General features: G+C 43.0%; 1 protein-coding gene across 1 annotated transcript; it reads right to left on the bottom strand.

Annotated features, from left to right (window-relative positions):
- Positions 1 to 37,085: 37,085 nt before the first annotated feature.
- On the bottom strand, positions 37,086 to 100,274 carry Lmcd1 (LIM and cysteine rich domains 1). The gene is made up of 6 exons (XM_051203587.1): positions 100,171 to 100,274; positions 66,710 to 66,798; positions 61,329 to 61,584; positions 53,174 to 53,509; positions 38,549 to 38,764; positions 37,086 to 37,686 (listed from the first exon to the last, which is right to left on the bottom strand). Exons 1-6 carry the CDS (start codon positions 100,210 to 100,212, stop codon positions 37,528 to 37,530), a joined length of 1,098 nt encoding a protein of 365 aa, XP_051059544.1. The 5' UTR covers positions 100,213 to 100,274; the 3' UTR covers positions 37,086 to 37,527.
- Between the last annotated feature and the right edge of the window lie 43,905 nt (positions 100,275 to 144,179).

Here is a 144,179-nt window from a genome sequence, read left to right as displayed (position 1 = left end):
GTTTTAAGTATCAGGTATGGGTATCTTCACGTGGAATGGGCTTCAAATCCAATTAGAAAGTAGTTGGTTGCTCCCATCTTAGCCATGCCACCATTCACCAGTGGGTACATCTTGCCGGGTGGGTCAGTGTTGTTTCCTGAAGGGTTGGGTAGGGCTGTTGCTGGCTTTCTTCCTTCAGCAGCGTGCATAGCACCTTCTGACACTATGAACGTTAGTCAGTGGGGAGCAAGCTCTCGGTGCTAGCTTAATGTCTCTGTGTTCAAAGTGTGTGGCTAGTGTCTTCAGATAAAGAATCTTATCATCAAGTTCTGGTGGGCTACTGGGATCAATTTCAACAGTATGCATTGCTTTAGGGGACACTGGGGCCTCCCCAACCAACAGAACTTAGGGCAGTATTTTCATTTAATTACCCATGGCTTCTTAGAGAAGTATTATCTACCCATAAGGGCACCTCTATTCAAATGATTGTCTTTACTTTTAAAATTACACTTTAAATAAATGTATAAAATAGTGTGTTTGCAATGTTTCAGGCATCCTTAGTTGTGGTTCCTTCCCCTCTCCTCCCCTCCCACACACTTGAGCCTTTCCCCCCTGAATCTTCTTTCATATTATATACGTTTGTTCTCTTATCAATCCTCAGTTTCTTTGCCTGTAGAATATGAAATGATTTTATTCTGGACTGCAGGAAACATTGCAAACCCAAGCAGTGAGGTCACAGTTTGCCCACCAGGGGGCATCAGATACACACACATCAACCCTGCCCAGCGCTTGTCTTGTTTTCTGATCCCAGTGGTTAAACAAGGCAAGTTTACTGTACCCACAGCCTCCCCAGTTGTCTATTGATACGGGAACTGTGACACCTCATGCTTTATCATGCCACCTGGCTTCAGGGACCGTGTTATCCTCATTTCACAGAACGGAAAGAGGAAAATACAAAACTTCCTTTCATTATGACCAGTCTACCTCCCGCCAGTAGCTGCCAGCCAAGGTCTCCTAGCAATCTCTACTGCTCCTGATGACCCCAGGGGAGACGCACTGCTATCCTGCTCAAGCTTTACCTACCAAGCACTGGGTTGAAGCTGGGACCTGGGGCAAGTTTTTCAAACTCTGTAGGCTTCACCCTCGTTCTGAAAGGTTATAGGAACTTTGAAAAGTATGACCTTGTTATCAGAAGTTGGTCGTCAGATGCTGCTCTGGGCCCATTTCCCAACACACTGTCTCCTGGTGTACAGTGATGGGAACGGCCTCTGCAACATGCTCCCATCACCATGAACTGAATGTTCTGTCACACTTTCTTCAGCACGATGGACCAAAACCCTCTGCAGCACTGAGCCTGAGTTTCTTTTTCCAGGTATCCTATGTCACAACAGTGTATGGTTAGTTTTCCTGGGAAAATGTAGATGTTACATCATACAAGGGAGAAGGGACACAGACAGCAAAACACCCAAATGTACCATCCATCATTTGTATACATGTTAGACTCTGGTTCAAGGTCACATATGAAATTGGTAAGACACCACCAGGCAGGGGTAGTTTTTGGATACATAGTATGGGCCAAAGACTTTCTGTCTACTCTAGCTGGAATCCTGCCTAAAGCTTGTCAGGAATATCAAGGTCTTGGCTTCTCTTTCTTACCAAGATCTAAACCATCTGTCAATGATCACCCTGTCCCTAGAAAGAGGATGCTGAGAAAGATATACACTGAGGTTTCTATGGCACAGTATTGCCTTCTTTAGTATAGAGCATTGTGTGTGTGTGTGTGTGTGTGTGTGTGTGTGTGTATGCATATGTGTGTGTGTGTATGCATATGTGATTTGTGTGCTTGTGCACATGGACTCCAAAGGTTAATATTGTGTGTCTTCTTTGATCTTATTTTTTGGGATAGAGTCACTCACTGTGCTCAACTCACTGGTTGGCTAGACAGGTGGCCTCGTGAGCTTTAGTGAGTGTTAGGTTTATAGGTTCTCAGCCATGCTGGACTTCTTACATGGATGTTGAAGATAGGACTCTCATGCTTGTGTGCCGAATTCTTCACCAACCAAATCACTTCTCCAGCCTCAGAATGCATTCAAGACCAGCCAGGCTGTAGAAGCCAGCACGATCTTCCCCCAGGCGTTGGTGTATAGATGTGGGCAGGTGGCTTTGGGTCTGTGGCTGCTTGTGGGCACGAGGGAATCCAAACTCTCACTGGGAACCAGATCCGATCTGATTATAGAAACATGAAAATCCTCTTGGCTCCAAGCATCTGCTTATTTTTCTCATTCCTTCAGCTTGGATCAGAGAGCATTCTGTCAAAGAAAGATCTGCTCAGTGGCTGCCCCTCACAGTGACAGCAAAGCCACCTTGGCTCTGCCCTGGAGCTCATCTATGTAAACGGAGCAAATGATTCATGAGGGGATGGGATTTGTGATGACAGACACGTGTTTATTCAGATCAATTAGGGAAAATTATCATTGCAACTCTCTCCAAGTAGGGGTTTGCAGATAATAAGGGTTTTGAGCAGTGCAATGGGAATGACAAACATGTAAAACGAGATGAGAAAGCCGCTTACCAGATGGCCTCCTGGGAGGGCACTGCACAGCCAGGAGACATGTTGAGGTGACTGCCTTGGGACAGAGGGCAGGATGCTTTCTAAATGGCTCTGTATAATTAGGGAAGGATAAGTTCAAAGTGAGAAGGGAGCAGATTAAGAAAAGGGGAATGCTGTGAGGAAAGAGGCTAAGCAGTCAGGTGACCTTGAGGGGAACTCAGGGTGCTCTAAGTCTATACACTGTCAGCAGAACCTATAGAGGAATTCCCACATGTGTGTGTGTGTGGGGGGGAGGTGGATCTATTCTATTTGGACCCCCATTAGAGCTTCAGGTATTTTTCCCCGATTTTTCTGTGTGTTCTGGGTTTCCATTTCTTCTGACTTCCTTTAGGTTTGGCCACTGAGCAGTATCTTTTGGGTGTAGGCAATAAGAAGCTTCCTTTGGGTTTGATCAATGAGAACCTTCCTTTGCATTTGACCAATGAGACACTTTTTTTGCCTTTGATACAAATGTTTCTTCTGAATTTGGTTGGCAAGCTACTTTGGTATGCAGGGTGGTTGTACATTGAAATTTTGTATCTCTTCTCCCAAATTCATAGCTGATACCCTAACCCTGAATATGGTGAATGAAGGTATTAGTAGGTGACGCCTTTGGGAAGTAACAAAGGTGGATGAGGAGAGGTGTCCTGTGTGGGACTTGTCAGTGGCTCACTTCAAGGTCTTGGCTCTACTCCAGATCCTGGCTCTGCCTCTAACTTCTATCCCCACCCAAATTCCATTCTTCCATTGATCTCCAAGTTGAGTCCAATGTTTGTTAGTACAATGTGGGAGATTTTCTCTGGCTCCAAGTGTAGTATATGTTGCTTTCTGCTTTCCAGATGTTTTCCCCCTCTGGGGCCCATTTCACTACTCTTGGGAAAATGATATGATGACCTTGGACTTGAGGTCTAATGAGTGCAGGAGAGTTTTGGCAGCCTGATGGTGTGTTGGTGCCAAGCACTTAGCAAAGCCACTATGCCTTGAGCTCACCCATCTGCCCCACAGCTTCCTCTGAGTGGTGTCTGAGCAGACAGCTCACTTTGGAGGAGAATGTACAGAAGAGTTAGGGAGGGTTTTGTGAGGAATAGATGAAAGGAAAAGTGGGTACATACTAGATGTGAAGACCAGAAGCCCCGAGTCTGTACAGGTCATTCATATACAACTACAGGTAGTCTAAAAACCAGACCCTCAGCCTTTCTGAGCCTCAGTGTTCTCCTGCATGCTGGTTAATTTTGGGAAAGTTTCTAGGGTCTTCCCCATGGAGTATAGATTGAGTGAATACTCATGTGTTCTAGTCTACACCAATATATCCCAATTTACGTCCACTGCACTCTCTGTTTGCTGGGTAGTTAATTCCAGTTCTTACCTGTTTAATTTTCAACTTCCTTCTAATTATATGTGTTTGGAACATACTTAATAAGTTATGAGTGGTAGCTGTTGAAACCCAGGGCTTCTTACTGGGGGCATGGCTCAGTGGCAGATTCCTTGCCTAGCATGCTCACATACAGGGTTCTGGGTTCTGTCAAACAGTCAGTGCCCTGGTGTCTCATCATGTATTACAGTTAGGTGTGGCTCATTTTGATATTAAGTCAAGCATGTGATTATGATCTGCAGTAATTTAATTTGGAATTATACAGTGTTTATGGAATATGGCTCTTTTTTTTCTTTTTGAACATAGGGCAGTTCAAGTTGCGGGATGGGACCATGCTATGGGAACAGCCTGAGGGAGGAAGGCTACTGTGCCTTGTACTTGGTAATTGTGCAACTAGAAGTAGAAGTGACTTGGACCCCGGGTGGTGCATTCCTTACTTTATCTATGGTTTGAAAGCAATGAAAGCCTTTGAAAAATGAGCATTCTGGGAGTTTATTGAGGAAGTAGAGGGGTGGAGAGTATGTGTGATTTAGAGCCTCATGCACTTGGGGCATCTGAAGCAACTGCTGGGATGTTGACAGTGCTGTTTACAACCACCGATGCCTTCCAGGTGTGGATATTCATTCCCCCACTCTCACATTTCTTTATCATTCTTCTGCCCATCAAATTAATCAGGAGTACTAGCTGTATCATTGTGTCCCCGCACTTCAGCTCAGGGATGCTCCACAGGGTCCTTCTGTTGAACTGTCTGTTCCTGGAGTTTTCCTTTATTGGTTCACTCAGGTTGTCTATGGAAGAATCCTAACAGGTGCAAGGAGTTTATATTAATCTTTTGAATGGTGGGGTCCCTTTAAAAGACTTTGGTTGGTAAGTAAAGTGCCAGGGCATATTTAAGCACTGCAGACTATGCTGGTGGTTTAGAGATAATGGCTTAGTTTTCATGGGATTCAGGGAAAGCAGGGGGCAGGCAGATTGGCTAGGCAGTGTTGAAACCCAGAGAAGAAACAGGAGAGGCTAAGCTGGATCATTGGCTGAATCAATGATAGCAGAGTTCACTTGAGCTCCAGCCACAGACACCACTGGTTACTTCACATGGACAAGTAGCTGGACCCTTCCAAGGTGCTTCATCACCTGTGGCTGGATGCCAGAATCTCTGCCTCTGTGGTGTTCACTGAAACAACTGGAGAGATACCAAGCACAGCATCTGACTCATGGTGTTGGGTAAATATGGTCAAATATTGGTGGTACCAGTAATGAAAATAATGGTTGTCAGTGGTGATGATGCTGATAGTTACAACCATGATGATAGTGAGTATGATGATGATGATGATGATGCTAGTGGTGATGGTGATAATCACAGCAGTGGGTTATGATGAGGATAAAAAGTGGATGGTAAATGTGGGAATGCAGTGATAGCTGATAGTATTGATGGCATAGTGACAGTGATAATGATGAGGTGACAGTGAGGGTGGTAATAATGGCTATGTAGGATGGTGATGATACTGATGATGATGAGGATGGTGCCACTGATATGTCTGATGGTGGTGATGGCTACGATGGTAGAAGTGTATTAGTGATGGTGGTCATAGTAAGTATGGAGATGATGCTGGAGATGATGATGGTAGCTGCAGTGGTTTAATAGAAATGGCTCCCATAGACTCATATATTTGAAGGCTTAGTAACCAGAGAGTGGCACTACTAGGAGGCATGGCCTTGCTGCAGTAGTATGACCTTGTTGGATGAAGTGTGTCACTGGGTGTGGACTTTGAGGTTTTCAGAAGCTCAAGCCATGTCCAGTGGCTTTCTCTCTTCCTACTGCCTGTGTATTAGGATGTGGAACTCTCAAGATCCCTCTCCAACACCATGTCTGCCTGCATGCCACCATGTTGATAATGAACTAAACCTTTGAACTGTAACTAAGTACCAATTAGATATTTTCCCTCATAAAAGTTGCTTTGATCATGGAGTCTCTGCACAGTAATAGAAACCCTAGCTAAGACAGTGTTGACCTCGCTGATCATAGGGATGGTGCTGACAATGGGTGTGGCAGTGATAGTGAGAATGGTGATGCTGCCAAATTTGGTTATAACCTGTGCTCCAAGTCAGACCCAGCTACCCATTTTCTTCTTCTTTCCAACATAATATTTTTTATTGGTTATTTGTTAATTTCACATAATATACCCTAATCACATTCACTTTCCGGTCCTCAGTTCTACCCTAACCCTTGTGATCTCTCCCCTGCCCTCCCCCAAAAACAGGGTGAAGAAGAGAAGGAGGAAAAGTCTACTTTGTGTTGCCCACATACTCACCGAAGCAGAGTGAAACCCCCAGTTGCCAGCCCTTAAAGAAAACCAAGTCTTTCTATACTCCCACTCATGCCAGGAGCCATCAGTTGTGGAGAGCTACACTACAGCACTCTTCTCACAACTTTTAAGGGTTCCCTTCGATTGCTTCCTGTCTAAGCTGTTACTTTTTTGGGTGGTGGGGTGGGAGTGAGGTTGTCACAGAAGACTTCTATGTCTCTCTCAACGGCGAGTCTGCTGTCATGGATACCACTGCAAAAGAACCTTCCTTGCCCTTTTATAGCCAGTGGGAGCATGATTTTTGGTGGCAGCACAGACCATGGACATCAAACATGGCCTCTGGCCAGCCACCCATTTTTAATTAGCCAAGTGGAAAGTACAAAAGTGAGACTTATTCAATGTGGTCACATTGGGAAGAGAGACAAAGAAATTCAGTGAACTCCTGGCATTCTTCTTAAGGATCCTAATGTAAGAATAGAGTTTAACTAGAAGGCCAAGGATGTGCATGTATAAGCTATCCCATAAGGGGGTAGTCCAACTACCATTGAACCTATCATTGTCAGAGCTTCAGTTTCATTATGTAAGGTTGAGACAAGTTGTTGAAACTCTGTGAAATATCTTCCAGGGAGACAAACTCCCTGCTGGCTGGTGCCCTTTACTTCTTCTGGCATGAGAATCCAAAGAAATTTTCATTTCTTTTGGGTCCATTTTTCCCCCTGTAGTTGGATAATCAGAAGAAGAGACAATAGAGAGTGTATCTTTGGGATATCTTCATTTCTGCAGGCTGGCTCGATCTCTATGTTGTAACTATGATGAATGGACATGATCAATGAGATTGGAAGGAAGCCAAAAGGATGACTCCTAGAGCTCTTGGTGACTAAGGAAAGCCTTTAAACAACTACAAATTATGCTTGTGTGGTCCTAGACTTTAGCAGAGCTAAGGAAGCTGGGCAAACTATTCCCCATGGCTCTTTTCACCTGGAATGCCCCTGTGTCCTGTCTCAGTGTTGAACGGCGCTAAGGAGGTTCAAGAAGGATCCATAGAAGTGTCAGTAGCTCTGCCTTTATTGTATCACTGTTTCTTCAAGATCTGCATAATATTTGAGTTGTCATTAGGTGACATTTCTTTCCATAGTCTTATCCTGTACATGAGAAATCCAGTCAATAGGAAGTAACTGCAGAACAAGAAATGGTGGTGGTCAAACTAAATTATTTCATATTAGCTGGGTCTATTGTCTGTAGATCTGTGGAGCCCCAGGCTGCCTCTCTTTTTGTTAACTGGTGCTGGATAGGCATTAAACACAGGCTGTATCAAAGTGAGACCCTGAAACAGCCATCCGTGTCTGAAGAAAACAGAGGATGCAATGTGGTAGATTTGTCTAATGCTCAGAGTTTAGGTCCTTCAAACCTATTTCCCAGGGGCCAATGATTCTTGCCACACTCACCAGACAGTCTGCCCCAAAGACAGACTATGGTATCATATGCCATGCATCTGCACTACCCATGGAAACTGACATTGACAGGTGGACCCAGGTAAAAATTAGCTTATAACTCATCAGCTTGGACTCTCTGCCTGGCTTCTGCAGGCAACTGAAGGGCAGACATTGTCAGACAAGACTTCTATTTAGAGAAGACATGGGAGTGTCTGGGTGCAGGCTGGGGATATCACTATCACCTGGGCATAGCAACCCAGCACACTGATCATCAAGGGATGAGACCCCTCTTCCATCTCTATAGGCTTCCATGGGAACTTCTTCCTACCAAGGAGGTCAATGAGGCAGTTGGTGTCCAGGAAGAGATGACAAGGATCAACACTCTGTGTATGTGTGTGGTGTGTGCCTGTGCATATGTGTGTGCATATGCATGTGGGTATGTGCATATGGAAGCCACAGAACAACCTCATGTGTCCTTACTCAGGACACTGCTCACCTTGATTTTGAGCTAGGGTCTCTCTTACTGGTCTGGAACTCATTGGCTTGGCTCCACTATCTGGCCAGTGAGCCCCAGGGATCTATCTGTCTTTGCCTCACCAGTATTGGGATTATAAGCATGCCTCACTTTTTTTTTTTCAAGATAGTGTTTCTCTGTATTGTGTGTGTGTGTGTGTGTGTGTGTGTGTGTGTGTGTGTGTGTGTGTTTGCTTTTAAGGAACATATTTCTGCCATATCAGTTAAGGAGAACTTTCCCCACTTCCTGTCCTGTTCAGTGGCAATTTTCCCAGATGCCTTCCAGAAAAACTCATACATGTGTAATCCTGGATGCCAACAATGGCCTTTACTTTTTAGAACATTTATTCTGTCCTCTTAAAATTCTCCTTTAGGCTGTGACATTAGTGGCGATGCTCAGAATACCCACAGCATCTCCTTTCAGTCTTGGGCATAGACAGTTTCAAGCACACACTGGAGAGGGTTATCAGTACAATGCACCTCTAGCTCCAGTGCCACACTCACAGCAGTCGGTATAAAGTTGTCTCAGTGCTTACAGCGCCCCTGTCTGGCACCTTGCTTATTTACTCTGTGGAGTTGTGTCAATAAGTTGCAAGTACTTCAGAATGGAAGAGGTTGAAGCCTGATATTCTGGTCCACTAATCCATCTCAAGTTGGTTTATTTGTTTGAGGATGTGGACATAGTCCACTCATCTCATTTCTCCCCCATGTTTCCATTGTTTTGTTCTCACATCTCCTCTGTGTACATTTCCTCCAGAAGGGGACATTTGGTACAGGAGGCGATAGGGTGCTGCCTACTTTGTTTCCTTTAAGCATACACATTGTGTGTTCCTTGTCCCCTAGTAAGTTTTGTTCTTATCACATTGTAACTGTATAAAAGATGTCACAGAGATGAGAGGGGCAGAGAGCGGAGGGTTTAGGGAATGACTTGGTGTTTCTGGGCCCACAGGGTGATGACATTTCTGAGAACATTGAGCGTGGAAGGAAACCTGGTTCTTAACTTCAGCTTTGCTGTGACACTTTTCTGGGGAGAGGCATACACAAATGTCTTTTCACCCCAGAGAGGGAATTGAAGACCTACCAAAGTAACAATATCACCAAAGTCTAGCGTGGTGATTTTGTTGAGTTTAATTTTAGGAGTATAGGTGAGCACATAGCTCAAAGGTAGCCATATCATCAAAAACCCATCCCATCATGGGAGACACTCACAGAAGGAGAGCATACTGCAGAACTTCAGACAGGCTTTTTGTAGTCCTAATGTTAACTTGAAGAAGGGACCTGGTGAATTTTAGGGACTTCTGAGATTTATGAGTTTTTTGCTTCCCAAGTCTTAATGAATTTCCCTTTAGAACTAACTGAATCTTACCATGCTTCCATTAATGATGGAAGGCTTTAATTCAGAGGAAATTGCCATTTAGTACTGTTGATTCATGACCACAACCTCCCTGGGCTCTGATGTCCTCAGATACCACAGGGGAGGAGTTGCTTTGCTACTTACTCTCTTTGCACTGCCTGTCATAATGGGGACAACCACCTCTCATGTGTTCATGGCTTGCTAAGTAAAAGGAGCAGGTTCCTTCTGGAAGTGCTTGTGCTCTGAGGTCCTGCTGTTCAGTCTTGTCCAAGACTCAGGCACAGACCTGTCTGCCTCTGTGGTGTGTCTCACCTCCTACTCAGGTTTGGGTTTGCCTGTCATCTCCAACTTTGCATGGCTCGTTGGAAAGACAGTGCCCTGCAGCTTTCAGTGGTGGGGGATGACCAGGGATAGTGGAGACCACTGATGTGTGTTTTTTACTAAGAGTTCCCTTTCTGGGTCCTAGTGCACCATTCTATTTTGGTCATAATTTGACATAAATTACCTTGCTGGAGCACAGGACCCCAGAGACAAAAGTTCATAATCTGCCATAAAAATGGTAATTTGAAGAAACATGCCCCTGCCTTGCAGATGACATGGACTTAATTACCTTGAGGACTCCCTCAAGCTGTTGTCCCTGGGCTCCAGCTGATGTGAGGCCCTAAGGACTGAGTGGAGGAAAAGGAGCCCGTGGGCCCCAGGGCTTGAAAGTGTACAGCGTCCATTCTTTAGTTAGAGAACTGAGACTTGGGTGCTTTTGGTTACTGCTGAAGGTCAGAGGCCCTTGAGGGTGTGGCCTTTGCTAGCTTAGACCCACTGGAGGACTCTTTAGTGGTTAACTCCCTGTCTTTGATTCCTCACTGTGATGGGCAGCTCAGTCTCTCCGAGGAAAGCCTTTCGTCAATAGATACTGACTATATGTTAGCATCAGTATTTTTTCCCCAAGGCCACCTCTGCCTCTATGTCACCTACACAACTCTGGCTTCTCCCCATGGCACTAGGCAGGATTTTTTTTTTCCCTGACAGTGTGTCAGATGGCTGACGGTAGCTCTGAGCTGCTTCTTCGGGTTAAACATAGCTGGTTCCACTGTCTCTCCCATGGCATGGCTCCAGCCCCCTTTCTCCCATTGTCCTCAGAATTTTCCAATCTTTAAATGAAGCTTGAGGGTTTCTGCTCCAAACATAGGAGGACAGGGTGGCCACACCATTCTGACATTCCCCCCGTCTCCTGTCCTAACCTCGCCTGCCAGATGTCCCATACCCTGCACATATCGAGGGTCAAGCTATGTCACCCTCGAATAGGCAGCTATGTTTCAGGACCCAAGCACACAGCTTGCCATCATCTGTCCCACTGGTTATCTTGCTTCAGGCTGTCTGGATGTTTTGGGAGGATCCTAATTCTCTCACTCAATGTTTGGCAGCCTCTCTCAACATTCATCTTCCACCCCCATCTAATGACCCTGTGTTGATGAGCATGTATGAGGACAATTATCACCCAGCATGCTGCATCTCGTTTCATCTCCCTATCACTGGTAGCAATTGCAGTTCTCTCCCGCTATACAGGAACCCTGAGTGAAGCACCTTGTGGTGCTGTTACCAAGTCTGTGTGCATCTCTAACCACTGCCAGCTCCTAGTCATCTTGTCCAGCAGATTCCCAGCTCTCCCTGGAGGCTGGAAAGAATAAGCAGTAATCAGTTCTGGGCCAGGCAATTGCCTAAACTGTCCCAGAGACTCAATGACAGGTATTAGAGACTCCTGGCTAAGGTCCCCTGAAGGTGGAGTCCTGGGTGTTAGGTATAGGGAATGGGGAGGGGCATTCCTTACCTTATAGAGGCTGAGTTCATGGTTTTACAGCTGAAGGAAGGGATGACAGGACCCATTTTGTGCCTTCCATTTCTCTGCTTTCCTTTCTTGCTCTTCCTCCCCACAACAGTTATTTTCTTCTCTGTCTCTGTGCTCATCTGGGTGCTTGGGGCACCAAAATAACCCTGTCTCTGTCCCTGTCCTTGGCTCACCAATCATCAGGTGAGGCCAATGTTAACCACCACCTTCTGTGCCTATTTAAGAGCCAGGACCAAAGTGCACTCAAGGTCACATGGGAATACTATCTTTCTAATGCTCTGAGCATTGTCCCATAGTGTCCAGTACCATAGTCTGTGCCTAGAATGAATGACGTGTTTTTGGTAGCCAAATGATAGTTTCTTAGCTTGAGGTTCACACTTGAAAAAGAGTGAAGTTCCTCTGGAAAGACTCAGTTTCTTTTACTGTTCAGGAAGTACTACTCCACGATAGGTGACTTTGGAGTCAGCTGAGTCAGACTGAGGTTCAAATTGCTGTTGAATAGGAGAACAAAGCCTGTGAGAACTCTACCAAGTGTAGCTCGGTGGAACACAGGAGCCAGGGAAAGCTGAAGAGTGAGTCTAGGAAACCCTACAGTGATGGGAGATGTCATTCTGTATATATGTTTCTCATACTGGTTAATGAATAAAGCACTGTTGGCCAATAGGAAAGGAAGATAGGAGGGGCTAGGAGACAAGGAGGAAATAGGATGTAGGGAGGAAGAGTCAACATGGAGAGTCTGGAGAGAATAGAACCGCCAGCCGCCTCTCGCTGGTAAGACCACGTGGAAATACATAGAAATGGGTTAATACTTAAGACAGGGCTAGCCGATAAGAAACTAGCACCTGGCCAATAGCATTGTATCAAATACAGAGTCTCTGTGCATTATTTGGGGCTGTCGCGGCGGTGGGACAAGACCAGCGGCGGCGGGTGAAAAAACCGTACTGCTTACACTACAGGTTGTGCCTCATACTAACCAGAGTGTAGAGTAAGATCATATCATGTGGTCTTCCCTGGATGTGTTTGTTTCCTTTGTTTGCCAATTTTTGTTTGTCTATGCAGTCTATGCAGAGGGAGACTGTGGCTATATTTCTCAAGTCAAAACTGCCAGGCCTTTCCTTTGCTGGGGTTCTGGGCCCTGCAAAGGAAGGGTCCCGAGATGCATTTTGTTGGGCAGACAGATGGGCCTTGTTCTGTACACTGTGGTAGGGATGTATCAGGGAGCTATGGGGCGCTGAGATGGATATTCCTCAGTGTGACTTGAACAAGAGTACAGATCAAGACTATAGAGTGACCTTTGGGAGGGGCAGGTGACCTTGTCACCGGCTTCTATTGGCTCCTGGTCAGAGTTCTGGGCAGAGGAGCCCCCAAAGAGGGAAGGAACAAAGTCCTTCCTACTCTTCTGACTCCACTTTCCTTTCCTCATTTTCAAGGCCAAGCCCCGAGCTCCACCATCTCTACCTGGCCTCTGTTCCTGTTGACCTTCTGGTAGGACTCAGGCAACTTTGCTTTCTTACTGAAGGTCAACCTGCTCCTAGGCTGATGATCCCTTCTATCTCAGACAGATTGCTCTGCCCTTTGCTTGCTTCTGACCCCCATTGTTGTGGTCTCATTGGGATTTCCTGACTCTGAATTCCTGTGACACAGCCAGTCCATGCCATTCCAACCAAGTTTAGTCAGCAGATTCCACCCTATTTATAGTCTCCTGTGTCCCTCAGACCTGGTGTCACATATGCTGGCCTGGCAGCCTCAATAGACTTTGCTTCCTCTTACCTTTTATTCTCTACATGCTTACAGGTAATTAATTATTCTCATCAATAACATGGAGATATAGATTAGCAAATAACAGAGAAATACAGAAGGGGTTCATGTAGTCTAGTTCAGGCAATGCTGCCTGCTAAGAATTTAGTTTGATTTATTCAATTTTTATTATAGATTTGATTTTAAAATCTTTTATATTCATTTATTTATTTACTTGTGTGTTCATATGTGTGCCTGTGGTTATGGGCATGGGGGGCCAGAGGTATTGGTTCAGGAATTGGTTCTACCTTGTGGCTCCTGGGAATCAAAAGCAAGTCATCAGGCTTAGTGGCAAACTCCTTTACCCATTGAGCAATATCACTGGCCTCTTATCTATGAATTTATATACAGTTTGTATTACCTGTGTGAATACAAATGCAGTAATATATGTATGCAATAAAGGGTTTAGCCTTGCCCTAAAGCAAGTCTGGCCTTTACCCTTGATTGCTGGAAGGTAATTTTTGTTTGCTTGGTTCTTTGTCTATCCAGACAGTAATAATCCAATTTTGATTGGCAATGAAAACACAAGAAGAAACACTGTGGGATTTAGAGTATGGCTTTGACATTTTCAGTCCCAGATGATCTGTAAACTAGATCAATCACTTAGAATCCATCTACCCCATCCATTCTCCAATCCATCCATCCATCTGTCTATCCATTTATCTATCTATCCATCCATCCATCCATCCATCTGTACATACATACATACATACATACATACATACATACATCATCCATCGTGCTTACATAAATACTTCACTGTTTGATGATGCTCTATACATCTTGTTACAAATGGATGTCAAGTGAGGAAAATGCCCATGAGTATGTGGGGAAAAGATGGTAGGGGATCCTACTCAAGTCTTCCCTGGACTGTATCTTGTGCATGTCTGGCTGATTTTCTTTCTTATTCATTCTCTGTAATAAACTGAGTGTTGAATCTGAAGTTTTAAAAAGGTTTTCACTAATTTTCTTTGTAGCTAAATAGATAGTGGCTCCTGGAACTATTTCTTCATTGTTCCAGGCAAGATTCCACAAGGTGGCCTGATTTTTGTTGAGCAACATAGGAGAGGCCAAGATGAACTTCAGGATGGCCACATAGCAGTCATAGAGTAAAAATGGACACCAGCAGAGGGGCCAGGCTTTGACTTGACATTATTGATGATATAGGCATGTATTTTTCTGTGTGAATTTGAATTCATGACACAGTCCATAGATTTGTTCTGGGGAAAGGGCCTTTGGGGGCATTCCAGGGATCAATGACAACTTCCTTTATAATGATAGCAATCTAGCAACCGAGTTCTTCCCTATAGTTGTTGAATTTAAGGGACACCAGTCCCTTCTAGAATCTAGGATCTGTTTTATTATTGGAGTCAAAGACAAACAGGAGTAGGGGTTAGTGACAACCACCATCTCAAGTTCCTGTCCTGAGGACTGCAGCAGTTTGGAAGGTATTCAGGAAACATTTGCTGTGAGAAACTCCTGCTCAGTAGAAGCAATGATAATTCATTTGTCCACTCTACATCCACCTATATTAATTGGGTACCTATAGTGTTCTAGTCAAACAACTAGGACCCAAGAGCACTGTGATGAGCAAAACAGACATGTAGTACCCACCTCCAGGATATTGCTGGGTTTAAAGACTTTAATCATGATCAAGTGCTCCTATAGACAACCTTTTGTCTGACTCATAGCAAACTGTAGACAGGGAAAAAAGTGATTGTCACCATCTTCTGGGTGAGGAAACAGAGTAGGTTCGATGGTCATAAGTAGTACTAGAACTGGATCTTTCCTTCAAAGCCTAGACTTCAAAATAGTAAACTGGTTATTGGTGAAACCACTGTACTTTGGTGGATTCACAATGTTTTAGTTACTCAGCATCCCCCTTTGTGAATAACTCTGTAGATACAGAGGTGAAGTAAGTGTCAATATTCTTAAGCATTTGGTAAAATTCTGGAAGATATGAGAAAAACACCATCACTAGCTTCTCTTTGTTGAATGTTTTACTGAATGCATACTTTGTTCCTTATTATATCTGTTATCATCCTCATTCCACAGCTGAGAAAAGCTATGTAGAAGGAAGTGAGGTTATTATTGATTAAAGCAATGGGAAAGACAGTTCAAAGTTGTACCATAGGTGTGGACTGTATAAGGCTGCATCACAGAATATCCTCTTTGGCTGGAGATCTTGCTTAGAGGTTAAAAGCACTTGCTTCCCTCCAAAAGACAGCTTGGGCCTGGGGAAAGATGCCAGGAGGCAAATTCTAAGGAAGGGCAGGGGGGTCACTCACAGGTTCTGGCTGGTGTGGTCTGCTCCTGAGTGGTGGAAGTCCACCAGGGTTGGGGACAGGGCCCAGCAGTGGGGGGCAGACAAGAAGATGGAATGGCATGGACCTAAGGAAGAATCCCAGGGGACAGAATCCAGAGAGGCGTGCAAGTCCCATTGCAGGTGGGTCACTCACTGGTTCTGGCTGTCTTTTTAAATCTTAAATGCTGCCCATGGCAAGAATTCTTAATCTTTGTATGTTAAACTCTGAGGCTCATTTTTAAATATATGATGAAGCCCTTTGATATGGAAGTAAACTCATCTACCAAACTGAAATCCCCAAAGATGATATGTCTTTGGGTCTAGAAGACAGCTTGTTGATCACAAGGAAAATTTCAAGCAAACCATTTAATTATTGTTTTGTCAAATTTAAATTAAATATTGTCCACTTTACCTGAAAAGACTGATTTTAGTACCATATTTAAAAATGATTCATTCCTCAGTCATCTTATTTCTCATTTTGCTTTTAGTAGACCTGCCTCCATCTTAAAGTAATGACTGGTGTCCCTGTAAGTGGCATAAAATTCAAGGGGGAACAATTAAGGGCAAATAGAAATATCTTGTCTTGGAAAGCAAGAAAAATACAAATATTTTTTTTTTGCTGTAACAACATTTTTTTCAGATGTGAGAGCATAAATTGCAGATAATTTCTTTTTGCAGATTTCACTGGGTATTATTTCTCACTGTGAAACAATATATGCAATGTAGAGTTTTCCACCCCGACTACTGTTAAGTGTATGGTTTATTGGCACCACACATCCACAGTACTGTTCTGTAGTCACTAGGTTCAATTTCTCAGACTTTTAATCAACATTAAACTGTCTCCATTCAGAAACACCTTCCCATTGCATCTTCCCCCAAACCATGGTAACATCTGTCTTACTTTCTGTTTCCATGGATTTGGTCATTTTAGTGTTTCAGAATTTATCTGCTCTTTAGTGTCTGAGTTGTTCTCTTAGCTTAAGTCTTCAAAGATCTGTCATGTTGTAGCAGTGCTGGACTGGACTGTGTTCTCCCCTTGCCTAACAATTCATGTTGAATTCCAAGTCCCAGTACCTGTGATGTGCTCATATTTGTGAGTGACGTCTCATAGTGACAGTGGCCTTTGGATTAGAATGAGTGGTGAGGGTTGAATGTGAAATATCTGCAAGCTTCTGCATATGACACTTGGTCCACAGATAACAGTGCTGTTCTGGAAGGCTGTAGAACCTATGGGAAGTAGAGCCTTCCTGGAGGAAGTGCATCACTGTGGCCAGGCCTTGGGGTTGAATAGCCTGGCCCGATTTCCTCTCTGTTCTTGATCTCTACTTCCTGTTCAGTGAGATGTGAGAAGGTGAAGGCTCTCGGCTGTACATTGCCTTCTGTGATGGACCATAGCCCCTCAAACCATGAGCCATAATAAACTATCCCTCCTTCAGTTGCTTCTTGTCAGGTATTTGGTTACAGAATCAAGAAAATTTAAAGGCTACATGAGGTCATTAGGATGTGCTCTGATTTAATCTGACTAACAATTTTTTAAGAAGGGGGAACTTGTACAGAAGGCATGGCATAAGACAGGGGAGAAGGAAGTCATCTACAAGCCATGGATTGAGATCTAGGGCAGGTTTTGTCCTCATAGTTATGAGGAGGAACTATCCCCAATCACATTCTGATATAAGACTTCTGCCCATCTGATGTTAAAGGAATATACTTCTATTGCTTGTGTCACCAAGTCTGGGTTATTTACTCAGAAGTGTTCTTGCTCCATCATGTGCTAATTCTATGCTGAACATTTTTTAGAAACTACCATTTTTCATTGTGTACAATCTTCCTCAGGCAAAGCACAAGAGACACACTTTCTCCATGTTATTGGCCACACTTAACCACTTCCCCTTCTCCTCTTATTTCTTTTTTTGAGATATATTCTCACTTAGGCCAGGCTGGCCAAGAATGTCATCAAGTATGACTTTTAATTTCTGATCCTTTGCCTCTGCCTCCTTCCCAGTGCTGGGATTATAGGAGTTCACTACAATGCTCAGTTTGTGTGTGATGGTGATTGCACCCAGAGCTTTGTGCATGCTAGTCAGGCTGTCTACCAACTGAGGTGCTTCTCCAATTCTCCAGTTTTTGTGTGCTTGATTTTAATAATTGCTTATTCAGAAGCGTCAAAATCAAACACAGGGGTTGGTTTCAGTTTTGGAATGACAGAGTAGGATATGACAGAGGTTAATGTTTCCTCAGAGAACAACTAGTGACAGACTTTAGATAACACCTCCATCCCCCATGTATCATAAACAAAGAAATAATATTTGAAATTTCTGATAATAAATACATTAAAGCTAGAAAGGTGAAAGTCAGACTTGAAAGAAAGGATTGTCCCAATTAAGTGTCTTCTTTTTGTGTTTTTTCTTGAAGGTAGGATGCTGTCATGGTGAAATAAACACTAGATAGAAACCCTATCTTGCAGGGGCTTCTACAAACACTAAAGAGTGAGGGTAGGTTTCCAGTGCCCTACTCAGAGCATCCTGAGGCCTCAGAACTGTGCATGGGTGGGGTGGGTGTGGGTGGGTGAGTAACTGTCCTGGCTGACCAGCCCATCATGAAAGGAGGTAAGAATGGGCCTGTTTCCAGTCTACCTTACAGTGCCCTGCTCAGAGCCTTCTGAGGCTTGGGGCCTGCACACAGGGGAACCCTTTCAGGAAGAACAGCCCATCCAGGGGCTGCCAACATCAAGGAACAAGTCCTTCCTCTACCCACAGGAAGAGGAGAGCCATCGGAGTTTTGGATCTGCTAGTACCTGCCTGAAGAGAACCTTAATCTCGTACCCACTGGAGAGGAAGAGACCCTACTGGTACCCACTGGAAGAAGGGATAGGAAGACAACAGTATAAGAACATAGTCAACAACAAATAGATCCATATGACACCATCAGAGTCTAGGGACTCCACACCTGAACATTCCAATGCAGATGAAGCAAAAGAGAATGACCTTAAAAACAATTTTATAAAGATGATAGAGACCCTCAAAGAGGTAATGAAAAAAATCAGTTAAAGAAATGGAAGAAAAAACAAACAAAAATTTAAATAAATGGAGAAAAACACAAAACAAAAATAGCAAGAAACATTTCTAACAGTACAAGGCTTGAAAGCTGAAATAGAGAGAGAGAGAAAAAAAAACCAGTCTGAGGGAATTCTGGAAATAGAAAAGCTAGGTAAACAACCAGGAACTACATATGCAAGCATAACCAACAAAATACAAGAGATGGAAGAGAGAATCTCGGGCATTGAAGATACACTAGGAGAAATAGATTCATTGACCAAAGAAAATCTTAAGTCCAACAAATCCCTAACACAAAATATCCAGGAAATATGGGGCACCATGAAAAGCCAAACCTAAGAAAAATAGGTATAGAATAAGATGAAGAAACCCACCTCAAAAGTGCAGAAAACATATTCAACAAAATCATAAAAGAAAACTTTTTTAACCTAAAGAAAGACATGCCAATGAACGTACAAGATGCTTACAGAACACCAAATAGAGTGGACCACAAAAAGGCCCCTTGCCACATAATAATAAAAACACCAAACATACAGAATAAAGAAAGAATATTAAGAGCAGCAAAGGAAAAAGGCCAAGTAACATATAAAGGAAACCTATCAGAATTACACCTGACTTCTCTATGGAAACTCTGAAAGCCAGTAGGTCCTGGATACTGTCAACACTAAGAGATCACAGATTTCAGCCCAGACAACTATACCCAGCAAAGTTATCAATCACTATAGATGGGGAAACAAAGATATTCCATGACAAACAGATTTAAATAATATATATCTACTAATCCAGCCCTACATAAAGTTCTGGAAGGAAAACTCCAACCCAAGGAAGTTAACTACACCCACAAAAACATAGGCAATAGATAACCCCACTTTACCAACAGCCAAAAGGAAAAAAAAAAAAAAAAAAAAAAAAAAAAAGAGGGGGAATCAGCACACAATACCACCACCACCACCAAATCCACACAAACAAGAATTAACAATTAATGGTCATTAATATCCCTCAATATTAATGTTCTTAACTCAGCTATAAAAAGACACAAGCTAACAGAGTGGATATGAAGACAGAATCATCCTTCTGCTGCATACAAGAAACACATCTCAACTTCAAAGACAGATAGTACCTCAGAGATAAGGGTTGGGAAAAGATTTTCCAATCAAATAAACCCAAGAAACAATCAGGTGTAGCAATCCTAATATCTAATAAATTAAACTTTACACTAAAACCAATCAAAGGAGACAAAGAATGTCATTTCTTATTCATTACAAGAGAAATCCATCAAGATGAAGTCTCAATTCTGAGCATCTATGCCCTAAATAAAAGGCATCCGTGTTAATTAAAGAAACAATACTAAAACTCTAATCACACATAAAACTTCATACACTTATAGTGGGAGAATTCAACACCCCACTCTCACCAGTAAACAGGACCACCAGACAGAAACCTAACAAAGAAACAAAGGAACTAATAGAAGTTATGACCCATTTGGGTTAAACAGACATCTATAGAACATTCCATACAAACACAAAAGAATATACCTTCTTCTCAGCGCCACATGGAACCTTCTATAAAATCAACCACATACTTAGCAATATAGCAAACCTCAATGTGTACAAAAAAAATTGGAATAACCCCTGTATCTTATCAGACCACTGTGCTTTAAAGTGAGAATTCAACAACAACATAAATTTCAGAAACCCTACAAACTCATGGAAATTGGACAATGTGCAATTGCACCATTCCTGGGTCAAGGAAGAAATAAAAAAAGAAATTAAAGACTTCCTAAAATTTGATGGGAATAAAGACACAACATACCCAAACTTCTGGGACCCTCTAAAAGCAATGCTAAGAGCATATGTAGAGACCAAAAGGTCAACTATAGACCAATATCACTCATGAACATTGATGCAAAAATACTCAATAAAATACTGGCAAATCAAATCCAAGAACACATCAGAAAAATCATCCACCATGATCAACGAAGCTTCATCCCAGGGATTCAGGAATGATTCAACATACAAAAATCCATCAGTGTAATCCATCATATAAACAAACTGAAAATCAAAAACCACATGATCACTAGATGCTGAAAAAGCCTTTGACAAAATCTAACACCCCTTCATGATAAAAGTCTTAGAGAGATCAGGGATAACAGTAATATACCTAAACATAATAAAAGCAATATACAGCAAACCAACAGCCAACATCAAACTAAATGGAGAGAAACTCAACATGATTCCTCTAAAATGAGGAACAAGACAAGGCTGTCCACTATCTCCATATCTTTTCAATATTGTACTTCAAGTTCTAACTAGAGCAATAAGACAACAAAAGGAGATCAAGGGGATAAAAATTGTAAAAGAAGAAGTCACATTGTCACTATTTTTGCAGATGATATGATATTTACATAAGTGATCCAAAAAACCTCTACCAGGTTAACTCCTACAGCTGATAAATACCTTCAGCAAAGTGGCAGGATACAACATTAACTAAAAAAAAAAAAAAATCAGTAGCCCTACTATATACAGACATACAGACGATAAAGGGGCTGAGAAAGAAATCAGAGAAAGATTACCCTTTATAATAGCCACAAACAACATAACATATCTTGGGATAACACTAAACAAACAAGTGAAAAACCTATATAATAAGAATGATGAGTTTTTAAAGTAGGAAATTAAAGAAGATAGTAGAAAATGGAAAGATCTTCCATGCTCTTGGATAGGTAAGATCAACATAGTAAAAACAACAATCTTGCTAAAAGCAATCTACAGATTCAATGCAATCCCCATCAAAATCCCACCACAATTCTTCACAGACCTTGAAAGAACAATACTCAACTTTATATGGAAAAACAAAGACCCAGGATAGCCAAACAACCTTGTACAATAAAGGAACTTCAGGAGGCATCACCATCCCTGACTTCAAGCTATTTTACAGAGCTATAGTCCTGAAAACAGCTTGGTATTGGCACAAAATTAGACAGGTAGACCAATGGAATTGAAGTGAAAACCCTGATAATAACCCATATACCTATGAACACCTGATTTATTATTATTATTTTTTCTTATTTTACATATCGATCCCAGTTCCCTCTCCCTCTCTCCCATGCCCCCCAATCCCTCTCCCATCCCATTCCTGCCCCTGACTCCATAGGGTGGGTGATGCCTTCCAGGAGGGATCATCAAAATCTGTCAAGTCATTTGGAGTAGGGACTAGGTCCTCCTTCCTGCCTCTAGGCTAAGGGAGTATCCCTCCATAGGAAATGTGCTCCCAAAGTCCTTTCATGGAAACCTGATTTTTGACAAAGAAGATAAAATGATATATTGGAAAAAAAGAAAGCATCCTCAATAAATGCTGACTTGTAGAAGATTGCAGACAGATCCATATCTATCACCATGCACAAAACTGAAGTCCAAATGGATCAAAGGCCTCAAAATAAATCCAGTCACACTATATGTCTTAGAAGAGAAAGTGGGAGGTACTTTTGAATAAATTTGTATAGGAGATCACTTCCTGAACAAAACACCAGTAGCACAGACCCTGAGATCAACAATTAATAAATGGGACCTCTTGAAACTGAAAAGCTTTAGTAAGGCAAAGGACATAGTTGACAATACAAAACCATAGCCCACAGAATGGGAAAAGATATTCACCAACTCCACGTCTGACAGAGGGCTGATTTCCAAAATATACAAAGAACTCAAGAAGGTAGTCAAAAAACAGCAAATAATCCAATTAAAAAGTGGGGTATAGAACTAAATTAGAGAATTCTCAATAGGGAAACCTGAAATGGCTGAAAGAAATCCTTAGCCGTCAGGGAAATGCAAATCAAAACAACTCTGAAATACCATCTTTCTCCTGTCAGAATGGTTAAAATCAAGAACACCAAAGATAGTTTATGCTGGGGAGGATGTGGAGAAAGGGAAAGAAACACTCCTCTACTGCTGGTGGGTAAAGCGTGGTAAATAAGAATCTGGGAAATGATGGGTTGATGGATGTTTATTCAGGGAGAAATCACTTACACCAGAAACAGATGGCCTCAGCAGGTTCTAGTCCCAAGGATGCCTCTGGATGCTATCTGTCTCTGACCCCAGGATATAAGGGAGTGAGCTGGGGTCCGGGACCCCAGACCTAGTCCCCCCAGGTCACACTGCACCTGTCCCCACACCCCAGTGGGTGTGGTCAGTGAACTGGTGTGGGCAGGGTCTAAAGATTTAGGCTTGATAAGAAACTATATATATGTACACAGTAAATATCAAGTATGCTCTAGGAAAGGGAAAATCAAGAACATACATTTAAGACTTTTGCCAGTGAGGTAACAAGAATAAATGGTAAGAACTACATATTCAGTCCTAGGGCAAAAGCATAACAGAGATTACTATAGAGTTGTCCTAAGCTGGAAAGCTTAAGTTTTGTACCTAATATTTCTATCTAGATGCCCCTCAACTGAAGAATGAATAGAGAAAATGTGGTACATTTACACAATGGAGTACTACTCAGCAGGAAAAAAAAATGGAATCTTGAAATTCACAGGCAAATGGATGGAACTAGTAGAAACCATCCTGAGTGAAGTAACCCAGTCACAAAAAAGGAAAACATGGTATATATTCACTCGTGTGTGGGTTTTATGCATAGAGCAAAAGATTACCAGCCTACAATTCACATCACCAGAGAAGCTAAGAAACAAGGAGGACCCTAAGAGAGACATTACATGGTCCCTAGGAGAAGAGGAAAGGAAGAAGATCTCCTGAGCATATTGGGAGCATGGAGGGAAGGGGAGAGGGAGTTAGGAGAAAGAGAAGGGGAGAGGAGGAGGGGAGTAGAAAGATTGAGTTGGGGGTGGGGAAGTGAGGGGGGAGAGAAGAATAGTGGAGAGCAAGAAAAGAGATACCATAACATAGGTTTAAAGAGAAATCTGGCACTAGGGAGATGTCCAGAGACCTACAAAGATGACCCCAACTAACAATCTAAGCAATAGTGGAGAAGCTACCTTAAATAAGGTAGATTGATGACTACCTTATGTGCCATCCTAGAGTATTCATCTAATAGCTGATGGAAGCAGAGCAGACACCCCCAGCTGAATACAGAGATGAACTCCTGGAATCCAGTTGCAGAGAGGAAGAAGTGATGAGCAAAGGGGTCAAAAACAGACTGAAGAAACCCACAGAAACAGCTGACGTAAACAATGGGGAGCTCATGGACCCCTGTCTGATAGCTGGGAAACCAGCATAGGACCTACCTAGACCCCCTGAATGTGGATGTCAGTTAGGAGGCCTGGGCAGTCTATGGTAGTCCATTCCACATAGAGGGATACTCTCTCAACCTAGACACATGGGGAAGGGCCTGGACCCTGCTCCAAATGATATGACAGACTCTGTAGATCCCCCCATAGAAGGCCTCACCCTTCCTTCCCTGGGGAACAGAAAGGGAATGGGATAGGGGATCAATGGGGGGCAGGGGAGAAGGGGAAGAAGAAGGAACTAGGATTGACATGTAAAACAAGCTTGTTTCTAATTTAAATTAAAAAAAAAAAGAAGTCTGTATAGTTGAACTGCAGGTTGTAAATTTGTGGCACTATGTCAGCATTTGTAATTCCTTCCCTGCTAGTTCATCAATGACAATTAAATGACGTTCAATCTCAGTGCTATCATAGCTAATTGCAATAAGAGAAATAAAGGATCGGATCATCTCTGGAAAAAAATAAAAAAGAGGAGTGAAGTTAGAACTCTGAATGGCAGTGAGCTAGAGATGATAAACCCCAACCTTTACAGAATACACATAGAGCACAGAAAGGCAGCTCATGGACAAAACAAATAAACTAACTAACAAAAATCTAATTGTAATTTCAGAACTGAACACATGTAATCAGAGATATCTAATACCTTTACAATGAAGTGAGTAAAGCAAAAAATAAACTATAAATAAATGAATCAATATGCTATGTTAATGGACTAGAAAATATACTACTGCTGAGGTTGTCTATTGTTTTTACCCAGTTCCAGTGTGCCCCAGTTTCCCCTCTGCTGCTGTAATAAAACACACTGATGAGAAACTAGAAGAGAAAGGTTTTTTTGTTTTTTGTTCCCCCCCCCATAATTTCAGGCTGCAGTCCTTCACTGCAGGGAAGTCAAGACAGGGCTCAAGGCAGTATATTATCAGATGCAAGAGCATAGTGAATAAATGTATGCATGTCTATTTTACAGTTAGCTTTCTCTACCTTTACACAGCCCATGGCCCCAACCTTCAGTGCTGCCCACTTTCAGGCTGGGCCTTTCCACATTAGTTAAGACAATCAAGACAATTATCCTGTAGACGTGATTACAGGTCCAACTCTAGACCAGTGGTTCTCAACCTGTGAGTCACAACCCCTTTGTGGGTCACATATCAGATTGCATATATTACAATTCATATCAGAAGAAGTAGCAATGAAATAATTCTATAGTTGGGGGTCACCACAGCATGAGGAACTGTATTAAGGGATCACAGCTTTAGGAAGGTTGAGAACCACTGCTGTAGACAGTCCCTCATTGGGATCCTGTTCCCAGATGATTCTACATTGAGTCAGTTCATAATTAATAGTAGCCATCATACAATCAAAATCCTAGCTAACCTGCTTATAGAAACGGATGATACAAGTTTCCATGGAAATGAAAATGACATTTTTGTGAAAAATAAAACAACTTGGAAGATTTGCTCTCCTGTGTCTTAAGACAACATAAAATGAGAAGAAATTGTGGTGGATTGGTAGAAAGCAGAATCAGCCTCCACTTTTGATCAACTGTCTTCAATAGAGAAGATGCTAAATTGATGTGGACAGTGCAGGTCATAGGGCCCTGATCTAAGGAATGGGCAAATAGGTTCCCTCTCCTGGTGGAGGGTCAGCAGAGCCATTTGCATGGCTCATGGTAGTGGATGGTGTGAGGAACTGAATGCATTTTAGAACTTACCACCCCAAGCAATCACAATATACCCTGGCAGGGGTGGGTCAGTGCCCATCATCTACCTCTTATTCACCAGTCTCAGATCAGAGGCTACCTCTGCTAAGCAGCCTTACCAGATCATTGAATCACAAGGTGACCTGTGATCACCTCTGTCATTTTCCTTCTTAGCTCTTCTATATTCTTATTCCTATGTTCTTCCTTTTGCTTATTTTGTGTGTCTCTCACTAGAATATGGTTGCATTTAAGATGGTTTTGCAAGGAGTGAAAAAAATTGAGGCTGAAATAGTCGCCAGAGAGTAGACAGCCAAGGGTTGGAATGCCTCAATACGAAGGTTGTACATTATGCTGTAGAAAGATAAAACATCTCTGCAGTTTAGACTTGCATGATGATATCACTATTTAAGAGACCCCAGTGTAAGAGCAGGGAATAGAATTCCCTGGGCTCCTCTGTAGTGAGAGGAGGTGTACAGGGAATATTGGAGGACAAGGATAGAGTAGACTTCTGTCTGGGATTGCTGTTACAGCCTGAGAGAAAATGAGTGACTTGGCTACAGAAGCAGCAGGATTGGAGAAACAGGTCCCTGAAGGCTGACGTGGCTGGACCTACACAGTTAGGACATTTAGATTCTGTCTAAATTTAAATATTTTTTTTTTTTTTGCACTTGTGGCAGTTAACAAAAAATGTTGGAGTTATATTGTGGGGACAGCTGTGGCATGATCCCCACTTAGCATCTTTGTAATGTTAGCCAAGAATAATAGCACTATGATTTCATAGGCATTAATTGTAACTTTACTTGAATGCTTAAAATCCAGGCATCACTCTGAATGCTTTATGTGTTCAGTAAAAGATACAGCACCCCAGAGGCAAGGCCAGGATGTATGGTGGGCAAGGAGATAGGAGAAATTGTGAGCCCCATGGGGAGAGAAATCCCTGTTCTTCTGCCCTTACTTGGGAGAACCTTGGATCCTAATACATGACTAACAATGGTCAAGGCATGGCTTTGCCAATTCCTGTGTGTGTGAGCTTGGCTAAATTACTTCTTGCCTTCTTGGAACCTGTTTCCTCCTCTGCATGTTGGGAATAATAGTCCCTACTTTTCAGAGCTCCTAGGTGGAGAAAACAATAAAAAGTGATAGATCACATAGGATGACTGTGAACCATATTCTGTATGCTTGGCCTGAAAGATTTGACCCATATACACAACTTCTCTGTGTGTTTGCTATTGCATTTTCCTTTCTCCTAGGGTTAAGGTGATTAGTCTTGTAATTTGGTGAGATTGAAAAATGCCTAGGAGATCCTGGTGGTGTCACTTGAGGACTATTCTAGAAACCAATGGGTGGTTTGACCATTAACATATTCAGCATTTGAATAGGCTGTTGGAAGGCAGTGGCAATTGGAAGGCGGGGCCATGGAGGAAGTGAGTCATTGTGGCTATGTCATTGGAGGGCGCATCATGTTCTGGCGCCTTCCCATATCTGTTCCTTTTCCTAGCTTCTATGGGTATGTTCCTGTTTGAACATGCCCTCTCCTCCATGGTGGATTGTCTCTAAAACAGCAAGCTAAAAATCAACCCTACCTCTCTAGTTAAATATATTTACATAATTAGATATTGCACAGTGGGTGGTCTATGCCTGTTGGAGTTGGCTGGGCTTGGAAAGGGCTGCTCCTTTTTGTCAGCAAAGTCCTGGATACCAGGGCATCAAGGAGACAGAAAACACAAAGGTTCAGTTAATTCACAAACACATTTAGTGACATTGAGAAGACATGGTCCTTCCTTACGGAAATTTCAAGGCTAGAGTTGATAGGGCAGTCTTATGGGAAATAGGCAATAGTAGAGTTGATTACGAAGATTCTTCGCTCATCAATTCCTTTACTAAGCATTTATTTGTTCATTCACTTGCCCATCCATCCATCCATGCATCCATTCATCCATGCATGCATGCATGCATCCATCCATCCATCCCTTCCTCCCTCCCTTCACTTGGCACTTACTTGTTGACAGCCTCCTTTGTGCTAGGCTTTGCTCATCACTAGTGGGGAAAGCATAAAAAGCTTTCCTGTAAGAGTCATGAATTGGCTTGTGGAAGGAACCCACTGGGATTTCCAAGTTCTTGTGTCATGGAACAAGAACTGGACCAGAAAAACATGGTATTAGTAGAACAAGAGGCAGCTCATGAAGTGAGCTAGAGAGCAGGAACAGTTAGAAGCTCAGAGGTCCCCAGCCATAAGAGCCACAGCCCTCTGCGGGTCATTTACATAGCTAGTACTTTCTCCCAAGTTTATTCAGCACTCACTTTTCTTGTCCATGCTCTGTTTCTGACACTCGGACCTTTAGGCTTTTTTTCTTCCATCAATTTTTTCCTTCCAGTGTTAATACAGATGCCACCCTCTCTTTAGATCCTACTTTCATTTCATAATCTGTTCCTTGAAGCTCATGTTCTTGTTGGGGATCCAATAAGAAGATAGGCTGCTGCAGTGATCTGAGTGACAGTGAAGGCAAAGCAGAGAGAAGTTAGTGTAGTGCATGAAGTGGGCCAGGAATGGCTTCCCAGAGTGGGTCATATCCAAGTTGATCCTGGAGACAATGAGGTAAGGACCTGGAAGAGGAGGGACATCTAGATACCAGCTAACAGCTAACCTGTCTTACCAGCCTTTGGAGACTGACTTTTGCAGACCATGGTTTCCAGTTGGCCAGAGGTCACTTTTTTTGCTGATTTCAGTCAGCACTGACACACCACTCACTTAAGACTGGGCATGGCTTGGAGAAAAACTACTTGTCAGCCTACGAAAAGACCATAAGGGACATCAATCTTATTTCATCCCCTTTAGAATCAAGGAAACAAGACAGTTAACTCTGTCTTCCTTTTATGAAGATGTATAGGAAGCAAGACTGACAGATCCTGAAAGAGCTGAGTTGTGTGTTGGTACACAGCTGTGACTACTGTGCATGTTGCCTGTGTCTCCTTTCATACTACAACATCAGAGTTACTGTTTGGGACACAGACCTGTCACCTAAAGTTTAGAATATTTCATTACCTGGATCTCTATAGAAGGGCCTGCTGACCCTGTTCTGGAGAAGTCGGTGAGGCAAGGACTGGCATCCAGGAGTGTTCTGTTGGCCTCAGCTGTTGGCATAAGGCCTTCCTGTGTTTACAAAACTGCCTAGTACCTAAGGCATACAGACCCCATCTGTGGCTTAGCAGATTCAAAAAGGGCTTTGGATTAGAAATGGCAACACCTAGGTTGTATCCTTGGCCCAGTCTTGAGCTTGTTATGTGATGTTGACAAAGTTACTTGGTCTCTCAGGACCTCAATCAATTGCATAAGAACATGCAATCTGTGTTGCACACCATGTTAGATCTGCATTGCCTGCCATATTGTGACTGTGTTGCCATCTACCATGTTGGATCTGTATTGTCTACCATGTTGGATCTTTGCTGCCTACCACGTTGAATCCATAATGCTTACCATGTTGAATTTGTGCCTGTCACTGGCCACATTGGATCTGTGCCTCTCCCTGTGGCAGATTTGTACTACCCACAATGTTGGGTCTGTGCTGTCTGCCGAGTTGGGCCAAAATACCCATTGTGTTGGAACTGTGCTACCTGCCGTATTTGATGTGTACTGGTGAATGGGGAAGGCCAGGTCTATGCCCTTCTTCTGGGGTATACTGCTTTGCTCAGTTTCCTCTGCATTTACAAGGCTTAACATCATGTTTAAGCCAAAGGAGATGTTGAGTAAGTACTTGGCAAGTGAATACAATAAAAGAACTACACAACTAGTGAATGCATTGCCCACTGTTTTGGAGACAAACCATATAATGAGGAGTGAGTATTGCCCACTTAATAGCCATATTAGTCATATGGTAGGTTGGGAGTCTAAGAAGCTGACAGAACATCGCAAAAATTGCAAAAATCACTAAAGCTTTCTTGGAGGAGGTAGTGGCGTCCAGAGCTAAGAAGCAGATGCAATAGCTGGGATGTGTTTCAGGCAGAAGCAAACAGAATGCTCTGTGTTTCCATGCTGAGGCCCAAGATGTTATAGTCACCTCCTTTGAGGACAGGACTGCACAAGAAATACATTGAGCAGACATATATCATCTTCCCCGGCCTAAGGGACATGTTGCTCATCCAGCCTTGGTCCCCAGAGGTCCTCAGGATGCTTGGCCATCTACTCCTTCCCCCTTCCTGTTATCAGCTGAAGATGAACTCCACACAGCTCTCTGTCAGTTACAGCCCAAACCATTCCCTTGTAGGGCAAAGGCTCGCGCTGCTTTGGAGCAATATTTCATAATTTATATATTTGATGAAGATCCAGAGCCTGTGCCAGCAGCCCACACAATCTAACATTCGGGGATCATTAGCTATGCATGTCACTTCTCTATTTTAAAACTTTCTATATTTGAACTTGTGGAAGTCTGTCTTCCCCATCTATTAGAGTTTTCCCACAAAATAGTTTATTAAGTATCCATCATGTTTCATGGCTAAAAATGAAGGGGCAGGGACACTATGAAATCCTTTTAGATATTTACTTTAGGGAATACCATTTTATTTCAGACTTTAAAAAACATTTGTCTTATCTTGCCAGTAATTAAAATATCAAGACAAATGAGATTTTTAGTAGCATTCTAATTACTTCAAGATGAGCACTGGGATGCGGCTTCCAGCCTGGGTGCATGCTGCAGCTTCCCTAGGCCTCTTGTGAGCCCCATTCCTCGATCCTGGGACTCACCCTCTGTCTCTTGGCTTCCTTGAGGTCCTCTCCTCCCAGGGTCATTTGCTCTGACTTCAGTGTGCCTTTTCCCATTGTTTTAGTGATATGGACAGCCTTCTGGTACTTTGGCAACTAGAGTTGGCTCTACTTCACTGGGTAGGTTTTTCTTTCTCATTGTTGCCTCTAGTAGGGCCCCTGTCTTCAAAAGGAGCCCAGTTTCGTGTCACTTGGATGGGAGATCATTTTTTTTTTCTCTTCTCCCTCTTCTCTTCTCACTGGGCCTCTATTCTTGGAGATGTCTTTTCCTCTCTCTACTGAATAATGCTCTCATGAGGCTAGGCTAGACTCGAACTTCTTATGTAGCTGAGGATGACTTCGGAGTCCTTCTGCCTCCACCTTTTCAGTGCTGGGGTTACAGGCATCCCATCAGATTTGTGTGGTATTGAGGACTTTTTCAGAGACCTTTGTGTATGCTAGGCTACCTCTCTACCAACACAGCGTAATCCCCAGCTGCTGTAGCTGTCTTTATCTTTACTAATCTTCCCCTCTCCTTTTCCTACAGAGGTTGGCCTCCAGGTGATGATGAGACACCATTAGTCAGAGTGCCATAGGGCTTGGTATGGCACAGGGATGGGTTGAGGAGATAAACGTATAACCCACAGTAACTGACCAAAGTCATTCCTAGAAAGCCCTAAAGAGTGACATTCCATTTGCGCTGGGCTCAATGGTTTCAAAGAAGACCATGAGTCTATGTGGTGCTCAAAGGCAAGTTTGCTATACTCTGTGTGAGCCTAATGTAAAAGATCAAAGGTGATTTGGAGGTAAACTATGATAAGCAGAAGGGAGTGGAGGAAGAAAAAGTTGTACCTAAGCATTAGACTTGAACTCCTGGATGCAGTTTTTCCTAAAGCCTTCTCTTCAAGTCTGACTAGATTAAACAGATTATAAAATGTGTGTCCTCTATCACCTTCTTTTGACTGGTCTGTTTATTTATACTGACTTGAACTGGGTGTCTTCTCTTTTAACAATAGAGATATAAATAATATTTCTTCTGTCCACAAATCCAAATCCTCTTCATCTATGAAGGACCAACATTACCTTAAACAGAGCTAAGAAATGTAATGCCAGTATCTGCAGTTCCTATTTCAGCAAAGCCAAGAATTTGAGCATAAGATCACTTTCCATCCGGCTAATAGATTGGAACCCATTATATACACTGGCTGAAACAAAACAAAACAAAACAAAACAAAACCAACCAACTAAACCAACCTACCCACAAACCAATCAACCAACCAAACTACCTACCTACTTCCTCTGCTTGTGAGAAGCAGAGGAGGCTGTGACTGGCCATCTCCATGGCACTAGATGACCTCATTATTCTCATAAACTTCTCATTTTGGAAGGCAAGATTTTGGAGCACAAGTGAGATGACCCAGGGAGTCCATCTCTTGATGTCACTATTGCTTGTGTGCCCATTAGGCAGATTTGATGAGAAAGCTGGAGGACACTCAGGACAGTGGATTTTAGATGATCTTCCTGCAAGGAAACAGAAGCACTGACTAACTTTCAGGAGTTACTCTACACTGCATGCATGCATGCATAGTGGTACACTGTACCATGGGAATTCAGGTGACAGGAGGCCACATCTAGGATGCTATTCTCTTCAGATCATCTCACCATTATAATTGTTATTTTAGCCTGTGTGTCTGCCTTATTTACTTGTACAAGGACTTGTTCTGTGGCCCATCTGTCGTTGTACCTCCCTGCCTTCCTTTTTCAAACCTCCAAGTGTTCAGGTGTCAGGCATGTGTTACCATGCCAAGAACCCTCTGCACTTTGCTCTCTTTATGTTTTGAAGGTCTCCTACATATATAGATACATTGTAGTTACATTTACCATTTATTACCTTTTCATATTTCCCTTACTTGCTTGTTCTGTGAAGCATGTTTTTTACCTGGCCCCTCTTTGGCTATTCTATTAGAGAAAAAGACACCTCCTCCTCCAACAATGATTAATAAGATGCTTAGGAAGATCTTAGGCTTCATGGGTACCTCCTCCATTCATGGAAGAAAGTTAGAGGCACAAGCCATAGCTTCTATCAAAGATATGTATATTTGCTGTGTGTTCTTGTCCTCAGGAGTTGAAATATTCACCTTCCCTAGTGACACCTCAGTAGTATAAAGTATCAAGCATTCCTGGTGAGCCTGATGTCAAAATCATATGTAAACTCAATATTTCACACACTGAAAAACTAATTAAGAAATCTCTATTGGGGACTGGAGAGATAATTCAGTAAAGAACATTTGCTGTACCTGTAGGAGACTGGTATTTGTAGCTCAGTATCCACACTGGGCAACTCACAACTGCCTATAACTACAGCTCTAAGAGATCTGAAGCTCTCTTCTGGCCTCCATGGGTACTTTCACCCATGTGCACACACTTGAGTGAATACTATCAAAAATCCAACTCTATTGCATTGTTAGTCATTAAAAAAAAACCCTTCCCTTTATTCAGCACCAAATACTTCATAATGATATTAAATAACTGGTTTGTAAGTTTAGTGCACTGGACTTATGATCATTAGTATGAATTCCTTCTGCTGTAAGAAACCAAATTCATCATGAAGCGGTGGCCACATACACCTGCAGCAGCCTCAACACCTGCTCAGCTGACTCTGGTTTGCAAAAGGAAGCCACATTAAATATGTGAAATGCACCATCTAAGCCTGGTGCATCCGTACTGTAATAATAGTATTGATGCATTTCTGAGAATGTTTCCTGGTAACCAAGTGACTCATGCCTATATTAAAGCCTCATGCTAAACATTTTAAAATCTGTCAGTCAAGCAATTCAAATGAAACAGAAAATTATAATGGCTTCAGAAATGTGTAGTCGGGTAAATAAATTGATGTGTGACTTTTCACTTCTTTTTTTAAGTCATTATAGTGCCCATTGGTGATAGCGGATTAGGTCTGAGGATTCCAAGACAGCAGTTCTTGTGCATTCATTTCCCAATTTTGATGGCTATGCAGTGACTTGTAGATAAGAACATCCTTGTCAGAAGGCATGCGCTAATCATTTCATGGGAGGCTGTGGGTGTGACTCAGTGGTTGGAAGCCCTGGCTCTTCGTCCCTAGCACGGTGAAGAAGGTTTGGGTGTGGTGAGAACTGATGCCTGAAAAGCTCTTCAGCCCTTCTTCCTTTGCTTCTTGGCACTTCCCAAGAAAGTTTGACCTTCTATCAGCAGATAAAGAAAGCAAAAGCAGAATTCCCCAAAGAGGCTCTCTGTTCATTAGGGAAGTTAATAAGCACCTTGGTGGAGATGCCATAGCCAGCCCCAAGTCCCTTCTCTCCCGGGGAACATGGCTGTGAGAGCCCATTTATGTCACAGGAAGTACCCCACAAAGTAGGAAGTGGTATAGTCTGGGAATGGGTACCTACCCAACAGTGTCTGCTTCAGTCTGAAATCTGTATCTGTGATCTTGATCAGCAGGAACACAGTGCCATTAGCAAAGTGAACCACACCAGACACTGAGATATTTGTGCTTTCTGTTCCTTGCCAGGCCTTGTACAGAGGGTGAGGGAAACTGTGATGGTGAGATTATTGAAAGGAGATTCATGGCTCATTCCACATTGCAGACATCTATCAAAATGTCACATTTTGTTCCCCATAATAATGTACAATGACTATTTGTTCATTAAGAATAAAATAAGAAAAAAAGAAGTTTGTAAATGGAGCTTTTCACCAACAAATAATTGCTGTATCATAAGAGTGCTCGAATTAAGCCTGGGGCTTAATGAGTACTCAGACCAAGAAGCCTAGAGAATGTAGTGATGAAGTTGGCAGCCACTTGCTCTGCTGATTCAGGGATGACACCATTCAACAAGTGACATTGGAAACTGAAAGCATGTGTCCTTCTGATGCTGGTACAGTTTCCCTTAGTTCTAGGTCCTGTGGTGATATATTGTTTATGATCTAATAAAGCTTGCCTGGAGATCAGAATGCAAAGCTATTCATAGCCATAGAGGCCAGGCAGAGGTGGCACACACCTTTAGTTCAAGCAGCCACACTAGTTAGCCATAGAGCTGGGTGGTGGTGATGCATGCCTTTAATACCAGCACTAGAGAGGTATATACGACAGGAGCAGGGTCTCAGAGCTGGCATTCAGCCTTGGGCATTTATTCTCCAGCCTTCTTGAGGACAGAATGTCCCTAGTGTTGCTGGAGGTAAAAACTCTCTGGTAGCTTGGCTGCTTTGCTTTTCTGATCTTCATCTTGAATCCCAATATCTGTTTCTGCGTTTTTATTGTTATTAGTGCTACAAGGTCCTCCTGGAAGAGGCACCAATTGAGCATAATTAAGAAACTTGATTGCAAGACAAAACAATGTTAACTTCTGTGTGAGAATCAGGGAGCTGCTTATTGTTCTTGAAAGAGAGAGTGCACAGGTGAAGGGTGTGTGTTATGTGTGCTAGTAGCTTGTCTAGAAGCAGTGTAGAGATACTAAGGTCCTATCTGGGAGAACATTAAAAAGCATTGTCTGACTGCTAGAATGTGTAGCAGGCAGGATATAATAGGAAAGGATGAAGGAATGGCATTGGACTGAGTGGCCCACTGGAGGGAGAGGGGAGTCCCGAAGACAGAACTCAGGCACCCCAAATGCAGGATCAGGGCTATTGATGCACAGGAGGAGCAGGGGCATGCTCCAGGAGGGTATACTTTGTAGCCACCTGGTAGGCAGAGGTAATCCAATCCTGCTGGAGTTTCAACAGGACAGATCGTGTATCTGTCTTTCTATGTTTCATATCCATCCCTGTAACTCAAACACCAAAAAAACTGAGCATTGAATAAATGGACAAAGTTTCTTCCATAGGGCCTTTGTACATGATATTCAATTTGTCAGATCAGAGTTCACTCTTGTCAGGCCAGATATCTGTGTCTCAGGGCCACTTAATAATTTTTTTTTCTGACTAGATCCAGTCTCTTTTTTTGTGTATCTTTTTTTTTTTTTCAGCATCTCCAGTAACTGTAGTTTCACATTGATCTGATGATGTGTTTACCTCAAGCTGGTCTCCACGGTCTGTAAAACTCAGGGAAGAAGTGGTCATTGTTTTGTGGGGATAAGTATCCCCTCACACATCACAAAGACTGAAAACCATAGTATGTACCAAACATTTCTAGGATGGCTAGCTGCCTGGCTGGCTGACTTCTGGCTAGCTGGCTGGCTAGCTGAATAGATGGCTAGCTGGCTGGCTAGCTGAATAGATGGCTAGCTGGCTGGATAGGCAGATGGATGAGTGCATTGGTAGATGGACATGTGACTGTTCTACTGGCACTTTGGGGAAGTGCCCAGGAAATGGATGATGCCCAGGAGCATCTTGTAGAGCACGCAAACTTTCAATAGATAACAGACTTGACCTCCAGGTAACCACGAAGGAGCAGAAGTATGGGGTAATGGGTGGAATTCATATCTATATAAGAGAAAGAGTGTTGAAAAGGAGAAAAAATACTGAGTTCAGAGACAGATGGATAAGGTTTTGGAAGGTTTCAAATGCTAGAGTTGAAGTCTGGTTCTTAACTTGACAGGCACTGGGGAGCTGTGGGAGTTGATTGAGGACTAAAAAGTGCTTAGAACTTGTATTTGAGACAGCCCAATAATAGGCAAACCGAGGCCAGTGGGAGAGATATGCTGGAGGCTGATTCCCACCATTGTAGGAGACACAACAATGGTTTTGTCAGACTTATACAGCGAATAAATGGGGACTGGGCTGGGGCAAGTTCAGGAGAACAGATGGGCAATTTTAAGAAGAGCACTGATGACTGGAACAGTGTCTTTCATCCTTGTATATCTGGTGGAAAAAGAAACAGTTACTTAGAAATTGTGAAAAGGAAGTGAATTTGAGAACTGAAAATACACAGACCATAAAAAGGAGATAAAAATCATGCCCCCCCAACTTTGTATTTTGCTCACAAAATGTTCAGTTGGCAACATGTAAAAATTGAGAGATTTCTCATAAGAATGCCACAATTTAAAAAATTTATGTTTACTGGGCACTGGGCCCGCTCACTGGTTGAGCATAGGTACCCTGGGCAGCTCTCAGCATTGCCAGATCTTGCTCCCAGGCAAGCTCATTTGTGACCTATAGATGCTAAGGACAGCCGAGTTGGGCCTTTGGCTCCAAGAAGATCATCTGCTTCAGTAACTTGCATGCCTGAAAGGAATAAGAATGTTCTACAAGCAATTCTTGTCTCTTTCTTTGTCTATCAGACTATTAAACAAGGCTCCCCAGAGGATTGGAATTTTCTCCCAGGAATCTTCTCAGGGGAGAAGGAAAAGGCTTGATGCCAGCTAGAGAGGGAATCTGTCACCTGGAAAGATTTCACTCAGTGCGTACAAGATGGCTTGACTAATGGCAGAGTCAGTGATGCAACAATGGGTGGGACACTTCTTACATCCTGTTTAAACCCAAGCTTCTTGTAAGTACCCCAAAGATGGATTTTGGTAGGGGATGGGTTGCCAGATCTCTCTGTCCCTTTTCCATCTGTGGTCTAGTTAAACAAATTTCCTTTTTATGTTTTTCACTATTAATTTGGCTCTTGTAATTGGCTTATTGAGGATGGATGGCTGAGACTGGCTTGGTAGGGCTGCCAAGGGCACAGGCTCCAATCCTTAATTCTAGTAACATTTCTACTTTTATGGTACCTTGAAATACAGATATGTGTTTTTTTAATCAGATATTTGAAAGCATGGGGAGAGCAATGGAGGAAAGGCAGTCTATTGAAGTAACTTACTAGCATTTACTCATTTCCTGGCAGTGCCAGCTCAGGGGCTTGGAGATAACCACCTCTTACAGAATCAGCGCCATGGTGTAAATAATTATACAAAGGTGTGAGTGTGAAATTCATAAACCTTTTATTGATATGTTTATCATGCGAGCATATTTATTGAAGATTCAGATTCCACTTGAAAGAGGCAAACAAATGAGAGTTGAGATCCCATCCTGCCCCCTGGAGGGATCCCATGTCCAGGAGGAAAAAAAGCACAGCCTATAGCTACTTGATGGATCCCTCAGAAACACATTCTGGGAAATTTCTCCTAAGGCTCCCATGCTGGATACCAGTGTGTCTTTAGTTGGTTGCAATTGGGAAAACAATAAATTCATTTGAAGACCTTTTAGAATAGCTCTGGTTTAAAAAACTACTGACCCTCAAGGATCTACCACCACTCAACCTAGAATATGCACTTTTTAGTTGGCTGTGGCATCCGCCCCAGAGGATGGCTTCAGTCTCCTGGTGGGATCCAATAGACTTTGGCTGTTGGTGGGCAGCTCTTCAGGAGCGTTTGGACTTGCTACAAGTGGGGCACAGGAGCTGACCCTTAGTGACGATGTATGCTCGGCCACTCAGCAGCTGCTCACAGCCCTCACAAATGAAGTGCTTCCGATGCCAGGCTAGGTCTTCCACGCGCTGGTAGTCCTCTGAGAAGATGATCTTGGAGGAGAGACAGAGGAAGGCATAATTGAGATTCTGCCCATAATTAGAGGCAGTATGTACAGGATGAATTATGGGATGGTAGTTTATCCCATCCCATTAGTGTTGTGACCTTTAAATGCCTCCACGAAGCAATCTGGCATCATCTGAGGGTCATGGTCGGGTCTCAGCTTTTCAGACATGAAAAAGAAAATGCTCTGCTACAGGAAAGTTTTTATTTCTCTGTGAAGCTTTTGGGCAAGTCCAGAGGCCAGTTATTTTTGAGTTGGGATTATATAACTTGAGTGACCCTGGAAGACAATTAAGTAGAGGGACACACAGTGGCCATTTTCTAAGAACAAGAAACCAAGGGGAGGTCTATTGGACCCAGAAAAAAGTGACACCCTAGCATCATTCCAGGAGCTGAGGAAAGACAGAATGGAAAACTGGTCTAATGGACCTTCTGATTTTGGAGCACAGCAGAATGCGAGCATGAGTTGTCACTTAGACATTTGCTGGCCTTGTGACTTGGTGAATTATATCACCTCTCTGTCCCTCCATTTACACATAACCTGGCTTAAAAAAAATGCTGTCATCTAAGGCTTCAAACTTTATACTTGCAGGGCAAACATTTTACTAGCTGAGCTATCAGGGTGGTTCTCCGACATTCAACTTCCAAAGTTCTGGGATTGTAAGCATGTGTCACCATTGTTAGCTCAGTCCATTTTGTAGATGAGAAAATAGAGGCTGGGAGTACCCAGTGAAGCCTAGTTCAATTTTCTTAGATGAAGAACACATCAGCAAAGCCACACCAATTGGCCTTGGGATTGCACTATCTAGCATGACCACACTCAATTGCTCCTATCTTCCTACTGACTCTCACCTCATCACAGCCTGAGCATCGGGGTCTCAAGCTCTCACAGTAGTGGCGGCCACACCAGGGTGCACCATCCTTCCAGAAGTAGATGAGGTCCACCAGTGGCTCTGAGCACTTGACACACACAAAGCATGTGGGGTGCCACTGCTTGCTGTAGCCAGCCCTATCAGCATAGACCACAGGGCTGTCAGTAGGGGCTGCTCCCTTGCAGAGCTCACAGACCTGGAAAGGATATGAGAAAGAGGGGCATGTGATGTAGGTTTGAATCCCGGTTCCACCCTCTCTACTTCCTGTGTGGCTTTGGACAAGTTAAAAGACTTCTCTGCTTTTTGGTTTTGCCATTTGCAAAGTGGGATAAATGTATGGTCTATCTTTTGAGGACTAAATAATGTGACTTATTGATTCCTGTGAGTCTCAGGTTGATTAGCCTCAACACCCTTTGTGTCTTCGTAGCTACTGAGATTTCCACAAAGTTTTTGATATGTGAAACAGTGATTGATAGTCACCTTAAGAGAAAGTAAAACTTAGAACATTTAAATACTCCCTCACAATGACAGGAATATGCTTATATGGTATGTTAGCATATGTGTTTTCTGCTCGAAACAACTGTATTTTCTAAAACAAACAAAAGAAAATAGTGACAGAAACAATTGAATACATCCTATTTCAAACTATACAGTTTGGAAATCTTTTCAAATAACTCACTTAAGATGGCTGGATTCTCTTAACTGCTCATATGTCTGTCTGCATTTTGGTTGAAATATGTAGAGGAACTCTGGCCTCACTCTGATAAGTTGGACTAGGAAGGGAGGAGTATTTTAATAGCCGTCCAAGAAAACAGGATATGCGTCTTTGACTCTACATCAAAATACAACAAATGGCTGTTTCTCAGAAGTTAGTCATGAACCTGAGGTGGCTCAGCGGGTAAGGGTGCTTGCTGCCAAGCCTGATGACCTGAGTTTGACCCCTGTGACCCACACCGTGAAGGAAAGAACTGACTCTAGCAAATTGTCCTCTGACTTCCACATGTGTGCTGTGCCATGTGTGTCCCCTCAAAAAATATATCAACAGAAAATGTCACCATATATAGTATGAGGTTATAGGAACCCAATTTTGCTCAAGTTTAAATAGATTTCTTGCCCTGCATTGTCTTCTTTCTATCCTTGAATACTTTGAGATTTACAGGAAAAAAAAAAAAAAAAAAAAAGCAGTGAATCTCCACACACTGTATTCTGTTTTCTCTGTTCTTAATTGGCTTGTATTAACCAGGTACCTTTGCCAGCGAGCTAGTAATAATAGGTTATTGAGGAACTTCATTCAGGTATGCTCAGATACCATTTAGCCTCTTTCCTCTATTTTGGTACACACCTAGTACTCCACACTTAGTCTTCTGCTTTTGCAGGCTCCTCTTTTGCAAGAAGAAGTCACAGTGTCTTAACCTGTCTCTGTTTGTGGGACCTTGATAATCTGGGGGAAGTCATGGTCAGATTTGGTAAAATATATGCCAGTTGGAATCTGCCTGATGTCACTATCATGGGGTAACACTGAGATGAGGACCCCAGAGGCCAACCCTGCTCTTATCACCATATGTTGTCAATGTGCCTCCTAAGGAGGTGTGTTGACCTTGGTTGGACAAAGATGTTGATCTTAACCTCCTGGCTGAGATGTGGTTGTCAGATTTCTCCATAGGGAAAATTGCTTTCTCTTCACACTGTCCTGTTTGCAAGAAACTGACTCCATGTTCCTCATGTACAGAGCCCTCCACTTTCTCAGGGTTCAAGTAACTACATATATTATGTTGAATCATACAAAACATTGACCTCACAGGTTCCCCTAAAGGTACTTTAAGAACCATCTATCCACCAACATATCCATCCAGCTATCCACCTGTCCATCTACCCATGCATCTATTTACCCACCCACCCGTCAAACAAACCATCCATCCATCTGTCCATCTGTCTGTCAGTCCATCCATCCATCCACCTACCTATCTATCCATCTATAAATCCACCCACTTATCTAGCCATCCATCCATTCATCCTTCCATACCTCCCTCTCTTCCTCCCATATTTATAAACTTGACTTTTTCATCCTCTCAAGAATGGGAATTTGATAGCCTTATAACACTGAGCCATTTTAACTCCTCTTCTGCTCCTCAAAGGCCCAGGGTGATGATGTCTCTCACATCCTTAGGGCATGTCTGTACTCTACAGTGTGCTTGGGATATTGTACCCATTATGAGTAACCTCTCAAAAGCCTGGCAGTTGTTTCTGTGTTAGGAAAACAGTTGTTTTCCCTTCTAGAGACAACCACGCCTCTGAGAGATTCAGTGGCATGATCAGTGATACACAATTTCCAGAACTCAAAGCTGGAATGAGAACCTAGCCCAAGTTCCTCCATAGCCAGGTCTCTGGACTATGTGCTATGACTTTTACAGTTGGGGTTAGCAAACAACTGCCCAAGGCTGCTCCAATTTAGCAAATATGTTATCCTCAAAAAGAACTCTATTTTCCTTATTATCAGACCTAGGTTTTCCAAAAGAACCATGTTTAAAGATTACATTTTGAACTGCATGAATAAAAACGTCATGGGAATTTGTTTTCTCTCTTGTTATGTGAAATGCTCACAGGCTGCTATCTATTTTGGCTGTTGGTTCAGGTTACCAGAAATGTTTACCATCTGACCCTCTAATGTTCACCGTCTTTGGTCTTTTGATGCCAATTTTAGCTTAGTAAGTCCTGGCAGCCCCACTCCAAAATATTTACATTTTGCCATGTTGGGCAGGGAGGTATATGTTAAAAGTCTACTATAACAACTGGAGTAAGAATGCTTGCTGCTGGTGCATGTCTTTTATCCTAGCACTCGGGAGGCTGAGGCAGGTGGATCTCTATGAGTTGGAGACCAGCCTGGTCTGGTCTACAAAAGCTAGTTCCAATACAGCCTCCAAAGCCACAGAGAAACCCTGTCTCAAAAAAAAAAAAATGCTTGCTGTCCTTTTAGAGGACCCAAGCATGTCTCCCAGTATCCATATCAGTTGGCTCACAACTGCCAGTAACTCCAGCTCCAGGAGACTTGATGCCCTCTTCTGATCTCTGCAGACATATGCACACACACACACACACACACACACACACACACACACACACACATATATATATATATATATATATATATATATATATATATTTTAATTAAAAGTCTACTATAATTTGATCTTAGAATATTCCAGACAGGCCCTGTGTTGATGGCTTGATTCCAGCCAGCAGACATTATTGATAAGAAGTGGGACCTGGTAAGAGGTCATAGTGATATGGCTTTCAAGGGGATGGTAGGATCTCTTAATCTCTTTGTTCTCTGGTCACCATGTCATGAGTAGTTTTGTTCCACTACACATGCAACATGATTTCATCACCTTAGTACACACCCAAGGTGACGAGGGCAACTCACCATAAGGAAAAACCAAGGAAACTATGATCTTAATGAAACCCTTTTCCTTATTAAGTTGATTCTCCCAAATATTTGCTATAGCAACAGAAAGCTGAATAGCGTGAACACTATTCCTAACATCTCTTTTAGTGATCTACTTAATATACTCTTGCACACTGAAGAGAAAATAAAAAGTAACATGGTCACAATTAGTATAAAGAAGCCAAGTGAGAGGCTTCATGTACCATAGCTTCCTGGAGCACAGTAGATACTGAGTTAATAGATGGGCATGGAAGGCATTTGGTTATCTGGATGAATCTGAACTGGATCCTCATTGCCTGGACATTCTATTTTTCCAGATTCACTTTGCCCCCTTGAATTAAAAGGGAGAACCCCACAGTTAACTGAAAACTCTGTACCTCTTTACATGACTGAATACCACCAATCCAGGACTCATCAGAGGACCAAAGCATAGGTGACAGTCATCTGTATTTCTGCACACTGCCTGCTTTCCCACTTGGGCAATGTAAACTACAAGGACAGGGCTGCTGGAACACATGGTACATCTTATGTCTGGCTTCTAAGTTTTGTAGAATGAAATTTCCAGTCCTTTCCTCCCACACAGAAGGCACTAAAGGGACTTACTGTTGGCCAACCACACCCCAGATTCCCAGATGTTGCTTAACATGAAAGGAGAGGACGGGGTAAAGAAATGGCCTGGGGATGCTGGCAAGCACCTCGGTGACACATGGAAGGGCACAGAGGAATATGAGCATTTAAGAAAGGCAGTCTGAATGGGTGCATGAAGTCACATGATGGACAGAGACTATTCCAGAGGCAATAGGGAACCATTGTGGGTTCTACAGGCCAGGAGTGTGGGGGTGTGATTTGAGCTGTAGGATAATAACCAGGGCAGGGAGGAGGAAAGAAAAGTGTACTTTCACAGAACTTGGTGTCAGCCTGCCCATCTGTCTTTTTTTTCAGGTCCCTGCCTTAGGAACATGCTTTCCCCCATGGTTCTTTGGGGGGACAGTTACTACCCTTCACCAGCTCTTTTTTTCAGCAAACAATGTTATTGTCAGTTTGTAACTGACAATAGTGAAATGAGCCCCTTCAACATGGCTCAGTACCGTTTGCTCTTTCTGCCTCTGCGTGCCTCCTTCTCCTCCTGATTCTCCTGTCTTTTTGGTCATCCCAAAGGCTGAGGACTCTGGGGTTGTCCTGGGTCTGTCAGCCTCATGGGCTCCCAGATACCAGGAACAAGTTGGCAATGAATGATCAGACCTGAATCCCACTTGGGTGTTGTGATCCTGGCCTCTTTTCTCCTAACACCATCTTTGATGAAATACTCAGCTTCTCGGTTGTGCAGGGGGACAGGGGCTCAAGCCCTGGAGTCAGACTGCTCCCATGATTGCTGTGTGACCTTAGCCAAGCTAACCTCTTTATGTTTAGATTTTGTCACCTGTCAAACAGGGGTACTTTCAGAAGTAGCAGCATTTTGGGGTCATTGTGTGAGTTCAGTGGATTTACTGGGGCGTTTGAAGGACTCACTTGTTATCCAGACCTCTTCCCTCATAAGATGGAAAGCTGAGGCTCAGAGGGGTTAAATGACCCTTCTAAGTTGACCATGCTATGCTGAGGTCAGGATGGGAGCTGGCTCTCCATTCCCATGATGCCATACCATGTGGACTCACATTGGGTGTTCCTCCCATGCTTTGCATTTCCTGTGCCCCTTCTCTCTAGCTGAGCAAGGACAGGGCATCAGATGACTTCCTCCAGTCTGATCATTTTATGTCATAGCTCATGCCCAGTGACTCTCAGCCCTGGGCTTGTGGCCACTGCTCTTTTTCTTTAACCCTGCCTGCTTGGAGACCATGGTTCTCAGACTTATCCTGCTTCAGGTCCCCTGGAGAGTTTGTGGCACGGTCCTCTTTCATTCCCTTTCCATAGAGCATTTGATCCAGCAGGCAAGGAATTTGCAAGGTCTAAGGAGATATGAGTACTGGTAGAAGCTGCACTTTGACAAATTGTCATGGAATGCAAAAAGTTGAGTGAGCTTTGTGTGAAGTCCTCCCCTGTGGCTTGGGGACTACAAGCTGGTTTGAATTCCTAGACAGTTTATGTTTTAACACTTTCCAAGGAAGCCCATGTGGCCACTCTTGGATTTTTTTGGTAAAGGAGGTCGTGCAGCAGGAAGAATTTCCTTAGGACCTGGGTGAAAGGCATTTAGGAAATCATTTGTTTTGAGCATGTCAGCTGTATTTTGCTCCTGTTCCCAAGTGCCCAAACTCAGCTTGCTCATGAGAGTCTTCCCAGTAGCTGCCACAGAACCTTGTCTGCACAGCACTTTCCCCTGGGACAGGGATGAGGAACAGAACCTTCTAGAGGTAGAATGAGTAGGGGGCTTTTCTCCATGCCCACGACTTTCTACAACCCACTCACATAGTGAAAGATGCTTAATTAAATAGTCAAAAGCAAGGGTTCATGTTTACAATCCAGAACCCAGGAGATGGAGGCAGGAGGAGCTCCACAATAAGCTGGAGACAAGGTAATAAATAGAAAAAAAAAACCCAAACAGTCAAAATGAGCAATTTTGAATATTTTGTGCTTGGGCCTAGGCAGTGTTTAAACATCTTACTTGAGAAAGACAAGGATGATCAAACCTTGGTAGCCGAGCCTCTGTGTGGCCATGGTCTCCCTGCTTTAGGGTATGTTCAAATCCAACTGGCATAGTCTTAGATGATTCTTCCAATCATTGTGACATCCCTTTCCTTGAGGAATCATATCCCAGTTTAGTGGAACAGAATGTGCAGAGTGTTACCGTATGACACAAGGTAGGAGGATGGCCCTCGGCTTATGACAGGGTTAGGTCATCAGAAGAGGAAAACATATGTTGCCACACACCCAGCACTGCCAATTGTCAGCCTCCTCACTTAGCAGCATTGTTCAGTAGAGTCTTAATGGTCACTCTTACAATGGAGTGGCTGACCAGCAGCTGTGTCTACTGCACTGCCCAGTGCCATGAAAGAACAGTACCCATGGCTCACCCAGGAAAATATCAAACTTCAAGATTCAGTGTCTTCCAAATCCCTACCCCCTTTTTATTTTTATGACTATAAATTTGAATAGTCTTAAGCAGAGCTGTCATAAGTTAGGGATCATGTATGTAGCTTTTCCTGGACTCTGTTTCTAAAGACACACCCTTGGGGACTCCTGAGGAGTAAGAAGTTACAGCATTTGGAAACTTCTATACCAAGGTGATTATCACATGGAGAAAGTAAAGGAGGAGTACAAAGGAGACCCTGCCCAACCAACCCAGCTATGTGTTTTCCCCAGTTCAGTCCAAACATAAGCATAGACCCTGGCCCAAGCAAAGCTGAGTGAATAGAGCCAAAATGTTCCTGTGGAGCTCTGATCAAATGGCTGAGCTAACAACAAAAGGGACCTCATTGACATAAGCCACTTGGCTAGGATGGCTTGCCCACAGCCTAATGAAAGAACTACACTGAATAGGGACACATAGGGTCATGTGGTTGCAGCATAACACAAAGTATTTCATGCCATAGCAGGTTCAGGACAGTGGCTAGGCCAATGGCCATGCGGCTATAGAACTATATCTAAGGACCAAGGTTCAGAGGGATCCAAGGGCACAGAAAGAGCTCTGTAGCTACAATAATCTCTGCCTTAGGCTTGCCAGAAGCACATCCCAATCACGTTGTTTTTCTCCTGGAAGGCTCTTATCCGAAGGCCTACCCAGTCTAAATCCAGAGTGTCTCGTGAAAATCTCACCATTGCACTCCAGTAAATATTAACACAAGGACTTGAATTCAGGCACTGGCTTTGCTCCCATGCAAACACTCAACAACTTATTTATAAACAGCATACTCCTATGTCCTCTTATGGTGCTTAGGCCTCAGCCTTGCCTCTGTATCCCACAGAAGGTCCTCCCCAACCCCCATTTTCTGGCCTGGAATCATTTCTTCAGGCTTAGCTGTCTTGAGTTCTGTTTTCTTATACTCTAGTTGTCCTGAGGCCCAAGAAGGTATAGATGGAGTACAGTGGGTCCACAGTCATTAGGGTTCCAGGCCTGAAATGTGGCCAGTCCAATGGCTTCATCTCTAGGGGAACACGGGAAACTGGAGCTTGTTCAAGCCTCAGAAATGGTGATCTCTGGCTTATAGGAACCTTGTTACCCAAGCTGGCCACTCCTGCTAACAGCCTTTTTACCAAGTGTGTTTTCTTGGAGCAGGTTGCAACTAGGAGGCTTTTGCCCAGGGAAACTAAGTATAGGTGCTTTTAACTGGATTCCCCCTTGCTTGTTCAGTACTGAGATGGGCATGAAGCACATAAACTACTCTCATGAGAGAAAACAGTAGCCTGCATTTTTTTTTTCACTATGAGGTCAAGGACCAGCTTGGTACAGAAAGAAAACTAGGGTAAAGTGTTCAGTGTGTTCTGTCTCAGGTGCCATGCACAATGTCTAGACCCAGGGACAGGGGATACCTGCAATATCATATGCTGCTATGAAGCCTGTGTGGATGCAGAGAAAGAAAGGCTGGAGAGGTGGATCAGCAGCTAAGCACTGGCTGCTTTTGTAGAGGAGTTCAGTTCCCAGCACCCACATGGTAGCTCACAACCATATGTAACTCTAGTTACAAGGGATTTGATGTCTTCTTCTGGCATTGACAGGCACTAGACACACATGGTACACATATACATATATACATACATACATATGATGGGAGATGTCATTCTGTATATGTTTCTCATACTGGTTAATGAATAAAGCACTGTTGGCCAATAGGAAAGGAAGATAGGAGGGACTAGGAGACAAGGAGGAAATAGGAAGTAGGAAGGAGGAGTCAAGATGGAGAATCTGGAGAGAATAGAACTGCTAGCCACCTCTCGCTGGTAAGACCATGTGGAAATACATAGAAATGGGTTAATACTTAAGACAGAGCTAGCCGATAAGAAACAAGTAACAGGCCAACAGAATTATATCAAATACAGAGTCTCAGTGTGTTAATTGGGGCTGGCGTGGCGGCGGGACCAGACCAGCGGTGGGAGGAAAAACCATATGCTTTACATACATATGTGTGTGTAGGTGTTTATATACATAAAAGCTGAAAAATGTAATGTTTTAAAATTGGAAATATATTCATATATGTACATATATACACAATATGACATATAAGGTAATTTTTAGGATTAGATAAAATGACATGGAACTTTCTTGGCATGGTATCTGACATACCTTAGATAAAGAATGGCAGCTCACAACATTGTCACCTGTTAATCATCATCACCATTACCATCATGATCATTAGGACCATCACTGACACTCGGATCAGTATCACTATCACTAGGACCATCACAACCATCCCCATCATCACCACTGGCACCATTATCATCATTACTATGACCATCATTATCATCTACACCATCATCATCATCACCATTACTACGACCATCTCCACCATCTTCACCAACATCATCATTAACACCACCATTACAATCAACATCATTGATTAACCTATGAAAGCAAAAAGCAAAAGAAAAAAAGAGAGAAAACCCAAGGAATTAGGAAAAGGCTGAAGATGGATTTGCTTGCTCAAGGGTCAGCAAACCATGCCTCTCCATGGATTAACTCCAGACCACCACCTGTTTTTGTAAGCAAAGTTTTATTGGCTCATAGCCACTCACTTATTTAGATAGTGCTTATAGCAGTATGCGACAGGCGCTGAGCTGAGGTGACAGGGACTATAGGGCCTGCCAACTTTTATATATTTACCCTCTGTCCTTTATTGAAAATAGCTTTCCAGTGGCTGTTTTAGTCAACGGAATATTATGCAGCCCACTCAAAAGAAGGAAGAAAAATGACTGCAAAAGTCACATGGCCACATGGGAAAGTATTTATAGTATAAAAAGGGGAATAAAGGGAATTTTTCTTTGGAAAATGATTTTTTTTTTTAATGTGATTGAAATATCCCCACTGAGAAGGAAGAAGGCAGAGGCTGAGGAGTGGTTACCATGGTGATTTTGAAGGCTGCTTTCAAATTCCTACCCATGGGTACCTGGGTCAGGGAAGCTGAAGGAACCAGGGTTGTCTGTGGCTTTGTGGTCTCTCATTGGTCTCCACACCTTTATTCCAGCTCAGAAAGAAGTGGCCCACAGAGGGGTTAGGGTAGCTTCAAGTCCCCAAGTAGGGCTGGCAAGAAAGACAGCCAACTTGCATAGCCCACAAGCCAAACATCTGTTCTGACAAAAACTTGGAAGTCCCTTGCCCACAAATATGTCCCTTCTGGGAGGGGCCTCAGCCTGAGCCGCCAGCTGCTGTAAGTTTCCATCTGAGAGGCTGTCCTATGGAGGAGGGTGGGGTCCGGGAGACCATCTGCACCTCCCTTTGCATTTTTGTGGGGAGGTAGGGGAAAAAGAGTTGGCTTGCTTCTGGCATCTCACTGGGTATCTTGGGATTTTAGGAATAGATTCTCAGGACTGTGGGGAGCCCCCATTCTTCTTTATTGACTCTATTGCTTACTGTTTGGGGATGATCACCTGGCCTGAGGAAGGGGCAAGGTGATGGTGGGTGAGATGGGAGCATGTGGTAAAAAGGATCAGCACCAGAGCGGAGAGTACATTTTATGCTCTGTTCTGGCATTCTGTTCCCTTTATTGGGTTTCAAGTGTGGAGTGGTGGAAAGGCGGAAATGCCTGGGCACAGTGACCATGCCTGGGAACTCGGTATATTCAATTTCTGAGGGAACATCCACTGAGCTCTCCAAAGGCAGTGAAAACGCCTGCGGGGCTGTCAGCAGTTAGAGCATGCATGCTGTTTATCACACAGCACAGGCACCCATAAAGTCTATCCAGGAGGGAAGAAATGGGGGTTGGAGGTTTAGAGAGTGCTTGAGGGGCTTTGAGCATACTGCTGAGGTCCAGCAGGTTGCCGGTGTTCACATCTCCCTGGCTAGAACCCTGGGATACTCTTGTGACCCATGAAGAGAGACTTGGGCTGTGGTAGTATGTCCTTCTGGTCTTCCCAACACAGAGAAAAGAATATTATTCTCCAGCAGGCTGGCCTTTGAGGGATATCAGGTGCTGAGGCTCACTCCAACCTTAGCACTCAAACATATACTCCTTCTAAGGGTTCCTCTCAGGACTACTCACATCTCACTGCTAGTGATGACAAGACCTGGGTTCAAATCAGCCTGCCACTCCTTAGAAAAAAACTACCATGGCTTTGTCCAAGATTTCTCATCTGGGAAATTTGTCTTATAAACTCCAGCTGTCTCATAGTCATCACAAGAATTGAAAGACAGTTTATTTAGATTTGGAAAGCCAGTCTTTTTTTTTTTCTTTTAGGAGTGGAGTGAAAGCAGATGGATGGGCATCTGACTGGGGGTATATCTACCTTGGGATTTTCTTGTGCAGAGCCCTACTGAAGTCTCTGTGGCTGAAGGTGATTCCACCATGCTTTTGTCTCTACTGTTAATGTGATGTACTCTTAGTTCATTGCCTAAGGAGACAGACATGGTTTTTCTGATTTAGGTTAACATGTCCTGTTGGGGGTCTGCTTGACATACTGGGCTTTGAAAACTAGGCCTGGGGTCTGAATCTGTGAACTGAACTCATTCTCATTAGAGGACTGCTGTAGCCATTGGATAGGAGAGATTCAGGCAGAGCTGTGTCTTCCATCTGGCTGGTATCCAGTATTGGGATTTCCATGAATCACAACCTCTTGGTGAGAGTTCCTCAGAGGCAGTTTAGAAAGGGTTCTGGCATGACACTACTCAGTGAGAGTGGCAGGATGCAGGTGGCGAGTACTAAACAGCCTAATGACCATTGATGCTTCAATGAGATTTTAGAGGAAGGACATGGCCTAGCTTAAGAAGACTTTGGGGCAATGAAGGGTGTGTAGCAGCATGCAACACTGCATGATGGGAGATATTGGGTGGCAGAGAACCATGATTCAGTGTCAAGGGCAGGAATGGGTGGTAGAAGGATACAAAACAATGTTAAATTGTATGCTTGTGTTTCTAGAACATAATACAATAACCCCAAGAATACTGGGTAGTAATGTTTTTTTTTTTTAAAAAATCAGGGCTCCTTTAAGGTCATCTACCCATTTCATCCATCCATCCATCCATCCATCCATCCATCCATCCATCCATCCATCCATCAGCTTCAGAGAGTAATTCAGGCCTTCACTTGGCAGTGAGGTTGCTGGGGACACAGCTTTATGGCCTGCTTTGCTCCCGAATTGCCTTCACTGGTACTCTTTCTCCTGCTTTGAGGAGGTAGAGAACCTAGCTGTTTTATTCTGGAACAATAGCAAGCAGGATGTTTTAACTCAGCATCCTCTGCATACTATTATGGAAATGGAGTCTTGGACAATCGATCTATTGTTTGTGCAGCTGGGAGTCTACACCTCACCTGATTCTCATGAAATCACTCTATCAGGCAACTGTGAGAATTTAAAGAGACCCTGGAAGTCTGAGTGAAGCCTTGTGCTTAAGCAACATGAAAAGGGAATGCCACTATCTTAGGCAAAATGCTGTCCAAATTGTTCCCACCTTCTCGAGCCCACTGTAGTTTGAACATTGATTTTCTTGTGGATTATGTTTGTTGAGTACCAACTCTCTACATCAAAGATAATCACTGTAAATGCAGAGATGAACAAGCTCTCAGAATCTACAGATGATATCAGATGTGACCCCACTAATGATACAGTGAGTTAAAACTGTGGTTGGGACAGGATAGTTAACTGCATCTTTTGTAGGTTTCAGACAAATTCATCCTAATAATTTCCTCCTTATTCCTTGCTTATTTCTGACTATGACATATACCATTTAATGGTCCCTGTTGTTACTTAAATGCTTCCAAAATATCACAAATATTCCCCAGAGTTAAGTACAGGCAAGGTCCCAGAATCTCAATGCATCTTTGTTCTGGTTCCTTGTTGAACAAATATGTGGGGTTTAGTCAAGGACAAGATATGCTCTCAGACGGCATCTCTCCCTTGGGAATGGCAATTCAGAGAAGTCACAATGACATCAAGAGTTTCTCTTCCAAGTTGGAATTCTTTAAAACTTACTCTTTAAATACAAACAACTATTCAAGGGTGGATAGTGGGCAGAATTGGAGTGGTGTGGGGGGGAGAACAGTTAGTTTATAAAAACCAGAAATTTCTATGGTAACTAGATTTAGTTTTTTAAAAACATCTTTCACACATATATCCCTCCCAACAAATAAGTCTTTTAAGTATTACTGACAAGACTTGGAGAGATGGCTCAGTGCCCAAGTTTGGTTCCCAGCACCCATATCTGTCAGCTCACAACCGTCTGTAATTCTAGCTCCAGGGAATCCAACCTTCTCTTCTGGACTCTATAGGCACCTGCATTCACACATGTACATGCACACAGAGAGACATAAACAAGTAACTGAAAAACAAATCTCACTGTTAAATAATAAAGAAAAAACCCCAAATCTGGGAATTCTCAGCTAAAAACTTATGAGGCCAAGGTTGGGTTTGAATTGGGAGGTACATAAGGAACTCAGAGCCAGGAGCAACAGGGTAACCAGGTTCTTGGGCCATCTTTCTGTGGGCTGCCTGGCTTACTAGAGACTGCCAGCCTCTTCCCTGCCTGACATTTTTCAGGGCCATGATGTCTAATCTTGGGTGTCCATTTGGCTGGATTGAGAACCATCCAGGGGATTAATAAAGTGGTCCTCTGGAGGTGTTTGCAAGGGCATTTCTAAAAACCATCAGATCAGGAAGACCTTGAGCTAATAAATGTGATGACATTGTCGGGAGGTGACAAACGGCCTAGTTAGATCTGGGAAATACATCACTGAGGACCTGTCCCAAGAGGCAATATCTTGCCTTGGACTCTTTATTTCCTCTCTGCACTTTCTGTCTACTGGGTACTTCCCATGCATCTACGTGATCCCTCTTCTGTGATGTTTTGCTCAATTATATATTGTGATAAGAGACCACTGACTAAATCCTAAGCAACCACAATGCAAAATAGAACCTTTCTCTCTTCACTTGCTTATGTCAGATAATCTGGCCACAGTGATGATGACCTAGCAAAGGTTCCTGGAACTTTTATAGTTAAATGTTAAGTAGGGTCAAAAAAAAAAAAAAAAAAAAAAAAAAAAAAAAAGAAAAGAAAAGAAAAGAAAAGGCCACCTGACTGAAGGGGAGAGATAAGGCTCTCAGGGTATGAACATAGAGGCCATCAGCCCCACGATTCTACTGTTGGCCTGTGGAACAGCTTAAGGCAAGTCCATACACAGGAATTTCAGCTCGGAAACCCTGGCTTCTCTTTTATGTTTTCTCAACATGCCCTACCTATCCCATCCCAGGTATGTGCATCTTCCATACTGTTACTAGGGAAAATTGGCAATCATATAGCTGGAACCATGTCCTGCATCTGACCCACAGCTTGCTCCCTTAGATCAAGTCCCCAGCCAGAGTTCCCACCAATGTGGGAGCAGTGACCTTTCCTTGATTGACTTCCTGGGACCCAACAGATGATGCCATAATGAATGCATAAAGAGTGTGAAACTCACCCTTCCTGGCTTCCCCAGCTTGTTGAGCCATCATGCACATGGAACTTCTATTAGCATGTCTACTGTACCTTGTTTTCTTGAACACACCATGTGTTTTTGTAAATGCTCACTCCTTCAGAGGGTACAAGGCTCCTGCTCACAGTCTATGTTTTGGATGTTCCTGAGTCATTTCAAAACCTGTCCCTACCCCAAGGGAGGCTAGATTCCTTTTCCTTAAGCTGGGACCATTTGTTCATTGGTGGCATTATCCTAAAGCAGTGGCTCTCACCCTTCCTAATGATACAACCCTTTAATATAGTTCCTCATGTTGAGGCAACCCCCAACTATAAAAATTATTTCACTTGTTACTTCATAACTATAATTTACTGCTGTTATGAATCATAATGTAAATAGTTTTGGAGCTAGAGATGTGCTAAGGGGATTGTGACCCACAGGTGGTGAACCACTGTCCTACACAATTATCCTTTCCATGGAAGTAACCTGGTGATATTTCCCATGAGTGATGTCTCCTGCCTCCTTCACTGAAGGTATATAAACACATGAATGAAAGGAGAGTATGGTAAAATGGGACCCTGACAGTATAGCCCTGGCCTAGGTAGCTTCAGCCAGACCAGAGACAAGGGACACTTACATATTCCACTTCCTTGGACGGGTCACCTAGGCTGCCATTGGTGGTTGGGGCAGTGGTCTCTGTGCCCTCTGGCTTTTCCTGTGTCTTGCCTTCCTCCTTGGACAAGCCTCCCTGGCCTGGGAGGGCCACTTCACCCACCCCAAGGGCCTCGCTCTTGTACTGCTTGACAAATTCTTCCATTGCTTTCAGCTCACTTTCCACAAGTCCACGGCAGCGAGAGGGGTCCTGGTCATAGATAGGAAGCTGATGCATGAGCTGGCGTCGGCGGTAGAGGGCTCCCTCTGTACCTGTCACAGGCTGCTTCTCCTTGGGGATGAGCTCCATGTACTGCAGGCCCTAGGGGAATGGAGTGGGAAAGACAATGCCATATGGCTGCAGTTCACGGTCATAGAAGCTAAGGCACAATCTACTTAAAACAAAAATGCTGATCTTCTACTGTTAGCAGTGATAGAAATATAAGTCGCTGTCCCTGTCTCCCTCCCTTCCTTCTTGTGTGTGTTGTGTGTATGAGTTCACATGTGTGTATATGCATGCAGAGGCTAGAGGCCAACATTGGCTGCTACTGTTCTTCAAGGGCCACTGTCCTCGTTGGCATTAACCGTCAACTTGACACACCTGAAAAACAGTCAGTTGAATTAAGTGTATTTATCAGATGGTTTGTGGGCATTGAGGGATTGTCTGACTGTTAACTGATGTAGGAGGTCCCAGCCCAGTGAAGTACTATTCCTAGGGCACTCAGGTGGTGCCTGAGCAAGCTAGCAAGCAATGTTCCTCCTCAGGTTCTGCTATGAAATCCTACTTAAGTTCCTGCCTTAACTTCCCTTAATTATGAACTATGACCTGGAAGTGTAAGCGAAATAAACACTTTCCTCTCCTGAGTTGCTCTTGGTTAATGTTTTATAACAGCAACGGAAAGTAAAGAAGGAGCCCATCCACCTTTTGTTTGAGGCAATGTCTCTCATTGGCCTTGGACTTGTTTCTGCCTTTCCGGAACTTGGGTTCCATGTGCCAGAATGCCTGCTTTTTTAAAAAAAATGGGTTCTAGAGGATTAAACACAGGGCCTATGCTTGCAAGGCTTGCACTTTAGTAACAGAACTGTCATCTCGGCCTCATTGTGTTTATTTTTTACTTTAGTTTTCCTTCTACAACTCACAAAGCAATACCTGTATCATATCTCAAGGTGAGTGTGTGTGTGAGAGAGAGAATGCAAAGGGGAAATGCATGCTCTGCAGCTTGTATGTACTGAGCTGCTTCTGTATTTTTCCTTGGTGCTAGAAGCAAGGATATGAACCTGTGTCTGAATTCATCAAGCTGGAGCCCCAGGGGATCCATGCTCTATATGATGCCATCCTCTGACCAACAAAGCATTTAAGAACTCTCCCTGGAGGTTTACCCAAGCCAGCACACATGCTAGGCAGGGGCTCTGCCACTGACTTACACTTGTCAGCTGCCTTTCCCTTTGCTCACTGACTGGGCATGGCAACGCTAGCTGATGGCTGCACTTGTTTGATGTTCATTCCCTATACACTACGGTGATTTTCACTTTGGGATGGCATTCGGAAGAGAAAGGGTACCTGTCTACTCATTTCAATTTCCATCAGGATGGAAATGAAGATCAGTTTGCCTTGTTCTCAGCCATGAAATGAATGTGATGACAAGTGAGATGGTTAATATGCATTGTCAGCTTGACTGGCTTTCGAGTCACCAGGGAAACATAGTTTGGGGTGTGTCTATGAGACTGTTTCTAGAAAGGTTTAACTGAATGTGGCCAGCACCGTCGCATGGGCTGTGGGTCTCAGAGAGAATAAAAAGACAGCTGAGCGACAGCATTCTCCTTCCTCTCTGCTTCTTGACTGCAGATGTTATCTGACCAGCCACCTAGAGTTCCTGCTGCTATCACTTTCTCAACATGATGGGCTGTACTCCAAAACCATGAGACATAAGAACCCATTAAGCTGTGTTTGGTTGGTATTTTGTTTCAAAAACAGGAAAAAATAAGCACAGTAAATTTGCTTGTACCACCAAAGCAAAGTCACTACTTTCAACCTCTTCTCTGTTGTTACTTGCTGGGCAGTAAGTAACCAGATGATAAAACTGTTACAGAATCATGGCAACAGGAAAGCAGAGATGCTGAGCTCACTTGACCTGGGCCTAGCAGGGGTGTCTTCTCTCTGGTCCTACAGTGGATTTGCTTAACTCCTACTTCTGATGGAGATGCTAGTGAAGAAAAAAAATCTGCTCATCTTTTCAATACTTAGAAGCGTTGGCCAGCTGTGAATGTGTGTTGGGTGTGTGTGCATGTGTATATTTACCTTCTAATGCAATCATACACTCCCTGAGGGCAGATGCCCCTTAGAGTGAAGGTTCTGGATTTAGCCCATCTTTGATTGAAATTCTGGTCGTAAGCACGCTAGCTGTGTCACTTCAGTCCCCTCCATACCCTCTCTCTGCACATGTTTCTCAGTTGCAAAAGTGAGCACCATGCAAGTCCAGCAGGCTCTGGGATTTGGTGACAAAGCTGCTCACTGGTCAGTTTACTTTCCCCCTGCTTTCCTATTGGTGACTTTCCTTCTTTTGAAATGCACCTATACTACTTAGCTGCCATGTTTGTTAACTGATACAGTGTGTGAGAAGCTTTTGGAAAACCCTCTAAAGTATAGATTCGCAGGGCAGTTGTGGCACCCAAGAATCTGCATGGGGCTGTGAGTCTCAGTCACTGATACAATAAGTTGCTTCAAGACCTTACATTACTGTCATAGTTTGAATGTGGAGTATCTCCCATGGCTCATGCATCCCAAAACTGGGTTCCCTGCTGGTGGTGTTCTTTTGGGGGAGTTGCAAAACCTTTGGGAGGTGGGTCACTTAGGGGGGAATGCCGTGGTTCCAGCATTCTCTCTCTGCTTCCTGTTCTACTGTGAACAATCATTGGCTATATGTTTTCTCTGTCACAGTCAGGAGCCATTCTTGACACCATGGCTTGCCCACCTTGATGGCTATACCCTTTCAAAATGGGGGGTCATAAAAATCCTCCTTCTTAAGTTGTTTCTGTTTCTGCCATTTTTTCTGTGATCGCAATGAGGGGAAATGACTAATAATAATTGCTTTTCAGTGAAACACTGGCAAGAAACAAATGTATGGGATAAATCAGCTGGGATCCCAAGCACCTAGTGGTGGGGGTGGGGGTGGAACTGAGGCAAGTTCCTCATGCTTTGGGAGTGTGAAACTCACAGGTGCTCCAAGAAGAGGTGCTGAGACTATTGGTAACACCTGAGAGGTGCTTGATCGAGCTTTTACTCGCCTGAGGCATAGCCACACATTCTCATTTTGGGGGAAAACAATGCTCATTTTAGATTTGCCAGCTTTGTAGTGGCATTTAGTTCCCTTCCAAATGGAACGTTTTTTTTTTTTTTCATTTACCTCATGGGCAATACTCCTGATTAAAAGAAAAACCAATCTAGTTTAAAATTGCTTTTCTTAAGAAGAGTATAATTAGATCATTATGGGGATATGGTATTTCATGGTTTATTAATTTTAAAATATGTGTCAGCACCTCTAAGAGTAGAATCGACAGGGTCTCAAGTCAATAGCACTCCTCATGTGATTGGTAATTGTGTGAATATTAATGTGTTTACAGATAACTATTGTTTCCTTTTTAGCCAGAGATCTGATTAGTAGGTCTCAGGGATGGGAGGTCAGAGGGGGTGACAAAGGTCAGGGCCACAGTACAAAAAATTGACAGGCAAGTTGCTTATTCTGGGTGGTGTTTTCATCTCTGCTGTAAACCTCATCACCAGCTTGCCTATCCATCCTCTGTGAACCCAGCTGACCTGACTCTCACCACTCAGAGCTAGACTCCCTTAGAAATATGGGGACTAACATGTAAAGGTCCACTGAAAATCACAGTGAGCAGCCAAAGCTGCTGTTGGGCACAATGAGCAGGGGTACCACAATGTGAGTGGTGACTGTCCCCCAAGATTCATGAGTTAATGGTTTGGCTTCCTGCTGGCTGCTATTGGGAGGTGGTGGACACTTAAAAGAGGTGGAGTATAATGGGATTTTAGGTCACTTTGGCACAAGCCTTTGAAGGGATATAGAGGGACCATGGTCCCTTCTTTCTTGCTATCTTGCTGTGAAGTGAGCAGCTTTCCTCATGTTCCTACTGTAGTGTCACATGGACCCACTTGATCACAGACCAAGACCTCCAACTAGGAGCCTGCCCAAACAACCCTGTCGTCTTTATGAGTAGTTTATCTGCATTTGTCATAGCAACAGGAAGCTAAATAACACAGAGGAAGAACCTGGGTGGTCATGTCCCAGGCCTGGTAGTCATTTGAGTTTTTATGAAAAAACTAAATTCTGGGGAGGACAAGTGCCATGTAGCCAGCTTCTTCTGAAGTCAGACTGACATCTGACCATGGACACCTTCATATTGAGTGTGTCCTCGATCCCAGGGACCCCATCTGCATCTTTGCTGGCACAAAATTCTCATGGTGCACTTGGTCAACTCCAGGTCCATCTGCACATGTTCAATTGTTTTCCAAGTGCTTTCCCAGAAACAGGAGGTGCCCAGATCCTGGGATGGTGGGGCAGAGGCTCAGCAAATAACTCATCTCCCCAACTGCCTGCCCCTGTGAACTTCAGTTTTGTCATCTGTCAAGTTTAGGGCAGGCTGCACGACCACTCTGAGAGGACTGAGGCAGCCTTGCTGAACCCTCCTCACAACAGAGTGAGAAGCTGATAGTTTACTGCAGTTAGCAGCTTGAAGAGGGCCAAAGGGGGAAGAGGGCTCCATCTGGCCAAGGAGGCTGAGGCCCTCTAGCTAATGCAAGGACAGATAGATCCCTTGAGACACCACACAGCTGCCATCCCATCTGAGAAGGGATTCTTCTCGACCCTGTATTAAGAGGCATGGGTGTGGTGGCTTTTTTTTTTTAGTTATCGAGAAATAACAGGTGGATTGTAGCATGACAGTGTTACCTGGGTGGCTCTCAAGAACCAAGGCTCAGTCTTTTGGGTGTGTAGGAATCATTTGGAAGCAGTGAAGGGATTTTCATGCATTACCAGATTGCAATCAGAGGGTACTAGCTGTGACTGGAAGGGAGCCTTCAGACAGGTATGCTTAGTAGAAGTGGATATCTAGGGTCAGTCTCTCTGGGGGCAATGAGGGGTGGCAGGGAAGGGGCTGTGGCCATCAAAGGACAGTGAGAAATGATAGCTGAATATACCAATGTCTAGGTTGGGTATAGGGCTTGGGGTTGGATTAAGTCACAGCTTGGGTGGTTGCTACCCACACAGCCTCCTTTAGAGGCTGTCCAGGGACTGTCTTTGCCCCATTAGCCAAAGAATGAATTTGGGAAAGTGGTGGCAAGAGCTACTCTGTCAACAACTCACTATTCCAGTTGTTCAAGAAGTCCAGTCACAGAGTTCATCTCTTGGGGGAAGTATTTGCTTTTTATGCTAGAGAACTGGATTCATTCAAGTTTAGTAGTTTAACAGTGGTGGGAATAGACCACAATATGGTGGATCTTGTCATATTCCAGAGACTCATATATCTGCTAAGCCTTTTAATTCTCATGGAAGCCTAGGAAGAAGGCACTGATATAACCCAGGAAACAGGCACAGAAGGGTTAAGTGGGCCCTAGACTCATACAGGCAATATGTAGTAGCAATAGCTTGGGACTCAGTAGCTTCGGTCTCAAGTTCTTTTCTTCCCTGTCACCTAGTATCTGGATCTCTTATCCCTTGAGTGTTTCTGTTTCTTTGGCCTTCAGTATCTGCTCTATCCTTTTCCAGGAATCCCATAGCATTGCTACTTATTGTTTTTGCACCCACAGTGTCCCTTAACAACTCTGCATTGATCATGGGCATGTGTAGTTGTAAATGGATTCTTGACTAGGCTTTGGGGAATGGGAGATTTCCTTCCTCGGGGTCCAGCCTTCCTGCTGCAACTGTGTGGTTGGCTCCATCTTTGCATTGTCAAGAACCCTGCATATCCACTTGCCATTGGTGTATGTCTTGCCTGTTTGCCATCACTCCTCTAGCCATGCTCATGACAGACATTACTAGTTGATCCTTGATGAAAGGCTTATGATCCTCCTCAGCCCAGGCCTCCAGGTAATCACTATGGATTAATACAGCATAGAATAAGATGGCAGAGTTAGAAGTCTAGACCCCAGTGATGTCTGGTAGTGGTCTGGTTTTTGTGAAACAATCTTCCAGGTGTCTCTCTAGGAAGGTGGTTAAAGTCACATTACCCTGACCTTTAGGGAGAGGCAACCCAGCTGGAAAGACTCATCTAGTATTTATAAATTTCCTGGGGGCTAGAGTAATATCCTGCTCTGCATCTGATGTGGGCATCTCAGGTGGAGAGCCTTCTAGATTCCATAAACACCAGGAAATCTCTTGTGCTGAGAGCCAAGGCACAGGCAAAGGGCTGTTTCCTGGGTTTTGCAGGAGAATATACCTGGGCCCTGGAGTCAGCACATGCAGCCCTCAGTACAATGCATCTCTTCCTGAGTTTTCTCTTGCTGTTAGCTAAGAACATTTCACACATCAAACCCAGGTGACAGCACCCAGAATCTGTATTAAGTAGGATGCTGGGGGTATGATGGGCCTAGTGGGAGGCAGATCACTGTTGACTGTCAGTGTTCACCTTGGATGCGACAGCAGATCATGAGGCATGAGGCTCATAAGCCTGGGTGTGCTCCCCTTAAAATGGGCTGTGACTTACTCAGCCACAGAGTGGCTGTGACAGGAGTGGCAGGCATTCAGAAGACATACATGTAGACTGCTAAGTAGATGCTGGTTCCCTCCATCTTCTTTCTTTCCCCCTCTTTTCTTGGCTAGTGGCCAAAGGCTACTCAACCTTCTTTCCCTTCTTGGAAGCCTGTTTTCAAATAAGCTAACTCTCCTGCTTGCCTCCTCTCCCACATGGCCTGGGGTGGGGTTGGGGCTGAAGAAATATAGGATTTGATGGGGTTGGGTACGGAGGTCTGAGATCAAGGCTTGGTTCCACCTAAATCAGCTGGGCATTTGGTTAGTTGCAGAGCACCTCTGAGTCCCAGTTTCCCTCTAGGTACCTGATTGCAATAATAGTATATGTCTAACACATTGGGAATTGGAACAAGGCTATGAGTGAAATACTCTTAGTTTGGCGACTTGTGCACAGCAATTCTTGATACAAAGGCACAGGCAGGCTGATGGGCATCAGCTCGGAAGGTTGATAGAGTTCTTTAGCTTTCATTCTGGTAGGGAAGGATGATGGACAGCCTGATTATGTCCCACTTCCAAAATTCAATCAGGCTTGACCACTTGGTAATGAAAACAGAGAAGGGAGGGTGAACAAGAAGAGAGTGTTGTCCAGTGCCAGAACTGAGGCCAGCCAGCTGTGAGGCAGACAGGAAGGCTTTGTAGTCGGGCAGTTTTACAAGGCAGCATTCACCACGACCCTCTGATGGCTGTCTCTGATTAGATGGGGATCATATCCAGGGCTTTCACCAGCCTCTTCCTGATACCCCAAGCCAGTTCTTGATGGATTGTGTCCCACTGACTTTGTGAGCCCCAGCTGATGATTTGCACACCCTGGGAGCTGAGGGCAGACTAGATTTCTGGATCCCCTGGCATATCCTGGTTCTGCCACCACACGAATGCTACATTCTGTGGCTAGCCACCAGATCCTGCCTCACCTGGGCTATTTGCAAAAGTTATTCTTTGTTTCTTGTTGTGTAAGGCAATCTCTCCCTTGAAGGGTGGCAGAGTTCATGAAAGCTTAAGAGCTACTCATTGATTCATTTATCTCAAATCAAGAGGCTTCCAATTCTGAGGAGGGAGGACTGCTCTTCTGTTTCCCATAGGCTTTTGGGGGTTCCAGATCACTTCATATGGAAATGAACCTCTTGCAGAGAAAGAAGAGCATTCACAGAGCAGTGACAAGCCATTCCCCTGTACATAAGTGAGGAGCTCCAAAGATACAATGCCCCTATATAGAACTGGAAAGGCCTCAAGAATTCATATGAACACTTTTCTCCATCCTGTGGGTGAGAAAAACTGATGCAGGAGTAGAGCTGAAACTGTGGCCATTTCTACTTCATTGCTGAGTTTCAGGAATTCGTGAACAAGATCATACTTAATGGGGCAGGAAGAAGCCATTCTTACCAGTTTCTGGGTGACTCCTGGAGGAGCCCACTCGTAGGTTATGGTGTCAAAGGTGGGGTCTTTGCCGGTGGCAATGGGGTTGGTCATGATCATGCGGTTCCGTTTATAGATCCGGATGCCATCTCCACCTTTTATCCGGGCAGTGAGGGTGGCATACTTAGAGTCCATCAGCAGGCGCCCAATTTTCCGATCATCCTCTAGGTCAGAGCTCAGGCAGTGCTCCTCCTGGCTGCATTTACAAGACTTGCAAATTTTCCTGGGGGTCAAAGGAAAGGAGTGGGGTCATCCTCCAGAGAAGACGTGCTTTGGCTGTAGCAGCATCATCTACTCTTTTGTACCCAAGCACACAGTTTCACTTTATTAACCTGGAAAGACTGGCAGCAGACAGACAAGGTCTTTGGGACAGGGAAGAGCATTGGGGCAGAACACCTGTCTCTCTTTCTGTCTAGCTTTGGGGAACTCAGAAAGCAAATATCATCTGAGGAGGCATCAGTTTCCTCTTGGTGGTTACCACAGCAAAAGCAAATTTATTCAAAATGTGTGCAGATTGTGGTCTGAACCCATCTCCTGACTTTCATTTTACAAATAAAGTTTTATTGAAACACAGCATGCTCATTTTTTGTATGCCTACCCTTGGCTGCTTTGGAGCTAGAACAGCACAGTTGAATATTTACAACAGAGGCCCTATGACCCTCAAAACCTAAAATATTACTTGGCCCTTTATAAAACAAAAGTATGCTAAGTTTGCTGCTCTTAAGAATCATTAAAATTGTCTCCTATGATTCATGAGCTGCATAAGTTCTGGTTGAAATTCTGCAGCATGCCCACTGAAGGGAGATCTGGTGGGAATTTTCTTCAGATTTGTGGACAGAAGCCAGGGGGACGGGAGTGAACTGAGTAAAACCTTCCAGCTGGGGAGATTGATGTCTCTGGAGGGTGGCTCTGTCAGGGGCCCAGGAGGAGGAAATACATTTTGGGGGAGTTTCAAGTTCACTTGAAAGCCCTGGTGCCTCTCTCTCTGACAATTAATAAAAGAAAGTGTTTGACTGTTTTGTGTCATGCTGTTAATGTTTAGAACTCCAGAGAGTTCCATGGTGTGAGAAGAAAAGTGTTCTCCCTTCCCTCCCTTCACAGGCCTGTCACCATAGGTTTGCTGTGCAGTGTCTCAGACACCCCAGTGTGTGCAAATTTAAGAGATTGTTAAAAAAAAAGTGAGCAATGTTAAGACCAACCGCAGGGACTAGGGCAAGGCAAGGGGTCTTGGCTGTAGACGCATTATGGGGTAAAAACAACACCCAACAACCCTGTTTGCTTTTTATATCTGGCTGTCAGAGATATCATTGGATAGTCTTACAGCCATGGTCACTCAACTCAGATCATGTCCCTCAGTGGGTAGTCAGCAATGTTGGTAGTTTTTATTATCATGGCTAGGAGGCAGGGTGCCCTGTCATCTAGTGGATAAAATCCTGGGATGTGGACAAACACATCCTATAGTTCAGCCTCCTTCAATGAAGCACCAGTAGCCCCAAAACTTTAATAGTGTGTGTTGGGGATGGAGTTGAGAAGTGCACCTCATTTGAAGAGGGAGCTTAACTGGAACCTCCAATGAGCTCACAATTGGCATGGCAGGAGAGTGAAGTGTAACACAAAGCAGGAGAAAGCCAAACTGCAATAGAATTATGGGGCATAGGATACTTCTGCTACCCCTGACTCACTCCCAAATGTGAGTAGGTGGGGCACAGATGAGAGATCGGTGCTTTGTGCTCTGGAGTCTGGAAACTGTTGCATTAAGAAAGCCTAAAAAGGTCCCAAGTTTTGTTTAGTGCCAGGCAGCTTCACATCTGGTGGCATGATGGACAGATTGTTCACATCTGGTTTACTGCCATGTGACAAGAGTTAAATCTATGACCTGAAGGACTTATCCCAGCACCATAGGAAAAAAGGACCTTAAGGGTAGTGCAGGGTACACATGAGAAGTCTTTTCGTTTTGGTCCCACAGAAGAGTCCCTGTTATATGTAAGCGGGCGTCTCATTCATAGTCCATTGGATTCTCTTTGCTGGGAGGCTGGTAATAGACAGTGATAGTCATTTTCACTTGAGAGGTGACAACAGCAGAAGTGGAAAGAAAAGCTCAGTGTGTCAGGACACAGGAAAGCCCCAACTGTAAGCCCTTTGTGTTCCCCTTGACCCTTTAATCTCCCTGTACCCTATATGTGGACATGGATGGAGAGGCTGCTCTGGGCTGTTTTGGTTAATATGGAATTCCAGGATGCTACCGGAGCCACAGGGAATGCAAACCGTTTAAGACAGGGAAACATTAGCAGACATGAGGATGTTCATTGAGATAGTGTGTTCATGTTACTTCCTCTGACAGCTGTGCTCTTCTTACTCTGGGTAGACTGCTGCACTGTGACAGTTGAGAAGACACCACCCCACTCTACCCCCACTTCTTGTTAGGAACCCATATTGTGAAGGACACATACACATCCCCAAAGAACCTAAGTAGCATTAATGTGGCCAATTCTTCCCTCTTTTTGGATAGTGGGCTTTCCCTTCAAACCAGGTTGACTGACATTCAATAATTTAAATATCTGTTGTGATTTGAATATGAAATATCCTGCATAGTCTCACATGTTTGGATAATTGGCCCCCAGCTGATGGTGATTTTTATCTACTTACAGAAGTAGAAATTTGCTGAAGGAAGGATATCACTGACCATTGGGGGTGGGCTTTGAAATTTTATAGACTGAACCTACTTCCTATTTTCTCTCTCTTCTGGACTGCTGATGCAAAGTAAGGGCCCGGCCTCACGTTCCTGCTGTCATGCTTTCCTCACCAAGATGAACTATCTATACTTTCTATAACTGTGAATCCAAGTAAGTTCTTTCTCTTACAGTTGCTTTGGTTGGGGTATTTATCACAGCAACAGAAATTAAACTAATACAGCATCTTCCTCAACTGACTACGAAAACTGAGACATGAAGGTGTGGAAGTGTTTCCCTCCTGAGATGCTGTGACATCATTGCATTGACATGGGTTGAATTTAAGTTCCTTGTATGGTCATTCTAATGCAAGATGTCATGTCCTATGTAGGACCTCTAAATTCAATTTATGCTTCTCAAAAAATTCACTTGATATTCAACCCAAGGGCAGGATGACAAGGAAACATAGGGATTAAAACAATGCAAGGAGACTTCTGTTCCTAGGAAGCATGAAGGATAGAGCTGGATTGTTCTGCCCTCATAATCAACTGGACAACCAAACCACATTTACTACAGGACTGTTTTTAGGATGCTAGGTAGTGGTAGCCTGGGACTGACCCTTGCACATCTAGTGAACATTTACTCCCTGTCTCAGGATGTTTATAGAGACCATCTAGCTGTCCATAAAGAGTTCAAAAGATTCCTCAATATTGTCTGCAAGAGACCCCGATGCAAGGACTAGTAGAATTGACACATGGATCAGTTAACTTCCCTCCAGGCTATAATCTTGTCAAATGGCTAAAACAGGAATGGATGGAGTCCTTGCTGCTGGGCTCAAGTCAGCTGAAGGAGGAAGTTAGGTAGGGGATAGAGGCCTGGGTAGTATGACTTCTGAGGTCTCTTCCATGTGGAAGAGCATGTGGGCTCCTCTGAAGCTGAGGCCTGTCAGGAATGGAGGAAAGGAATGGGCATTGCTTTAAAAGCTCACAACCTGCTGTAGTGTAGTGTAGATGTTTAAGAGCAAGAGACTGTGTTTCACTCAGACCTAAGTTCAAGTCACATCAGTTAGTAAATTCTTCCCAATTATCCACCTTTCTTGTACATGCAAAAAGGAAAAACACTAATATATAATAATATATAATTTCAATATAGAAGAGTCTGCTTACTAATAAGTAGGTTGTTTTTTTTTTGAGACAGGGTCTCATGCATACCAGATATTTTTCAACTGCGATCTCACCATGGCTATCAGCATCTTAGGAAACACCTGGGGAATGTTTATCCCATTGTATGTCCAAGCTATAAAAAGACAATGAGAACAAAAGCTCTTGGTTTGCTGTGGTGTTCTATGGAGTGTGGCCTCTCTCTTTGTGGCAGCAGAGACAGTCATCCAGTTTGTGTCCTACACAGCTCTAGAGCTACTGTCTGCTACTGACATGAAGATTGCTGGGCCATTATGTTTGTTGGCAGCCTCAACATTGTTTCAGAGCCCTCAGAGATAAAAGAAGAACGACAAATTCCAGAACTCTAGCCAGATCTGACACTCCTCATGTAAAAATATTAATCACAGGATCTGGTTTCCCAATACTGTGGACAGAATGGCTTTGGCTGTGTGGTGTGTGTGTGTGTGTGTGTGTGTGTGTGTGTGTGTGTGTGTGTGTGTGTGTGCGCCTCTGTGTGTGAAGTCAGGGGATAACTTCGGGTGTCATTTCTGGGTGCTGTCTTGCGTGTTATTTGAGAAGGAATCTTCTTACTTTAGAACTTGTAAGAAGTTATACTGGAATTTGTCAAGAAGACTAGTTGGGTGGTCAGGAAGCATCAGGGATCCTCCTGTCTTTGCCTCCTTAGATACATTTGAGTTTTGGGATGGAAGATCAAGTCCTCAAGATTGTAAGGTAAGCATTTTACTGGCAGAATTCTCCCCTAGTTCTACCCTTGGCCTCTATTTCAGGAGCCACACCTAGGTTAAAATCCACCCCAGAGACCTTTCTTCAGTAAGGAAAGAGCAAGTCAATCTTCAGACCTGAGAGGTGATGGTCTTTCTCCAAAGGCTTGCCCAATCCAGCTTCCCATAATCATCTGTTGTGGCTTATATATAGAATGTCTCCACTAGCCTGGTGTGTTTGAATATGTAGTCCCAGCTGGTAGCTGTTTTGTAAGGTTATAGAAACATTAAGAGATGGAGCCTTGCTTGAGGGAGTGTCTCCATGGGAGTGGGGCCTTGGGGCTTTCATAGCCCAGTTCTACTTCCTGTCTGGCCTTTTCTTTCAGTTCCATTAAAATGTTAGGAGTAGCAACTGCACTCTCCTGCCATCAGGCCTTCTTTTCATGGCGATGGTATCCCCTTGGACTGTGAACCAAAAGAAACTCTTCCTCCCTTAAATTGCTTCTTGCTAGATGTTTGGTCACAGCAAGAAAAAAAAAATCTTGCTGGAGCAGGCTTGATAGTATTTACCTTGAAATGGTTTATGAAGTGCAAAGCAACTTTCCCTTGTCTTTGCTCCCAAAGATCTTTACATCATTCACTCATTCCTGAGTTAGGACAAGCAGAAAGGCTCTAATTCTCCAGCTGCCCTTCCTAGCATGCATCCTCCTACCCCGTGCCAGCAGAGAAAACCACCCACATTTTTGGAAAGGACAGTCAAGAAACAAAAGCAGAGTCCACTTGACCAAATCCATTACCTCCACGAATGAGGCTCGAAGCCGGAGCACATTCCCTTGCACCGCAGACAAGACACTCCTCTTGCGGACTGCTGCTGGCTCAGGGACATCTGGAAAAGGAGACACAGAGAGGGTGTTTTTCTTCACATTGACCTCTGGGAGCCTTGGCATAACAGCAAAGGGACTGTGTGGGGTTCAAAGGGCTTCTGATCAATATGCTGCCACTCACAGTTTACTGGGAACAGAAAAGAGCATCCGGGAATGGGGCCATAGGCTGCAAGTGTTGAAGGGTGGGGCCCTTCCTAATAAAAGCTCTACTGGGGCTCACTGCCAGGATCCAGGGCTGTCTCCGAATGCCTGGGCTGTCTGCTTCTTTCCCCACCTTCACTCATTCCTTAATCTGTCTATCACTGGAACGGAATCTTCCAGAGTGTCTCCTTCATTGCCTTCTGATTTATCGATAGGATGTGACTGAACCAACATCACAGGCACAAACAAAGAACATGCTTCCAGCTGTTTATGGCTCAGGGCAGGACTTAAATATTTTTCTAGTACCGAAAACAATCTCGGGAGCATTTGAGAAATCTCTTCTGGAGGGAGGGCAACACATAAGGCAGGTTTTGTTATTCATTACAAGCCCAAGGAACTAGAAATGCCTTTGGCTGCCATTGCTGCTATGGTTAAATCCAGTGGCTCTCCTGGGGTCCTCGAACCAGGAACTTTACTTACAAGCTCACCAGAAATGCAAAATCCCTGGTCCCCTTTTATCACACGGCCCGTTAACAGAATTCCTAGAAATGTATTATGTCAGAATTGGAGAGGTGGTGGGTTAGTGATGGATCTGCAGGCCAAGAAACTTAACCCAGTTTTCCTCTGGGGGCAGGGGAGGGGAAGGCTTAGTAGAGGTGTGTGTACCATCTTGGTCTTATCAGAAGCAGGCAGGGCTCAACCCATTAGAAATGTAAAGGAATAAGCCCCTCATTTTAACAAATGCACAGTGGCATAGCATTTACTTAGTGTCCGCTCCCTGCTGTGCATGGGGGCTTTAACGTTAGATGCTGTATGCCCTAAAGTGATACATCAGCCAGGGACTATAGAGAGGGAAGCTCATAATTCTCACTTAATTTTGCAAACTGCTGCTGAGTAAAAGCAAGGGTTATGCTATGATTCCAGACTGCAAGTCTAGCTATGGTAACGGTTATGATTTGGACATAAACATCAGATGTATGGAAGAAGGCATCTGTCAGTAAACCCACATGGGACAGCTGGGGAGGCTTCTTCAACTAGGTCATTTGGGGATTTAGATTGTGCAGGATGAATAGACAGAAAATGGAGGGAAGGGAAGCCTGGCATTGGAAAGGGACTGTGGAAAGAACAAATGGTAGTGCATGTATTGTGGGGTGGCGATTGTAGTGTGCTTCTGGGGCCATTTGTGCTCAGGCACAACCCACATGAAAGAGTCTTGGCGTGTCCTGAACTCACAGGGCAGGCACAGGCTAGATTGTCTGTCTAGTGAGCTCCTTGTTTCTGCTTCTCCAGCTCTGGTATTACCAACATGTACCAACCACCACACTGGCTTTTGTTTATGTGGGGTCTAGAGATAAAACTCAGGTCCTCATGCTTGTAAGGTAAGGATTTTCGTGACTTTTCTTTAGCCTTCTGTTTGGTTCTAAAAGGCATGTGTAGAGGTGGGGGTCAGGAGGGGACCTGGTGAAGTTTGTAAGTGAATCTCCCCTCATTGCCAGCATTAGGATTTAGCACAGTGATCATTTACAATCTCCATCTCCTGCACCCAAGTCTCCCAATGACTAGGCCAGCAGTGTAGTTATAGCTAGTCAGAGGACGGTATGTTATATTTGTATCTGATTAGTACTAAAATCATGTTATACTTTATTTTTTCCTGAAATGGGTCTTACCATGGGATCTATTCTGGCCCAAACATGAGATGCTCCAACCTTAGCCCCTTGGGGGTTAAGATTACAGACCTATGCTAAGTGTGAGCATCTAGATGGCTCAGATCATTAACCATCTTCCTCAGTTGGGGGCTCTGTTCCAGAGACATAACTTTGTTCCTTAAAGCTATTAGCCTTTATCTATCCTTGCATCCAACTCCCCTCCTCCTCCCCTACACCTGGAATTATACTAGCTGAAATGTAGCAATCTTTCCACTACTGAGTGCTTCCAATTGGGTTTACTTAATTCATGAATAAGGCTTCATTGTTGGAGTGTTTCAGATATACCCGAAGGCCTGGAAAGAAGACATTCATGGAAGTGTTTCCTAAGTGGTACAGCAGGCCTGAGCAGAGCTCATTTCCTAACGAGGGGCTATTTAACAGTCCTCCCAGAAGAGGACTAGTTTTGAGGTCTGATCTGGACTTGAGTCTCAGTGTGGTTGCTAACTCCTGTTTGGTTGAGAAACAGTGATGTAAGACAGTACAGTTCCTCACTGTGTCAGCCTGTGATGTGGGGACCAGCCTCACTGTGCTGGGTCTGGCATTTATCAACTATGTGTGTGACTGGATGCAAGCCATTGTCCTGCCTAGATTAGGTTTCTAATTTGTGAAACCAGAAAACCACCTGGGTGGGGCTGCCTGGATTGTGTTCCCCACAGTACTCATTTGTGAGATGTTACAGAGTAGTTCATAGCAGCAGGGTGAGGATCACGTGAGTGAATACAAATGTTGGGCACTGGATATGCAAGGGCTTCCAACCTCTGAAAGGCCACCCTGTGCTAGCTGCAACAGGAGAATGGGGGAGTAAGCCCCTATCTCAGGGAGAAAGACCCTGATGAGGGGTCAGGCTGGGCTGAACTTTAGTTCCACTTTTGTCCCTCTCTCTTATTGTACAGGACCAGTGGCTGGACTTGTTGAGGCTTTCTCTTCCTGACTCACTAGGATAATAGGAACCCAACATGCCTCGTGGAGTTGTCAAGAAGATTAAACGAGAAACTGGAAAGGATGTAGCATGCACTTGTTATATGCCCAGTATTTGCTCTTGTCATTAGATCTTATGAAAGACAAATTGAAAGACCTTGAATTGGTTGTTCTGGAAATTTCTTTCAAGTGTTTGCTTCCTTGGGGACTTCTGGGGAACTACTTTTGGAAGAACAGACCCCATATGTTTTTTTTTTTATTCTCTGCTTCCTTCCTTATCTATTTGTTGTCTCTATGATTAGATTTAAAAAGTAAAAAACAAACAAACAAAACACAAAACACAAGGCCAGCACAGGCTCCATACTTTGTGATTAACTCAGTAAGCAAGGCTGATTTTAGCCTTTGTCCTTGGGAAACTCTTGGTTTTGTTCTGCTTTCTATTGGTTAAATTTATTGATAATCTCATACATGTATAATAAATACACTCCCATCTTCTTTTATCTCCATTTCCATCAGGTCAACCTCCCCCACCCTTCCCTACAAATCTGTTTCTCACATCATGTCATTTCCTTTAACCAGAACTGTGCATGTGTAACCATGGTTTGGAGCTATCCATTGGAGCCTGGTGGGTACACAACAGAAAAGACTGACATTCTACTTCCTAGATTTTCTTAGTAGTTGCAATTTCAGGAAGAGGGACAGGGCTCTATGAGCTCCTTTCCCATCCATGACTGGCTGCAGACAGGCCAAGCTCATGCAGGCCCAATATAGGTAGTCCAAATGGCAGTGTTGTACCTAATAGTCTCCTTCAGTGAAGCTGTTCCTAATCAAGAAAGGTCACTATTTTTAAGCAAGTGATGAGGGAAAAGACCTATCCTTGGGCCAAACAGGCATATCGATGTAGGTACAGGAAGCAGAACTTAGTCTTCAGTCTACCAGTGGGCCAGTTTCCATGACAATAAAAGTTCTAGGAAAGAAAAATAATGGCCTTGCAAGGAAGAGTTACATTTGGGCAATTGGGCCATGCATGCAACTAGCTTTCTGGCTGACTATTCAATGCAATAAACAGTCATTTGTTCACTGCATGCCATTCATTGGAGCCAGGCAGACCCAAGTATCTTCAACACAGAGGAAATGATGACCTTGCTGATTGAGGAGGGGGAGGAGCATTAGCCAGAAGCAGAGCTCCAAACAAGAGCCTCTGGTTTATAAACAGTGCACGTCTCTGATGGAGATGCTGTTGATGGACAGACAGCACTGTGTCTCCATCCTCTCCCAGTAGCTGAGAATAGACACTTAAGGGGACCAGCCTTTTAGCAAAGGTTTCTCAGAATGTGTTTTCTCTCGAGGGGGAGAAAATGCATTTTGACAACTGTTTTTGGCTCTGGTTTGGTAGGATGTGGAACAGGTAATATAATGCCTCAGAACTGAATCGTTCTTTTACTTATTTATTTCTTATTTTCTTGTTTTTACATTCAAACCAAAGCTTCTCTTCCCTCTTCCTAGTCCACCCCACCCCCTTTAAAAGTTTAGCTCTTCAAAGGACTTAGGTAGCTGCTGGAGGTGTGGGGAACAAGAATCAGCCTGGGGATTCTAGTCTCCTTTATGCATTTGCTTTCTGGTGAACTTCTAGGGGAAGTCTCTCTCTCTCTCTGTCTCTCTCTCTCTCTCTCTCTCTCTCTCTCTCCCTCTCCCTCTCCCTCTCCCTCTCCCTCTCCCTCTCTCTCTCTGTGTGTGTGTGTGTGTGTGTTTACACACACATGTGGAGACCAGAGATTAACATTGAGTACGTTCCTCTATTGTTCTCCACCTAATTCTCTGAGACACTGTCTCTGAGATTACTGAACCAGTAGTTCACTATTTTAGCTAGGGTGTCTAGCCACTGAGTTCTGGGGATCCTTGTTCCCTCTCTGAGGTTACAGGTATGCATCTCCACTCCTCACTGCCTGGCTTGTATGTAAGTGTGGATGATGCAAGTGGGGATGATGCAAACTTGGGCCCTCATGCTTGGCCCTCCCTTTGTGGGTGAGACCGTGTCCCCCACTCCCCAGGGATTGTCCTAATAACAAAATGTCACCACAAACAATATAGGGTTGAGGTGAAGAGGAATTTAAAAGGGAGAGTACAGTGTGGAGTTCAGGATGAGCATGGGAATTAGACAAGAGGTGTCCTGTTCAGTTTCTTTCTCCCTGTGGGACACACGTAAAATGGGGGAAAATGTTTACAAAATGAGATCTGTATAGACCATTGTTTAACATTTTGTCAAAATGTTGATAACAGGGCATGAAGATGGCTGTCTTTCAATGCTATATAATGGTAGAGGGACACTGACTATGGGCTCCCCTGACTCATTCAGGCATCATTCAGGGACATGTATGTCACCCAGCTCTAAGGCATAGTTACCTTCATGCTGACTTGTAGTCACTGGTCCTGGGAGACAAACAGTCTCTCTGTTTTTGAAATTTTACCCCTAAGATTGTGGTTTATATCCCTGGCAGTTATTAACTAGTTTTGTAATTAGTCATCCATCTTGTCCTAACATTAAATTACCTACAAAGACCTGGTTCCTTTAAAGGATTTTTAGCTGGTCCCAACATCTTATAGGGTCTTTCATTTATGAGCAGGAGGATCTCTTGATTATATGAAGGTCATGATCTTACCCTTGGACAGTGGTCTATTAGTGCTCTCATATGCCCTGTAACTATCCTGAGGTAATAGTTTTCAAATGGATGCTGGATTCTACTGACAGGGACTATTACAAGTAAGACCTATAAATATAGACCATTGAGGATTACTGGTTAACCTACTAGGTTACTTAAATTGAACCCATAGGAAGTCTAGTAGCAAACAGTGAGTGAGGATGTAAATAAGTGGAACAGACTGAAGTTATGAGAGGGTCAAGAAAGAAGCAGCATTGCATTCAGATAAACCAATCTTGAAACTATCCCACTACTATAAGTATCCCAATAATAACAGCTTTACAGTCCACCAAGTGACTTCATTTCCTTCATTACCCTTTTTGATAACAACTAGGGTTAACCTTTGAAGATTGCCATTATTCCTAGTTGATAGATGAAGAACAACTCATCCATTCAGAATGGTTTGGAATATAGCCTCTGGAGGAGGAAGGGCTTCTAAATCTACTCCTGTGTGATTCTGTCTTTCATGATGATCATGGATGTAGCTAACATTTATTAAGTAATCTTTTGTGGCAAATGCCTAGTGTTTACATACTATATTTCATGTAAGCATTCAGCCAACCCTACAAAAGGAGGTCTTTTTATTACTCTCATTTCTAGATGTCAATTCTGAGGTCCAGAAATATCGAGGATCTTCTGGAAGATACAAGAGTATAAGTGACTGAGCCATGATGCTGCACCAGGCAGGCTTTATTTTATGTGTGCCCTTAGCCAACTTGCTATAGAGCATTCCACCAAGAATCCAGTACTTTGCATTTTCAAATGGGGGTGCATCCCTATCTTGCATGGTCTTTATAGTGATCCCAGGAAGAAGGATAAGGAAAATAAGTCCATAGGACTGATGGAATTTTCTTTCTAGGACATAGTTTACACTTGGATTGTGAAAATCCAGGTTTGACTCTCTACCATACCAGAAGACTCCAGATCCCAGATAGCTTCCATTGAAGGTGTCCTTGATTCTGGGAATCTGGGAAGAAAGGGAGGGAATGCATGTCTGTAGGGTCATGAGATTCTAGAAAGGTTTGAGTAATGAGCAATAGAGTAGGGTTCAGATACATTTTCCCTGACCTCAGGATTTCTGTCACCTGCTCTTGTTTTGATCAACAAACCAAAACATGTTCAAGACAACAGACTTCAAGTACAGAAGGAAAGGTAGTAGTCAGAGGAAATGAATTAGAATCATGGGTCACATATATTCTGCCCTTTCCCGGAAGCCCGGGAAGGTCCCAGGTTGTTAATACTTAGCACAGTATCATGGATCTGGATTGATCTTGGACCCAAATGGTAGAGATGGTGGGACAGATGGTGGTTTGGGGGCTATATGCTAAAAACCTACTGCTCAAAATTGTCATTGCTTAACCAAAAAAGAGGTAACAAACTTCCTCCTCAACCAAGAAGGAAGTCATTTCTGAGTTCATTCCCAACTCTCAGTAAGGATCCCTGGAGGTTGATGTCATTGGGCTCCCTCATGTGATTCATCCCATAGGTTCAAACATATTTGTTTCTATTTCCATTTACTGTTGTCACTCAAATTCCTTTTGCAGCCCCTTTGCACCTGGGCCTCTGGAAGTATTTGATCACATTATAAGCTTCTTTTCATAATTATTTAACCCTTAGGGATCTTCAAGTCCATAGGTGGATTGAGGCTCCATCTTTCTCATAATATTCAGGACTAACAGTTGTAATAAGTATAGTTATTCATCATTACATGTGTATACCACATCACATCAAATCAATCTTGGATGAAAAATATTGGATAGAGGCCCTGGTGAGGTGTCTCAGTGGTTAAAAACACTTCCTTCTCTTCCACAGGACCCAGGTTTTGTTCCCGAAGTCCATGTACAGTCTCAAAGACAGCCATAATTTTACTCCCAAGGGATCTGATTCCTTTTCTGGCCTCCAAGGGCACTGCACACACATGGTGCACAGGCATATATACAGGCAAAGTGCCCATATGCATAAGCAAAAATAAACATTAAAGAATTATGGATAGAAGAAAATATGTGTTTGTATAGAATTCTATTGTCGTCCCTTAAATAATACAGGAGAATTCTACACAGTATGGGGTACTACTGTGTGAGGTATTATTTGAAGGATAGGCACAAATTCTGTGAAAAGTGATACACCGTTTTCCCATAAAGATCTTGAGCAGCCTTGAATTTTAGTATCTGAGACATTCCTATAATTGATCCCTTACAGATACTCAGGGACAGATGTGTTAGGTTCAGAGTTCTTTTGGCACTATGCTACAACATGCCTCTGAGGTAGGTGTGTTCCCATGGTTGTCAAGGAGTAATCTCCTGGGTTAGCAGTAACCACAGTGGCAGTACCTTGGAACTTGTGAGCACTACAGTCCGTGTGTGTGTGTGTGTGTGTGTGTGTGTGTGTGTGTGTGTGTGTGTAGTATTTGTATGCGTAACGATGTGTTTACATATGGAGGCCAGAGGTTGACTTTAGACTTTTTCCTCCATCTCTATCCTATCTTTTGGGAATGAGTCTTTCACTTACTCTGGAGCTTACTGCTTCTGCTAAACTGGCTGAGCAATGAGCTCTAGGGGTCCCTTTGTCTTTCCTTCCTAGCACTGGGGGAACAGGTTCACACAGCAACAGATAGCCTTCTGACATGGGTGGTAGAGATCTCAACTCAGGTCCTCATGCTTTTGTGGCAAGCACTTTACTAGCTGCCTAGTCATCTGAGTCATCTCCCTGTCCCTGATGGTCTTTTAATACATCCAAGGCCTAGGCTGAAACACAGGGTTTGGTCATAGATATCATTATATCTGGACGTTCCCCAGGGGGTTCCGAGCTATAGACAAGTTTGGGAGCCCTTCTGTCTCAGCACTATACCATCTGCTGCTCCAACTGAGCCTTCAGTTCTCCAGCCTATTGGTTTAATAATTTTTCTTCCTAAACTCTAGAGGACAGTTGGTGGGAATACAAATTATAATAGAAGAATAGTCATTATGGAAAACAGCATTTGTATCTATATATCTATATACGGAAAGATTTTATATATACATACATATGTATTTATGATGAAATAATGATAGCAGTCAGTGATGGAGATAGCTGCACCCCCATGCCTATTGCAGCTTTTTTCCCACAATAGTCAAGCTATGGAATCAAGCTACATGTGTCAGCCAATAGATGAAATAACAACAGAATGTGGTTTACGAACTCCTCCAGTAGAACGTTATATATGTCAGCCTTAATAGAAGAAATCCTAGGGATGGAGAGATGAGATGACTAAGTGGTTAAGGGCACTTTCTGCTCTTCCAGAGGACCTGAGTTCATTCACAGCAGCCATATTAGGCAACTAACAGTAGCCTGTAACTCCAGCTCTAGGGGATCCAATGCTGTCTTTTAACCTCAGCACACTCTCAGATGCATGCACGCACACACACACACTAAATTATTAATATTATTTATCATTAATTATTTATGAATTAATAAATCAGTTAATAATGTTATCCACTGTTTTTGACAATGCAAATGTCAAAGTTAGCTTAAGCGAGTTAAGCCTGGCACAGAAAGACAGGCACTGAACAGTCTCCTGTAGGAATCCTAACAGGGTCCCACAGAAGCACAGAGTGGATGTTGACTGCCAGGGTCCTGGCCTGGGAAATGGTGAGGTGGTCCTAAATGGGTACTAGGTGTGAGTTATGCAATGAGAATGCATCTAAGAGATCTAAAGCACGGTGTTTTGATTATAATTTGTAGTTAGAATTTGCCAAAAGGGTGCATCTTACTTTCATTACAAGGAAAAAGGTAACTGTGAGAAAGGCTCATTAGATGAAAGACAAAAATGTCCACAGATACAGGAACATGCGTTTGCGGCCCTCACGTACATACAATTTCCGTGTGCCAGTTCCACCTCAGTGACATGTCCTCACATGTTAAACATGGGATGTTGACAGGGGGAAGGATGACAAGGAGAATGTGATTTTATCCCAGATTTAAATTGTACCAAAGTTGAATGTAGACAAACTATACTGAGAAAAAAAAATGAGTAGATGAATAAAAACTAAAAAAAAATTCAAAGGAATATTTCTTAGACAGAGTAAAATATGTTGTGTTCAGCATTCGCTTTAAAGTTATATTTTAGAGGTAAAGCTAGACACAGCAACGTGCATCTGCAACCCCAGTGCTGAGGGGTGTGGTGCGAATCCTAGGAGGCTTTCTGGTCATCCAGTCCAGCCAAAACGCTAAGCTTCAGGTCTAGTGAGAGACCCTGTCTCAAAAAAACAAGGAGGTGGAAGCTGGGGGGATCAGAAGTTCAGTCATTTTCAGACACATAAGGAATTTGAAACAAACTTGAGATAGAGACCTGGTCTCAAAAATAATAAAATAACATTTGGGGATGCAAGAATTCCCCTACTCAACTGTAGCTGGCCCACAGAATAATCACAACATATGCAAACCAATTGAAAAAGAAGGAAAGAGGTAGTGCTTTACCCTGGAGCCCTGGCCAGGCATGGCGACCACCAGCTCCTCACCCACCAATGATGATCTTAATCTATTGCTTCAAAGACATTTTTTAAACAAACATCACACAAAAGTTTTTTACTCCTAGAGTCCTAAGCACTAGCTCAACAGAGCTAATCTCAGTTTGTTTAGTCTGAATTTTCAGCCTCACTACATAGTTCAGTGAAAGGATATCGGAATTGAAGGGCCTTATTCTGATCCGTGATTAGATGAGAACTTCCAATGCCCTCTATGTGGAGACTGTAGGAGCCCATGCTCACACTCAGGGGAAGAGAGAGAGGGAAAGGGAGGGAAGGATGAATGGATGGAGGTGGGGGGAGAGGGAGTAAGCAAGAGAGAGACCCTAAGAAGACCAAGAATATCTGTTATATGTCCCCTAATAAAGACAAGGTCTTTGCCACTGCTACTGGGACTCTGTGCAGTCATTACCACGGTTGACTTTCCAGTCACAGTGGAGAAACACATTTCTATGCCTCCCCTTACCTGTTGTCATAATCTGAGCCTGCTGAAGTGATTGTTGGAACTCTCTAGAATACAGCTTATACTCACTCACCCCATATTTGGGAAAACAGGATTCTTTTTGGCCGTGGCCTAAAGTTTTTACTTGGGGATTTTCCAAAACCTGGGGAGGTGGGTGAGAAACAAACCAGAAGATGGACAGAGTAAGTTCTGGAGAGTGGAAAAGGCAAGATTGGGAGAACTCGTTTTGCGGTGCATTAGGGGAAAACATCTGAATACAAAGGAACACTGTCATGTATCCTGATCTGTCCTCATATCCCTCCATATCCCACCCTCTGACAGCTTTCTCTGGGGCACAGGATCTGCTCCCCTCCCCCCAGGGAGGAGGGACTGGCCAGTGGGCGTCAACACAGAAAAGAGCAAGTCCAGACTTAGATTATGAACAGTGTGCTGTGACTAGTTTCATTACCACCATCATCTATTATTGTTGTTGTTGTTATTATTACTTTGCCAAGGCCTTGCATTTTGTGGGAAATTTACTTCTTTTTAATTGTTGGGACACTTCACAGAGTGGAAGTCTAGACCTTTGTCAAGACCCCAGAGGTTCTTAGGAAAAAGAAGAGAAGCCTTCTCAGCCAGACCACTTCCCTCAAACACTGCATCTCTTAAGAAACGAATAAAAAGCAGTGTCTCTCCATAAGCTCACAGACATGAAGATCATGTGAGACCAGCTTGGATACTTCCTTCTAGAAGAGTCTCTCAACCCCTTCAGCCTAAAGCTGGGGAAGTGTGTGGGCCACCCTCAGTCTCAGGAAGGACAGAGGGTCTCAGTCAGTGGCAGCCTTGAGAGGAGGCAGCCAGCCAGCAACATTCCAGGGAAGAGGAAGGGCTGTGGTTTCCCTGTGTCCTGTTAGGAGGACAATTACTACATTTGGTATTTAAACTTCCAAGCTAGATCCATGCCAGGGAAGGTGTTAGCATCATGAAATGACAGCAAATAAAGTCAGACTTCCTGAAAACGCTCCTCTCTGGGAAGGGCAGTTCATGTATTGTGAGTGATTTAGTTTCCATGTACTATGAGTGACAGGAAGAACTTAGTTTCAGCCTCCATGAGGTAGAACTGGCAGACATAAATTGTATATACATCTAGTAGTAATGTCTATACTTCCCATAGAAGCCCAGGGCTATAATAGAGCCAGTGCTTGCTTGGCTAAAATAGGAGGTTGTCTACTCCCCTTTCTTCCTTTCCACTGTCCTTTCAAGAATAATTTCACTACTTTAGACTCTCAGCCCTTACATTTTAAAAGAGAGTTCTTAGAAAGTCTTGCGATGAGAAATATTGAGAAAAGAGAGCTATCAAAATTCTATGACATGATCTGAACAGACAAGTCCTCTCTTCTAGGCCCTGGCAATGGCTCTTGAAAGTACATGTCCTACATGTGGTCATCAAAAGACCCACACATCTTTCAAAAGTCAGGATATTGGGGTCGCTTTGACAAAGGCATTGGGGCAAGGTGCAAAGTTCCAACTCTTATAGTGAGAGATTCATAGATGAGTGACCAGTTGTGTGTGACAGCACATGGAAAATCAAGGAACTCGGTGGTTCAAAACCTGAACACAGACAGTTTTGTTTAACTTTCTATTGGCAGGGTGTGAACCATGGTGATGGAGGGAGAAAGGAAGCCAACCTCCCTGGCAGCCAGAAGTTTGCTGATATCCCATGTTTACACATTGCAGTATCCAAAGAAGGCCCACAAATCTTATTTCTGCGAAAGCCCACTGGATTGATGGGATAAGGACGTTAGGACTGGACTCAGATTTTCCTTTGGCATCAGCTACTTTTGAACTAGCTATCAATGTTGCATGGGCTAATATGAAAGTGAAATGTACAAAGCAGGGGCCCCTCTAATCAGTTTCCTCTTCATCTTACCTCTGGGGGGGGGGAGGGTACAAGTCTAATGCAGCCCAGGTTAGCCTTAAATTATCTGCATGGTAGAGGATGACTTTGAAGTAACCTTGCCTCCATCTCCTCTGAGTGTTGGGATTATAGGTCTGTGCCACCTTTCATGGTGTATATTGTACTGGAGGTGGAACCCAAGTCTTTCAGAGTAGTAGGCAAGCACTTTACCAACTGAGCTACATCCCTACCTCCCAGAGGACACTTTTTAAAGACAGGATCTCATACTAGCCCAGTCTGGCCTACTCCGAGGCCTAGCCTTGAATTTATGCTAATCTTCCAGTTTCAGTTGTCTCATGAGCTCCAAGATTACAGGCATGGGCTCTACCATATGCCTTGGGTGTTGATTGTTGTTTTGGGAAGTGCTGAAGAATTGCACCCAGGGTCTCATGCAAGCTAGACAAGCCATCTACCACAGAACTACACCCCTAATCTGCACCCTGGTGTTTTCTAATGGATCTTACAATATTCTTTCCATTCTCACAGCATAGGCATAGGCTATGAAGGGGAATCCTAGAGGTGGTAGCTGACCTAGCACCTCTGTGTACTCCCCATGTGCTTCGGTCATCCAATACAAGCCTTTCCAATATAGGGACTTCTCCTTCCTTGGCTGTGACCCACAGCTTTGCAGACAATAGAGTATGGGTATATGACCCTCACTATGAACCAGAAGTTTATCATACTCCCTTGAGAATCTTGGGGGAAGTGAAGATTAAAAAAAAAATAAGGTCTTTATATGGGATCCCTTCCTCCCCAGTACCCACACTTCCTAAATGAGAGCAAGCCGCTGGTGTTCCTGGGCCTGATGACTTCAGGTTACACTCGGAGTCTAATTCATTTCATGGTTCATAGCGTTCAACTCTTCATAAACTCTTTTTCCAGTGTACACTTTAATCTTAAGTTGCTATGCTTGTTCATTATATCTTTCATTTTGGTGAAACACTTGTGAATTTAGCATTGTGTTAGCTTACGAATGTAATCTTAGAAGAATACAATTTTGTGTGTGTGTGTGTGTGTGTGTGTGTGTGTGTGTGTGTGTGTGTGTATGTGAATTCCAATTTTTAGGACAACATGCTTTTATTGGCCTTAGCTTAGGAAAGGGGGAGCTGGAGAAAATCAAGCAGGAAGGTTTAATATCTTGCCTGTTTCAACCTTAATACCTTGAAAGGAAACATGCTGTCTAAATGTGTTTTGTGGCTCAGTTATTATAAGTCTGCAGGTTTCACTATACAAATGCCTCCTGCTAGGAGCCTCAATCTTAAATTGTAGGTTACTTATTGACAATGGAAGCTTTACACACACACACACACACATGCACACACACACACACACACACACACACTTGCTTAAACCAACATCAGGGCCTAGTTGACAAAACACCACCATGTTTCAGTCTGTTGCTTTTAGTGAGATGTTTTTCTGGTTTCAAAGGGCACTCTTCCTATAAATGACTCCCTTTTTCTCCTTTTGTTTACATTTTAAAAAATGAACATTAAATACAGCTTTTTGAGCCCAAATATTTCATCCTTCTCTTAACTTCTCCACTGCATAAGGACCTAATTGTACACTAGGTGTGGTTGGCTTCTGTATGTGAGAAACCAGTAGATCCTTAGAGTTGATAGGTCCTTAAGGAGTACATAGGTCAATTGTTTTCTAAGCCGTATTTATTTATTTATTTTATCTCTAAGCCAAGTTTTATAAAGCAGAAATTAGTCATAGGCATGGTAGCTTATGCCTATAAATCCTGTAATGAGAAGGTAGAGGAAGGTGGATCTATGTGAGTTTGAGGCCAGCCTCGTCTATATAGTAGGACCATGTTTTAAATAAACAAAAGCCAAAGATATACCTTAGGGGGTAAAAGCATTTGTCATACAAACTTTATAACCTAAGTTTGATTCCTGGAACCTCTGGTAGAAAGAGAAACCAACTCTCAAAATTCTCCTCTGATAGAACATGTGCACACCTGTACTTACACACACATGGGTTACATATACCACAATGCATGCACACCACCCACCCACCACACACTAATAATGAAAAATAAAAACAAAGAAAAACAAACATAGAAAAAAAATAAAGCTATCAATCAACCAAACAAACAAGAAATGGACATTAGAGGTGGCCATTCACTTACAAATAACTCACTGTCAGGGTCTCACCTTTGAAACATGTTAGACCCAATTCAAATGAAAAAAAAAAATCCGAATTATAGAACCCAGATAGTTTGCAGAAACTTTCATGTATCCCTGTCATGTGCTCTTGGAGCGCTTGTGCCTTTCACTTCTTTCTGGTACCCATCATGGTAGGCATAATCTCCTGCCCACTGTGATGATCTTTAGCAACTCTTCCTGCTAGATTGCAAGGTCTAAGAAGGCAGAGTCCCTGGAGTCTAGTTCATTGTTCTACTGCCTATCCCCAGAACAATGCCTTGCTCATGGTAGCTCCTTAAAACACATTTTGGGTTAGAAAGCCCCTTTAATAGTACTCTCAGTTTTTTGCCTTCTGTCTATGCTTCTTGGCACCAAAATCTAATATGTTAAATGGTCTTCTTCTGGGATGTTAGACCCTTTCTGAACCCTGCTTAGCTGTTCCCCCTCCTTCTGGGTTCTAGCATCAGCTCTTCTCTCCTGTTGGACTCCACAAAGTGGTTTCATCTCTCCCTTGCAGCTCTCATCTCTAACCTCCTCAGCTACTGGAGACAAATAGAACTGTCCCTTATCTTCTTCAGCTCCTGATCTCCATTTATGGAGACTTAGACAGGTCTCCATCTATTTAGGCATCTGGGTCTAGTACCAAATCTCAGCCACTCACTCAAGGCCAGTCAACTTGGGAAGAACTCTTCTCCTTATTTCAGAGCTGGACACTGCCTTCCAAAGTGGTCCACCATTTCTCCTTCATGCCATAGCTTATATGCCAGTACCCAGAATGTAAGAGAAACAGCCTGAACAGGAAAACTCATTCTGTCACTGTCTTCTGGAAAGTGACTCCTAAGAGAGGGAAGAGCAGAGGAAATTTCTATAGAGAGACTCTGTTCCAGGCTTTTCCATGAAATAGAATATATACAAATACCAGGAAATCATGAGAATCCAGGCCGATCCAAAATCTTTGTGAAGCTGTGCAGACTTTCTGTGGTATTTCTGGTCTTGGAGCATCACCTAGGAATTATCTCTTTATCCACTCTTGCTGTGGGTTGCTCACAAAGTGTCAGGGAAGTTCTGTGCATGTTGGAGCTTGTGTCAATGTAAACTCTGGATACTATTTATGCTACCTATGTAACTCTGGAGAGCACTTTCTGCCCTTCAGTCTCAGACTTCTCCATTTTAATTATATCTTTTCTTTTTAGGATGCAGGATCTCATGTATCACTGACTGGCATTGAACTGGCTATGTAGCTGCAGATGGCCTTCCTTGGACTTTAGACCATCTTTGCCTCCTGGATGCTGGGATTACAGGTTTGCACCACCACTTTCAACTTTATTATACTTTTTGGGTAATAGTATTGCGAATGAAGCCTAGGACCACATGTATGATAGGCACACAACTCTACCACTGACTTAATCCCCAGTCCTTCCTTTGTCTTTGAACATGAATGATAGTCTTTGGCAGCTCCATGGCATGGTTGTGAGAATCACACATGATAATACATATACAATGTTTTGGGAAAACACAAAGTGTTTTGGAGATTGAGAGAAATCAAACATCAGCTGTTTACAGAACCCTGTCTTCCTTCTTCATGGACTTTGTACTCTACATGCCATCTGTGTGACTATCTACTTATTTATAGTTACACAAATCACTTTTTGAGAACTTGTTTCTTGAAAAATAATTTTACCCCTGAAATGTTTTTGAAATAGAAAGCAACCCTAAGACACAACAAATGGGGGCTGGAGAAAAAGGCTCAGTGGTTAAGAGCACTGGTTGTTCTTCTAGCCTGGATTTAACTCCTAGAACCCACATGATGGCTCATAACCATTTGTAACTGCAGTTGCAGAGAATCCAACTTTCTATTATGGCCTCTGTGGACACTAAGCATGCAATGATATTCAGACATGCAGGTAGATAAAACAGTCGTATACATAAACATAGACACAACTTTTAAAAAATGAAGTGAATAGTGAAACAGCTTCATTAAATTCTAATTACATGAAATTTCCTTCTAAGCATTTTAGGTCAGTCATGTGACCTTAACATGAATCTGGATCTGTGTTTGAGATGTGAGACATGTCCGAACTGGAAGGAGACTTTCTCCCCAATAGAATAAGAAAGATATGAGATCTGAAATAGGAGGTAAATACTGGCAAATGTTCTTGTCTGTGTATTGACCACATTTATGACCTGGACGTCAGAGTACTGAAAGGGAAGGAGGGAAGAGCTGGTGTTGAATTTCCCATCCTTCTCCTTTATCAATAATTGAATCTGCTCTGGAGTAATTCATTTCATGCCACTAAGCCCAAGTTTACCCTCCTGTAAAAGTGGGTTCTTGTAAAGATATGAGAAACTATGAGCTGGTGCAATGCACAACCCATTGCCTATGCTTCACAAGAGAAGCCAATAATACACTTTATGCAAGAACAAGGATTCTAGTTTAGCCTTTCATATGGAAGGGAGGGCAGGTTTGAGAAGCCTGGGCTCTGAGGAGTAGGGGATGGCTGATAGTAAACTAAGAATATAGTTTGGGGGACATTTCTTTACCAGTACAGACAAGAGGGATGTTGCCTAGAATATGAAGTGTTTGAAGTATAATGGGCAGGAAAAAAAGAGAATAATGAAAGCAATTAATTGTAGCATTTTATATGTATGTGGTGGTTGTTTATGGATGTGCAGGTGTGTGTGTATGAGGGGGAGGGAGATGGAGAGAGAGAGAAGAGAGGAGAGAGAGGAGAGAGAGAGGGAGAGGGAGGGAGGGAGAGAAAGAGGGAGAGAGAGATAGAGATAGAGAGATAGATAGATAGAGAGAGAGAGAGAGAGAGGGAGAGAGAGAGAAAGAGAGAATACACAGAGGATACTACCCTGGAATGTCATTTCTCACTTTATTTTTGAGACAGGGTTTCTCCTTGGCCTCCATCTTGCCAAGAATCTCAGGCTATCTGGCCAACAAGCCCCAGAGACCCACCTGTCTCTGACTCCTCAGTACCAGGATCATAAGAGCACAATACCATGTCTGGTCTTTTGTAAAAACATGAGCTCTGGGGACTGAATTCAGGCCATCATGTTTGCATTGCACGCATTGGGCTGTATCTTCACCCCCACACTTTTTAAAGTAATATTTTAAAACATCAACTAACTGAGCAATTTCACTCAGAAAAACTTTTAATAGAGTTATCCATGCCTTCAAAATACTATTCACCATGGTCAGTGTAGTATTGAAGGCTTGGCTAAAATTATAAAGCACTAAGCCACATTGATACTAAGCTTTTAAAAAAAAGAGGGTGGAATGCCAACTCAGAGTTTTGAAGATAAGAAGAAACACTATGGTCCAGGGCCTCCTCAGCATCCCCAGCACTTCAAAGACTCTACAGTTGGCCATGATCCCACTGTTTGCCTAAGCTTGGTCAAGGTGGCTGCAGAAAGACAAACCTCTGCAAATCCTCACAGATGGAACTTTTCCACTGGCCTATTTTGGTATAAATATTCATCAAGGGCTAGAAAAATTAAACTAGATATGGGTCTGAGCTAGGAGCAGCTTGGCCTCAAATTCAGCCAGCTTTCAGCCATCCTTCAGGAGGGCCAGCTCTGCTGAGATGGGGCTGCTGTTGTTTGGAGAGCAGGGCCAGCTTTCTCCCCAGTCTATGGAAATGCCTGGAGTTTGTTCTCAGGGGACCTTTGGCTGGAAAGTGAGGGCTGCTGGATTCACAGGAAGGCCCGAGTTGGTCCTTTGGAAACTGGAAATATATCAAGGTGTGGCTCTTCTACATCCTGTGGTCGTTGACTTCATAGATAGGGAAGATAATCTGACTTTTGATATGTTCCTCAAAAATTCTGAGTCTGGTTTGGCATGCCAATCACCAGTTTCCTGTTGGACTTAAAATGTCTCCTGGGTACTACCAAGGACAGACATTAAGGTGCCTGCCTCCCTCTACCCCTGCATCCCACTACTTTGCTAACTCTGGTTTTGGCTCATCAATGTAAAGGCCAGAGAGTCAGCAGCCCAGCCTGCATGGGGCCCACTGAAGGAGAGGGGAGTGGGCTCCCTTTCTTCCTTCCTTCCTTCCTTCCTTCCTTCCTTCCTTCCTTCCTTCCTTCCTTCCTTCCTTCCTCATCTGTATCATACCCCCACCCTCTTGTTCTCTTTTCCTCCTTTATCCTCTCAGGAATGACTATCTTTGTTAATAGAAGGGGCAATGCTCCTGTTCCCTGATTCCATGTATCTCCTTCTCGCCTTACTTTCTGTTCCATCCACCATACTACTGAACCCTTCCTCTGTGCCTCACCAACAGGGAGCACACAGAGGGGAATGAGGCCAGGTGGGGGATTCTAGCAAAAAAGGATATTGCAGTACAGGAATTAAAGCAAGCAAGACAACAACTGCAGGTGTCCCTGGACCATTCTGAAGGTGACACATGTGCTCAAGAGGAAAGCAGATGAGTGTTAGGAGTTCAGAAAAGAAAGGGCCTGGTCTGAATTGCTGACTTCATGAAAGATGGGTGGATGGAGGCCCTCTCAATAAGCAGGTGTGTGTACAAGAAAGTCTCTTTAGGGAACTGGTGGCAGATCATTCAGGGCTGGCTGGCTGTTGGCAGGTCCATGACCAAAGAGGGACTATCATTGAAATGGTAATTCCAGACTAATGGAAGAGAGATCTGAAAGCCCTAGAAGTATGTTCTCAAGATAGACTTCTTCCTCAATGTGGTATCCACTAGGTTGCTGCAAGAACTTAGTCCTCAGCCCTACTGTCCTCAATTATCTACTCACAGATCCATCTCCTTTGTTTTAAAATAGTTTCTTAAATCCTTTAGTGGCACTTCAAAACAAATCCACACAGACTTTTCCTCCCTTTGTGCATGTATGATGTTGCCTAAGTGCATGATGTATGTACATATGTGTGCACATGTGTTTGTCATGGTGCATGTGCGGCCCTCAGAGGGCGGCCTTGGGTATTATTCTTTCCCTTTTACCTTCTTTAAGAGACAGCCTCTCTTGTTCACTACTGCACATGCCAGACTAACTGGGTGGTGACTTGTTTCTCCTGGACCCAACTCCATTTTCCAGAAGGATCCCAGGGATTGCAGAAGGGTATGCTACCATGCCTGGCTTTAGAGTTTAAAAATATTCAAAAATCTCAATATTCACTCAATATTCACTAACCAGAAAGATACAGAAAACCTACATTCCAGAAAGTTCCCAAGTGCCTCTTTCTTGGCATAAAAAGATAGCTACTATTCTGAGTTTTACCACTGTAGACTTCTTTTCCCTGTTTAGAACATTATACAAGAGAAATTCTATGGTGCTATATTATTTTGTTTCTTGCTTCTTGTTTAAGATTACTATGTGGTTGTATACATTGGATTAAAAAATACTTAGTAGTTTCTGTTATTAAATACCCATTCTCATGTTAATGCGGATTTGAATTGTTTTCAGTTAAGGGCTGTTGTAGGTAAAAACCATTCCAGACACTCTTGTCTAAGTGTTTACCATGGAAAGCCACGGTCCTTCTTCTTGGATATATACCTAAAAGTGAAACTTTTACAGGGAAGACCAATGTTAAATGCCATGAGAAGCTATCAGCAGCTTCTTGTGGTGGTATCATTTTCTTTTATATTTTCCCTGGCAATATCCTGTGACTTCTAGTTGCTCTACTTCTTTCCCAGACTTGGTAATGTCTGACCTAATTTCAGGCTTCCACTGAATATCCAACTCAACCTCACTATGCTTTTAATCTGTATTTCTAGGAGAAAGAAATGTCAGTCCCCCTTGTCTGCACACACAAGCTATTTAGACCTCTTTTTGATGTACCTCGTCCAGGCTGGAAGGATGGCTTAGTGAGTAAGAAGAGTACTTGCTATTCTTGCAGTTGTCCAGGTTCAGTTCTCAGCACCCACATGACAATTCTCAGTTGCCTGGAACACCAGCCTCAGGGGACAGGATGCCCTCTTATGGCTTTTATAAGCACCGATGTGCACATGGTGAGATATTGATATGCAGGTATCTACACACATGCTTACCATTTAAGTACAATCATTTAAATAGAATGATTTTTTAAATGTTGGAAATTTAGAAATCAGTTTGTGAACGTTACATATATATATTCTGGATACAACTCTTTGTCAAATGCATCCATGTGTGTAACACATAGACTGTTTTTGTGCATTATGTTTGACCTTTTGGTAGTGTCTTCTAGTGAAAACAAGGTAATTTTGATGTTCATCTCTCTCATTTATTTGTTTCATATTCCCTCCAGATGAGAAGTCACAGAGGTACATATAATCTTGATCATTGAGCCACTATTCTAGCATTACATATATCAATAAACTATGAATACTCTACAGTTAATAAATATCTTGGCCAGAGGCTTGGACAATGGCTTACTTGGGATGGTATTTACTGTGCAATCAAGAAGGTTTGCTTTCCAGCACACATATAAAAGCTGGGCTTGGTGCTACATTTTCTCAGCCCTGGGAAAATAGAGATAGGTGGATCCCTGTGGCTTGCTGCCCTACTGCCCTACATGTACGTATACATGTATATTCACACACACACACACACACACACACACACACACACACACACACACACACAGGTGCATACACCTCTGAAAAACTGTGCTATTACTTTGCTTTATAGTAATTATTCTTTCCTTCCTTAGTCTTCTCAGGTTTTATGTACACAGCTTCCCCATCTTTTTGTCAAACTGGGAACAATGGTGCTGTTTTCTTATGCATTACCCAGGAGCATTGGAGGGTTTCACTTAGTAATTCATTGGTGCTTATAGGAGCATTGGAGGGTTTCACTTAGTAATTCATTGGTGCTTATTACTGCCTTGTCTGGCTTTTGCATTTTAAAAGTCCTTTCCCGAGAACAGGCTTGTTAGTGGTACAGAAGTACGTGAGGATGGATAGCCAGAATATCCTTCCCAGACAGAGAAATGACACACCTCACAAAAGTTGTCTCCAAACCAAACTTAAAGGAAGTCTGTGGCCCATCTCCCTCAGCTAAAGGCATGTGCTAGGTCTCCTGGAGCTGGAAAGTGAGCCTGGCAATGGGAGCCTCAGCTTTCAACCTGAAAGATCTGGCAGAGAAGATGGAAACAGAATTTCAGGAAACAACTTGCCATTCAGCCTTGAACTGACCCTGGAAGCAAAGGGAGCTGCTAGGGAGAAGCTGCAGGGACAGAGGCTCTAGTGAAGGAAGAGATCTAAAAGGGTTAGAGAAGCTAAAACACAAACAAACAAACAAGTAAACAACCCAGATATATTCAGGAGACAGGGATATTCTTCTCATCACTGTCTACTTCATCCTGCATTGATGGTTCTGACCATGGGGGATTAGACAAAGTAATGCTTTGTTTTGTTTTTGAGGCAGGATCTCATGTAGCCGAGGTGGACCTCAAACTTATTATTTAGTTGAACTTCTGATTCTTCTGTATCTATCAGCTGAGTCACCATACCTGGTTAATGCAGTGCTAGGAATGGAACCTGGGGCTTTTGTGTATGCTAGGCAAGCACTTCACCGACTGAGCCACATGCCCAGATACTATGGTGCCTTTATTTCTCTTCTCCTTTTCCTTTTTCTCCTCCTTGTCTCCGTGCTGGAACTTAGGGACTTGTCCATGCTCGACAAACACTCTCCCACTGAACTACATTCCTGTCTTACCATCAGCACTTCTACAAACTAGCCTTGGGACCTTGAACAAGTTACTTGGCTTTGCTGGATCTGTGGCCTTGCCCATTCAGTGAGAAAATGGAGACTCTCTGAGGTCTTTCCCACCCCTTAAAATTTATTTTAATTGTTTGAATGCAGAGCACAAGCCCCAGGAAAGGTAGAGGTGGTGAATGACAAGCCTAATTAGCCACAAATCTTATAGTGGGGCTGTTTTCCTCCTGAGCTGTTGGGACCTGTCGACTGTGTAGGAGGACAGACATGAGTTTCTTCATTAAATCTTACTCTTTCTTCAAGTCCTTGCAAATATAACTATGATGACTGTTTTTTCATGAAAAAAAGAAAAACCTTGGCAGAAAATCTTCTGAGAGTTTTCTCTAGGTCATATAGTCACATATGTCACATGTAACCAGCAAAAATCAAGAACAGTCAATCTAGTGACATTTTTGCTCTTCAACATTGTACTTTTCATTGTGTTATTTTTTGTTTGTTTGTTTTTTCAAGACAGGATTTCTTTGTGTAACAGCCATAGCTGTCCTAGAGCTAGCCCTGCAGACCAAGCTGGCCTCGAACTCACAGAGATCTACCTGCCTTCATTTCATTGTGTTATATCACTTACTCTGAAATGCTTTAAGAAAGAATCCAGATTGTCAGATACAGCCAGAAGTTTGAAGGAGGAACTATGTGAAAGAAATCACTGTGATGTAAGATTCTGGGTCTTGATGACCAAGGATCTGCCTTTTAGAAGACTGGTTGTCATCTGTAGGGTACATCAAGACATTTTCTCCATTGCCATTGGAACCAACCCAGAGGGTCTTTGTTGAGGAAAGGGAATATGTTTTCACATAGGAAAATGAAAGGCTCACAGCTGCAATGGAGGACTACACTGGAATGTATTTCTCCACAGTTGGAGACATCTGATATCCCTAAGTTGGACAGCAAGTGTGATGGGGAATATTAGCATCAAATCTAGAAGGCACAAAGTGTGTCCATCTTCATCTTTCAGCACACAGTTCAAATTGCCTTCCTGGGGGAGGGTTCCCTGACTTCCCCAGGGGAGATCAACTACTTCCTCTCATCTTCCTCAACCTCACTTTTGTACCTCCAGTCAAGACACTGCTGGAATTCTCAGATGGTTCCTCTTTAGAAATCATCAAGTTTGTGAGTCCTTTTCTTCCATTTCTCCACTTCCCATGCCATCAAGCAATGACTGTTTAATACACACGTGAACAAACAAAATTCTTGCTCCTTCACCTTCCTTTGTTCCTTCGCTCCTTCATTCCTATCTTCCCTCCCCTCCCTTTCCCTCTTTTCCCCTCCCCTCCCCTCTCTTCCCCTCCCCTCCCCTTCCTTCCTTCCTTCCTTCTTTCCTTCCTTCCTTCCTTCCTTCCTTTCCTCTTTCCTGACAAGGTCTGACTATGTAGCCCCAGCTAAACTAGTACTTGTTATAGAGCCTAGCCTGGCCTTGAACTTGTGACAATCATCATCAGCTCCCAAATGCTAGGATTGTAGGAGTGTACACTCATGCTTAGGTGTAAAAAAGAGTTAAGTTTTATGCTTGATCAAATCAAATGTGGGTAAGAGACTTTCACTGGTAAAATATTTTGTCTATTTAAGACTTCACTCTTGTAGTGTCTTCTAATGGTGATGATGGCTACATATAACATAATTGTTATATGTCAAGTGCTATGCTAAGGATTCCAAAGATTATTGTAATGAAAGGGGTTTCAGGTCCATTTACTGCTGAAGAAACTGAGGCTCTTTTCAAAAATGACTTACTCTAGGTAATAGAAAATGAGTAACAGGGATACATTTGAGTTTTGTTTATCTAGTCCAACAGTCCCAGCTTTCTATCCCCATATATACATATGAATATATGCTTTAACATGTGTATAACTCTGTGTGTATGAATGTAAGTGTATGTGTGTAATGCTGTTAAAGCTTTATTTGTGATGGGAAGGGACCCCCTGGCTGTCTGATTGGAAGGCATCGCTTCTCAGAATACTGTTTTAAATGCATAAATTAAAATCCCAAAGAAACCCATTATTATTCAAATTCCATAAACACATAAATTCAGAGCTGTGATTTGTTAAAATATGAGCCATTTAAAATATTATTTGTAAATATTTGTGACTATCATCACTATCTTTTCAGAGCAAGTGTGAATATAAATGGTGTGTCCAAATTCAACCTAGCTAAATAATTACTGATATCCATTGGTATATAAGGCCCTGGGCTCATAAACTTCCAGGGCCTTTTCTTTCATTCCTAATAGAAGGAAGTTCTTTCTTCCAGTGAGAGGGTAGAAAAGTAAAGATGCAATAGTTTTGCTCATTAGGTTGCCTGCTAACCTCAGTTGTAGCCACAGATTTCTCATTAAAATGATTGAAGAATATAGTTAGATGGTAGAAAGCTTGTCTAGGAAGCTCAGAGTTCTGGATATGATCCCTAGTACTAAAAAATAAAAGTAAAATGATTTGGCCCAGAATAGTGGCACACATCTGAAATGCTGGAACATAGAAGGCTGAGGCAGGAAAATTGGAGTCAAGAACAGCCTCAGCTACACAGTGAGTCCCCATTTCATCAAGAAAAGGAAAAGTACCCTTGCCTTTATCTACCAGCAAGATTTCAAAAGGATCTCCCTTACATAATTCCCTATTTTCTATCCCTCTCATGAGAGCCAAGTACTCTTAAGTAGGAATCTAGATGGTCCCATAGCCAGCTGAGGTGGAGAACATAGGAGTGCCTTGGTAGGTTGGTGGCTGTCCTCCAATATGGGGACAAAGCTGGGATCTTCTTTCCTTCTACTCCTGTAGCCAGCAGATTACTTGGGTCAGTCACCTTGATGGTTAGCCTCATGAATCAGTAGCTAGAAATGCTACTTAGTCATGTGGCCCAAATAGATGTCTTCTTAAGGACAGGTTTCTTATAGGGCATTACTCAGCCCTATAAGATATAAATATAAATATTTGCACAGGAAGAAATAATACTAGCATTACTTAGCCAATAGCTCCTTTCCTGTTCTTTTATCCTTTGGTATCCCTGAAATCAACAAAACAAAACAAAGCAAAAAACAAAACAAAACAAAACAAAACAAAAAAACCCTCAAAGCAGTCTTAGACAGACAACTAGTCTACCTCTCTATCAGCATGAAGGCTAAAGCTAGGTACCAAATGTGACCAGTGAACTCCTTTTTAACCCTGTTTCTGATGGTTGCTTTCCTAAGAGACCTGCTTATATAAAACATGGTCAGAGAATTGCCACATTCCACTGTTACAGTGAGGTAGCATATCAGGTGTTTCTCTAAAGGTATGCAGCCCTGGGAGATATGAGGTTGCCCAGAAAAAGAGGATTAGGGTGTTTGTGTGTGTGTGTAAGGCAAGAGGTCACAGAATACATAGAAGCTAGAACATTGACATTGTTGGGCCTTTCTTTTACCAAATGAAAAACAAACTCCACCAGATTCAAGTCAGCATTGTAGGAATCTCACAGCTTTTGTATTCATTGTATGGTATGACAAGATAGTGGATAGAACCCAGTAAATGTTAGATAAATATTTTCACAAGAAGAAATAAGTGGATCTCACTCTGTTTAATAAGTAAGATATCTAAGGGTAAGTGCCTGTGAAAGATCACAGGGTGAGGTTGGGCAAGGTGAAGGCTGTGGTGAAAGGTTAGCAATGAGAGATCAAAGATGAACTGCTGCTATTCCCATGCTTTTGCATATGGTGTGGCCTGAACATATTTATGGCTGGATCAAGTTTAGCTACAAAGGAAAGGTCCTGCAATCTGATATCTTAGAAGGCACCACTTGTGATGTAGGCAAACTGAACTTGCTCTTCCAACATTCCAGTGCTTAATGACCTATGAAATTTTTGTTTTGTGCTGATGAGAGGGAATGCCAATAACAGCAAGGGAACATGTTTTTTGCTTACTTACCTCATTAAAGCATCTTTCAAATGTAGAACTACTATTTACCTGTGTTCTAAAATGAGAGATTAGAGGTTCAGCAAGGATAAGTAACTTGGCAAAAATTGTGGACCTGGTAAATAACAGAATTAGGTCTTATCTCTAGATCACTATGGTTGCAATATTTGCATCTCCCCCTCACCCTATGCGTGCATCATGCATATGTATATGTATGTGCACATATATAGAGAGGCAAGAGGTAAATATTAAGTGTTTTCTTTAATCACTCTCCACCATGTTTTATGAGACAAGAACTCTCATTGGGCTTAAGGGCTCACCAAGTAGTCTGGGCTGGGTGGTCAATAATTCCCAGAGATTCTTTTGTCTGTGCCTAGGACAGTTCTAGGATTACAACAGGAGAGATTACCATTCAAGTCTGCTCAGCTCCTTGGCACAATGATTCATTTGCATTTGTCTTGATAGATAGTTGTTACACAGGATCAAATGTTTTAAAATAATGGAGAAAAAATTCAATCCATGGACAAACTACATGGATTTTCAAATGCCACCTGGGGCTGGGCATCCATAATATTTTTCCTTCAAAATAGTGAGTGGATAAATAGAACTTTTAAATTTTTCCCCTTTAGTACTATTACTCCTTTTAAAGCATGTCTGTGTGGGAGGCTGGGCTGTGGTTTTCTTGTCCTGATTCACATATTACTGGGCAAAACATGAGTCAAACTGACCAAACATGTGAGATGTACATTCCCCAGGGAAGCTTATCCTCATACTAATAGAGCCTGGAATCTTTGAGTCCAGCATCTCCAGGATTTATTTTAACACTCAGGATAATAGGGTAATAATGTGATTTCTTGAATGACTCCCATACAAGATTTTTGATGGTAAGATATCATTAGCCTTCTAGAACATAATGAAGAATATAGAAAGTTTATGTTGTATCCCTGTAAATGGCTTTGACTTTATGAGGATGACAATATACTCTTGGTGGTGCTCACATATATCACAGGAGAACAGATGCTTGGTGACATTGGGTAGATGCTGGCATGTTGTCCCTCAGACTAACACTGAGTTTCGTGATTTGAATGAACTTTATCTATGTGTGAAACTTACAGTGATAGTCACCCTCTTTCTTTGGATAGACGAGCTTAGGCTTTGTGGTGTGAAAGACCTAGTTATAATTTCTAAGCCTGTTCATGTTGGGCAAGCCATTTAAACTTTTAGTCTAAATTTACTTGTATGTGGAAAGGACACTGCTGTATTCACTTGGTGGTTCTAATTGCAATGGTGTCAGAGCACATGTCAGGCATCCTGAGCATCCTGGAGGGGAGTCTACCCTTCCCCTCATTTGCTTTTCTCCAAACTTGTCTGTCTTAACAGAGAACAGACAAGTCTGCTGAGAGGAAGGAATCCAAACAGTTGATAACAGTAATACCAAACAGTCTTTTGGGGGAAAAAAAAGCGAACAGGTTCATTTCTCATAGAAAAAAAGCTGTCTCTAGCTACAGAGTTGATGTGAGAATTTTGTACTTTGTGATTGCCTTGTCATTTTTGATTTTGTAAAAGCTATGATCCAGGCTGATAAAGTGGCTCAGAAGGTAAAGGTACTTGCCATTAAGCCAGGTGTTCTGAGTCTGATAACCAGAACCTACAAAGAACAGAGAAACAACTTCTGAAAGTTGTCCTCTGATAGGCGCACCATGGCATAATACACACACACACACACACACACACACACACACACACACACACACACCAAATAAGTAAATAAATGTAATACAAAGTAAAAAATGTCTGCCTGAAGTATCTAAACATAGATAACAAATATGTATCAAGTATTAAAAAGAATCTAAGTGTCCACAGGCTCCTACTTAACCTTTAACTCCTAGAGAAATTCCACAGATGGTGTTTCCTAAAGCTCCAAGAAATTTACACTGTTGACATACATTACAGCAAGAATGTTCAGGACACCAAACAAATGTCCCCAGTGCAGTCAAGGAAGCCCCCTGATCTTGAAGGAATCTTATAGAAGTGGCTTTTGACCCTACACCTGTCAAGGCTGTGGCAGCTGCTGACCAGATCCTCTTCCTGTAATATAATGGGAGTAGAGGAATAGTTTCAAAGAAAAGCAGCAAAGAGCAGCAGTTGTCTCTTCTCCTGGGATGTTTTAGAAGGCCACTGGACAAATTGGCTTTCCTGAAGATGGGGTGTTAGGTAGGCCTATTTTGCCATAATCACTTGTTGTTTAGGAGAGCGTCTAACATAAAAGGCACCAGAATGAAGGTAGAAGGAAATTGGATTTTATCCATCTTCTGCTACTTCTTAGGAAAATTACCTGTATGTACATAGCCCTCTTGTGAGTAAATGCCAGGAATAACAATAATGATTATTTGTTAATTAGTTCATTGATTTTGTAGTGCTTGGGATAGTATCCAGGGTCTCAAGTGTGCTAGACACATGCTTTACCTCTGAGGTGCATCCCAAGCCCATCTCATGCCTATATTAACTGCAGTGACTCAACAACCTGCTTGAAAAATGGATGTTGAAATGGTGTTGGGTAAGTGGTGTTGAGATAAGAGCACCCCAGGCCTGCCATGAATCAGGGCAAATCTCTGCTTTATTATACATAGGTTGATTTGAATGTGTGAATAAAAAAGAGAAGGTGATTCTCCTGCCTGCACCCAGTCCTGTGCCTCTTCTGGAACCCACTGCCATCTCCTGAAAGTGCCAAGAGTACAGGCAATAAAGAGACACACAGGTGCTGGATGGTCTGGCTTTCTTCTCTGCTCAGTTCAGTTTGTTCTTGCCCTGCCTCACAATCCTGAGGTTCACTACTAGAACATCCCATTCCCACCAGGCATGCGGCTGATACATGCTGCAGGGTACCTGTGATTTCCTCCCTGAGCCTTTTCAGACACACCTGCATGTCAGAATGAGTGTCTGCCATCTGCGGAGTAAAGCTTCTCTAAAAAAGACTTGAGAGAGGCAAAATGACTCAGCCAGTGAAAGTATTTACCCTACCAGCTTCACCACCTGAGTTTGATCCTTTGAACTCACAGTGGAAGGGAAGAACTGACTCCTGAGGGTTGTCCTCTAACCTTTACACACACACACACACACACACACACACACACACACACACACACACACACACACACAAAATAAGAACAATTTTGGGTAATCTTTCCCTTTCAGCTCTTTTTGGGGACAAGTTGCTTTCTTTATACACCTTTGGGCATGCCTCCAATGTGCTGGCTGTTAAGGTCTTTAAGTGACAGCTTAATATGTTTTTATGACTGAGGGAGCCAATGACGATTCTTGAGGAGTCCTGTTTATGTTGGACTGGCCTGCCCAAGCCATGTGCCAGAAATTTTGCACACAGCAGGAATTAGAGGTGAAAACAGGAAGGGCTTTGGACATAGCCAAGGACTAACCTGGAGTGCAGGAAAGCCAGGAAACATGTAATGTGGAGACATGCAGAAAAAGACATCTAGTTGAACCTGGACATAAACTTGGACATCCCATCTCATATTGCTTCTTGGGTGTTGTGTTGAGGAGTGAAAAACAGAGCCTTCTAGAGCCAGGACATTGGCATATACAGCAAAGTGAGCACATCTTAAATCTCTGTCCTGATATAGTCCATTTGAAATCTCTACAAGTGTCTTCTGGCCACCAGGGGATCTTCCAGAGCCTACCAGGCTTCTAAGCATCTTTTCAGCAACCTCTGGTCAGTAGCTTGACTCCGTGGAGCCTCAGTTTCCATATCTAAAAGGTGATAAAGAGCTCCAAGTGCCCACCCCCTACCAGGCCCTCAACTCTGTATCTCTGGTGTGAACTGCTCACTGACTGGACATCTAACTTCAGAAGGAGGGGCTTGATTCTACATAAACATACTTTCTATGTATTGAGTAAGAATGAAAGCTAGATTATTGATCTTTGCCTCAGCTTATCCAGGGGTGTGAAGCACAACTGGCTTAGGTATAGATGAATACAAGTTGGTTATTATTTTCCTGTGACAGCAAAAATTAAAGCATGTACTTTTTGTATCCACATACTATCAAAGTGTAAATTACCACCAAGCTTCCTAATGGCTGATTTTGTGTGCCTCTGTGTGTATGTGTGCCTCTGTGTGTGTATGTAGGCATGCATGTATACAGTATGCATACATGTTCACATGTATGCAGATGTGTGTGTGTGTGTGTGTGTGTGTGTGTGTGTGTGTAAGTGCCTGTGATGGCCTAAGGTCTATTTTTTCTCTAGAGCCATCCACTTTGTGTTTTTGATACAGGGTGTCTCACTGGAACTTGGAACTTGTCAAGTAGGCTAGACTGGGTGACCAGAAAGTCCCTGGGACCTGTCTGTCTCTATCTTCCCAGTTCTGAGATTACAAATATGTGCCATGCCTATGTATGTGGGTGCTAAAGGTTAAACTCAGGTCCTTATGATTGTGTGGCAGACACTTTACCAAATTAACTATCTTCCCAGTCCCACCAGTGGGTGATTTTCACTGGGTGCTTGGATGCTGAGTCTTTAATATACATCACCTTACTAGTTCTCAGTCACTGTGAGAAGTCAATGGCATTACCTCTAGGACACTAATACAGAAGTTAATTACCTTGCTCTAGTGCACAACGAGTAAGTGATGGAGCTGGGATTTGAACTCAGATCTGATACCAAAGCCTGTAGCAGTAAGCAGCATTCTTAATAAGTACCAGAAGAACAAATTTATACTAGTGATTGGTTCCACCTAGAGACAGACATTTGGCCATCTAAGCTCATTTTTTGCCAAGGAATGTTGGCAATTTCAGCATGCCCAGGGACCTGCCTGTATTGGGGAATATCTCCTTTCCCAAGAGAAAAGCAAATAGTGGCTCAAGAGCCAGTGGCTTGGGACTGTTCCCCAGCGTCTGCCCCTGTGGACGAGAGTATGCATCCCACAGCTAGAGAGGCCGACAGCCTGTCTGGGCTCAGTCACATGACCTCCAAGGCCACTCCAGTTTGGGATTTATATTTTGTCTTGAAGCCTTTTTTTTTTTTTTTTTTTTTTATGACTTCCCAGTTGCTGGGGATTCCCACCCCTCCCAGTTCTTGGGAGACAGGGCAATGGGGACACTGCACGCCATGTTAAGCCCTTTCACATTTTGTAAATAAGTCCTTTGCAACTCCAAGTCTGAAATTGGTTTTCAGAATGTCTAAGTGTGATTATGCTTTCCAAAGCCAAATGTTATAACCCCCACCCACAGATGCAGATATTAAAGTAAATATGCAATAAACTCTTTTCGGCTTTCTGTTGATAGCATACGGTGTTTAGCCACTGCTTCACCATTCAGCACCACCTTCTTACAGGTTCCCTTCCCTCCCCTCGAGGCTGAAGACATTGGCTAATCCACCCGTGGTGATCTTCTCCAATGGTTGAAATTCCAAGAGGTAAAAAAATACCAGCCCTTTCATCTCTACCCACTTCATTCTTTCTCTAAGCCTGTAATTGGATCTACATGGAAAATAGAACCTTTGCAGGCCAAGGAAGTTGGCACTGGATGATGACATGAAGAGGAACATGTTCCATCTCTAATCCAGAGAATCACACTCTCCTATGCAAGGGACAATAAAAGCAAGGCTTTTCCCAGTCATGTCCTGGGCTTTTGATGAAGGGAGGGAGTGTCTTTATAGACATCGTCTCACATTCTACAATGTCAACCAGCTTGTAGAAACAATTCCCAAATCATTTTGACCTCTCTGTAGACAATGGAATGCTGTCACCATCCCTGAATTCTGGTACTTTGACCAAATTTGGGGCAGCAATCCAAACATACCATCCCACAGTGCTACAAGTAGAAAGTAATCCCACAAGCACCCTAAGCAGCCACCATGGGCTTAGCTGTCATATATTCTGCACTTTGGTTGTTGTTTTTTGAGTCTCACTGTGGGCATGTGATGAAGATGCTAGATTGGAACAGAGATGAGAAAGAATGAGGCCTGTCCTCAAACCCTGGGGAAAACTAACTCAGTGTAGTAAGAGAGAAGCCCAAATACAGCTTGAAACCAGCAGGTATCTCCCTCTCCCTCACTCAGGTCAGTGTTCTGTGAATTCTGGAAGAGGGGTGACACTTGATTCTGCAAATAGTCTGGTGAATGCATCAGGGAGATGCTTGGATTAAGTCTGCTTTGATGCCATGTGCAGAAGGAGTCACTAGGCTCAAGAGTGGGAGGGTGAGAGGTCTGGGGCTTCCTCTCTCCCCTCTCTTCTTCCTGTCCTCTTCTCGAGTCCTCTTTTTCTTTCTTTTGCCTCTGTACCTCCCACAGAATGTCAGCAAAGGACTACTTTGTCCTGCAAGATGAAATACCCTGAGAGAGACACTCAATAATTATTGCTTGGTGAGATTAAGCTATACTATCAACATTGCTATTAACACTGTTGGGTGTCTCTCCTCTCTATATTATAAATAGGAAAAGTGACACTTGGTCACAATTGCACAGCTAAAATGTGCCAGACCCAGGGCCAGGGTTTGAGCACCTTTGCCCCCTGGGGACACCTTTCTGTGACCCTGCACCTCCTATTTTTCCATGCAGAAAGCATAGGTTTGTCACTGCAGCCTTCCTGTCCCCCATGCCATCTTATAGTTCAGCCCACAGACTTCAGGGTGCCTCAGGTAAGCAGGCAGCCAGCTTGGAGCTATAGGCACAGCTGCTGGCCCCTCCTGCAGCAATTTACCCGTGACCTTCTGGGCTCCCAGCCAGTCCTTCTTGAAAGAGAAACGTGCAGACCCTGGGGACAGAAATTAGTTCCCCTGTACTAGAATGGCTACCACTGCCAATAGCACCAAAAGAAACTGTTCTCTGTGCTGGGGAAACCACAGGACTCTGGGAGGGTAGCAAAGGGGGAGGGTTTGTATCAGGGACGCTCACCCTTCACTGAAGCAGAATGAGGGAGGCAGAGAAAGGGAGGGGACAGGGAGGAGAAAGCCAGGGCATTTCCCCTGATCACGAACAAGTGCCCATCCCTTCCTCCTAAATTCACCTTTAATTCACTTTAATTCACCTTTAACAGCATCAATAAAGGACTAAGACTCAGTGTAAATACTTTTCTTAACAATGGCTTAAAGAATGGATTTGAGGAATGCGGCCTGTCAACTCAAGTGTCACCACCTAATTCTGTTTTCTGTGCATCCTGTGGATTTAATGCATCCCTTAGAGTGTCTCTAGGTACTTGGTGCTTCTGAGTTAAGAGGAATGGGAGGATACGCCAATACAGAGAGATCTCGGCTCACCTTCTGTACTCTGGGGTTGAGATCCTTTGCCACCTTCGCCATCCTGGGGATGCAGAAACAGCTCCTGGCTTCTCAGGTTGGGGCAGTAGGGTGCCCAGAAGGGACAGAGCGGCTGATGGGCCAAGTTCAGGTTTGCGCGCTCAGCCAGCAGCTCTGGGCTCAGCACAGAGCCGCCGTCCGCTTTAATTGGAGAGCAGGGCTCCCTCTAAAACGTCGCCAGCCAATGCGCGTGGGCGCTCACTCGGGCCAGCCTATTAGAGCAGAAGGCTGCTCCCCTCCCTCAGGGTGGCCTCCTCAGGGAGGCTGAGAAGGCGGCTAAGCTTTACCCTGACGTCAGTGCAGCCGGCTGCCACCTAGAGCTCACATCTGTCCCCTAGGCAGCAGGAATCCCTCCCCACGCCCTTCCCCTTTAAAAGGCAAGGAGCAGAGGGAGGGGCAGAGGAGACCGAGGTGGATCCATTCAGGTCAAAGGAGAGAGCAAATAGGAGAGCCAATGTATTTTTAGAGAGCTGGCTCCAAAAATAAATGCTGAGCAGTGCTCTCTTCCCCCTCGTCCCAGGGGTGCAAGAGGCAGGTGATTAGCAGAAGCCAGGACCCACCCTAACTTGGGTAAGGTCTCTAGTCACCAGAGAGAAGAAACTCCAGTAAATTAAAATTTCTTAAAAACAACAGAAACAACACCAACAAAGTTTAAAATAACTTTTTATAACTTGTTTGGCTTTTCCTTCTCAGAGGAAGAGAATACAATCTTTAGTGTGTGTGTGTGTGTGTGTGTGTGTGTGTGTGTGTGTGTGTGTGTAAGCACTTGAGTGGAGGCCAGACAGTGATTTGTGGAAATCAGTTCTCTCCTAACATGTGAGTTCCCAGCATCGAACTCAGATCATCAGGCTTGGCAGCAAGCACCATTACCCAGGGATCCATTTCCATATTATAGCTTCAAGAGTACTTTCTGTAGGATTATTGTGAGTCCCAACTAAGGAAATGAGGAGAGATCAAAGTTGTGATCTTCAGCAACACTTGATTAACCTGAAGCTAATAAAGAACTGGCCCCAGGGGAAGACAGTAAAAGATACACTGTGAAAATTAATATTTTTACACAAATTGAGTCTTGGAGGTCTGGGTGAACAAGAGTCTCTCTGATTTTTCTCATCTTTCAAATGAAGTGTCCATGTAACATCTGGCAACAATCCCTGTAAGTTGGCCAGACTTGCTTAGCTATGCCAGGCTGTTTGCTCCTGAGTCCACCTTGCTCTCTGAGGAAACTCCCCAGACTTGGATTCCCCTGCCCCCAAGAGAATACAGCATAAGCACCTTTTTATTCAAGACAGTTTTGCTTCATCTGTCATGAGGTGAGGTGGTCTTTCTGCATACAACTCACATTGGCAAGATGTCCCACCAGAAACCAAGGCTCTGGTATGCTAAGGAAAAGATTGGTTCTAGGAGACCCAATACTGACTTTAAAATATATCCTTTAGTGTTGACTCATTGGAGATTGGGACTGTTGGTCACGTTCTGAAACTTCCTTATCAGACTTTCTATTGCTGAGTATTTAGTTCTTCATCTTCTTCAAGAATTTCGGCCCCTTCTGTCTCAAACTGTGATTCCCTTTCACATTCCTGGAAAAGACTATCCATTGGTGATTTTGCTTTTGTTATCCTTAAGATGATGGAAAACCTATTTCTTTCTTACTGCTATAAATAGTTTTGTTTACTCCTAACTCTGACTACAACTGTCAAGCATGTAAGGGAAATTCAGTGCACATTAGCTGGATAGGTGAATGGATGGATGAATAAAGGTCTAGTTCTGGTGTGTGTGTGTGTGTGTGTGTGTGTGTGTGTGTGTGTGTGTTCATAAAGAGGCCATGGGACATCATTGGCTATTTATTGTTTGTCAAGGACTGGCCACCTTTGACAAGGTCTCTCACTGCCCTGGACCTTGTTCAGTAGGCTTGGCTGGCTGGCTAGTGAGCTCTTAGGGACCCACCTGTCTCTGCCTCCCCAAGGTTGGCATTATGATCCTGCACTACACAAGGCTTGCTTTACAGAGGTTTTGGGGATTGAGCCCAGGCCCTTCTGTTGCCAACTAAGTGGTCTTCCTAGCTCTGCAATTCTGTCTTTTCATTAGCATTTATCAGGCCAGGTGAGACAGGCAGAGCTGGCACAAGGGTATACTTTGTTCAAACTTCCAAGGTGGGCTGCATGTGAAATGTTAGACATCCACAGTGGTCAACAGAAGCCTGGCCCTGGCTGGAAGCTTTCCTGTGAGAAGCTCTTTCAGTAGCAAATCCTCATAACAACAGTGTTAAAGAGAGACATCATGCCAGAAGCTTTTCTGTCTCAGAGCAATAAGAACAGAAGCCAGGAGTGCAACAAAGGCTAGCTTTATGCCTTTCCGACCCAGCAGAGGCCTTCCTAGTGAAGTCACTGCCCACTCCCTTCCAGACACTCTTCTCATCTCATCTTGAGGAATCATTGTCCCAAGGATCACGGTACTTAGATTAACTTCACACTGTGTAGTTTCAGCTAGAGTCTTTCCACTTCTCCTTACCCTTATTCCTGTCCTCAGGTGTACTGAAAGATGTAGATGCCATAACACCTTTTGAGAACAAAATACAGGAGCTTCTGTCCTGGGTGCCCTACCCACTGTTTCTTAGAGAACTACTAACCATGGGCAAGAGATCCCTGCTGTCCTTTAGAGTCTGTACCCATCTCAGGATGCCAATTCCTATCTTTCAAAACCTTGTTCAGAACCATGCACTAAAGGAGGTCCTATAGCCAAGGACTTGAATGGCTGCCAAACTATTACAACTTGCGTCTGTTCAGTTACTTAGAGGGAATGTACCGGTGTATCTCAGTTTCACTGCAGACCCCTCTCTTCTTCTCCTCCTCCTCCTTCCCCCTTTTCTGTGTATGGTATGTGTGGGTGCATGTATGGTATGCTTGTGGAAGTCAGTAGTCAATCTCTGGTGTGCCATACCTTTTTTTTTTTTTTTTTTTTTTTTTTGAGATAGAGTCCCTCATTGAAACTGGATCTTGCCAATTGGGCTAGGTTTGTGACTAGTGAGCTCCAGAGAGCCTCTGTCTTCAACCCCCCAGGGCTGGAATTATAAGCATGTATGCCTCCATGCTTGGCTTTTTACATGGATACAGAGACTTGAATTCCAGTTCTTTTGCTTGTGTAGCTTTATGGTTTTGTGTACTTTGTGAACCAAATTCTCTTATTTCTTTGGAGAACAAAATAGGCATCTGGATTTTTTTTGGGGGGGGTTGGAAAAGTAGTGAGGTCTTATTTTCTTAAGGTTCATGTTTTTTGAGGTGCTGGGAATGTCCATTCACTCACAAGGGAGTTTCAGGGACCTGCCTTAACTAACCCCTGGCCTAGGTGCTGGGGATACTCCATACACTAAACAAAAAATAATTCTGCTTGGAGATTGTTAGTTCAATAACTCACTCTGGGCCTCACTACCTGGAAAACTCTTACTTTACTAGATATTGGCCACTCAGAAATTAACAATTCAAGGGCGTTCTTTTTTAAAGATCTCAGAACTAGAGATTTCCAGCACTGAAATTCATATTCACAATTTCAACTTTCAGATTGTATGTTTTCACCTGTTACACATGGCCTTCCCATGACCCTGGTCATGATCACAGAGGAGTGAGTGAGTGTCAGGGTAAGAGTGTGTATTTAGTTCAAGACAGTGCTGCTGATACCCTCACCATACCTCCCTTTAACTTATCTTGGATTTTTTGAGTAAATCTCACGTCCATTCATGAATGAATCAACTAAATGGGCAAACACTGGATTGGGAACTAGTATGAGTTTAGTACTGAGGTGAGCACATAATAGTAAACACAGCAGGGAGGAGGCTCACTTCTTGCCATCCCATAGATGGAGATGATATTCAGCCAGTGACTACATTTTTAGTTAAGGAAATTGCAGATTTTTCAAGGTGTCTAGGGGAAGATGTATGGAAGAGAATGTCACTGTATATTGTTCCTTTGTGTCACAGGGTCCAGAAAAGCCTGACAGAAATGGCAGCATGTCAGATGATGTCAACATGGAAAGGGTATGCCAGGAGCTCAGAGCTATAAGAGCAAAAGTCCCTGGGTAGTTATCGACTTGGTGAGGAAGGAACAGAAGGGTCAGTGTGCCCAAAGAGCACTAACAGCTGGAAGGGACAAGAAGCAATCAGGGCCAGGCACGCAGGGCTGGGTCGGAACCACACCAAGGAATTAAAATACCCCTCCGAGAACACAGAGCTATTATATATTCCTGCTTTCCAACTGAAATATAGAGCATGCCACATCTGACACTTAAAACTTCCTGATAGCTGTATTTACAGAAAGTGAAAAGAAACAGATGAGATCTTTATAATGAATTTTATTCAATGTGATATTAGCAAGGTATTGCCATCTCCAGCTGTGCTTGCTATAAGACTCACTGAGATGTTTCCTGGTCTTTTAGAAAGTTCATTAATTAATTCATTTTAAGTGTATGGGCGTTTTGCCTGCACAATGTGCTGATCTGTGAACCATATGTATGCTCTTTGTCCTTGGAGGCCACAAGAGGGCATCCAGTCCCCTGAGATGAGTTATGGACAGCTGTGAGCCTCCATGTGGGTGCTGGAAATTAAAGCTGGGTCCCCTGGAAGAACAGCCAGAACTCTTAAAAACTGAGTCATCTCTTCAATCCCTTCTGTTATTTTCTTTTTGTGCTACACCTTTGAAACATCTTACCCTCTCAGGGCATCTCCCTCAAGATTAGTCATATTACAAATATTCAGTGGCCTCATATGGCTAGGAGCTACCATATTAGACAGAGCAGGGCTTCACTGCAGACTAAACAAACCCTAGGTCAGCAAATAGAAATTTAGTTGATAACTAACATTCCCCCCATTGCCACTTGGAGTAATTATGGGGCTGTGAAGCCAGTGACTGACTGGTCTCCTATAGTTTTCTGTGTAGCCTATATTAAGAGGGACAAGTGATTTTACTAACATTACAAGGGCAGAGAATAGAAGGAAGATTTGAACCCAGATTTCCTGACTTCACCCTAGATCTTTTCATGCATCCCCACTGGTCACAGCTCACAAGTGCTTTTGCTATTAGGGTATAGCAGTCACAGCCCATGTTGTCTCCATGTGTGAACATGAATAATGGCTTGTATTTGATTGTGACTTTTAAGAACATACTGTGTTCATTAAAAATACATTACACTTAAGGATTAGTAGATATAAATAATCTACAGGCCACATGGTATATTTTAATTAGCTATTATAAATATGCATGAGAGCCATACTATAGCTTCATTTGTGTTAATTTCAACCCACATTTGTAACATATATTTTGTGATTTGTCCACAGCTTAATTTTTTTGGTTTCTTTCCTGCTATTTTCTTTTTACAGGAACTTTAATTTTAGAATAAAGATCTAATTTTCTCCAGATATTTGGATAGCCTCCCAGATTCAGAAAGGCTTTGCCTATAGGGTCAAAACATCTGGATTACAAACCACAGTTGTTGGATCCAGTGAGGATTCAGCTTCAGTCTTTGACAGGGGTTGAGAAAGACACGAGAAGACTCTGCCTGTTTGAAAAGTACAGTATGTTAGGAGGTAGAGTCTTGAATGTTGAGCCCAGTTCTGCTAATATCACTGTGGCTGGCCCCACCTTGAACTCAAGTTTGCTGTACGTTACCAGAAGTGACTAGTAAGTTTGTCCTTAGTGTCAGCCTTGCAATCTACCTTAGGGTGCAATAGTAACTTTTTCCCATTTAGTCAGGTACAGGGAGTACAGAATGCATACCTAAAATTAGCTCTGAGAGAGGGGGGGAGGAGAGAGAGAGAGAGGGAAGAGAGAGAGGGAGAGAGATGGAGAGACAGAGAAGACAGAGACAGACAGACAGAATGCAGGCATGCTCACTTCAACTCTACCATGGATGAAAAGATTTGAAGACACCCAAGAGTCTCATTGTCTCTGAAAAATGAGGATAATGATGATTATTATCCCCTGATTCTAAATGCACCCACATTTTTCTTGCTCTGTTTACAGTACACAGAATTTTAAAGTGATTTCCCATGCTGGTACCTGTAAGTTGCTTCTAATGAATGCAAGATGGTGAAGTTATTGGGGATCATGCCATGATTATGTTGTGTCTTTTTGCAAAGATAAAGGAATCTTGCAGATATAATTAATATCTAAAATAAGCTACAGAGGGGAGCTGTTCTTGTGTGTACCCAAGCTGGTTTCAGCCTATGAAAAGAGAGCCTGTTGGTGACAGAAATAGCCCTTCTTTGTCTTGATGGATCTGAGGAATCCACCATTGTCAGTTCTACATCTGCAAGAAAATGAATTCTTCCAACAGCAGATGAGTTTGGAAGAGAACTGGAGCCTGTCTCAGAGGAGGTCTCATAGGATACCTCATGCCAGGCTGACAGCTGGAACTCAGTCTTGTGTGGCCCCGAGCCAGGGACACAATTAACCAGTTAAGTATGCCTGAACCCCCAAACCATTGTAACAATGATTTAGACTTCTTTTTCACCCTTTCTGCTCTCTCTCTCTCTCTCTCTCTCTCTCTCTCTCTCTCTGTGTGTGTGTGTGTGTGTGTGTGTGTGTGTGTGTGTGTGTGTGTGTGCACTAGGCAGGAACCTATAGCTCTTGGCCAGCCACATAATCTCAAGCGTGAATTAATATCTGATACTCCAAAGTGGCTGTATTGTTGAGCTGGGGCATTTGCTTAGGGTATTTGATGCATTTTGGATTTTCAGTTTAGTATAAATTTGTTGTGATTGAGACATTTGATATGGTCAACTTGATAGAATATAGTTACCTAGGAGACAGGTCTCTAAACATGGTTGTTAGGGATTATCTAGACTAATAAGAAAACACACAGATTCATAAAGAGTGCTTATTCTAGAATAGGAAATGTAACGATACACAAGCCTGAGAGATGCAGACTGTCATCCTTACCAGTGATAGTTCTGTCCCTTGTCCCATACATAAATGCAAATCCATATTACACACACACACACACACACACACAAGAGGGAGAGAGAGAGTGATAATGATGATGATGATGATGATGATGGGAGGGAGTAAGAAGTGTAGCAGTTGGATTGGCTTCCATCAATTGCAGAAGGAGCATGATGCTTCTTGCACATACCTATGTGTATCAAGAAGCAAAACAGGGAGGGAATGTTGTTACTTAGTTGGTACCCTCTGTTCCCTCTTGCACAGGATGGTGTCACCCACATTTAGAGTGGCTTTTCCTGCCTCGGTTAATCTTCTCTGAAAATGCCATCAAAGGTGATTCTAAATCTAGTCAAATTGACAATGAAGATTATCCATCACACAATCAGCATCATGGAGAAAAATTTTAGCTAGAGTCTTGGAAGATTCAATCAAATCACACATTATATTTAACTAAATATACTGTGAGTTAGACAGTTTAATGACTGTCTAACTTTTATGTTCCCCCTTCTCCCCCCCCCTCTCTCTCTCTCTCTCTCTCTCTGTGTGTGTGTGTGTGTGTGTGTGTGTGTGTGTGTATCTATTTATGTGTGCATATCTGTCTTGTTTCTTGAGCAAACCTGGGTAACAGGAAGGAAGTGAATGCATGCCTACCTTGCTTTGCATCCTTGGTGTTTTATAGTGAAATCACCAAAGGTTGTCATTTGTATTTCCATATGAGAATAGAGAGCTCAGCTATGTCAGTTTAGCTGCTCAAGGCCTCCCAGCTAGTGAGGATACAAGTTCACACTGGGGCCACTCAGGGGATCCCTGGCATCTGGGCGAGGACTTGCTGGGCAAGCATGGGCCCCTCAGCCTTTGGTGTGGATGCTTCTCACATGGCCTATGGTCCCACTTTCCCTTCTCTAGCTCTGTGCCCAGAGACAGAGAGCCTCAGACCCCATTCATGTGCAATTTACTCTCTTCTCATTGGGTCCAGTCAGTGCTAGATTAGATGTGCATATATTTATTCTCCTCTTTTACTCCCTTGGCAGCATTTTGTGCTGGCCATTGTCCCCCCACTGTGATGGCTAGTTCTACTTGTCTATGTGACATAATGCTTAGTAAGAGAGTCTTGGAGTTTTGGTTGTGAGCCATTAACAGTTGAACCATTTCTCCCAGCCTGAGAAAGAGTACTTGTAAAAAATTGTCTAGATCAGGTTGGTCTGTGGTCATGTCTGTGGGTGGTTTCCTTGTTTATGTTAATTCATGTGGGCATACCTAGTCCACTTTGGACAGCATCACTCCCTAAGCAGCGGATCCTGAGCTATGTAAGCATAGAAGGCTAGCTGAGCACTAAGTACGTGTACATTTATCTCTGCTGTTGGCTGTGGATATGATGTGATTGGCTGCTTCAAGTTCCCACCACCTTGACTGTTCAGAGGGCATAGACTTTACCCTGAAATTGTGAACTAAAATAAACCCTTTTCCCCCTAAACTGCTTTGTGTGTGTGTGTGTGTGTGTGTGTGTGTGTGTGTGTGTGTGTTGTATTTAACACAGCAACAGAAATGAAAGAAGAGCACCTACATACCGCACAGTTCCCATGGAAGAGTGGCAGCTCTGCCCCTTTGCCTCTTTGGCTTTCTGCTTCTAGTTATTGCTGGCTTTGGGTGCTACTGTTTTTCTTAAGTAGCTCCTGACCCCTGTTCTCTTCTTTATAAGTTGTCCCTTCATTAGTTACTTTCAGCAATTCCTTCCAGGATTCCTAACTGTAACTCTGACCCACAATGCAATTCTCCTTGAGTGGACTTGTATCTTTTAGCTCATTGACAGATGCCCTGTGATCTTTCTTAGATTCTTTGGTTCTCTGTTATATGTGAGTCAACTTAAGGATGTGAAGCTTGGTGATCAATTGGGACATGAAAACCAGTTTAAAATGCTGGGAAGGGAAGGTGGAAAATGAGGTTGGCTTGCTGGATGCTTTGAGGCCTCGAGGAAACCAACTGTGAAGTTATTAGTCATTGAGTGTAACTTCAGGCATGTGAGTCCTTTGTGCCACAGTCTCCCTATGTTAAAAAAAAATAATGTAGCCAGGTCCAGGACATGGCAAGTAGTAGACCATTTGCCTAGCATGCTGGAAGCCCTGGGTTCCATGCCCAGGGTCATGAGAAAAAATGGAATTAATTTGTAAATAAGGCATATCCTAGGGCACAGACTGTACTAAAGGAATGGGAAGAGAGTGGGAAATGCAGGCAGTAATCACCCTCAATGTTTTTTATGAGGCATGACAAGTGGCACCAGGGCTCTACAGGGTACCACCAGGTACCACAGGCTGTAGCTCCTGCGTGAAAAGGCCACAGGTATACAAAGCCTTCTTGTTCACTAGGAGTTTCTTTCCTCCTTTATAGTTTTCTCTTGGCTGAAAACTATTTTAATCCTAGGCCACAGGCCTTATGCTCAGGAATGCCTACACACAGAACTGCTGTGTACGCTCGGTGGATGTGGACGCTGAGCAAGGAGAAAGTTATTAAAATAACTGTCAATAAATTTTGTCTGCTTTGAGGAGTGGATGTGGGAATGTGAGGCTTAGATAAAAGCTTGGCGACACTGTCTATTTTCTGTTGCTATAACAAAGTATCTGAAGCAAGGTAATTTATAAAAAACAGACTAATTTTGGCCAATGGTTCTAATGGCTGGGAAACCCAGGGGAAGGAGACTGCAAAGTATGTGGCACACAGTGGGGGCATGGGGCTTTGGGATAGATACATGGTTACTTTGTAGAAGGCATTGGGATAGATACATGGTTACTTTGTAGAAGGCATTGGGATAGATACATGGTTACTTTGTAGAAGGCATTGGGATAGATACATGGTTACTTTGTAGAAGGCATTGGGATAGATACATGGTTACTTTGTAGAAGGCATTGGGATAGATACATGGTTACTTTGTAGAAGGCATTGGGATAGATACATGGTTACTTTGTAGAAGGCATTGGGATAGATACATGGTTACTTTGCAGAAGGCACTGGGATAGATACATGGTTACTTTGCAGAAGGCACTGGGATAGATACATGGTTACTTTGTAGAAGGCATTATGTGGTGACCAGAAAGCATTCCAGCTCCGTTCCCTTTCCCCACTTCTCTCTCAGCCTCCTTTTCTTCCTCCCTTTCTTCTCCGTCTTACTCCCTCCCCCTTCATTTCTCTTCCTCCTCCTCTTCATCTTTTTTCTTTTGAATTATATTTAGTTATTTAGTCCATTTATGGTGATCTGGATACAACTTGTAGGAGTCGTTTTTCTCCTCCTATTTTGTGCATCCTGGAAATAAAAGTCACCAGGCTTGACAGAAAATGCCTTTATACACAGGGCAATCTCATTGACCCTCCCTTCCTCCTCTTATATAATGCCAACACGGGGGTCCCATCTTCTGGAATTCATCTAATCTAATTACCCCTCAAAGGCACTATCCCCACACACCATCAACATATGATTTGGGGGGCTTAAATTTCACCATAGGAACATGAAGAATGTAATAAAACACATAGTACATGGTTTAAAGAAATATGGCCCCTCTCTTTGCATGTAAAGTCCTCCTCACTGAGGAGTTTGCTGATACCAATCTCATCTTGATTCTTTGGGGATTAGGTCTGGGTATGAGACACTGGGGCTATCAGAGAAGTCTTCTGGACTGGCTGACTGATCTTGAATCGCTGTGTGATTAGCTGGCATGCAGTTTGCAAATGACATGTAGAAAATACTTGTTTGTGTTATGTGACCCAGTGGGAGGGAGATGTTGCTATGACTCATTAAAGGAGAAGCACATTCCGTAGGATTAAAGTTCAATGATAGAGATCCAAATTCTTAGCCTAGGAATCATGAGCCTTGAGGGCTGGGGAGGAGAGTGGTAGAAATGGACTAACTTAGAATGGGCTGCCTCATAGGTTTACAGTGACTTGGTAAAGAGAGAACCTCCCAACTTTAAAAGACATAACTCTAGATAGTTGGTACCAAGTGTGATTTCTCGACTGATACTGAAATGACACAACCAACTTCTGTCCATGCAAAGTTTCATGGAATCTTCCTACGGAAACTCCTTGAAAGTTTATCTTGTTCCCATTTCATTGAGCCCTGGTATTCCAGTATGATTTTTCTTGCTGTGCTAAAACACTGATCAAAAAGCAAAACAAACCGGGGAAGAAAAGAGTTTCTTTGGATTGTACTTTCAGGTCACGGTCCATTTGAGGGGTAGTTAAGTCAGAAACTGAAGGCAGAAATCATGGAGGAACAGTGCTTGCTGGATTTCTCTTCTGGATCGCTGTCTGATAAAGCTCCCGACTGCCTGTATAGACAATGACACAACCTACAGTAGGCTGGCCCCTCCTCCATCCACTAAGATTATCAAGACGGTTCCCCACAGACATATTTATTGACCAACCTGGTAAAGACAATTACTCTATAGAGACACATTTCTAGTGAGTTTTGTGTATAGTGAGTATGCAGTTAATGCTAACTAGGATTCCTGGAGACATTAAGCAATTTTTCCATGGTCATACAGATGACCGAAGAGCCTTGATTTGAGCTCTCATGTGTCAAGATTCCAAAGTTAATACTGATTAAGACTATAAACTACAGCTAAAAACACCAGCAGCCCCTACCACTGAGGTATGGCCATGTGTCAAGTAACCATACATACATACATACATACACATACATACATACATACATATGTCTATGTCATGGTCTCTGGTTTAGAAATGAAAATTGTTCTGTCTCTCCCCTTTTCACCACTGAACACCTGTGGGATGATGGTAGGTCCCTCAATTACCTAATTATGGATACCACTTATTATTGTGCATGTATGAGTGTGCATGTATGTGTTTATGCACATGAGTGTTCTCACATGTGTAAATATATGTGGAGACCAGAAGTTGGCCTTGGTTGTCATTTCTCAGGACACCATCCACATTGTTTTTCTAAGGCAGGGTCTCTCACTTGCCTGAGACTTGCTGATTTGGCTAGGTAGGCTGCCGGGGATCTGCCAGTATCTCAGCCTGTGTCCAGTGCTGGGGTTACTAGTACATACCACAACACATGGCTTTGATTTGAATGTCAGTTCTAGGGATTGATAGCTTCCTCCATGACTACACTTTCTACCCTGTTTGTGTATTGGCATTTTAATTTTCCAAGGCATTCTGAAACTATATTACTTGGTAATATCTCCCTGTGGGATGTTGATTAAAATGCCTGTATGTATTATCTGAACCCAAGAATGACATGCACATGCTCTGTGGCTGTCAGAATGGGCGAGGACTCACCCATGAACTGGTATCATTTATGGCTTAGATTCATTTGCATGACTGGATTTGAGGCCCAAATTACACTCTGTTTTAGATGAGGGGATGTCTGATTTGGTTCATATTATGGCTCGGCTCTAGATGTTCCCCCACAGACAGAGCCAGTGGTGCTGTTTTGGGAGAATGTGGGGTCTGGCTGGTGGGTCACTAAAGGTGCACTTTTGTGGGTTATGGCCAGCCCTGCCCCCAGCCTGAGCTCACTGCTCTTCCATCTGAGGTTAGTGTGCTGACTTCCTTCAGTGATGGGCTGTGAAGAAAGCTATATGATGAAACAATTCCTTTCTTCTCTTAAGTTGCTTTTGGTCAGTGCTTTATCACATACAAGGAGTCAAACTAAGTCACACAGTGATGAGACAAGCATCCAAATCAGTCATTTCCTGTTTTCCAACTCTCTTTGGGGATTAGAATCCCTGCCTGAGCATCCCACATTAGTCTAGTCCTTTGTGACCTGTTCCGTGCTTCAGCTTTGCATTATTTACCCTTTGGGATAGTAAGGCTATCCTGAGGACTGCTTCTCTGGGGTCTTTTCCAGTTTCCCTCCCAGTGGGTCTGACAGATGCTGGTGAGGAAAGTGTGGCTTTTCGGTCAGGATTGTATGAGGCTGAATCTATGCTTTTCTCCTTCTCAGCTGCACAATGGTGGGCACATTTCACTTTATCCTGATTTTTCTAGACATGAAGCAGGACTGTGAGCCTGGCCTACAGAGGATGGGCCCATTGAGAGCAGAGTACATATAAAAACTACCCCAATACTGTGACACCATAATTTACTCTTTTCTCAAAAATCCCTTCCCTTCTGATGCCCATCCAATTATTCCTAGATTACAAATGGTTCAGAATAGTAGTTGCCTCTGTTGTTATATTGATCCCTGTAGCCAACACTGCAACCCTGGCCTGATTCCTGTACATGCAGGTATAATAAGCAGTGGTTTGTGGAAGCCATTGCTTATTCCAGTACAGGGTACATTGTCTTGAAAACTGAAAGATGAGACAGAGTTGGCAGAACCTCCCAGGAATCCTGTCTTCTACATCTGTGTCTCCTTGATAACATCTGCTACCTTCTGTTGGATGCTGTCTGTGAGAGCTCTCTTGGTCACTAGCCAGTTCCAGGTATTTGGGGTCTCTCACTGTTGCTGAAGAATTGTTTACACTGCCAGTGTGCTGTGCCAATAAAGTCCCCTTGAATCAAGGACGGAGGCAGAGATTAGCTCATCAGGGTTAGCCATAGAGATATTGGAGGAAGTCAGATAGAGAGGGACAGGAAGAGAGAGGGAGGGGGTGAGGGAGATTTCTGGGTCTTTTTGGATCCAGGAAATGTGGAGCATAGGGTCAGCCAATTGTCTCTCTGCTGTCCTTGGATTTTTCAGGGTATTTTTTTCTCTCAATTTCTGACTCCTGAGTTTTTATTAATACTAGAACAATTTAGGTAAACACAATATCTCATTATTATTACTTTCATTTTTAGCAGGAGCAGACATCTGCTGTACCAGGCTATCTTTTGGGCCGCCAACAACCTAAATCACAACACAGATACTAGTTCTAAATGCTCAGCACTATCATATGCTTGTCCCACTAGCTCTTATAACTTAGCCTGATTCTCTTCATCTACATTTTGCCTTGGGACTTTTTACCTTTCTTACTTCTGTATATCTTAATTTCACTGCTTCTCATTTGTGTCTGTCTGTCCAGTGGCTGCCTGGCTTTTGGCATCAGGTTTATCCCCTGTCTTTCTCCTTCATTCTATTCTCCCTTTTCTCTTTCTTTTTCAGCCTAGGTGTATCCTATTTATTTTCTCTGCCTGCCAGCCCTTCCTATCCTTTCTATGCCTAGATACTGGCCGATCAGCCCTTTACTTAGACCAATCAGGTGCCTTAGGCAGGCTAGGTGAAACACTAACACATATTTACATAATTAAACACACATCCTTACATTGTTAAACTAATGCAGCATAAACAAAAGTAACACACCTTTACACAATTGAAGTAATATCCCACAGCATAAAGAAATGTAACACATCTTTGCCTGGTTAAATAAATATTTCACAACAGCGTGACTTTCTGAAAATGTCACTTATCTGCCCTTTTCCTGCCTCCATGATGTATCTGAAAGGTTTTGGCTTTATGTACATGAAGATAGTGAATCTATTAGAAGGCTATGATCAGGGCTGGGGAGACAGCTGTACTCACTTTGCAATCACAAGGACAGGAGTTCAATTTCCAGAGCTCACATATAAAATAGCTAGGTATGGTGGAACTTATGTGTAAGTCCAGTGATGGTGAGGTAGAAGGCAGAGATAGATCCCCGAGCCTCCTTTTGAGTCCCTGGCCAGGGAGATACTCTGTTTGAAAAGAAAACCAAGATGGAAGACATCCAACAAACAGTACCTGAGGTTGTCCTCTGTTCTTCATATACATGCACACATATGTGCACATGTATTTGCGCACTCATAAATATGCATACATGCATGTAATTGTATCTTCAAGGGGCCTTTCTCCCTAGTTCCCTCCAGATATAGAAATAGTTTTCTTTTTTAGCTGTCAGGAAGTTTCTTCCCCCATTTCCCTCCAGGTATAATCATAGTTTTCTTTCTATTAAGTGTATTCCATGATATATCCCCCTTCCTGTCTTGGTGGGCCATGCTACAATGTGCAGAGCAGTAAGAACACCTGCTTATAACCCAGGCAGACTCAGTTCAAATATCTGTTGGCTACCTGCTCAGTTCACCTATATATAAAATAGAGGCAGCATCACCAAGCTCTGGGCACTGGGCAAGTGGGTCTGTAGAACATGCACTCCAATACCTAGCTTGGGAAAGGCAAGTGATAACTGATTCGCTGATTGTCAGACAGGGAGTGATCATCATGCTTTTTTTACCTTAGAAAAAAATCTCCTTAGTGACCTTTAAGGCTGTACCCAAGATGAATGTGAGGGTATCCTTCTTTACAGTCACATTTGAAGGTTTGGATAGTTCAGTGGTCAATTTAAACACATCAGTTCAAGGCAGGTTGCAATTTAAAACTCATTCAGACCTCCTTTGGTTAACCCTGGGCATTGTAGACCTTTAGGAAGAGGTGGAATGCTCTGGCAGCTGTGGGCAGTCCTCCAGAGCAGCTGAAAGATGAGTATGTCCATGGCTGATGCATAGGTTATGTAGACACCAAATCCCCCTGACAAAATCCAGCAATGCTTTGTCGATGATTATCCTGCTGGAAAGACCAGATGAGCTCACCCAGAAGAAGGGGTGAGTGAGGGATTTCAGGAAAGATTCAGTTATCAGAAATCAAGTTGTAAGAACTGTGGGGGGCCTCTTGTTGATGTCCCCACTTGTCACAACCCCAGAGACATGGCTTGGTGGTGATGTCACCTGACATGAATAGATGTGCCAAAGCCAGAAGCTGCCAGATAGATCCTGGATTGGATGGAAGGTGAGAGGGACATGCAATTTGTGTACCATGTGAGCATGGACTGAGTCATGCTTTCCAGTAGGGCATTATCACCTATTCCAGCAGTGACTCCAACTCCTCAAGATACTCAAAAATAACCATCATCTATCCCCGAAGAACTCACTCTTTCCAAGCTAAGATCTAACATTTAGTTAGGCTCATCTTGTGTCATGAATACAAAATACCTTAATCTGACTCAGTTTCACACACACACACACACACACACACACACACACACACACACACACACAACAAACCTCAGCCTGTTAGTCCGTTCACTAATTACTTCCATCAGTGGAAACAGCTTTCATTCATCCAGTCTGTCCTTGCTCCCTGCTTCATTCTGTTTGGCATCCCATGGGCTGGTCCATTACTTGTCCAGTCTTTCACTAATTGGACAAACACCTGTTGTTCTTTCTTCCTGTGCACCTTGCTGTGCTGGGCAGGCAGCAGTGACCCTGCAAACAGGTAATTACAACAAAAGTCGATGAATGGGAAACATTGTGACAGGGAGGGTAAGAGACTTGCAGCAAATATTCACTTTGGCTAGAGCTTTAAAAGTTTTCTATTACCCCAAAGTTGAGATTCCAGTGGCTTAGCTTCTAGAGTGTCTACATAAATAACCACGAGCACTCCTACATTAGAAAGAAGAGCGAACATTTGCTCAGTTTGTGCCAGGTGGCTGGGCACAGAGCCAAGTCCTCTACAAAGATAGTCACACTTAATCCTCCCAACAATCCAGAGTCTCCCCATTTCACAGATGAGGAAGCTGAAGCTCAGCGAGAGTGGGCAGCTTCTCCACTAGGCGTGAAGGCCTGATCAGTCTGACTTCATCCTCTTTGTCATAATAAGGCTCCCAGCCTATGGGAACTAGTGAGAGAACTTAGGGTGAGCCGGCCAGAGTGTATTTTGGGGGTAAGCCACGCTTCTGCCTCCCAGAAAGCATGAGGAAGCTTTACGGGAAGCTCCTAGCAATCATGGATGGGCCTTAAGCAATCCAGCCCAGAAACAAATCAATCTTAGGCTCATGTGCACATTTTGGATGTCGCTAGGATAATATAAACCAAACTAGAGAGCTTAATATCCACATGACATCTTCATTTGGTTGTAAAGCAATCTATTACACACGTTCTCTTTCCTTTACAATGACAAGAAAAGAAGTGAGTCAGTCATTTTTACAAAAATAGCCCTGTATTTCAAAAGAAAACAAACTTATTTCAAAGAATGTAGGCTTCTATTTTTTCCCCTTAATTCCTTATGTCTCCTTCCTTCCATTTAGTGATATGGTCCATCAGTCCCGATGTTTGATTGTTTTTGAGCTAATTTGGTGATGTTCACATTTAACTTAGAAATGACTCATGCACAACTTGAGTCGTTGCCTATGTCTGGCCAGAGTGAGGGACAGTCACTGAAGGTGATAGTGACTAGGGCTTGCCCGTGAGTGACCTGCCTTCTGTTATTTGAGAGGTGACTGAATGGCTGCCTGCAAGGACTCTGGTGGTGTTAGTGTGACTGTGAATGCTGTGGTTAGCTCCCTTCATGGCTGCTCTTGTGTGTCCCATGTAATCTGCTCATGGGCACTGCTCGTCCAGTACTGCATAGTCCAAGGAAGATTTGAACAATCTGTGCCTCCAAGCTTCTTCTCTTTGTGGGTTCTTCATGGTCATTCTGTAGTTATTAAAGACAGTCTATTGACTCTGTCACCCATGTGTGTGTGTGTGGTTTTTCTTGTGTGTGTATATTTATATGTAGGTTTGGTGTACCCTAGAGATCAACATTGAATGTCTACTTTGGATATTAGACAGGGTTTCTGTTGGGGACCTGTGGCATGCTGATTTGGCTAGGCTGGATGGTGAGGCAACCCTAGAAGTCCCTGTCTCCATTTCCTCAAACTGAAATTACAGATATGATATGTACCACTATTCAGGCTTTTTACATGGGCTCTGGAGATCAAACTTGGGTCTTTATGTTTGCAAGGCAATTCCTTTACCAAAAGAGCTGCTTCCTCAGTGCTCAAGCAGGGTTTCTTTACCTGACATCTCTGGCATCATTGATGCCGTCTCTCCTCAACAGCAAGCCTCAGAGTTAGCTAATCCACTTCACACCACTATGGCTATAGCATGTCATGATGGTAGTTAAAACTGCTCTGCTAGTGTAGTTTTCCAGTAACAGCCACCAGCTGTTACTATGAGGATGTGGGAATTGAAAATTGGTGCCGTGGGCACTGGTTATGTCCTTTATCTGTTCCATCTCTGCCCATTTTCCCTACAAATCTGTGAATTATATGCTGTTTAAGAAGAAATCAAGGATCACATATGCTACGAAACTCACCTAGGGTAACACAATTTCAGATGTAATGTCTAAAATTAACTTCCCCGACTCCATGCTATTCACCTTAATATCCATATTTCTTGCCTTCACCATCTATCTTGGCTGTTTTTATTTTTTAAATCCACTTGACATAAGCTAGAGTCATCTGAGAAAAGGCAACTGCAATTGAGAAATGCCTTAGTAGGACTTCATAGGATTGACCTGTAGGCAAGCCTGTGGGACATTTTCTGGATTAGTGATTGATATAGGAGAGTCCAGCCCATTGTAGATGGTACCACTCCTTAACAGTAAGTCCTGGGTGTATAAAAAAGCAAACAATGTGGGGAACAATCCAGTAAGCAAGCACTCCTCCGTGGTTTCTGCTTTATTTCCTGTCTCCAGGTTTCTGCCTTGGCTGCCTCTGATAGTGGACTGTGATACAGAAGTATAAGTCAAATAAACTATTTCCTCCCTGAGTTGCTTTTGGTCATAATGCTTATCACAGTAATAGAAACTATGAGAAATCATCTGTTTTTTTTTTTAACCACCTTGCATCTGTCAGCTATGTGCTTGTTTCTTTAATTTTAACTCTTATGGGCAAGGCTATAGGAACAGACCAGATACTTTGATCATATGGCCTTTTTGCTTTTCAGTGTTAGCCATAGTATAAGTAAAATAAATTCTATCAAGTAAAATGGAAGTGTTAGCATTTGTGTGGACTCAGAACAAAGAGTGGGGGAATGTTCTGGACTCTTCATGATAGGCCTTTTCCCTACGAATTTCAAGGTGGTGGGAATAATTACATTTAATTTCTTGGTGGCTATATGACTTTTTCTCTTGACTATTATCATAACTTCATTTGTTCTAAAATAGTTCTTTCTAGGAATAGCCTGAGGGCTACTGTAAGGATTCTGCAGGATGCATTTCACTAGTTAAATAACTGTGACCTCAGGCTGCAGGGGAGCTGATGGTACATTTGATCATTAGACGTCACCATGATTTCTAACTATGTGGATCCTCCATTGAGTGGTGCTTACCAGTATGACAAAGAGACTTAGGAGGCATTGCTCCAGTCCTGGGAACCACCATCTGGCTCTCCATCTCTCCTCAGCCAGAATTTGAAAACTTTGGACTCTGGAATCCCTGTGTGATAGATCACAATCCCACTTCTGACTAAATCTCTTTTATAGGACTGCCAGTTTGCCCTAGGACCAAGGAATAACCAAGGGCTGGCTGTTCTAGTGTGTGTAGATGACGTTTGGACATCCTCACCTATGTAATATCCCTTAAGTTATATGGCAGAGATATGAGTAGGAAGAAAAAGTGAAAATCCACCAGGAACTAGAGAGATACTCATGAACTTGAAATTCAAGCTCGACTTCCCATGTTGTTTTGAGACTGTTTGTCATGGGTAGGATGAGAAGGCATATTTTTATATCACAGTATGTTAGCTTAATTTATAGTGTGTATATATTTAGACATACATTATGTGACCCTCACTTCTATCCATTTGCTTCACCCTCAAGTGGTAGGGATAGGCCTGTAAGCAACCACTATGTAACCAGCTGTCCTGGTTTATTTGGGAGTAAGAGATTTCCCCTGGGATGCAGGATTTAAAAGGCTAACAGAGAAAGTTCCAGACAAACCAGAGGGAGTTAAGTTGTTCTCTCTAGATCTGTTTACTATCTAATAACTGCTACTGATTTGTAGATCTAGATATGTTAGAATTCTTGTTTTGGGAATAACAACAATAAAACCACAACTTTTGTTTGTGCTTTTATCTTGATGTATTATTACAATTTCACTGTTCTCAGAGTCAGAAAGAAATTCAAGGTCATTTGACTACAGCTAGGTATCCTGTCTCCAGGGTAGGATGAAGCCCATGAGCATTTTGGTAAAGGAGCCACCACTCTCTGTTGTGAGTATTCTCTGGCCACTGGGCAAACTCCCATCACAACCACTGCTGGATGTCTAAGAAAACTCTACTTCTTGGGCTTTTCTGCTGCAAGAACAAAGAGATAGGCAAGGTGCTATACAATTCCTCAGTCCTCAGGCTGCACCACAATGACAGAATGTGTGTCCTTTCTAGTTAATCTGCACATAGCTAAGATTTATGGATGTTTAGAAGTATTTGATGAGTGGAAAAATGATTTGGTAGAAAGGTCTTTATTCAGCATGAGAAAAACTAAGAAATAGATTAGTCAACCCATGAGGCTACTTGTATTTTTTATATATTTGGGACTAAGGCATTCAATCATGCATTCGTTCATTAATCCATGTATTCTTTTAGGAAATTTTGTTAAAAGCGGTGATATCCCAAGCAAGTAATCTATAAGAGCAAAGTCTGTGGCAGGCACATACTAGTTTGAAGATCTGAGGAATGGGCTGAGAGAGGATAAGGAATAAGAGGAGTTCACAGGTAGTTAGAAGCCATGTCACTTTAGTGGCTACAGTAAAGAAAGAGCTTAGGCTTTGGTAAGTGCCTTGGAATGACTGTGTTGTACATGGAAAATGTCACTTCCCCCAAAACACTCACATCCTATCTCTTGAACTGTAAATGTCAGAAAATAAGACAAAGTCAGGCTTTGGAGTCATGATGGTTAAATATGTGGGCCCCAAATATAATTATGTACACCCATCCCTGTTAGATTGAGAGAGAGGAAGACACAGACAACAGAGGGGAAGGCCATGCAATGGAGGGGACATGGAGAGGAGGGTGTGCGACAAACTAGCCAATAATGGTAGCTTCTAGAAGCTGGAACAGGTCAACAACAGGCTCTGGATCATCCAAAGGATGAGATTAATTTTGGATTTCCAGCCTCCAGACCTGGGAGATAATACATTTTTGTTGTCTTGATCCGCTTGTGTTTGTAGTCCTTTCTTAGAGCAGTTGCAGAAACCTGAAGCAAGCTGATCTCACTTTTCAGCTGGATTTCAAGCATCTTCGATATCTGATCTTCAGTGACCTTCTTGTTGCTTCATGGGGTAGAGAGCAGAGGGACATGTATAGCAATAAGAGGAACAGGCCTGGCAGGTGTGCAGACAATGTGTGAAGGGTGGTGAAGATGGAAGGAAACAGCCATCATGATTTTCTATTGGCTTAGAGACTGTCATCAAGAGAAACAGACTCAGGGATTGCTCAGGTGGTGAAGGGCATGTTGATTGTGTAAACAAGAGGACTGAGCCCAGATCTCCAGAACCCACATAAGAAAGTGAAGTAAGGTGTATTTGCCTGAAACACCCTAGAGCTGGGGAGGAGGAATCAGGAGAATCTGCATGCTTATGGGTCACCAGTCTAGCCGAATCAGCAAAGTTCAAATTTAGTGAGAGACCCTGACTCAAAAACATACCACAGACAAGACTCTAGAGTCACCAGTGATTTAGTCTGTGTGGTGCCTAGTTTTATGTCATTCGGACACAGGCTAGAGTTATTTGGAAAGGCAGAACCTCAACTGAGAAAATTCCCTCACTAGATTGACCAGTATTTGCTTGCTTGCTTATTGATGTGAGAAGGCACAGCTCATTGCTGGCAGTTCTACTTATGGGCAGGTGTTTCTGGGTGCTGTAATAAAGCAGGCCGAGGAAGTAATGAAGAGCAAGTCAGTAAACAGTGTCCCTTCATGACCTCAGCATTAGTTCCTGACTCTACATTCTTGCCCTGCATGAGTTCCTGCCTGATTTCTGTGATAGACTGTTACTTCTAAATATAAGATGCATAAAACCTTTCTTTTCAAAGTTGCTTTTGGTCATAGCGTCTTATCGCAGCAATAAAAATAGCATAACTAAGATACTTAGTTTTAGGGTAAGTATGCATTTTCATCCAGGAAAAACAATCTAATTTTCTTTATAATTAAGTGTGCGCATGTCTGTATGTCTGTGGAGTTGTGTACATGTTTACAGGTGTCTTCTGAGGCCAGAACTGTCAGATCTCCTAGAGCTGGAGTTGGCATCCAGCATGGGTACTGGGAACCAAACTCAGGTCCTCTCCAAAAGCAACACACACTACACCACTGAGCTATCTTTCCAGCCCCCACAACTCATTTTTAGAAGGAATCACAGAAGTAACCAGTTGAAATCCACCAGAGTGGATTCATGGGCAATGGAACTTTGGACTTGCTCAGGAAATCTTTATTCTTTCCTCATCAGGCTACTCTGCAGCCTCAAAACCTTGGCTGGGGTCAGACAGGTTTAAACTCATCTGATGATGCATCCACACCCCTTCAAAGGGATTTTTTGCAGCACTGATGACTGGGGGAGGCATACACAAGATATTGCTTAACTGTAGCATGATTGGTCTTTTATGGTGTCTCAAAGGTTTCCTGTGCTGGTAACCAAATTCCGCTGTGTATCACAGTCTCAGAAAGCACACAGATTGGATAAGTACAGCTTCAGGAAGTCTGACTCATCTTATCAGGGCATAGACACGGACAGTGTGTCTAAACTTTCTTCACATGGGAGCTTGGTAAAGTTTGTTTGGATTCAGTGGGTTTTTGTGGAGCCCAGAGTCTGTACTTCTTTTCTTTTTAAATTTATCTTTGTGTGTGTGTGTGTGTGTGTGTGTGTGTGTGTGTGTGTGTGTGTGTGTGTGTGTGTGTGTGTAGGTCAAACAAAGGACAACTTCAGGTGCGAACCCTAACCTTGTGTATTTTTGAAGCAGTCATGTTCTCTTCTGTGTACTGGGTTAGCTGGCCTTCAAGCTCCTGTGGATTCTCCTGTCTTCTCTCCACATCTTGCCATAGGAGTGCTGGAATTATAGGTGTATGAAGCCATGCCTGACTTCCTTCAGGTTCTGGGAATCAGGTGTTGGTCACAGCTTGCAGCTCTTGAAGCCATTAAAACATCTCCTCAGTGTAGGAATCTGCATTTCTAATGAATGACCAGAGATGCTCATGTGATTGGTACCCAGATCACATGTGAAATACCAAGGTTCCCAGGGATCATGCTCAGAGTTTTAAGGCCCTGTGTGGCAAGGATGAGCCTGACTTCAGCTTGTCTGTTACCACGTGTATGAGAAAACACAGGAGGCCCTGGACACATTCCCAAGCCCTCATGCGATGGCTCAGCTGTGGTCCTGATTGAGCAGAGCCTTTTACATTGGAAAGCAGTGACACTCTGCATTCTCTGCTGCTGAGCTCATCAAGGGCTCCATGCCAAATTCAACAGAAGCGAGCTTTCCAGACTGGATTATGATGAGGAGGCCATGGTTTGCCAGGCAGGCCCCTTCTGACAATGCCAATTGTGGGCGAGACAACTTCCTCAGCTCAGCAGTGTGTGTCTTGCTTGGGACACCAGGAGGCTTGGCATGCCACTTTGGGCATGTTATTTCTAACACACAGGTCTGGCCATGCCCTACCCCCATCTGAACCCTGCTCAGGTCCCTGTGGTCCTCTGGAGAAGGTCAAACACATTTGCCTGTCTCCAAACTCCACTGTCAGATGCAGCCTTTGTGGTCTTCTGCTTCCTGGAGGGAAGCTGTAAGAAGGAAGTTCTTCATTCAACCCTCATTGTCTCTTCTCTCCACTCCCAAGATCTGACAGTTTAACTAAGAGACCACCCTCATACTCAGGGGAAGGAATGCTATGGTACCAGGGAAGAGACTTAGCCTGGAGAGGCAACATTACCTAGTGGTTAAGGCTTTGGCTCCAAGGCATATCCTGTGCCCTTAAATTATCTCTGGACCTCGGTTTCCTTAGGTGTAAAATGGAGAAAATGAAGCCTTTGTCTTGGGCCTATTGAAAGGATTCGGTGAGATTTCTTATTTGAAAATCGTAACTGTGCTCCAAGTATGTAATCAGTGTTCATATTTTTAAGGTTTACACAAGGTCCCAAGTTCAATATTCCCAGTACCACACCACACACACACACACACACACACACACACACACACACACACACACACAGAGAGAGAGAGAGAGAGAGAGAGAGAGAGAGAGAGAGAGAGAGAGAGAGAGAGAGAGCTTTGACTCCAGTGATGAAGTGTTAGGAACCAAGTTTGAATAGCTATTATCCACATAAAAATCCAGGCACAGCAGTGTGAGTCTGTAACCCCACATGCAGGAGTGAGGGTGGGAATCCAGGTGGATCCCTGAAACTTGCTGGCTAGCCAGTCTAGCCAATCAGTTAGAGCCAGGTTTGGTGAGAGACCCTGTCTCAAGAACTAAGGTGGAGAGCAACTGAGGAGGACACCTGGCCTTGACTTCTTGCTCCTGTTGGTACACACATGATACATACATATACATACTAAATACTAAATACATATACATACTAAATAAAAAGTACAAATAAAACCTTTATAATAGATCAGCAACTCCTAACTGCCATACTCTTTTCCCCTTCAGTCCCTTTAGCTCTTCCTCAGAATCTTGGGGGCCCTGGAGAGGCAAGGCTCCTGGGGTTTCTTTGTAAGTGCAATTCCATGAGTCTGGGAGTCCTAACTGTATGCCTGAGCCTGGTTTCAAAAAGGACCAATAGTTTGGGACTGTCTTCTTTGCTGCATATCAGAAGCCCTTTAAAAGGAAGAGAATGGAACCATTCAGGATTCCAGCCATTAGGCCAAACTGGGAACAAACAGGAATCTTCAGGTCCAAACATTTCCTCCACGCACTTTGTTTACCTTGGAGACCAAGGTCAACACAATTAGGTTTCAATGTCAATAACAGAAAGGGTGTGAGCCCAGGACAGGGCAAGCCTTTTTTAAAACTGGCTTTCAGAGTCTCAATTACCCTCTTGCTTTCTACACTGGGGAAGGTGGCCTTGCTGTAGGGGTGTGAAGACACTGGATTCCTGACATTATTAGAATGTGGGGTGGGGGGGGTTAACCATTAGCTCAGTACAGATATGACCTGAAGATGTGTGTTTCTTAAGGTCCTACATAGCACATCTCTGAGTCACACCAAGCCACACACACACAAAAAAAAAAAAAAAAAAAAAAAAAAAAAAAAAAAAAAAAAAAAAAGAAAAAAGAAAAAAAAAGAAAAAGAAAAACTCAGGCTCTGGCTACAGATATTTGTCTACTTCATAAATATTTTATAAGTACCTAGTATGTAGTATGTGTCTAGTATGTGTTAAGATATACAGACAGTGAATAGAGATGTTCATCTACTTCATAAATGCTTTCTAAGTAGCTACTACATGTTAGGACATACAGACAGTAAATAGAACACACAGAATCTCCTTCCTCCGTGAACTTCCCTTCTAGATAGAGTGTAACTTGAATTCATATAAAATACTTGCTTTCCTGAGCCTGAGTTAAGTGACATACAGGAGGGCTTGGGGGTGAGGGTTGGAGGACAGGAACCCTGAAGGTACTCTTTATACAGCTTATTGTCTTTCTTCCAGACTGTCATAGAAACTCTGTGTCCACAAGTATCCACACTTGAGCTATGCAGACTTTCCTCCTCTTTTTCCCTGCCTCCCCAGCTCCTGAGGGCTGAACACAAGGCAAGGGTCTGGCTTCCTCTTCCTTTGAAAGGAGTGGATTTGCTAGTGCTCTCAAAGCCCCCACACTCTAGAACTCAAACGGGGGTTTCAATCATTTTCCTTTTTCCTTTTTCCCCCCCAAGACAGAGTTTTTCTCTGTAGACCTGCCTGTCATGTAACTCACTCTGTAGACCAGGTTGGCTTTGAACTCAGAGATCCGCTTGCGCTGCTGGGATTAAGGGCATGAGCCACCACTGCCTGGCTTTGGATAAATTTCCTTTCTCATTCTGTTCCTGTTTCTTGTCTCTAAGATCTGAGGGTGAGATGTGCTACAACTGTGCCTTCCAGCCTGTCCTTGAGTGTTCCCATTTTTTTTTCTTGAAAGTACAGAAAGGAATGCCCACTAAACCTTCCCCCACCTCTCCCAGCTTTGGGGGCTCTGAAGGGCTCTCTCCTTTTCCCCCTAAGGAAACAACTCGAGTAATGTTTCTTCTCTTTCTCTCTCTGTAAAGACTTGAGTAGTATTTCTTCTTTTTATTTCTCTATAAAGACACTGGCCTTGTTAGGATGCCTTAATCCCCTCCACCCACTGTTTACCTTCTTATCTGAAAATATTACGGGACCTGCCAATCTGCCAAAGGAAACAGAGACATGTTTTTGAGGCTGGAGACTTACTTTTTGAGCCTGCCAGTATTTATAAGGCTTAAATGGCTTCTCTGTTCCTGGGGTCACGTGGGGGGAGTAAGAAAACTTTTACCAGCAGCTGGGTGGAAGCCAGAGGCCAGACCAGGTCAAATCCCACAGAAGACCAGGGCAGAGAGCGGGCTGGGCATGTGGGAGGAAGGAAAGAGGAAGTCCCACACATCTAGGCAGCTTCATGGGATCCCTATTTAAACAGCCTGCTCCCGAAGCAACTGGGGCTTGTTGTCCATCACACAAGAGAGCACACACCACACAAGACCAGAGAGACTGCATTTATTCATAAACTCAGAGGAGGCGTGGGCAGAAGGGGAGCTGTGCTAAGAGATTTTCATGCTTTTCAAATTTTTAATGTTTTAGTTACTGAATTTTATGAGTGCTTTGCTTGCTTGCATGTATGTAAGTATGAATGTGCTCCTGTGCCTGCCCAGTGCCTGTGGACATCAGGAGAGGACATCCACACCCCTGGGGCCTGGAGATATAGACTGTTGTAAGGTACCACATGTATGCTCCAATCCAGACCCAGGTCCTCTGAAAGAGTAGCCAGTGCTCTTAACTACTGAGCCATCTCTCCAGCCCCCACATTGCTCATTTCCCAGTTTACCATTCAGGAACATTAAGTACACTTAGTGTTATGTAGCACTATTCATATCTAGGATATTCCTTATCTTGCCAACCCGAGCCTCCATGTACATTATACCCTAGCTTTCCAGCCCTTACCTTCCCTCCAGTCCCTGCCAATCACCATTCTGTGTCATGCTGATGAACATAACTCTTTTAGGGACATTTGAAATATATTTTTAAAATTGTTTCTCAGCTAAAGAGTGACTCGCTTTTTTTGTTTGTTTGTTTGTTTGTTTTTTCATGGAATAGAATCTAGAATGTTGCATGTGTCAGGCAAGCACTCAACCACTGTACTATACCCCCAGCCCTTGCCTTACCCAGACAGGATTACTGTCTATCTCAAGCTTGCTATGAACTATCTGGCTGTGGTTTGTTTCACAGAGGGTCATTCTGGTGTTCTGGCATCACCAAAGGCCGTGATTCCTCAACTGTGGTTCCCTTGCCTCCGATAACTCTAGCTTGTGCCAAGTTGGCCAAAAGTGTGTTACTATGTACCCTAAGACTATAAAACTGCTAAATAGGAGACCATGGTAGAACCCAGACACACCTAGAAACCATGATTTTTCCGTGATTGATGTTTCCAGAAGTAAGCTCCGATATTGGTACAGTATAATTGTGCTTGGGGAAGAATTCATTCCCAAAGTATATTCAGTGCTTCCAGACTGCTGTAGGCACAGATGTTATCAGAGTCACATGCATCTATGGGATTTTTGGTGTATAATGTGGTGCCATGACCACCACATTCTTCAGAGTACTCTTCTCATGACTCATAATTGCTTTTTGATGAACATAATTGGACCATAGTGTGTGTACTGACAACATGAAGGATGGCCTCCTAATTAGGGATAAGGGCTCTGGAAAGAGCTAGGTTCAGATCTTGACTCTGTTGCTTATTGTAAGTCTTAGGGTTTCTATTGCTGTGAGGTGACACAATGATAATGACAACATTTAATTGAGGTGGCAGCTTACAGTTTCAGAGGTTTAGTTCATTGTCATCATGGCAGTTAGCATGGCAGTGTTCAGATAGACATGGTGCTGGTTACATCTTGATCAGAAGGCAATAGGTAGTGGACTGAGTGTCACACTGAGAGAAGCTTGAGCAAAAGAGACTTCAAAGCCACAGTGACACATTTCCTCCAACAAGGCATACCTACTATAACAAAGCCACACCTCCTAATAGTGCCATTCCCTTTGGGGACCATTTTCTTCCAATCCACCATATTGTGTTTGTTAGGTCAGTCATTCAGCCTCCACCAGCTTTATTATTTTCCATGTATGAAATGAGGATGACACTAGCTATTATAAGACACTTGAAATGGTGTTTATAAAACTTAACCCATGAGAGACAAGAACCACCCTGTTATCCTAAGGAATCAGTGTAAAATAATTAAGAATAAAATGAAGAAACTAGTGTCATGGTTTATAGCACCAGTGTGTTCTGGGTAAGCCTGGGTTCCACTCTGGGCTCCCTGTTTAGCAGCTGTGCAGTCTAATTAGTGCTAGTCAGGTTTTTGGTTAATTTGACACAAACCAAAGTCATCTATGAAGAAGGAACCTCAACTGAGGAATTTTCTCCATCAGAATGGTTTATTGATATATCTATAGGAAATTTTCTTGATTAATGGTTAATGGGGAAGGGTTCAGCCCACTGTGGGAGGTGCCACCCCTAGGCCGATAGATGGTCCTGGAATGTAAAAGAAAGCAGGCCAAGCAAACTATGGGGAGCAAGCCAGTAAACAGAGTTCCTTTATAAACTCTGCTTCAGTTCCTGCCTCTAGGTTCCTGTTTGAATTTCTGCCAAGTTCAGTGACAAACTGTGGCATAGAAGTGCAAGCCAGATAAACTTTTTCCTCCTCCAAGTTGCTTTTGGTCAGTGGTTTTGTTTGTTTGTTTTGTTTTGTTTTGTTTTGTTTTAATCACAACAACAGAAACTAAGACAGGGAAGTTGCTTTGCCTTCCTGAGTTTTAAGATTCCTATTTGTAAGCTGAGTGTATACATAGAACATTAGAAATATGATTAAAGTGATTTGTGTAAACCAGTAGCCTAGTATATAGAAAAGCCCTCGGACAACAGCTCTCTCTCTCTCTCTTGCTCTCTCTCCCTCCCTCATTCCATTCTTTCTTTCTTATCTCATAGTTAGGTATTTTCTGATTTTGGCACTGAAGGTGAAGTATATAGTGTTGGTATGACCCAGACAAGCCAGGTTAATTGGAGCTGAGAATGAAGGGTGTATTGCTGTATGTCTAAGACGGTCCCATCAATACTGAAAATATATATGTACCTACCTCTGGCTACCCAGAAATTTCCTTAATTTATTCTTTCAAAAGCATTCAACCAAGAAGATGCATGCCTCTGGGATGTCAATGGGAGGCCAAGTGTCAGATGACTAGGAGTAGCCTCCACCTTCCCTATGACCATATAGTATGTAACTCCCATGCTTTGTCTCACCATCCAGGTCCCCACACAGCTGGTTGGAAGTACACATGCCACTTTACTGACATCTAAGAAATTGCTCAAGGAGCAACTAGTTGCACAGCAAAACTGGGTCTTGAGCAAATCATTCCCTTTAGGCAAACAGCATCCCATCACCTTCCAAGACAGGGAGCTGCTCTACTCTGATACTAAACCCTTTATTCTCGGCCCCAGTTAAACCAGCCCATTACCATGTCTCTATCTTCTGACCCTACAGTTCAAACCCATACTTCCTTTTATTCCTAAGTCCTATCTCCCATTTCCCCTTAGTATCTTTTATATAATCTGACTCCAGAAGTCAGACTGATGCTCAGGCTTCCTGGATAGAAGTAAAACCCTCCCCATCCCCAGTGTGATTTCCCCAAAATATATTTCCCTCTCTCTAATTGCAAAGTTTAGAAAATCCTCCTGCACCATAAAGCTCTAGGCCTATGTTGTAGGTGAAATAGTTCACTTAGGCAACCAAAAACATGGATGCTCAATGCACTAGGCTGCTATTACTGGGTAACAAACAAACCAGTCTTATGGTTTGTAATAAGCAGTGTTTCATTCACTAGGAATTGTACATCAGCTCAAGTGGACAAAGTGGGTCTATTCCACCTGGGTTCATTCTGGGCCCAGACTGAAGGGGAATCAGGTTCCTGGAGAATTGCAGGGGTGACTAAGTTATTCCAGCATAAGTGTAAGTGTATCTCAAGGCCTTGCTCAAGGCACATCTGCTAGTATAGTTTTGGTGAAAGCCATTCACACAGAGAAGGATAGCATTACCCAGTCTGCCTTTTGTGGAATAACTTCATGGCTTCATGAAAAAAGGCTCTGGAAATAGGGAGGGCTAAAGAGCTAGGGTCAATAATTCATTTGTCTACCATTAACATATAAGCATCAATTAGATGGTTCAGTCCAGCATAGCAGGGATGAAGGGGCCTAAAAAACAGGACTGCTAAGATTCATGAATGGAGATAAGAGCAATATAGGTAAAGGCAATTGGTTCTCTAGATAGGGCTGTAACCTAGGCACTTGGATACTATGAGAGGGTACTAGACACAGGTACTGTATCCCTCAAACTTGGTCATGCACCAGGGTTCCCTGTGAGGCTTCTTTTTTTTTTTGCAAGAAAACCATCACTGTGATGGTTTGAATGAAATGTCCCCCATAGTATCATATATTGCAATATTTGGTCCCTAGTTGGTGATGCTTTTGTGTAGGATTAGAAGGTATAGCCATGCAGAAATAATTATGCCACGGGTAGAGGAGTGGCATTGAGAGTTTAAAGGCTTGCATAATTTTGAGTTTACTGTTTCCTGCTTGTGGATGCTTCCACTATGTGATCCTGGATGTCATCTCTGGACCTATGAGCCCTAGTGAACTTTTTCTTCTCTAAGTTGCCATGGTCATGGTGTTTCATCAGTGCAATAGAAAAATAACCAATACATCATTTTCTGGTGTTCTCGTGCAGTAGGTTTGCAGTGCTTCTTGGGAATTTATGCTTTCAATAGATTGGTAGATAGGACTAATGTTGTTCATGCAGAATCCATGCATGGTGGCGTGAAGGCCAGTGTGTAATGATTTCACTAGACCCAATATAAATGATAAATGGGTGTTTATTGAGGAACATTTACACAGATAACAATAAAGAACCATGGGAGCATTTCTCTGCGCTTCTGACTAAATCTGCTAACCCAAGAGAAAGAGACCTCGTGAGAGAGACTATGCCTTACCTTTTCCTCTTTCCACTTCTATCTACCTGAAGGCATGCCTAAAGGGGTGTGGCCACCATTACAGCTTCAAAGACAAGAGCCACCCACTACAGCGGTGCAATTTGAAAGAAAGGTGATCATTATTGGAGAGAGACTATGGGTCTCACGTAAGTATCTGAGTGCAGTGCCCCCTCTCTCCCATCCATTTCATCTTTATCTTGTTCCAGGACATGCTCCCCCATTTTCATGCTTTTCTTGCTTCTGTAAATTTAGCCATTACTCCACCCTGTCCCAAGAATTCCTCTCTTTTTGTCTTGGTTTCCCTTCTTGCTCTGGTACTAGAAACCAGAGTGTGCTTGGGGTGCACCCAAAAGATGTCCCTATTCTATGCTCAGGGAGGAGATGAGTAGCCATACAAAAAATAACTTCTAGGAAGAATGTGGCTTTCCTGACTATTCCTGATGATTTATCTTGTCTTGGATCTGTCCTACATCTTGGTACTTTCATTTAAAAAGTATGTGTAGTGCCTGAAGGCAGCCATCACAAGACACTAGTTTGAATGACTTATTCAAAATGAAAATGTTCCCTCAGGACCATCGCAAGTGTGTCATTAAATTTAACCAGGAGTTTGATGAATGGCAGCTTCAAACCCAGTTTGCGCTTAGAGTGTGACCCAGGATTAGCTTGATCTAGGACCACACTAGAGCTTCCAGGGAGCTCAGCTCAACTCACTGAGCGGGACACCAGTGAGTGCCCTGTTCATGCCCTAAGTCCATGCCCCAAGCAGCTGGTGCTGTGAAGGCACTTATAGCTCATTCCAAGAGAAGCACAGAAATAAGGTCACCTGCTGCCCAGGGGATGACCAGTGGCTTCTTTTTGCCAAACATCCCTTTCACTCTGAGGGCACACATTGCAAAAATCAAAGTGTATTGCTTCTTTTTCCTACAAGTCCCAGTGTTGAAACATTTCTGATTTTTTTCTCTTCCTCAAGTTCATTCTCTTTTTAGGTTTGTTTATTTATTTATTTATTTATTTATTTATTTATTTATTTATTTATTGAGACAAAGTCTCCCTATGCAGTTCAGGCTGGCCTAAAATTCTCTATGCATGCCAGCAAGCTTCAGATCCATAATCCTATTGCTGTCTTTGGTTTTAGCCTCCCAAGTCCTAGAATTACATGTGTATACCAGCCCACCTGGGTTGTGTATTGGATTTCCTTCACTCATAGTTCATTCAGCACACATTAACGGAACACCTGTCACCATTCTGTATGTCAAAAAGACACTTGTGAACATTACAAAGTCATTACTCTCCTGTAATTTACATTCTAGAAAGTGAAAGAAAATGAAAGCAGCAACTAAGTGGCTAGTGCCTTGCAGTTCTAAATTATGGATAGAGCAGGAAGAGGAGGGCCTTAAATGGAGTGATCCAGGAAGTCTCCCTGAAAGTAAGGAAGTAGGTAGTGCAAATGCCCCAAGGCAGGAAAACAATGTGTTCTGCCTGAGGAGTCAGAACATAGCTGTTTAATGGGCTGGATATGTGAAACTAAGGAGAGATGATGGAAAAGGATGCTAAGAACACAGGTGAGAGCCAATCTCACAAGCCTTATGGGCTGCAGGAAAGAGCATGGATATTTTTTTCCATTGAAAAGTCACACAGGGTTTTCAGCTGGGTACAATTTACATTTATTTAAGCCCACTGTAGCTCCTTTGTGGGGAACAGAATTTAGGGCACATGGGCAAAAGCCTGAAGACCCTCAAAGTCTAGACAGGTCTCTGATGATGCTGTGGGCTTGGGCTCATGGTTGGAAAAGTGTTTGGAATCAGATTATATGTGGTCTTATCTCAGTTCCTAACTTTGTGGATTGAAAACTCTCCAGGTTTCAGTCTTTAGTTATGCTGGATGGGACAATTCAAGCCTTTGAGAGGCTGAGGCAGAAGGACTCAGTTCAAGGCCAGCATCTACTGCATAGTATTTAAGAACTAGTTTCTTGGAAAATAACAAATGAAGAGAATTTTAGAAAGTGAGAAATAAGAAACTGGCTCTTAAGTTAAAAGTGACCAGTTTATTCAGAGTGGAAATGTCTGAAGATTCGTAAAGTCAAAGCCACTCAGTAGATCTTTCCCACACACCAGGCTGGGGCTGTCCCTTCTTGAATTCAGCTATCAACACCCAGCTCCTCTGAAAGAGAGTCCCAGGAGATGATCAGAATTTCAGTGACTGAATAACTCCACATGTTGGACCCATGTGCAAACTCATTTCTGCTCCCATGGTGAAGTTTTATGCTGTCCATAAATATTTGGAAAAAGTGCCACTAAATTCCCAAGGTCAAGGAGGGGTCAGATCTTGTGTTGAGAGTTGGAACAAATACTGGAGAGCATGGAGACATGGTCTCTGACCATGATGGAGAATGCAGTGGCTGGAGTTAGAAATCATCTAGACTTGACATTTCTGTGCTGGATGATCACCTGACTATTGTGAGCTTCAGCTGTCACATCTTCAAAGTGGAATGATCATGAAAGCCCCTCCTAGGAAGTCATTAGGATTAAACCAGTTAACACTGGCAAAGCACCTCGTGAGAATGAAAGAAAATGTTATTATAAAGGGATCTGGCAATATCAGAACAGAGATCAAACATATTCAGTTTTTTTCTGAGATCCTTGTGAGATGTAAGGAAACTGCTAGGTTTTTCCCTTATGTATGTGACACTATTCCTGGTGAGACATACACAAAAAATATACTTATTCCAGGTAGGGAACCAATGACAGACAAAAGTACGGATACTACCAAAGTCCAGCTTGGTAAAACAATTAATTTTCTTGGGGTTACTTACATGAATGTGGGTGAGGGTTTACTTAAATGAGCAGTAATGACTCAAACAGCTGAACCATCAAAGCCTACCCCAACGTAGGTTACAGCTCATGGAAACTGAAACCCTGGAACGTACTGTACAATCTGTAAGCAGCTCAATGGGTTATAGAGTATTCTTCCCATATAACTCAGTTGGTCTTAGTCTCTTCTAGGCAAGTCAGTTTTAGGCTGCTCAGCAGTCCTTACTACTAATATTTGCTTGAAGGGAGGGGCATAGTGAATCTGGTCAGTTTCAGTGACTTCTGAAGTATTTGAGTTGTTTACTTCCTGGGCTTAAGGAGCTTCCTTGAAGGGTGGGATGCTTCATCTTCTTTTAGAACATCTGTTACTTTACCTCTCTGTAAACATTTCACATCTCATTAGGTTTCTTTCAAAGATGAGGAGGTTTTAATCTTTGAGTAAACTGATACTAAATCTGGCAGAGTAGCTAATAGAAATAACATAAAGGGGGAGAGAAACATTTTAGTTCTGGTTATTTTTGTCTATGTTTCTCATCTTTCTTCACTCTGGACCTGTGATGGAGGCAGAGCATCATGAAGGTAGGAAGCTGTGAAGGAAGAAGCTGTTAACAAGAGTTAACAAGAATCAGAGGAAGGGTCTAGGGACCACAGATGGATTTATATTTCCACATAAGCCCCATATCCTAACATTCCCAGAAACTCTCAAATCAGCTTAGTTAGTGGAGAATGAATGTTCAACACATGAGTCTGAGAGAACATTTCATATCTAGATCATAATACACATTCATCATGCAAATTGCTTCCTTGTTCTTTCCTGTAATCAAATGGGTAAGGCTACAGGGGACATCTCAATGCAAACCACCATACCTTGTCTCAAAAAATAAGGTGAATGGCTCCTGAGGAATGGCTCCTAAGGTGAATGGTTCCTGATACCCAAGGTTGATCTCTGGCATCTAATTGCACACTCACAAACACACAGACACACAAACACACACACACACACACACACACACACACACACACTAAAGATATCAATATGCCTATTGCAGTAGTTGTATAGATAAAAAACTTACTAAGGCAATACTGCCAACAGGAGTGTAAATTATGTACTTCAGTACCTGGTGTCTGGGGGATACACTTGCAGAGGTGACCATTGATTAATATTTTGCCATTTCTGCTTTGTTATATTGATTATCATGGAGTTTACCCCTAAGTGTCATACTTACAATGAAGCTAAACACTTGGTCCTTTTTGGTAAAGTATGGATGAAAGCCTAACTCATGTTTTGTCATGGTTAGTTTTTATTGTTAATGTGGCACAGCCTTGGATACTTGGTAAGACGGAACCTCATTTAGAGAATTGATTCAATCACATAGGCCTGTAGGCATGCCTGTCTTTATTTCCAAATGTGGTAGGAAAGCCCAGTCTACTATGGGCAGCATCATCCTTAGGTAGGTGGGTCTAGGCTAAACGAGAAAGCCACTGAGCATGAGCTAGAGAGCAAGGCAGTAAGCAGAATTCCTCTATTATTTCTGCTTCAATTCCTTCTTGAGTTTCTGCCCCTGGCTTGCCTTGATTATGGACTGTGACCTGGAAGTGTAAGATGAAATAAGCATCATACTTCCTGAGTTGGTCTTGAAGATTATATCTTTTCCTAGTGAGCTCTCTGCTTCCTTGATCGACCAAGCTTTGACATACAGACACTCCATGCTCCTGCCACCATGGACAGAGCCACTGTGCTCCCAAGCCTTCTTCTTTTTCTTCTTCTTCTTTTGTTTGTTTCATATAACCTTTAATTTTGTGATAACAAATTATCATAATCGTGGTAGTTCCAAGTATTTAAACAAAAACATTAATCTCAAGGCTAAAACTTTGTTATGCTGCCCTTTTCCCTTTAGTTTTATTATTTTCTAATACTGCATAGCCTACAATTTTTTCAGTTCTAGAATATGTAATTGTACATGCACTCTCTGAAGATGGAGTATAATTTGGTTTTTAGTATCATCCAAAATTGTGAAGGTGTCCACTATAGTTTTGCTATTAGAAAAACAGTCCCTCATCCATTCCACATAGATGGATATTTTCTCAGTTTAGACACATGGATAGGGCCAAGGCCCTGCTCCAAATGATATAACAGACTTTGAAGATTCCCCCATGGAAGTCCTTAACCTCTCAAGGGAGCAGAAAGGGATTGGGATAAGGGGTTGGTGGGGGTTATGGAATGAGGGGAAGGAGAGGGAACTGGGATTGACATGTAAAAAATGCTTGTTCCTAATTTCAATTTAAAAATAGAAAATAAACAAAAAAGCTGCTATGTGTATTCTAAAATGGGTTCAATAAACATAATTGTTTTTACATTAAAATTTAAAAAAAGAAAAACAATCTCTCATTTCAAAATCATGTTAGCTCATTTTATATTTCTACCTTTACAAATTGTTTAATTGTAGACATCGAATCTAAATATTCTCCTTTAATAAGAAAATATTCTTAAGGAATATTTTTTAGGAGACTTGAAGATAAAATCCAATTGAATTATTTCTGTACACCTTGTGAATAAGAACTGTGTACTTTGTTTTTATATATTGTAAATGAAATAAAATGTGGCTTTGAGAATTCTCTATGATGGTTAAGGAATCTACTCTTGGAACATGGCTTCAGTTGCAAGTAGAAAGGCCAATGCAAATTGACTTAAGTATGAAAGGGGATTTATTGGATCATGTAAAAGAAACATTGTTAACTTCAAACACTGTATTTCCAAGACCCCCAACTTCATTATTCAATTACCATCACATTTTCATAATAATTGCACAACTCATGCTTTATTCCATATTATATTAGAAAAGAACAAGAATTTTCCTCTCTTAATCTTCAAGTGAAATTATTATTTTCTGTATGATTAGACAGACTTAGTGATATACTTCTACCAGTTAGTTTACAACTTTTAAAGGTTCCCTAATCTCCCCAAATACCACCAAAAACTAGGAAGAAAGTATTCAAAGATCTGAGCATATGGGGAACACATCACACTAAAATCACTACACCTCAATACAGTAAATGTTTCAGGGTATGTGTTAGTGAATTAAGTTTGTCCCATGCCTTCTTTACTATGATGGGCTATTCCTTCTGAAACCAAGGGTCAGAATCTTACCTACTTTATGTTGTTGCTATTAGCCATGAGAAAAGTCACAAGCACACACGGAGAGATGTGGTCTATCAGCAAGAGTCTGGTACATGGTAGGGGCTTCCTAAACATCACATCACTTAATATGCTTGCAAGTATAAAGGATTTTTTCTTATCTTTGTGTGTGTGTGTGTGTGTGTGTGTGTGTGTGTGTGTGTGTGTGTGTGTGCCCGCATGCGTGTGATATTCATCTAATGTAATTTCCCCAGGAGTCAGTCATCTTGAATTTTGAAGTAGGGTTGCTCATTGGCCAGAAGCTCACCCAACTGGCTAGACTTGCTAGCTAGTAAATTTAGGGATTTCCCAGTCTCCACCTCCCTAGTATTATAATTACAAATGCAAGCTACCATTCCTGGCTGTTTATCCAAGAGCTCTGAGAACTGAAGTCAGGTCCTCATGTTTCAGGCAAGCACTTTACTTAATGAGGCTTCTCCCCAGCCCCCTCACCTCCTGTTTGAAAATAATATGACTGAGAAAACTGTGGTAACATGCCTAATTTTACATCACTAGTCATTGGCTATGTGGCCTCTCAGTGGTACCACCTAATCTCACCTGGGCTCTTCTTTCCTGTGGCTTTTGATGAGGCTACTTTTCAGGACTCAGCTGGGATCCCTGTGAAATACCAAGTAGAGACTTGCTGATCAGAGTGTATCTTGTGGCAGCTGGCCCAGCCCTGGCCCTCTAACCTCTGGCCATAAGAACAGTGGCACAGCCAATGTCTTGACCAGTGGCCTAAAAAAACAGAGGGGTCCTGCTTTGGGCCTCTGGGGTTGTTTATATGGAGCTGCTCATGCCCCTGGAATGCCTAAAGCCAAAGTCGACTGTGGAGAGAAAATAGCATTCACTACTCCATTTTTGGTCACCATCCGGACACATTCCAAAACACAAACAGTCCATTTTAGCTCATGAGTGTGTTAACTGTGACCTGTGGAAGCCAGCCCTGCTTTTTGAGTATTCACATTCCTCTTACAAGCTTTTGGTTCAGAGCCTGTGTTCAAATTTACTTCTTTATCTGTATGGCCAAGGCCTAAGTGGATGAGGTGACATTCTGAGGTACCTGCATAAGTAGTGATAGTAATATAATGACTTGGGTTTTCTGACCTAACAGATTGAACAAGGAGAGTTTTCTGAATTCTTTCTTTATGGAAACAGAAACTTTATTTCTCAAGAGATTGCAAGTAGCCAAAGACTAGAAAAAGGTCTCTATTCACTCATTCCTTCATTCATAAAGTACCATGGATATCTACAATGTTTAAGCAATTGGCTATCTAGGTGGTTGGATAAGTTAGATGTGATTCCCATTGCCAGGAAACAGTCTAGCTGGGGAAGTTGTTGCATTAAACATCCCTATAAACACATCTAATATTGCAAATTATTATAAAAGAAAATACATGCTTCAAAGAACACACCTAATAAATGGGGCTGACCATAATTCTCACTGGGGGACAGCAAATGGCTTCAACAAAGAGGTGCCATTTGAATAATGAAATAGAGAATAAAGGTGGGTAGGACTCAGAATCTCAGGTACAAGCACAGGCAAACTTGACGGTTAAAAATAACATGGCTTATTTGGAAGTGAGGTTAGCATGGTGAACTGTGGAATGCAAAGGGGAAGGTAGGGCAAGAAGCAATTGATGAGGAAGCCACAGCCATGTCCTGGGAAGCCAAATTAGAGAAATTGGGAGGCATTAATCACTTTTAAACACCATAATAATGTGAATGGCTCTATACTGTTTTGATGTTTTAAGAAGAGATAGATGTTAATCGTTTTGTTTGACATTTGGGCACTATAAAAGGCCAGATGTGTATTAGAGTTTATTAGTCTGCTTAGATTACATTATGCCAATATAATGTTCTAGCCTCACTTCTATTATTGGAGCAAAGAGGCTTTGGAGAAGAAAACATTTATTTCACTTACAATTCCAGGTCATAGTCCATTATTGAGAGAAGGCAAGATAGGAACTGGAAGGCAGGCCTGCTTGCTATCCCACACATTGTTACTTCTGACCAAGGAATTCAATACAGAGCCAAAGACAAAGTAGGAAACTGTGGAGGGTATTGCACCACCATATGGTGGGTACAGTCTCTGTGACTGTAAGGAAGGCTCATGCCAAGACAGCTTTCTTACACAGTTCAGGAACATTCACCCAGGGAATGGTACAACCCACAGTGGGCTGTGTCCTTTTACATCAATTAATAATCACCCCTCACATATGTTCACTGACCAACTCCTCAACCATGATTCTCTTGCCACATGATTCTAGGTTTGTGTCAAATTGTCAGTTAAGCTAACTGAAATGGGTATGGCATAACCTTGAAACCTCAGTGGCTTACAGAATAAAGCACTATACAGCTCTCTAGCTCCTGCCCTTATTACTGTATCTATTATTATTATCTCTATTCAGCTCATGGTTAGGCAGTCATGTTTGTGAGACTTTATGGGTGTAGTGTCTGACATTCCTAGGAGATACAGTCTCACAACAAACTTACTGTTCTTCTGGCTTTTACAGTCTTTCTGCCCATTATTCAGCAATGATCCCTGGAGTCTTGGTAACAGGCATTGTGTTGTAGGTGTATCCTCTGGGATTGCAATCTATGAATCTGCATTTTTATTGGCTGTGATTTTTGTGGTGATTCTACCTGTCATAAAGATGAGTTTAATGAGTAGTTTTTTGTTTGTTTGTTTTTAAAGATGTATTTTTATTTGTATGTGTGCAGCATGCGTGTATTATGTAAATATCAAATAATGAACTACAGAGGGATCATCATCACTCTATTGCCATTTCCCCTTTAAACAACAACAAAGTATTCAAAATGCCCAGATTTTTTCAGTATTGTTTTGAAAAGTTACATCACTTAGGCTGTTTGAAAAATATTCCAGAAAGAGGGAACTAGCATGCTCCCTCATGCAGCCAATGGCACCAGGTACCCATCCCGATGAAGATGAACTGAGAGCAGTGTCTACCTTTCCCTGATCTTGGGCTGATGAATTGTCAGATTTTTCTCAATGATCTAGTATCCCTGGACTTCATTCTGTACAGGGGCCTATGGGACTGGGGAAAGGAAAAGGAGGAAGAGTTGACATCAGGTAGACAGTGGTTTTGCAAAAGGAGGAAAGAGATAGATACTTCAGGTACCCTGTGAATTCCGAGGAATTGATGAATTATTTTAAAAGAAATTTGTAAAGTACATTTGACAAGTGATATCCTCTTGTCAGTATTCTTTCCTTAGGCCCTCAGTAAAATTCGACTTTATGGTCCAGCTGCTTGTAAAAGGAAAGAGATATATACATATGTGTTTGTCAGCTTATGGAAGCAGTGATGGAGTCAGGTTGAACTTGATTGTAATAAGACAGCCATGGAAGTTCAATACATTTAGGTGTCTATATTAAACAGCTCAGTAGTGTTAGCCAGAGGGTAAGATGTGAGCCATTGAAGAATATGAAGATAAAGAGGGAGGCACAACAATAACAGGGAGCCATGAACAGTAAGCTGAGAACTTGGCCTTGAGTACCCAACATTGAAAGCATTTTCAAGTGTTTAAGACCAGCATAATATGGGGAGGGTGGATGGAGAAGGAGAACCAAAATATTTTGGTAAAGCTACCTAAGCAACCTCATATGCCCTTGAGGGAACTTGCCAACACTGGTGTAGCCCTGGATGAGAGGAAAGGGGAGAGAGTCTGGTGTAGATTCAAGATAAACAGCATGGACTTTCTTTCCTCTCTTTGTTCCTTCCTTCCTTCCTTCTTTCCTTCCTTCCTTCCTTCCTTCCTTCCTTCCTTCCTTCCTTCCTTTCTTACTGAAAACCTGCTATATCTCCACACTCCACATGGTGTTGCTATGGAAAGAACTATTTTCTATTTTCATCTGTTGCAAGAGCAGAAAGCCGCATCAAACAGAAATAAATGGTCAAAATGCGGGCTTGAACTATCTTTGGGCTGTCCTAACTTAGCAGCCTTTTAATTTCTTCATGTTTATGTGAGAGGAATGAGAAAAATGAAAGGTCTCAGTGACCTATTTCTTCCATTTCCCCATTGAGTGTGCAAACATGCCTGAAATCCACGGAATGGAGGAAACTGGCCAAGTAAACAAGCCCTTGTTGAATGAGGAGTGGTCCGTGGTACATCTGTAGCCTGAGGACTATCGCCACTTTCCCCTCCCATTCCATTACCATTTTGTTTGATTTTGTTCATCTCATTTCCTGCCTGTCAAGTATATCCATTGCAGGTATATTTCATTTGTTGCCATTGAGTTTTTAAGGGGCCTCCTTAGGTGCCAGTAAATTCTGGAAGACTTTAGCAAGGACATACAGAGCTTTCCAACCAAAACATAGTTTTAAAAAGAAACACATTCATAATGTTGGAATAAGGAAAGCAAAGTCAGAACTCGGACAACGAGGCTGGACCCAATCTAGGTGTGTGATAAAATGATTAGTTCTGGGGTGATAGTGATGTTATGGGTGGGAACAAGGACCATTAGAATCTTTGCCCTCTGGGAACTGAAGGCTCCTGCTGAATATCCCAGAAACCAGGGAAGCAAATAATATTTTGTTAGAATATCTGGCTCCTCTATGGCCCATGGTCATGACCTTAAACTTGCACAGTCCTTGAGGATGAGGAAGGGAGGCATTGGCAGTTCCGGGCAGCAAAAAGCTAAGGCATTAGGTCTTGTGTTTTCTCAACAATTTAAGAAGTTCCGTCCCAGAAGCGCCCATCTGAGACAGTGAGGGATACCATCCCAGGGTTACTTCCTGTCTGTCTTATGTAGTTTCTCTTGATGGTTTACACTAACAAGCACCGGCCTGAAGGGCAGAGGGCACAGGCTAGACGTCAATGGAAAACAATTCATTTCATGGTGGGAACATGGGGTGTATTTTATTCTCATGGCTGGTGATATGTCTTAGATTTTTGTGGAAGACATGAGCCACATGGAAATGCCTTCTCATAATAGCTGTAGATAGGGAGATACATAGAAGGCCATTGAAAGCCTTCATAGTTCTAGAATGTAATTAAGTGCTCACTTGTTGAGTACCTATTATGTGTTAGGCAAAGTGAATGTCTGGAGACTGTAAAGAAAAACCACTTTAAACTGCCTCCTTAACCATAATGCTGTAGATACGGACTGCCATTAATGTCAAAATCCTGCCATGTTGTAGGTGCTGGGCCTGAATACTTTGTCCCATTTAGTTCTCATAGAACTGCCATCAGCTGATGTTATTATCTCCATTTTCTACATGAAGAAACAAGTCCCAAAAGCCTAAAGACTCTAAGTTCCCACATTAGCAGGTGTTGGAGCAGAGGTTGATCATAGGCTGTCTGTCTCATCATTTACTCTTGTAGAAGAGCTAAGGTAGGCTATAGAAACAAGGCCACAGAGACCTTGGAGAAGGAATGCAACTTACTATGTAGTCCAGACATGTGACAATGGAGAACATGTCTGCCTTTGATAGAGAAACAGCCTCTGCAAGGGTTTGGAGCCTATGCAAACACTCTGTTGTAGGGGGCTTGAGGGATGGCTCAGTGGCTAAGTGAACTCGCTCCTCTTCCGGAGAACTCTAGTTTGGTCTCCAGCACTCATGCTGGGTGACTCACAATTGCCTATACCTCTAGCTCCAGTGGTTTAACACATGTCACATGCACACATATATGTAAATAAAAAAAGTGTCTCTTGATAACTAAGACAAGACCAGGCCCCTTCCCTTATGGAGTTCCTTTTGAACCAGGTTGTGCATGTGTCATTAAGGATATATCAAATTGTAGTCTTATGAGAAATCAGACTAATAAATGTTTATTATAGTCTGATATTTGCATACTTTATGCCTGGCTGGTGCTGCTTGGGGAGGACTAGGGGATGTAGCCTTGTGGAAAGACTTTTCCCAGTTTTTTCTCTGCTCCCGTCTGTGGCCAGGAGTGTGTGCTCTCAACTACTGTTCCAGCGTCCTATCCCCACCCCTTTGCTCTGCCATTGTGGATTCTAACCCTCTGGAACCACAAGCCCAGTCAAATCCTTCCTTCTATATGTTTCTTTGGTCAGGGTGTTTTATCACAGCAATAGAATAGCAACTAATACAGAAGACCTTATGAAATCAATGATGGGCCTGACCTCCCTGACAAAATAACATTCAAATTGGTATCTGAGGGTAGAGACCGAGACAGCTGTGCAAAAATCAGGTGTGTTGAATAGCAAGGACAAAGGACAGACAGAGGGAGCATGGGGCCACAGACTATTCCCAAATCAAATGTTCATAACATGCGTTCCTATTTTTATCACAGGATCTTTGCAAAGGGTGTGATATGTTATGTCTCCTAGAGACTTGTGCAGAGACTCATCATTGGATTCTCACTTCCACAAAACCCTTCAGGCTCTCAGCCCTGCTCTTTTCCAAGCTCTCAGTCAACTTGGCATGCTTGATGATGTCAGTCTTTGTTTCAATGTTCCTGTTGCTTTCGTCCCATTGTGGCCCATGACAACCTTCTCTATCTGGATTGGGGCCTTCTAACCAAAGGATATCATTTCATGCTGCTGCTTTGTTTCCAATGGTGCCATGAAAACTTCATTAAAAGTCTCCCTAGGTTGGGGGAAGTTTTCTCCACTGAGCTCATCTCAGGACTGTCAGTCCTCATTAACAATACATGATGTCTTTTTGCATCTACCCACCCTGATCCTGGTCTGCCATTCTTGGAATGGATTCTTGTTTAGCAGAGAAAGGAGATGACAGAATTGCATAGACTTCTCAGTTGACTCCTACCTGCCAAAGAAAAATCACCAGGAATCAAGAAATAGTGACAGAGCCAAGTCACAGCTCACTCTCAGCTCCTCCATGTCCTAGGCCTTGTCGTGGGACCCCTTCTGCCTTGCCTTTCATTAACCTTCCCTTTTCCTGTCACTGGAGGCCATATGAACTAGACTTGATGAATGTATGACCTATTGCTGACCAATACTACCTTACTAGCCTTAGTCTGTATAGGAAGAAAGGGCAGGTAATCTGGGCAAGGCTATAGAACCTGGGGTGAGATATTGTGCTGGAAGATGG

The sequence above is a fragment of the Phodopus roborovskii genome, unplaced genomic scaffold, assembly GCF_943737965.1.
Source record: "Phodopus roborovskii unplaced genomic scaffold, PHOROB, whole genome shotgun sequence".
NCBI lineage: Eukaryota > Metazoa > Chordata > Mammalia > Rodentia > Cricetidae > Phodopus > Phodopus roborovskii.
This window is presented reverse-complemented; position numbering and strand designations above follow the sequence as displayed.

Bases quoted from the DNA above. Each gene is read 5' to 3' on its own strand.
- Lmcd1 (XM_051203587.1), bottom strand. From the start codon at position 100,212: ATGGCGAAGGTGGCAAAGGATCTCAACCCCAGAGTACAGAAG. The intron at 61,585-66,709 runs GTAATGGATTTG...TTTGACCCCCAG, and splicing joins TTCGAGCCTCATTCGTGGAG to GAAAATTTGCAAGTCTTGTA. The intron at 37,687-38,548 runs GTGAGAGTCAGT...CTCTCCTCCAAG, and splicing joins GATGCTCAGGCTGTGATGAG to ATCATCTTCTCAGAGGACTA.